This window comes from Ovis canadensis, chromosome 5 (genome assembly GCF_042477335.2).
Source record: "Ovis canadensis isolate MfBH-ARS-UI-01 breed Bighorn chromosome 5, ARS-UI_OviCan_v2, whole genome shotgun sequence".
NCBI classification, from domain to species: Eukaryota; Metazoa; Chordata; class Mammalia; order Artiodactyla; family Bovidae; genus Ovis; species Ovis canadensis.
In genome coordinates this window covers 22,963,880-23,108,058 of record NC_091249.1, presented here as the reverse complement: position 1 = coordinate 23,108,058, position 144,179 = coordinate 22,963,880, and the positions used below count along the sequence as shown (strand labels likewise).

At 39.3% G+C, this 144,179-nt stretch overlaps 6 protein-coding genes and 2 pseudogenes across 6 annotated transcripts in view; all 8 read left to right on the top strand.

Annotated features, from left to right (window-relative positions):
• LOC138441681 (olfactory receptor 7A17-like) overlaps nt 1-645 on the top strand; it is a 3,164-nt gene extending 2,519 nt beyond the window's left edge. The window contains exon 2 of the mRNA XM_069592777.1: nt 1-645. This exon is cut by the window's left edge and continues 350 nt beyond it. Within this exon, the coding sequence (XP_069448878.1) occupies nt 1-645 (645 nt within the window).
• Nucleotides 646-37,526: 36,881 nt separating this feature from the next.
• On the top strand, nt 37,527-43,641 carry LOC138441680 (olfactory receptor 7A5-like). The gene is made up of 2 exons (XM_069592776.1): nt 37,527-37,551; nt 42,677-43,641. The coding sequence occupies exon 2, from the start codon at nt 42,712-42,714 to the stop codon at nt 43,639-43,641; it is 930 nt and encodes a 309-aa protein (XP_069448877.1). The 5' UTR covers nt 37,527-37,551; nt 42,677-42,711.
• A 9,977-nt stretch (nt 43,642-53,618) lies between these two features.
• On the top strand, nt 53,619-54,571 carry LOC138441679 (olfactory receptor 7C2-like; annotated as a pseudogene).
• Nucleotides 54,572-67,665: 13,094 nt separating this feature from the next.
• LOC138440642 (olfactory receptor 7A10-like) lies at nt 67,666-68,472 on the top strand (annotated as a pseudogene).
• A 12,501-nt stretch (nt 68,473-80,973) lies between these two features.
• On the top strand, nt 80,974-81,897 carry LOC138441678 (olfactory receptor 7A17-like). The gene has a single exon (XM_069592775.1). It carries the CDS (start codon nt 80,974-80,976, stop codon nt 81,895-81,897), a length of 924 nt encoding a protein of 307 aa, XP_069448876.1.
• A 2,080-nt stretch (nt 81,898-83,977) lies between these two features.
• On the top strand, nt 83,978-89,109 carry LOC138441677 (olfactory receptor 7A17-like). The gene is made up of 2 exons (XM_069592774.1): nt 83,978-84,213; nt 87,346-89,109. Exons 1-2 carry the CDS (start codon nt 84,057-84,059, stop codon nt 88,293-88,295), a joined length of 1,107 nt encoding a protein of 368 aa, XP_069448875.1. The 5' UTR covers nt 83,978-84,056; the 3' UTR covers nt 88,296-89,109.
• Nucleotides 89,110-101,632: 12,523 nt separating this feature from the next.
• LOC138441676 (olfactory receptor 7A10-like) lies at nt 101,633-102,565 on the top strand. Its single transcript, XM_069592773.1, has one exon. It carries the CDS (start codon nt 101,633-101,635, stop codon nt 102,563-102,565), a length of 933 nt encoding a protein of 310 aa, XP_069448874.1.
• An 11,957-nt stretch (nt 102,566-114,522) lies between these two features.
• LOC138441675 (olfactory receptor 7A17-like) lies at nt 114,523-115,455 on the top strand. Its single transcript, XM_069592772.1, has one exon. The coding sequence runs from the start codon at nt 114,523-114,525 to the stop codon at nt 115,453-115,455; it is 933 nt and encodes a 310-aa protein (XP_069448873.1).
• The last annotated feature ends 28,724 nt before the right edge of the window (nt 115,456-144,179 follow it).

Here is a 144,179-nt window from a genome sequence, read left to right as displayed (position 1 = left end):
ACAGCGGAAATCTTCCTCCTGACCGTGATGGCCTATGACCGCTTCGTGGCCATCTGTCATCCTCTGCACTACACAATCATCATGAATCCCACGGTCTGTGGACTGCTGGCTCTGATGTCCTGGATGATGAGTGTCCTGAATTCCTTGTTACAAAGCTTAATGGTGTTGTGGCTGTCCTTCTGTACAGACTTGGAAATCCCCCACTTTTTCTGTGAGATTACTCAAGTGGTCCAACTTGCCTGTTCTGACACCTTTCTTAATAACATTGTGCTGTATTTTGCAACTATGCTGCTAGGCAGTGTTTCCCTCTCTGGTATCCTCTATTCTTACTCTAAGATAGCTTCCTCCATACGAAGAATCTCATCTGCTCAGGGGAAGTATAAAGCATTTTCTTCCTGTGCATCTCACCTCTCAGTTGTCTCCTTATTTTACTGTACAGCCTTAGGAGTGTATCTTAGCTCTGGTACTACCCATAGCTCACAGTCAAGTGCTACAGCCTCGGTGATGTACACTGTGGTCACACCCATGCTGAACCCCTTCATCTACAGTCTGAGGAACAAAGACATAAGGAGGGCTCTGAGAAGAATCATTGGGATGGCAGTTCTATATGGGCCAATTGTCCTGGGGCTGAAGAAGTACCCATGACTATAGGACTCAAAGCCACAGAGGCAGAAATTGCTTTTCCTTAGTCAGATTGCTAAAGTAGAACTTGCTACTCCTATTTATAACCTGGAGTTTTCATTTCTTTGAATTTAACTCCTCTACACAATTTTTCACTCATTTTATTAAGTTTCAGATCTGTCTGATACATAGACAGTTTTCCCTTTTTTCATATTTATGCATTCACAAAGTTTTTCTCAATTTTGGACCAAGAACATTTGAAGATTTCAGTATCTTACCTGGGGCAAATTGGATTATTTAAAAATTGTTATTGTTCAGTCACTCAGTTGTGTTTGACTCTGCAACCTCATGGACTGTATGTAGCCTGCCAGCCTCCTCTGTCCATGGGATTTCCCAGGCAAGAATACTGAGAAATGAGTTGTCATTTCCTTTCCCAGGGCATCTTTCCAGACTAGGGACTGAACATGCATCTCTTGTGTTGACTGATGAATTATTTATCACTGATCCACTAGGGAAGCCCATTCCTTAAAAATTATTTCTTCTCAATGACACATATCATACCAAGTGATTTTACTTTTGTTTTCTGTATGAGTGTATTACTTACATGGGGAAAACAAAGTAGATTTGGCAACTAAAGCCATTTATATTTCATTGTAGAGGAAAATATGAATCTACAGATTTTACCTTAATCCATTATTTTTCTATTGCCACTTTAACTTCTGTTCTTCACCGTGTAGATTTGAACATTAATCCATTTAAGTCCCAGCCTACTGATAGTGATACTATTGGCTAGGCATGTCTGAGGCGCTCACCTGGCTTGTATTACTTATTTCAAGAAAGCACAGACATCTTCCTGACCAAGTCTATGCTGTTACTGGAGAGGTCCTTGTTGTATTTATTATGGTTGAAAGATGCCTCTCGGCAATATCTATTGGGAAACTTAAAAAAACCCACAAAGTTTGTAATCACCAATACTGGAGGTACATAGCATGCCATCACTTAGGTCTTAGGTAGAGAGAAAAAGAGAGCACCGACTGGGAGCTCTGCCTGTATTGGGTTTTGTGGGTGGGGTAGCTGGAAGTCTGCTAGTTCAGTCATTATTGGTGAATTTAAAACATAAGGTGGAATAAGGGCATGATCAGAAAAAAGCAGGTTCACTCATGTGCTCAGTCATCTATTTACTCAGGCTTTCTAAAAGGGCAACTTCATTGGTGGGGGTGACTTGAATGCTTCTCTAGTAGCTGTGTCATACAGCTGACAATATGTAGTGACACCACCCTAATAGCAGAAATTGAAGAGGAGCAAAAGAGTCTCTTGATGTAGGTGAAAGAGGAGAGTGGAAAAGTTGACTTAAAACTCATCAAAAAAAACTAAGATCGAGGCATCTGGTTCCATCACGTCATGGCAAATCGATGGGGAAAAAATGGACACAGTGGCAGATTTTATTTTCTTGGGCTCCAAAATCACTTAGGATGTTGACTGCAGACATGAAATTAAAATATACTTACTCCTTGGAAGAAAAGCTATGATAAACCTAGGCAGCCCATTGAAAAGCAGAGATATCATTTTGCCAACAAAGTTCCGCACAGTCAAAGCTGACATAGCTTTTTCCAGTAGTCACGTACAGATGTGTGTTGGACCATTAAAAAGACTGAAAAGTGTGAAAGTGAAAGTCACTCAGTCATGTCCAACTCTTTGCGACTTCAATGACTATACAGTCCATGGAATTCTCCAGGCCAGAATACTGGGGTAGCCCTTTCCTTCTCCAGGGACTTTTCCCAACCAAGGGATCAAACCCAGGTCTCCCACATTGCAGATTCTTTACCAGCTGAGCCACAAGAGAAGACACAAATGAATTGATGCTTTCGAGCTGTGGTATTGGATAAGACTCTTGGGGTCCCTTCAACTGCAAAGAGATCAAATCAATAAATCCTAAAGGAAATCAACCCTGAATATTCATTGGAAGGACTGATGCTGAAACTGAAGCTTCAATACTTTGGCCATCTGAGGCAAAGAACCAATTCATTGGAAAAGACCCTAATGCTTGGGAAGATTGAGGGCAGGAGGAGAAGGGGACGACAGAGGATGAGATGGTTGGATGGCATCACTGTAATGGACATAAGTTTAAGCAAGCTCTTAGGGATAGAGAAGGACAGGGAAGCCTGGCATGCTGCAGACCATGGGGTTGCAAAGAGTCAGACACGACTTAGTGATTGAACGATAGCAGCAGTTGGCAGTATGTTTATTCCACATGACTGTCTTTGAAATGAATGCCTCAGAAATCAAAAGTTGAATTTCTGGCTCTTAAATTGTAATCAAAATCTTAGTATCAGATATTAAAGCTACAAGCCTGCTACTGTGTTTTATAACTGCTCTTCTGTCTTATTCAATTACCCACCTTGGTGTCCAGAATTCTTACCATAGTCACTTGCAAAAATTGATTATCAAATACATATCTCTCATGGAAATTTACACGGGAAGAAAAATTTGAAGTGATACTTTGGGAAATAAAGCCACTGGCCCAAACCCCAGGAATGAACTTGAAGACACGAGGTGCAGGGAGAAGCGAGGCTTCAACGACAGTCTTGCAAGATCGGGTGTCTGGTGGGCAGGCAAACCCAGAACTGTTACAATGGGGTTTTTATCCCCCTCCTCGTGCAAGGCACTCTCACAGTTCCTCATTGGCATGAGTAACTACAGGGTCAATAATCTTCCCAAGGAAGTCACCTGGATTTGTTACTCTCCCTTTGTCTGGATTTTCCTGTGCAAGTATCCTGATGGCTATACATCAGCAGGCTGTCACTCTAGGCTAGTTGTCCTTGAAAATAGACCACTTCAAGTTTTTATTTTTTACAGTATGATTTTAGTATCACAGATGGCCATAAATACGAGGAAGTAAAATGTCATCATACATTCTGTTACTGTGCACAGTATTTTTCATGTTGTACATTTATTTATTAATGCATGGAAGGTATTTTATCATAAGTCAGGGATTATATTCATTGAGATGAATGGTTGGTTACTGCATTTTATGTTTTATTACATCATTGTTATCCTGTTTCTGCTTGGAAACTCCTAATCCTACTATTAGGACTTTCTCTTGTTCTATGAAATCTCTCCCCTTTCCTGACTTTTGCTAAAAATAAGGAATGGTGAATGAATAATATCAGTTCATTCATTTCTCATCTCCTTCATGTTCAGGAATCTCTTCATTTTTAATGATCAGAGGATCATCCACAAGGGAGTTTGATATCCTGCTCAGTCATATGATTCAGGGTCATCAGTTTTTCTGCACAAACATGCATGTTCCTATGTGTGTCCTAGTTACCTAGAAGGGAGCCTTAAGAGCCTCACTTGTTCTTACAGTTATCTGAAATGACACAATGACCATGTGTCTTTTCTTCAAATATCAGAATATATGTCAAAAATTAAAATCTCCAGATTATTATAATTGCACTCATTCTGTTCATGCTCATTATTGCATTGTTAGTTATTGATGCATAACAAATCATTCTGTGTCAATGGGATTAAATAATAATATCTAATATCTTTATCATTAGACAAATTTACAAGCTGTGGAGTTATACTAATTTCTCTGTGCTCCTCATAAGCATGTAGTCAGCTGTCACACTGTGTTTTTAAGACTCATTCAAGGAGTTGCTGCTGGACAAGGAAGCTTGGCTGCTGGACAGGGAAGCCCATGGGGCTGCAAAGAGTTGGACACAACTGAGTGACTGAACTGAACTGATGATGTTAGTATGACTGTAGTGCTCATCTGTCTTGAATCAATTTTTGCTCTCAGTTTATCATAGTTTTATCTTAAGAGTTAACTTCTATTTACATAAAAAATGAGCTTATCACATGAACTACTTAAATTTAATAGCACAGTTTCTATATCTAGAACATATATCCCAATTAGAACATGTATCTCACAGCCCTGTTAAGTGAGAACCTGCTGTCTATGCTTATAAACTCAACCCTTAGACATGCACCATCAGATTTTTCCCATTTAATTAAATTATTGGAGTATATTATACAGAACAAACTTCATAAAGTATACAAATTAATGAATTAAAAGAGTTATACAAAAATAAGATAATCTACTAAATATTTTCATTTGTGGATAACTTGACAGTGAAATAATTTTAAAGTTTTTATGTAATTATGAAAAAATTAAACTATTTGAGCCTCTGTTTCCTTATTTCTGAAGTGGAATAATAAACATAACTTAATAGGGATGCAATAAGAAATAAATGAAATATGGAAATTCAACTTTTAGCCCAAAGAAAACACTCAAGAGTAAATGTTGCATCTGTTTCTCTGTGTGTGTGTTTGGCTGCATTTTTGTTTCAAATAAGCACAATCCTACACATATATGTACACACATACAGACATGATTAGGATCCATCTTTTATATGAAAGGGAAAATTGAGAGAAAATTGGAGAGAACAGAAATGAAAAGAATGAACATTTCAAGTAAAATGAAATAAGAGAATGTAGAAATATAGACATAAAAATTTAAAGTACAGTGAGTGATCTCAATTTTTATAATGGATCACATTTCCTGTCTTCATGTGAAAAGGCATCACAGTGAGGCATGTGTACAACAAAGTAAGGCAGTGAGGAATTCATTGTATCAGCTAATGGGATGGCAGACCTTCAAATAGACTGAAACTTTTCTTTTTACTTAATGTGGGTTTTCAACATAAAATACCCTAGTTAAGGTAAGCTAATGAATGAACTGCAGAGAAGGCGATGGCACCCCACTCCAGTACTCTTGCCTGGAAAACCCCATGGATGGAGGAGCCTGGTAGGCTGCCATCCATGGGGTCACACAGAGTCGGACATGACTGAAGCAACTTAGCAGCAGCAGCAATGATGAACTGAGAAGTTTAAACTCAATCCTTGCAAACAAACTTTATTCAATAAATGTCTATATTAGATTCCTATTGTTGTTGTAAAACACTCCCAAACTAGTTACTTAAAATAAACAAATATATGCTCTTACAGTTCTGGGTGTAAGGAACGTAAAATAAATGAGTCTCATTGGGGTTATATCAAATGTCTGGAGAGACGGTATAATGTGGCAACATAGTAATATTCTATGTTCACCTCCATCCATGGACACACCTAATCTACAGCTACCTATGGATCAACTTCCTCTGAAAAGCATATGAAAAATAGAGGAACTTCTCCTCCACAATAAATAATAATAGGACCACATCAAGATGGTAGAAGAAGAGAAGCAGACTCTCTAATAACTCCACCCCTGGCATTGGTGACCCACAAATAGGCAGGATCTTACACTTAATAGAGATGTTCCCTGAGGGACAATAGGTGTATGCCTTACATCAGACTAATCAGGCCAATGCTTGAGACATATCTGCACCAGAGAGACAAGTCTCCAGAACATGTGGCTTTGAAAATAAATGAGATTATGTGCAGGAGACCTAAAAGTCAGTGGAGAGGGGAAAATCTGCTCTCATAGAATTCATGTGCAGATTCACCTTACCCCAGGATCTAGCACCAAAGCAGGAGGTTGAAAAGTACCTAGAACATACATAAAGTAGATTCCTATTTAATTAAAGCATTTGATGGGGGTTGCAAGGACTTGAGATGTTTTCTGGGAACCAAGGCATGGCAGCCATCATTTGTGTGCTCTCAATCCATCTTGCTAGCTCTATCACTGGCAGGTACCAAGATTGCATACCCTCTACTTTGCTAGTGCCCACAGGAATTCCCCACTCCATGCTTTCCCTTTGCCTGATATAGCCAGTGGGCCTTGAGAGAACTTGCACTTTTCCCATGTCACACTAAAACTGGAAAACTTGGACCACACACAGTCCATTCCATGCCCCTGGTTCGACCAGTGGTCTTGCCCCACCATCATCCTCACTAATACTTATTTCTCATCTCCTTGATGATAGCCATTCTGATAGCTGTGAGATAGTATCTCATTGTGGTTTTAATTTGTGTTTACCTTATAACTATGGATATGGAACATCTTTTTCTATGTGTCTTGGCCAACAGTCTGTCTTCTTTGGGAAAAGTGTCTATTCATTCCCATTTTGGGGAGGGGGGGGACTTGTCATGGTAATTTGTTGAGTCCTCTGTATATTTTACTAGTATACTAACTCCTTATTGAGTGTATCATTTGCAACTACCTCCTCCCACTAAGTAGGCTGTCTTTTCATTTTGTTAAGTTTTTTTCACTGTAATAAATCTTTTGAGTTGATGTAAATTCATTTGTTTATTTTCATTTTTGTTTGTCTTACCTGAGAAAGCAGGTCCAAAGAACATATTGCTAAGACCAATGTCAAAGACTGTACTGCCTAAGTTTTCTTCTGGTAGTTTTGTGGTTTTAAGTCTTATAGTTAGTTGTTTAGTCTATTTGGAGTTTATTTGTGTACACAGTGTGAGAAAGCATTCCAGTTTGATTCTTTTGCAAGTAGCTGTCCAATTTTCCCAACACTATTGAAGAGATTGTCTTTTCACTATTGTATATTATTCCCTCTTTTGTCATAGATGAATTGATCACACAAATGTTCATTTATTTCTGGGCTCTCTATTCCATCCCATTGTCTCTATTCTGCCTATTTCTGAGCCAGTACCATACTGTTTTGCTTACTGTTGCTTTGTAATATTAGAGAGATGATACCTCTAGCTTTGTTCTCTCTCAAGATTGCTTTGTCCATTTTAGGTCTTTTGTTTTTCATATAACTTTTAGAATTATCAGGTCTAGTTCTGTACAAAAAAAAAAAAAGTGCCTTGGTATTTTGATAGGGATTACATTGAATCTGCAGATGGCTTTGGATAGTATGCTTATTTTAACAATGCAAATTATTTCATTCCAAGAACATTTTATACTTTCCACTTGACCTTGTCATCCTTAGTTTTTTTCATAAATATTTTGCAATTTTCAAAGTTCGTGTTTTACCCCTTTGATCAGATTTGTTCCTAGGTATTTTATACTTTGTTGTGACTATAAATGGTGTTTTTATTCAATTTCTCTTTCTGGTAGTTTGTTATTAGCATATAGAAACCCAACAGATTTCTGTGTATTAATTTGTATCCTGCAAATTTAGTGAAATCATGTATTTTTCTTAATCATTTTAGGTGTTGTTGTAGCCAGGTGTTCCAGGAAACAAACTCACTCAGAAGGACAGTGCAGATAGTGGAGTGCAGTTTATTACAGCAGTGGGCCCAAGGCAGAGTTTCCTCTTAGCCAAGGACCTCAACCAGCTTTTCTGAAAACCTTATATACCCTAAATGTAACGTTCAAACTTACCTCCCCAAATTCTCTGAAACTAATCTGAACAAAGGAAAACAAAGACACAATCAAAGTAAACCCATGGTTCATATGCCTTAAGCCCAGGTAGTTAACAGTGAACAATTATCAATAGGCCTGTGGTCATACTCCAATAAGCTTAATAGAATTTATGATTCTATTCAGCTACACAGACGATTCAGTTCAGTTCAGTCGCTCAGTCATATCTGGCTCTTTGCAACCCCATGAATCGCAGCACACCAGGCCTTCCTGTCCAAAACCAAATCCTGGAGTTCACTCAGACTCACATCAATTGAGTCAGTGATGCCATCCAGCCATCTCATCCTGGGTCGTCCCTTTCTCCTCCTACCCCCAATCCCTCCCAGCATCAAAGTCTTTTCCAATGAGTCAACTCTTCACAAGAGGTGGCCAAAGTACTGGAGTCTCAGCTTTAGCATCATTCCTTCCAAAGTAATCCCAGGGCTGATCTCCTTCAGAATGGACTGGTTGGATCTCCTTGCAGTGCAAGGGACTCTCAAGAGTCTTCTCCAACACCACAGTTCAAAATCATCAATTCTTTGGCGCTCTGCCTTCTTCACAGTCCAACTCTCACATCCAAACTGACTACTGGAAACACCACAGCCTTGACTAGACGGGCCTTAGTCGGCAAAGTAATATCTCTGCTTTTGAATATGCTATCTAGGTTGGTCATAGCTTTTCTTCTAAGGAGTAAGCATCTTTTAATTTCATGGCAGCAGTCACCATCTGCAGTGATTTTGGAACCCAGAAAAATAAAGTCTGACACTGTTTCCACTGTTTCCCCATCTATTTCCCATGAAGTGATGGGACCAGATGCCATGATCTTCGTTTTCTGAATGTTCAGCTTTAAGCCAACATTTTCACGCTCCTCTTTCACTTTCATCAAGAGGCTTTTTAGTGCCTCTTCACTTTCTGCCTTAAGGGTGGTGTCATCTGCATATCTGAGGTTATTGATATTTCTCCCGGCAATCTTGATTCCAGCTTGTGTTTCATCCAGTCCAGCATTTCTCATGATGTACTCTGCATATAAGTTAAATAAGCAAGGTGACAATATACAGTCTTGACGTACTCCTTTTCCTATTTGGAACCAGTCTGTTGTTCAATGTCCAGTTGTAACTGTTGCTTCCTGGCCTGCATACAGATTTCCCAAGAGGCAGGTCAGGTGGTCTGGTATTCCCATCTCTTTCAGAATTTTCCGCAGTTTATTGTGATCCACACAGTCAAAGGCTTTGGCATAGTCAATAAAGCAGAAATAGATGTTTTTCTGGAACTCTTGCTTTTTCAATGATCCAGCGGATGTTGGCAATTTAATCTCTGGCTCCTCTGCCTTGTCTAAAACCAGCTTGAACATCAGGAAGTTCACCACTCACATATTGCTAAAGCCAGGCTTGGAGAGTTTTGAGCATTACTTCACTAGCATGTGAGATGAGTGCAATTGTGTGGTAGTTTGAGCATTCTTTGGCATTGTCTTTCTTTGGGATTGGAATGAAAACTGAACTTTTCCAGCCCTGTGGCCACTGCTGAGTTTTCCACATTTGCTGGCATATTGAGTGCAGCACTTTCACAGCATCATCTTTCAGGATTTGAAATAGCTCAACTGGAATGCCATCACCTCCACTAGCTTTGTTCCTAGTGATGCTTTCTAAGGCCCATTTGAGTTCACATTCCAGGATGTCTGGCTCTAGAGGAGTGATCACACCATCATAATTATCTGGGTCGTGAAGATCTTTTTTGTACAGTTCTTCTGTGTATTCTTGCCACATCTTCTTAATATCTTCTGCTTCTGTTAGGTCCAGACCATTTCTGTCCTTTATTGAGCCCATTTTTGCATGAAATGTTCCCTTGATATCTCTAATTTTCTTGAAGAGATCTCTCGTCTTTCCCATTCTGTTGTTTTCTTCTATTTCTTTGCATTGATTGCTGAGGAAGGCTTTCTTATCTCTCCTTGCTATTCTTTGGAACTCTGCATTCAAATGGGAATATCTTTCCTTTTCTCCTTTGCTTTTCACTTCTCTTCTTTTCACAGCTGTTTGTAAGGCCTCCCCAGACAGCCATTTTGCTTTTTTTGCATTTCTTTTCCATGGGGATGATCTTGATCCCTGTCTCCTGTACAAATGTCATGAACCTCATTCCATAGTTCATCAGGCACTCTATTTATCAGATATAGGCATTTAAAGCAATTTTTCACTTCCAATGTATAATTATAAGGGATTTGATTTAGGTCATACCTGAATGGTCTAGTGGTTTTCCCTACTTTCTTCAATTTAAATCTGAATTTGGCAATAAGGAGTTCATGATCTGAGCCACAGTCAGCTCCTGGTCTTGTTTTTGTTGACTGTATAGAGCTTCTCCATCTTTGGCTGCAAAGAATACAATCAATCTGATTTCTGTGTTGACCATCTGGTGATGTCCATGTGTAGAGTCTTCTCTTGTGTTGTTGGAAGAAGGTGTTTGCTATGACCAGTGCATTTTCTTGGCAAAACTCTATTAGTCTTTGCCCTGCTTCATTCCGCATTCCAAAGCCAAATTTGCTTGTTACTTCAGGTGTTTCTTGACTTCCTACTTTTTCACTCCAGTCCCCTATAGTGAAAAGAACATCTTTTTTGGGTGTTAGTTCTAAAAGGTCTTGTAGGTCTTCATAGAACTGTTCAACTTCAGCTTCTTCAGCGTTACTGGTTGGGGCATAGACTTGGATTACTGTGATATTGAATGGTTTGCCTTGGAAATGAACAGAGATCATTCTGTGGTTTTTGAGATTGCAACCAAGTACTGCATTTTGGACTCTTTTGTCGACCATGATGGTTAGTCCATTTCTTCTAAGGGATTCCTGCCTGCAGTAGTAGATATAATGATCATCTGAGTTAAATTCACCCATTCCGGTCCATTTTAGTTCGCTGATTCCTAGAATGTTAACTTTCACTCTTGCCATCTCCTGTTTGACCACTTCCAATTTGCCTTGATTCATGGACCTGACATTCCAGGTTCCTATGCAATATTGCTCTTTATAGCATCGGACCTTGCTTCTATCACCAGTCACATCCACAGCTGGGTATTTTTTTAGCTTTGGCTCCATCCCTTCATTCTTTCTGGAGTTATTTCTCCACTGATCTCCAGTAGCGTGTTGGGCACTTACTGACCTGGAGAGTTCCTCTTTCGGTATCCTATCATTTTGCCTTTTCATGCTATTCATGGGGTTCTCAAGGCAAGAATACTGAAGTGGTTTTTCATTCCCTTCTCCAGTGGACCACATTCTGTCAGACCTTTCCGCCATGACCCGCCCTTAGGTTGCCCTGCGGTAATGGCTTGGTTTCATTGAGTTAGACAAGGCTGTGGTCCTAGTGTGATTAGATTGACTAGTTTTCTGAGAGTATGGTTTCAGTGTGTCTGCCCTCTGATACCCTCTTGCAACACCTACCATCTTACTTGGGTTTCTCTTACCTTGGGCATGGGGTATCTCTTCAAGGCTGCTCCAGCCTAGCGCAGCTGCTGCTCCTTACCTTGGGTGAAGGGTTCTCCTCACCACCACCCTTACTGACCTTCAGTATGGAATAGCTCCTCTAGGCCCTCCTGTGCCCAGGCAGCCACCGCTCCTTGGACGTGAGGTTGCTCCTCCTAGCTGCCGCCCCTGGCCTCGGATGCGGGGTCAATTCAGTTCTGTTGCTCAGTCGTGTCTGACTCATTGTGACCTCATGAATTGCAGCACACCAGGCCTCCCTGTCCATCACCAAATCCCAGAGTTCACTCAGACTCACATCCATCGAGTCAGTGATGCCATCCAGCCATCTCATCCTCTGTCGTCCCTTTCTCCTCCTGCCCCCAATCCCTCCCAGCATCAAAGTCTTTTCCAATAAGTCAACTCTTCGCATGAGGTGGCCAAAGTACTGGAGTCTCAGCTTTAGCATCATTCCTTCCAAAGAAATCCCAGGGCTGATCTCCTTCAGAATGGATTGGTTGGATCTCCTTGCAGTCCATGGGACTCTCAAGAGTCTTCTCCAACACCACAGTTCTAAAGCATCAATTCTTTGGTGCTCAGCCTTCTTCACAGTCCAACTCTCACATCCATACATGACTACTGGAAAAACCATAGCCTTGACTAGATGGACCTTAGTCAGCAAAGTAATATCTCTGCTTTTGAATATGCTATCTAGGTTGGTCATAGCTTTTCTTCTAAGGAGTAAGCGTCTTTTAATTTCATGGCTGCAGTCACCATCTGCAGTGATTTTGGAGCCCAAAAAATAAAGTCTGACACTGTTTCCACTGTTTCCCCATCTATTTCCCATGAAGTGATGGGACCAGATGCCATGATCTTCGTTTTCTGAATGTTGAGCTTTGAGCCAACTTTTCCACTCTCCACTTTCCCTTTCATCAAGAGGCTCTTTAGTTCCTCTTCACTTTCTGCCTTAAGGGTGGTGTCATCTGCATATCTGAGTTTAGCTACACAGATAATTAGGGTATTCTTTTAGGCGATGGAGAGTCTAGATATGAGCCCTGGGGCTCTCATCAGGGGGTGGGGGTGGGGAGTCTGGTTTTCCAGTTGGTATGTTGTTTCCATAGATACTGGGCATATAGCTCAAAGTCCACAGTCCAGCCCAAGATGGAGTCCTGCTTTCAAGATGGAGCCTGTTCTGTCTGTTTCCTCCTTCAGTGTCTTTAGGATTTTCTACATGTAATTATGTCAACTGCAAACAGTGATAGTTCTTCCTTTTCAGTTAGATTGTTTTTATTTCTCATTGTTACTGATCACTGTGGCTAGGACTTCTAATAGTATGTTGAATAAATGTGGCAAAAGTGAATATCTTTGCCTTGCTCCTGATCTTAGAAGAGTTAATTTTAGTTTTTCAGTATAGGATATAATGTTGGTTTTTGTTTTATCATATATTGCCTTTATTATGTTGAGGTATTTTATACCCACTTCACTTAGACTTTTAAATGTTGAATTTTGTCAGAAGTTTTAATGCATCTTTTCAAATGAACCTAACGTTTTTTTCTTCAATTTGTTAATTAGAAGTATTGCTTTGACTGTTCTATGACTATTTAACCTTCCTGGCATTCCTGGGGTAAATCTCAATTGGCCATGGTGTATGATTCTTTTGATGTATTCTTGAATTTGGCTTGTGATATTTTGTTGAGGAATTTTGCATCTATATTCACCAGTGAATTTGGTCCTTAGCTTTATTTTTTGTGGTGTCCTTGTCTGGTTGAAAAATGAAGTCATACCACCTCTTGGATGAACAAATATACTATTCATTCAAAATTATATGCATTATGAATTGCTTTTTTTTTCTTAGAAGACCTAAAATTACCTACACCTGACTTGCACAGGTCCACAGCCATGCTACTCAGAGTGGTCCACACACTAAGACCTGTAGTGTCAACATCACTCAGGAAATTCTTTTGATTTTCAGAATCTCTGGATTCTTACCTGAATCCAGGACATGATGAGTCAGAATCTGAATTAAAACTAACCCATCTGGAATTCCTATGCACACTGGAAACGCTGAACTTGAGGGAATGCTGATCTAGAATAGGTTTTCTTATTTTCTCATGTTGATAGTTGGGCCAGGATAATTATTTGTATTGGATATTTAGGTATTTAACAGCATTCTTTCAGACATTGACAGATATCCCCAAGGCCAAAATGATCTCTAGCTGAGAACCGTAGGCCTGCAGCTTGAAAACTGGAAGCATACTGACAGAATTCTAATTAAGGCTCTTTCCTTACTGTGTTTGAACCCTTAGGCAGATCGTTAAATTCCTCTAAACATATTTCTGCAACATGGAATGGTGCTCATAGTAAAACTACCTCATAGTATAAACTTTTCTAAAAGTTGATGATGCCTGAAAGACGCTAACCTCAGGTTATTAGTATTAAAATATCTAAAGGTACTAAATGATAGCTTTAAACCTGCGATAAAGTATGAAATCCTTAGTTTTTGGACAAGTGTTTCAAGAAGCCAGGGATTGTGGTGCCCAAATTGCATTTCAGTTCTCTTTGCTGAAGAGGGGATTTTTCTGAGGTCATCAAGACTGTGTACCCACTACAAAGCAATATTTGAGGGATAAAAGAGACCTAATATTGAGAAGTTCCTTAGAATCAGACCTTGGAGAAAGTATTAATTCAAAGTTGGGATAAGGTGGTTGATGTTAGACCTCTGAAAAATAGGCAAGATCAAGGACAAGAAGTAATAAAGACTATATTCACTTAACTTCTAATATCTCTTGGGATCAGAGAATCATTAGGAAAAACTGATTTTCTGTTGATTCCAGAGGCCCAAAGGGAAATCATATACTTAGATAGTGGAATAACAGGAACGAAATCGGCCTAATGAGCAGGTATAGAGGGCTATTAATATCTCCCCTGCTGCAGTCCCTTACTGTTGGCATCTCAGCACTGGACAGGACATGACAGGTGCTTTTGGAGTCATAAGGCTGGATCAGCGTTCAATGCTTTAGTACTCTCTGCTCCTTATCTGGTGACAGAGCTTCAGCCCTCATCATCAACAATTCAAGGAGCAATTCAGACTTCCACAAGAGAACTCCCTCTCAGAGACCCCATGCAGGTAAGTTTGAAAGCAGAGGAGGTACTCCAGGAAGGGTTCAGAGAAAATGAAACCTGAAACCTTTTACCTGAAGTCACCTGACAGCCTGATCAGCCTAGCCCACAGACATGTTTGTATTTTTGGGTCACGAATAATGAATACTTGATTTCTTTACTATGTTAACAAGGATATGTCTATTTGACAATTAAGTGATGAGAATGAAGGTACAGTCTGATGACACTGTAAAATAAGTGAGATAAGTAACATGGTTCCAGTAAAATGAAAATATATGTGAGATTTGTGCTTCAGAGGAGTAAGAAAGTATAGTATTACGTGCGGAGAACTATGAAGCAACTTAAGAGTGCTCTTCAGATCTCTAAGTTGGGATGTATTTGAGCATGCTTTGCATTCATTAAAAAGATCCAGCTCAAAGTAGGTACAACAGTAGTTTATGAGACATCTATTTCACAGTATCTTCTCTCATGTTGTTTGTACACATGAAACAAACACAACATTGTAAAGCAACTATACATCATTAAATTCAGTTCACTTCAGTTCAGTCACTCAGTTGTGTCTGACTCTTTGTGACTCCATGAACTGCAATACGCCAGAACTCCCTGTCCATCACCAACTCTCTGAGTTTTCTCAAACTCATGTCCACTGAGTCACTGATGCCATCCGACTATCTCATCCTCTGTCAACCCTTCTCCTCCCGCCTTCAACCTTTCCCAGCATTACAGTCTTTTCAAATGAGTCAGCTCTTCGCATCAGGTGGCCAAAGTATTGAGGTTTCAGCTTCAATATCACTGTTTCCAATGAATATTCAGGACTGATTTCCTTTAGGACTGGTTGGAACTCCTTGCAATCCAAGGGACTCTCAAGTTTTCTCCAACATCACAGTTCAAAAGCATCAATTTTTTGGTGCTCAGCTTTCTTTATGGTCCAACTCTCACATCCATACATGACCACTGGAAAAACCATAGCCTTGACTAGATGGACCTTTGTTGGCAAAGTAAAGTCTCTGCTTTTGAAAATACTATCTAGGTTGGTCATAACTTTCCTTCCAAGGAGTAAGCGTCTTTTAATTTCATGGCTGCAGTCACCATCTGCAGTGATTTTAGAGCTCAAAAAAAATGAAATCTGACACTGTTTCCACTGTTTCCCCATCTATTTCCCATGAAGTGATGGGACCAGATGCCATGATCTTCATTTTCTGAATGTTGAGCTTTAAGCCAACTTTTTCACTCTCCACTTTTACTTTCATCAAAAGGCTTTTCAGTTCCTCTTCACTTTCTGCCATAAGGGTGGTGTCATCTGCATATCTGAGGTTATTGATATTTCTCCCGGCAATCTTGATTCCAGCTTGTGCTTCTTCCAGCCCAGCATTTCTCATGATGTACTCTGCATCCTTAATGACCCATAAATATCTCCTAAGCTACAGTCCCTCTGCTTCTACCTCCTGAGGTTAAGAAGATATGCTTTATGTTTTAGAGTCCTGTGTCTGTAAAGGGACTGGCACTCCTTCCTGCAATCTTTTCTGAGAACACAGCTCCAAACTCCTTTATCAACCATTCAGGGAGGAATTCAGATTGCCACAGATCTTATTGATCTGATAGCATCACTTCTGGAAGTGAAGTCGCTCAGTCGTGTCTGACTTTTTGCAACCCCATGGACTGTAGCCTACAAGGTTCCACCGTCCATGGGATTTTCCATGCCAGAATACTGGAGTGGGTTGCCATTTCCTTCTCTAGGAAATCTTCCCAACCCAGGGATTGAACCCTGGTCTCCCACATTGTAGGCAGATGCTTTACCTTCCAAGCCACCAGGGAAGTTAGATCTTCTTACCAGAGTGCATGTCCAGAAAAGCCTGGGAACCCATAGTTACTTCAGGTAAGATTCAGAGACTGCAAGCTGAGAAATTCTACCTGAAGTTACAAGAGATCCTAATGAGCCTAGCTTAGAGCCAAGATTTGGACATGTTTGCAGGATTACCTGGTGCATGGTATGTGGGTGATCAGTTGTGACTGCCTCTTTGTGACACCATAGACTAACTCACCAAGCTCCTCTGTCCATGGGATTTCCCAGGCAAGAATACTGAAGTGGGTTGCCATTTCCTTCTCCAGGGGGATCTTCTTGATCCAGGGATAGAAACTGGGTCTCCTGCATTGCAGGTGGATTCTTTATCACTGAGCACCTGGGAAACCAACTAATTAACTTATAAGCACTTTATTAATATGCTAAAAAGAGAAATGTCTTTTCAACTTAGCAATATGAAGATCATTCTTGACAATTAAGGGATGAAGATGGAAGTCCAGTGAGTAAAACTGAGGAAGGAATTGAAGGTATAAAGTGGTTCCAATAAAATTATGACATATTAGAGGAACTTTATAGTTGAGGAGAGGAGGAAAATTGAGTAATAGGCCTAGAGGAAAGTGCAGGGAAGTGAGCACATTTTTAAAAAAAAAGTTGAAGGGTATATTTGAGCGTGTTTTGTATTCATTAGAAAGATGCAGAGCCATAGAAGTAGATATTAAGGCAGCAGTCCATGAAACATGAAAATCAGATTCTTCTTTCACATTTAAGCATTCACATATAAAATAAACTCTATCAAATAAGTCATGTATTAAACTAAAAAGCTTCTGCAGAGCAAAAGAAACAGTTGGCGAAATAAAAAGACAACCTGTTTTTAAAATTATCCTTCATCACCTCCAATTATACAGAACATAATCATTTGCATTCAACTACCAATTGATTCTTTTTCTTAACATTACTTGAATCCATGTATATATCTATATAGATAGAAAATATATTTTGTTAGCGCACGCTTCATAGTTTTCTAAAAAGTGTACTTTTATGTTTTCACTTCCCATTCTTTACCAATTTATTCAGAGTAGCAAGTAGATGTTAGTAATTTACTAAATTTATTAATTTAGTTAATTTACTTGAGTTTTTAATAACTCTTTTTTAAGTAGTTACTCAGATTTTTATCAAATTTCACTTAATAGTTTTGTTTTGATTCCACTATACTTACTCTAGTTTACTTTTCTGGCCATCTTATTCATGAATTCTCATTTCCATTTTACTTTTTCTATAAAGTTGGACACATTTATGAAACCTCTTCAATGCCTGATTTGGGAAGATCCCCTGTAGGAGGGCATAGTAACCCACTCCAGTATTCTTGCCTGGAGAATCCCATAGACAGAAAAGCCTGGTGGGCTACAGTCCCTAGGGTTGCAAAGAGTTGGACAGAACTGAAGCGACAGCACACACACATACACATTTCAGTTCAGTTCAGTCACTCAGTCGTGTCTGACTCTTTGCAACCCCATGAACTGCAGCACACCAGGCCTCCCCATCCATCACCAACTCCTGGAGTCCACCCAAACTCATGTCCATTGAGTCAGTAATGCCATCCAACCATCTCATCCTCTGTCGTCCCCTTCTCCTCCTGTCCTCAATCTTTCCCAGCATCAGGGTCTCTTCAAATGAGTCAGCTCTTCACATACACATTTATGAAACCCCTAATGTGAAACCAAGCAGAGGAGATTCCTGCTAATTTGGATTTTATGTCATAATAGGAAAGGCAGAGTACTATGAAATAAATACATGTATGATCTATGTCCTCAGGGATAATTCATCTGAAGAAAGGGGCTAGACAGATGTGGCAAATGCAGGATATTACAGAATATGATCTGTGGTGGCCCTTGCATGATATAAAAGGACCAGAACCAGGGCTAGTGTCCAAAAGAACACCTACTGAATGTGTCAAAATAAAAGCCTAAAGCCCAAGAATAGGAAAGAAGAATTCCACAGAGAAAAACGAGAGAAGTGCCAAATTTATCCACTATTGGACTAAATGAAAACTAGTGTGGTAAATAAACAGGCATAGGTACAGGAATGGCTTCCCTGGTGGCTCAGATAAAGCGTCTGCCTACAATGCGGGAGACCCGGGTTCAATCCCTGGGTTGGGAAGCTCTCCTGGAGAAGGAAATGGCACCCCACTCCAGTACTCTTGCCTGGAAAATCCCATGGATGGAGGAGCCTGGTAGGCTACAGTCCATGGGGTCGCAAAGAGTCGGACACGACTGAGCAACTTCACTTTCACAGGTACAGGAATAACAATTAGATCAGGTACCTGACCTTGATAAAATGGTGAGGCAAGTGGAACGATTAAGATCCAATGGTCTACGCTCCCTTGAATCCAAGGTACTTCAGCAGCCACACAGCTGCTTCTTCACTCTGAAACCTGGCTCTCCTGTTCGTCTCTTCATTCATATTGTATTTCCCTCATTAGCAGGAACTGTCCTTTTAAAACTATTCTTGACTTTACTTCAGTGGATTCCAGGCATGTTTTCTATGTCCCATAGTGAAGCATGCCTTTTACATAGTGATCTAGCATATCTGCACACACAAATACAGAAATAAACACACACACACAGAGGTACACACACATACATAGCACAGTAGTGTTAGTGGCTCAGTCGTGTCTGACTCTTTATGACTCCAGGGACTGTAGCCTGCCAGGATCCCCCATCCTTGGAATTCTCCAGGCAAGAATACTGGAGTGGGTAACCATTTCCTTCTCCAAGGGATCTTCCAGACCCAGGGATCAAACCAGGTCTCCTGCATTGCAGACAGATTCCTTACCTTCTGAGCTGCAAGGGAAGCCCACACACACATACATACGACTGAGCAAAGAGAGCCAAGAAGTGATTTTTATGCATCCTTACTAGATATAATGCACTATTTTATTTTTTTGTGTTTCATTTATTCTATTCTGTTTAATTCTTGCAAAGTGAAAGTGTTAGTCTCTCAGTTGTATCCAACTTTTTGCGACCCTATGGACTGTAGCCTGCCAGACCCCTCTGTATATGGAATGGAACCTAACCTGAGAACATGAAAAACATTGCTGTGCATGTTCTCGACACCTACTTGAGCATTTCCTTTCTTCTGTTCTGTCTTTCATCATCTTTTATTACCAGCATTTTTTTTCTGAGACCATAGTTTTCTGAGTTCATGCAATATATATTTATTTAGCTAGTGTTCTCAGCCAAATCTGCTGGGAGGATGTGGGAAGAAGTTGGTGATTATGAATAACATTTCTATATGTCTCAAGGTACCTATAGTCTAGTAGAGGAAAAAAAATCACAGAATTAAATAAAAGTTACACTGATGGATGTACAACTAAATTAAGTTCATGAGGAAACGTCCTTTTCCTGTGAAAATGTTAAGGAAATAAAGTTTCATGAAAGAAACGACTCCAGGCAGTCTGAGAGGAGACAGAGTTTTAAAGTTGGAGAAGAGAATAAAGAAAAAACAAAAACAAAAACTCCAAATAGACCTGTAGCTCGAGACTCCAAGCAGAGAGAATTGGGTGCATGATGACACTGAGAATTAACACTGTGGCATCAGGGAAGCTGTAGGTCAAGTTCTAGGTTTATGAGATCAGTGTGGAAAAGAGCAGGGCAGTGTGAGGGTGAAACGGGCAGTAAGGATGCGGAGAGAGCCTCTTGGTTGAAGCTACAGAACTTTGGTTTCATTCTGCAGTGGGGAGTCACTGGGATTGAATGTAACTGTGAGAGTTCCATGATCAGCTTTTTCATCTAGAAAGATCTCACTGGATTAATGTGGGTATCTTGTCATCTCTTATAAGCAGGAGAGATGACAAGGAACTGAAATAAGATTGTGGAAATGTGGACCAAGGAGGGGAGGACAACGGAGGCACTTGAGAGATAGAAGGAAAGCCAGAAATTTCATCCTCAGTGATAGTTACACACTTACCAACAGGAAGGAACTACGCTAAGCTTTTCACAGCGGGGTCTAAGCTGTTGACCCCTTAGAATATTGGATACCTCTATCCTCAATGTTCAAGAAAGTATATTAGCATTTAGATTGCTTCATTTGGCTCTGAAAGTTCAAACAAGTAACATGAGGCAGATCTGAAATTTAAAGCATGTTTTTCCAGTACCAAAATTCTCACATTGCAAAATATTTAGGAACACAACATTGTAAAGCAATTATACTGCAATAAAATGTAATTATAAAATAAAAATCCAGAGGCAGCCCTAAGATGGTGGAGGAATAGGATGGGGAGACCAGTTTCTCCCCCACAAATTTATTGATAGGTCATTTGAACGCAGAGCAAATACCACAAAACAACTTCTGAACATTGGCAGAGGACACCAGGCACCCAGAAAGGCAGCCCATTGTCTTCGAAAGGAGGTAGGACAAAATAGAAAAGAAAAAAAAAGAGAGACAAAAGAGTTAGGGATGGAGAACCGTCCCAGGGAGGCAGTATTAAAAGAGAAGTTTCCAAACACCAGGAGACCCTCTCACCAGTGGGTCTGTGGGGTTCTGGGATCTCAGAGGTCAACATAACCAGGAGGAAAAAAATAAGTAAATAAAATCCACAGATTACGGGTCCAGCTACAACTCCTAGCAGAGAAGTAGCCCAGACGCTCGCGTCAGCCGCCAGAAAGAGGGGGCTGAACTGGGAGGCGCTGGCTGCACTGCTTAGGGTAAGGACTGGGCCTGAATGCCCTGAGGGCAACCCAAGGGAGCTAACATGAGATAGAAACCCAAACTGTGGGATAGCCAGAGGGGGGAGGGGGGAAAGAGGAGAAAGAGAACTTTCCCGTGAAAAGCTCTAACCTAAGGCACTGCGGGCAGATCACAGAACAAAGGACTGAGCAAATACCAGAGGAGAGCTAGCCGGCTGCAGACCGGCCCATCCCCCACTAATGCAGGGAGGCAGGCTGGTGCCAGCCAGAGCCAGAAAGAAAGGGGCAAACTCGGCCCCAAAGACGGCATCCCCTACCAAACTGCGAGCAGGCTCTTAGTCGCTAACCAAGTCTTCCTGGGATCCTGGACGGTTGACATCTATCAGGAGGGTCACAGCCAGAGATCAGCTCCCCAGAAGAGACACACACCACCCAGGAAACTGAGTGGCTGGGACCAGGGAGGTGATAAGATGTACCACACCTGGGGTGCGCCCTCGCCAAGCAGTTGGTCACCTGAGCTGATCAGGCCTGGGAAGAGCACAAAACTCAGGTCCAACTGTGCTTTTGTGGAGTACCCAAGAACCTGAACCTGAGCGACGTAGATCTGGGAAGTGCAAGCAACCCAGGGCCCGCCTCAGACAGTTCCTGGCAGAGCAACCTGAAGCCTAAGCAGTGTAGACCGGGAAAGCACACACATGCCATGAGCGGGGGCAAACCCAGTGTGACCCAGACACTGTGAGCACTCCCCACACATGCCAGTGATATTTGTATGCAGTGTTCCTCCCTCCCTGCAGCACAATTGAACAAGTGAGCCTGAATGAATGACCAACTTCGCCCCCTTGTGTCAGGGAAGAAGTTAGATACTGAAGAGACTTGCAAACAGAGGAAGCCAAAATAAACAAAGAAGAGGGAACTGCTCTGGAAGTGACAGGTGCAACAGATTAAAACCCTGTAGTTAACATGACTACATTGGCAGGGACCTATACACCTTGAGAAGAGTATAAGGTGGAACAAGGAACTATCTGAAACTGAACTGACCAGACACTGCTCTCAACAGCTCCAGAGAAATTCCTAGATATATTTTACTACTATCATTTTAAAATTTCTTTTCAATTCTTTATTTTTAAGTTCTCTATTAATCCTTTAATTTTCATTTTTAAAACCTACTATTACCATGAAAAAAAGACCCTATTTTTAAAGCAAATTTCATATTTTTATATAACTTTTGTGATTTTGTTTTTTTAATATTGTACGTTTGAGAGTCTAACCTCTACTCTAGATTTTTAATCTTTGCCTTTTGGTATTTGTTACCAGTTTTCTGCCTTTAAGAATCCAATCTTAAGTATCCATTTTTACTTAAGAGTATGATAACTGGCTTGATTGTTCTCTCCCCTTTTGACTCTCATTTTTCTCCCCCAGGTTAGCTCTATCTCCTCCCTCCCCCTTCTCTTCTCTACTTAACTCTGTGAATCTCTTTGGGTGTTCCATGCTGTGGAGAAAACTTAGGGAAATGATCACAGGCTAGATCAGTAAGTCTCCTTTTGACTCCCTCTCCTCTCCTCCTGGTCACCTCTATCTCCTTCCTCCCTTTTCTCTTCTCTGTGGAACTCCATGAACCTCTCGGAGTGTTCCAGACTGTGGAGAGCAAATAGAAAATTGATTATTGGCTAGAACTGCTTTCTCCCCTTTTGATTCCCTCTCTTCTCCTCCTGGTCACCTCTATCTCTCTTCACCCTTCTCGTCTTCATGTAACTCTGTGAACCTCTCTGGGTGTCCCTCACTGTGGACAATCTTCTCACCGTTAACCTAGATGTGTCATCATCAGTGCTGTATGGATGGAAAAGTCTTGAGGCTACTACAAGAATAAGATGGAAAGCCAGAGGCAGGAGGCCTAAAACCAAAACTTGAGATCACCAGAAATCTCCTGACTCTAGGGACCATTAATTGACAAAAGCTCATCCAAAAGCCTCCATACCTACTCTGAAACCAAGCTCCACCCAAGAGCCAATAAGTTTCAGAGCAAGACATAGCAAGCTAATTCTCCAACAAAACAGGAACATAACCCCGAGCACAGAAATACAGGTCGCCGAAAGTCACATCAAACCTGTAAACACCTCAAAACTCACTACACTCATTGCACTCCAGAGAGGAGATCCAGCTCCACCCACCAGAACACTGACACAAGCTTCCCTAACCAGGAAACCTTCACAAGCCACTCGTCCAACCCCACCCACAGGGAGGAACCTCCACAATAAAAAGGAACCACAGACTTCCAACATACAGAAAAGCCACGCCAAACACAGCAACCTAAACAAGATGAAAAGGCAGGGAAATATTCAGCAGGTAAAGGAACATGATAAAAGCCCACCAAACCAAACAAAAGAGGAGGTGATAGGGAGTCTAACTGAGAAAGAATTCAGAATAATGATAGTAAAAATGATCCAAAATTTTTTTTTGTTTGTTTGTTTGTTTTTTTTTGTTTTTTTTTTGTTTGTTTGTTTGTTTTTAATTTTTAGTTTTTTATTTTTTAAATTTTAAAATCTTTAATTCTTACATGCATTCCCAAACATGAACCCCCCTCCCACCTCCCTCCCCAGAACATCTTTCTGGGTCATCCCCATGCACCAGCCCCAAGCATGCTGCATCCTGCGTCAGACATAGACTGGCGATTCAATTCACATGATAGTATACATGTTAGAATGTCATTCTCCCAAATCATCCCACCCTCTCCCTCTCCCTCTGAGTCCAAAAGTCCGTTATACACATCTGTGTCTCTTTCCCTGTCTTGCATACAGGGTCGTCATTGCCATCTTCCTAAATTCCATATGGAGTTACAGATAAATAATCTGGAGAAAAGGATTGAGAAGATGCAAGAAAAGTTTAACAAGGACCTTGAAGAAATAAAAAAAGTCAATCAATAATGAATAATGCAATAGCTGAGATCAAAAGCACTCTAGAGGGAACCAACAGTAGAATAAAATAGAATAATATCCTATCTTCTGAGCCAGAAATCAAAAGCTTTACAAACAAGCAAAAGTTCAGAGAATTCAGCACCACCAAACCAGCTCTCCAAGAAATGCTAAAGGATTTTCTCTAGACAGGAAACACAGAAAAGTATTATAAACATGAACCCAAAACAACAAAGTAAATGGCAACGGGATCATACTTATCAATACTTACCTTAAATATAAATGGGTTGAATGCCCCAATCAAAAGACGAAGACTGGCTGAATGGATAAAAAAACAAGACCCCTATATATGTTGTCTACAAGAGACCCACCTCAAACCCAAGGACACATAAAGACTGAAAGTGAAGGGCTGGAAAAAGATATTTCATGCAAATGGAGACCAAAAGCAAGCAGGAGTCACAATACTCATATCAGATAAAATAGACTTTGAAATAAAGATTGTGAAAAGAGACAAAAAAGGACATTACACAATGATCAAAGAATCAATCCAAGAAGAAGATATAACAATTTTAAATATCTATGCACCGAACATAGGAGCACTGCAATATGTAAGGCAAATGCTAACAAATATGAAAGGGGGAATTAACAGTAACACAATAATAGTGGGAGACTTTAATACCCCACTCACACCTATGGATAGATCAATTAAACAGAAAATTAGCAAGGAAACACAAACGTTAAATGACACACTGGACCAGTTAGATCCAATTAATACCTATAGGACATTTCACCCTAAAACAATGAATTTCATCTTTTTCTCAAGTGCACACGGAACCTTCTCCAGGATAGATCACATCCTGGGCCATATATCTAGCCTTGGTAAATTTAAAAAAAAATCAAAATCATCTCAAGAATCTTTTCTGATCACAATGTGCTAAGATTAGACATCAACTACAGAGAAAAAAACTATGAAAAAATACAAACATATGGAAACTCAAAAAAAAAACTCTGAAAAACCAATAAATCACAGACAAAATCAAAACAGAAATCAAAATATGCATAGAAATTAATGAAAATTAAAACATAACAACCCAAAAGCTATGGGAATGAGTAAAAGCAGTGCTAAAGAGAAAATTCTGAAAGAGATGGGCATACTACACCACCTGACCTGACTCTTGAGAAACCTGTACGCAGGTCAGGAAGCAACAGTTAGAACTGGACATGGAACAGCAGACTGGTATATTGTCACCCTGCTTAATTATATGCAGAGTACATCATGAGAAATGCTGGGCTGGATGAAGCACAGCTGGAATCAAGATTGCTGGGATAAATATCAATAACCTCAGATATGCAAATGACAGCACCTTTGTGGCAGAAAGTGAAGAAGAACTAAAAGGCCTCTTCATGAAAGTGAAAGAGGAGAATGAAAAAGTTGGCTTAAAGCTCAAAATTCAGAAAACCAAGATCATGGCATCTGGTCCCATCATTTCATGGCAAATAGATGGGAAAACAATGGAAACAGTGGCTGACTTTATTTTGGGGGGCTCCAAAATCACTGTGAATGGTGATTGTAGCCATGAAATTAAAAGACGCTTACTCCTTGGAAGGAAAATTATGGCCAACCTAGACAGCATATTAAAAAGCAGAGACATTACTGTGCCAACAAAGGTCCATCTAATCAAGGCTATGGTTTTTCCAGTGGTCATGTACGGATGTGAGATTTGGACTGTAAAGAAAGCTGAGCACTGAAGAATTGATGCTTTTGAACTGTGGTGTTGGAGAAGACTCTTGAGAGTCCCTTGCACTGCAAGGAGATCCAATCGGTCCATCCTAAAGGAGATCAGTCCTGGGTGTTCATTGGAAGGACTGATGTTAAACCTGAAACTCCAGTACTTTGGCCACCTCATGTGAAGAGTTGACTCACTGGAAAAGACCCTGATGCTGGGAAATATTGAGGGCAGGAGGAGAAGGGGACAACAGAAGATGAAATGGTTTGATGGCATCACCGACTCAATGGATATGGGTTTGTGTGGACTCCGGGAGCTGGTGATGGACAGGGAGGCCTAGTGTGCTATGGTTCATGGGGTCACAAAGAGTCGGACACAGCTGAGTGACTGAACTGAACTGAAGGGGAAGGTTCATAGCAATACAAGCCTACCTCAAAAAACAGGAGAGAAGTCAAATAACCTAACTCTACACCTAAAGCAACTAGAAAAGGAAGAAATGAAGAACTCCAGAGTTAGTAGAGGGAAAGAGATCACAAAAATTAGGGCAGAAATAAATACAAAAGAAACAAAAGAGACCATAGCAAAAATCAAAAAAGCTAAAAGCTGGTTCTTCGAGAAGATAAATAAAATAGACAAACCATTGGCCAGACTCATCAAGAAACAAAGGGAGAAGAATCAAATCAACAAAATTAGAAATGAAAATGGACAAATCACAACAGACAACACAGAAATACAAAGGATCATAAGAGACTACTACCAGCAACTATGTGCCAATAAAATGGACAACTTGGAAGAAATGGACAAATTCTTAGAAAAGTATAACTTTCCAAGACTGAACCAGGAATAAAGAGAAAATCTTAACAGACCCATCACAAGCATGGAAATCAAAACCATAATCAGAAATCTTCCAACCAAAAAAGCCCAGGACCAGATGGCTTCACAGCTGAATTCTACCAAAAATTTAGAGAAGAACTAATACCTATCCTACCCAAACTCTTTCAGAAAATTTCAGAGGAAGGTAAACTTCCAAACTCATTCTATTAGGCCACCATCATCCTAATACAAAAACCTGACAAAGATGACACAAAAATAGAAAACTACAGGCCAATATCACTGATGAACATAGATGCAAAAATCCATAACAAAATTCTAGCAAACAGAGTCCAACAGCATATTAAAAAGATCATACATCATATCCAAGTAGGCTTTATCCCAAGGATGCAAGGATTCTTAAATATTCGCAAATCAATCAATGTGATACACCACATTAACAAATTCAAAGATAAAAACCACATGATTACATCAACAGATGCAGAGAAAACCTTTGGCCGAACTCAACATCCATTTATGATAAAAACTCTCCAGAAAGCATGCATAGAAGGAACAAACCTCCACACAATAAAAGCCGTATATAATAAACCCACAGCAAACATTATCCTCAATGGGAAAAATTGAAAGCATTTCCCCTAAAGTCAGGAACAGAACAAGGATGCCCACTCTCACCACTAATATCCAACATAGTTTTGGAAGTTTTGGCCACAGCAATCAGAACAGAAAAAGAAATAAAAGGAATCTAGATTGGAAAAGAAGAAGTAAAACTCTCACTCTTTGCAGATGATGTAATCCTCTATATAGAAAACCCTAAGGACCCCACCAGAAAATTACTAAAGTTAATTAATGAATACAGTAAAGTTGCAGGATATAAAATCAACACACAGAAATCCCTTGTATTCCTATACACTAACAATGAGAAAACATTGTTAGGGCCGGAGGAGAAGGGGATCACAGAGGATGAGATGGCTACATGGCATCACTGACTCGATGGACGTGAGTCTGAGTGCACTCTGGGAGTTGGTGGTGGACAGGGAGGCCTGGCGTGCTGCAATTCATAGGGTCTCAAAGAGTTGGACATGACTGAGCGACTGAACTGAACTGAAAGAAACAAAAGACCTATGTATAGAAAACTATAAAACACTGGTGAAAGAAATCAAAGATGACACAAATAGATGGAGAAATGTACCATGTTCATGGATCGGAAGAATCAATATAATGAAAATGAGTATACTACCCAAAGCAATCTATACATTCAATGCAATCCCTATCAAGCTACCAACGGTATTTTTCAGAGAATTAGAAAGAGACATGGGTGTATAGAACAGTCTTTTGGACTCTGTGGGAGAGGGAGAGGGTGGGATGATTTGGGAGAATGGTACTGAAACATGTATAATATCATATATGAAACAAATTGCCAGTCCAAGTTCGATGCATGATACTGGTTGCTTGGGGCTGGCGCACTGGGAAGACCTAGAGGGATGGTATGGGGAGGGAGGAGGAAGGAGGGCTCGGGATGGGGGACATATGTATACCTGTGGTGGATTCATGTTGATGTATGGCAAAACCAATATATTATTGTAAAGTAATTAACCTCCACTTAAAATAAATAAATTTATATTTTTCAAAAAAAGAACAAATAATTTCACAATCTGTACAGAAATAGGAAAAACCTCAAATAGCCAAAGCAATCTTGAGAAAGAAGAATGGAACTGGAGAAATCACCCTGCCTGACTTCAGCCTCTACTACAAAGCCACAGTCATCAAGACAGTATGGTACTGGCACAAAGACAGAAATATAGATCAGTGGAACAAAATAGAAAGCCCAGAGATAAACCCACGCATCTATGGACACCTTAATTTTGACAAAGAAGGCAAGAATATACAATGGAGAGAAGACAATCTCTTTACCAAGTGGTGCTGGGAAAACTGGTCAATCACTTGTAAAAGAATGAAACTAGAACACTTTCTAACATCATACACAAAAATAAACTCAGAATAGATTAAAGATCTAGATGTAAGACCAGAAACCATAAAACTCCTAGAGGAGAACATAGGCAAAACACTCTCTGACATAAATTACCTCAGGATCCTCTATGACCCACCTCCCAGAGTAATGGAAATAAAAGTGAAAATTAACAAATAGGACCTATTAAACTTAAAAGTTTTAATGAAGGAAACTATAAGCAAGGTGAGAAGACAGACTTCAGACTGGGAGAAAATAATACCAAAGAAGCAATTGACAAAGGATTAATTTCAAAAATATACAGGCAGCTCCTGCAGCTCAATTCCAGAAATATAAGCAACCCAATCAAAAAATGGGCCAAAGAACTAAATAGACATTTCTCCAAAGAAGACATACAAATGGCTAACAAATACATGAAAAGACGCTCAACATCACTCATTATCAGAGAGAAATGCAAATCAAAATCACAATGAGGTACCATCTCATACCAGTCAGTATGGTTGCTATCCAAAAGTCTACAAACAATAAATGCTGGAGAGGTTGCAGAGATAAAGGAACCCTCTTACACTCTTGGTGGGAATGCAAACTAGTACAGCCACTATGGAGAACAGTGTGGAGATTCCTTTAAAAGCTGGAAATAGAACTGCCATATGACCCAGCAATCCCACTGCTGGGCATGCACACTGAGGAAATCAGAATTGAGACACGTGTACCCCAATGTTCATTACAGCACTGTTTAAAATAGCCAGGACATGGAAGCAATCTACATGTCCATCAACAGACAAATGGATAAGAAAGCTGTGGTACATATACACAATGGAATATTACTCAGCTATTAAAAACAATGCATTTGAATAGGTTCTAATGAGGTGGATAAAACCAGAACCTATTATACAGAGTGAAGTAAGTCAGAAAGAAAAACACCAATACAGTATATTAATGCATATATATGGAATTTAGAAAGATGATAATGATGACCCTATATGCGAGGCAGCAAAAGATACGCAGATGTAAAGAACAGACTGTTGGACTCTGTGGGAGAAGGCGAGGGTGGGATGATTTGAGAGAACAGCATTGAAACATGTATATTTTCATATGTGAAATAGATCACGAGTCCAGGTTCGATGCATGAGGCAAAGTGCTCAGGGCTGGTGCACTGGGATGACCCTGAGAGATGGGATGGGGAGGGAGGTAAGAGGGAGGGTCTGGATGGGGAACACATGTACACCCATGGCTGACTCATGTGAATGTATGGCAAAAAACCACCACAATATTGTAAAGTACTCAGCCTCCAATTAAAATAAAAATAAATAAATAAAATAAAAATCCCCTGTTCTAGGGAACTCTGCTCAATATTTTACGAAGTGAAGTGAAATCTCTTATTTGTGTTTGACTCTTTGTGGCCCAGTCCATGGAATTTTCCTGGCCAGAATACTGGAGTGGGTAGCCATTCCTTTCTCTGGAGGATCTTCCCAACCCAGGGATCAAACCCAGGTCTCCTGCACTGCAAGCAGATTCTTTACCAGCTTAGCCACCAGAGAAGCCCAAGAATACTGGAATGGGAAGCCTATCCCTTCTCCAGCAAATCTTCTGTCCCAGGAATCAAACCTGCATTGCAGGAGGATTCTTTACCAGCTGAGCTACAAGGGAGCCCATAATCTAAACAGGAAAAATTCTTGAAAAAAATAGATACATGAATATGTATAACTGGATTACTTTGCTGTAATGACTTTGCTGCTGAAATGAACACACATTGTTAATCAACTATGTTGTTGTTATTGTTTAGTCGATAAGTCGTGTCAGACTCTTTTGCGACCCCATAGACTGTAGCCCGCCAGGCTCCTTTGTCCATAGGATTCTCCAGGCAAGAATACTGGAATGGGTTGCCATTTCCTTCTCCAGAAGATCTCAACTCAGGAATCAAACCTGCATCTTCTGCATTGCAGGTGGGTCCTTTACCACTGGGTCACCTGGAAAGCCTGTTAATCAACTATACTCAATATGAAATAAAAGTTAAAACAATAAAATAAAAAAGTTTCACCATTTCATCCTTAAAAATCAACCGTTTTCCTGCACTTCATTAATTTTCTCTTCTGAATTGTGTTTATTATTATTCCCTTTGCTCATTTTTCTAAGAATATAGTCAATCACTAAGGTGTCTTGACACCATGAAGACATCACTCCTCTCTCCTTTGGATGAATTATTTTGCTGCTTTGTTAGGTATTTTGGACATCAAGGGGATATAGCTGGGTTTGAAATGCTGCTAGAATCAAAGAAACTTTCCCCTCAACAATTTATCAGGGACTAAGCTTATTAGATCATCTTTATTGTTCATATTTATTCACTTACTATACCTATGTTTCTTAGAACTGTTTTCTCATATTTATAAAGACATACATGGCACAAAATGATCATATTAAAGTTGAAGACCACGTTTACATGTCTATAGAAAGCTTAGCAACTAGAATCTGGGTACTATTTGTACATATATTAGGGCAGAGATAATCTGATGTTCACAATCTTGCCTTGCATCATTCCATCCCTAAATGGTGTGGTTGGAGGTGAAAAGACTCTTGACTCCCTGAAGGCCACAAGAGATCACAGTGCTGTGTTGCGCAAGTGCACGTGTGTGTGTATGTGTGTGTGTGTATTGTGGGACATGAGTGTCCTTAGAACAGGAGGACCTTAGCTCATAGACATCAAAATTTTCCCCTGGAAATATAGATGACAGAATGTTAATTGAACAGAAAAACTAAATGGGGATATATTTCTATGTTCAGGATTCTTGGAAACAAAATTAATGAAGTACAAGGGACAACATGTGGATTAGGGACTCCTCATGCCTTGAAGTTCAGGAGCAGAGGAAGGTCACGTCATTCCCTAACATCCTCTGGCCCCATCTCCCATCACCATCCCTCTTTCATATTCCCTTTGGGAAACTGGCTTCTTTTGGAGACCAAATACCTAAAACAAATGGCATCTTTGGGGTCTTTGCACTGGCCATTCCACCTTTCAGGCAGGCCCTGTCTTCAGCTCCTCACCTCTCTTCCTTGAAGTCTCTGCAAAGGTTACCTTGTTTGCCAACCTTCCTAAATGCTCAGTAAAGAATACCACCTCAGCCACTTACCTCTTTGTACCCCCTTTCTTTTTCCTCATTTCACCTGTCACCACGTGACATTTTATATGATTTTGTATTTGCTAATATTATTTCTCCATTGAATTGTGGAGACTTTTTCTCTCAGTACACTCTACTCCTTGCCTTGAACACCTCCATCTGTGTATACTGTCAGAATATCCTTGACAGGCTGATTGCTGAAGAGCTTTGACAGCCAAGACAAAACTGTGAAGAAATAGAAAGTCTGAACCAACAAATAAAGTGTAAGGCAAACGAATCAGTAACCATGAACTTCCCCAAAACAGCAGCAACAAAAAGCAGACAAAAGCAGGGATCTGATGATTTTACTGTGGATCCTACCAAAATTTAAAGAATTGACAATTTTTCTCAAACTCCACCAAATGATTTAAGAGGTGGGAATACTCCCAAATTCTTTTTCCGAGGACACTCTTAACTTGCTACCAAAACCAGAAAAGACCCTACAAGAAAAGAAAATGACAAATTGATATTCCTAATTAACATAGATGCATAAACTATCAATAAGAGAGAAATATACACCGTGATCAAGTGAGATTTATTTCTAGAATATAAGGGTGGTTCCCAATGTGCAAAGAAATACACATAATACACACACCACACTGATAGAACTAAAGATGAAGTAAATACAAATTCAACTTTGTATTCAACTTCCTTTTATGATATACAGTCTCAACGAATTTAGAATAAATGGATCATTCCTCAAAATAATGTGACAAGTCAGAGTTATCATACTCAACAGTGACAGTTTCAAAGTTTTCTCTCTAAGATAAGGGACAAGACAAGGGTGTCACTGTCATGATTGCAATTCAACATAGCACTAAAAGTTTTACCTAAATCAGTTAGACAAGAAAAAGAAACAAAAATCATCTAAAATCAAAAGGAAGAAAACTGTCTCTGTTTGAATATAAATCCCTAAAGACTTCATCAGAAGTTGTTAGAAACAATGGACAAAATAGCTAAGTTTTAGTATACCAAATCAACATACATTAATATAAGATCAACATACAAAAATTTTGCTTTATAGACTAACAGTAAGCCATCAAAAAAGAAATTAAAACAACATTATAATAGCATCAAAATAACAAATGCCTAAGAGTAAATTTAACCAAGGAAGTGAAAGACACACAAAACTATGAGATACTGATGAAAGAAATTGAACCAAGATACAAATAAATTGAAAGATTTTCTTTATTTGTGGATCCAAAGATTTAGTATTTTTAGACTGTCCTTACTTCTCAAATCCATCTACAGTTTCTATGAAATCACTAACAATATTCTAATGGCATTATCTGAAGAAATATATTTTAAAATCCTAAAACTTTTATGGAATCATAAAAGATCCCAAATAGCCAAAACAATCTTGAAAAAGAATAAAGTTGGAGGCATCATACTTCCTGATTTCAAATTTCATTATAAAACTATAGTAATTAAACCTGTATACTACTAGCATAAAAATGGCCATAATGAATAGAATTGAGAGCCTGAAAATAAACCCTTTTATATACCATCTACTATTATTTAACAGAGCCCAGAAAATTCAATTAAGAAAGAACAGTGTCTTCAGAAAATGTGCTGGTAAAACTGGATAATAAAGAGAACAAAATGGATCCCTATCCTGCACAAATAAAAATTTAACTTGAAATGGATTAAGAAACTAAACATAAAAACTAAAATTGTATAATTCCTAGAATAAACTCCAAGGAACACCTCCCTGATATTGGTATTGTCAATGATTTCTTTGGATGTGACACCAAAAATTCAAGGAACAAAAATAAAAATTTTAAAATGGGAAAATACTAAACTAAAAATCTTCTTTGCAGTAAAATAGTCAACAAAATGAGGAGGCAACTGATTGTTGTTGTTGTTCAGTCGCTCAGTCTTGTCTGACTCTTTGCAACCCCATGGACTGTAGCACTCCAGGCTTCCCTATCCTTCACCATCTCTCAGAGCTTGCTCAAACTCATGCCCACTGAATTGGTGATACCATCCAACCATCTCATCCTCTGTCATCCCCTTCTTCCCTTGCCTTCAATCTTTCCCAGCATCAGGGTCTTTTCTAATGAGTCAGCTCTTCTCATCAGGTGGCCAAAGTGTTGGAGGAAACTGATGGAATGAAAGAAAATATTTTGATGTATGGCAAAACCAATACAATATTGTAAAGTAATTAACCTCCAATTAAAATAAATAAATTTATATTTAAAAAAAGAAAATATTTCAAGCCCTATATCTAAATATGTTCTAAATATATAAGGAACTCCTACAACTCAATAGTAAAACTCAAATAATCCAATTAGAAAATGAGCAAAGAACTTGATAGGAACTTATTCTTTTTTAAATTTTTTTTAAAATGTTATTTTTTTACTTTACAATACTGTATTGGTTTTGCCATACATTGACATGAATCCACCACAGGTATACATGAGTTCCCAACCCTGAACCACCCTCCCACCACCCTCCCCATATCATCTCTCTGGGTCATCCCAGTGCACCAGCCCCAGCATCCTGCATCCTATTCTTTTAAAAAAGGCATACAAACAGCCAACAAGTACACGAAAAGGTGTTCAATATGGCTATCCATTAGGGAAGTCAACATCTAAATCACAAAGAAATATCGTCTTACATCATTTAGAGTCACTATTATGGAAAAGATGAGATAAATAATGTTGCTGAAGATGTGTGGAAAAGTGAACCTTTGTGCACTATTGATGAGGATGTAAATTGTCACAGCCACTATGTGAAATAGTATGAAGTTCCTGAAAAAATTAAAAGTAGAACTACCATCTGATCCTGGATCTTTGGAATTAACTGAAGTAGAGGACTAAGGCATTAGCTGAAGATAGATATACAATGAAGTGAAGATGCCTCTCCAATTAAAATAAATTTATATTTCAAAAAATAAAATAAAATGGGCCTTATTTGAATTTTTGTATTAATGAAAAAAATCCAGAGCAAAGAATGCTTAAAAATATTTTCTTGAAAAGAAATTTATGAGATTTACCTCTCATGGTATCATCTCAGAATGTGTATTCACATGAAATAAAATTATAGGTGAAAAGAGATGTGTTAACAAGTTTTACTTTGCAATTCAACTATGAAGCTGAATGTGTCTGCAGGTTTGTTAGACACGTACTCTGTATCATAATTATCTGTAGGAGTCTTTTACTTTCGTATAGTGACGTCTCCGTGTTTCTATTCCCTTTTTGTTTGTACTTACTCAAACAAATGGGAGATTTTATTTTTTCCGCCAGCCAGCTGTTTTCCATGTGTTCATTTATATACATATAAATTTACTAGGGAGAAAGTAAAAATGTATACATTTTGTGTGGCTCATTCTATCTAGTTATTCATAATGTGTTCCCCCCTTTTTTACAGAAAGAATAGAGCTGTCACTTTATTGTTATTCACTTGAGAATCTGTACTTCAAACAAAATACAAAGTGGAGGTTCTTCTGCATGCTTTGTTTTAATACATCACCCTTTATGCATATGTACAACTAGATTTTAAATCTCGCTTATTCTTCTTTCTTTCTTTTGTAGTTTTATGAATAGATCTGTTTCCGAAACTTGTGTCACCTTTGTCCATCAGCTGCAAGGCATTCTCTTTTACACTTGATTGAAGATTAGCTTCCAAAGCATCTTTAAATCCATATATTTTTATATAAGATAAAGTTATAACTTTTAGATACTGTTATATCCTCTTTTAGAAGGCTCTTGTTACATTTGTTTATTACCAAGGCTTTGGCAACATAATCGTAAATTAATTACTTATATCAAGGTCACTTAATGACAAACATTTTATATTTATATAAATTAGTTTAATATTTTTCTATTTTGTTTCCTACAGTTATTTTAGAGCCACTGGAGATCAAACCAGTCAACTCTAAAGGAAATCAACCCTGAATATTCACTGGAAGGACTGGTGCTGAAGCTCCAATATTGTGGCCACCTGATGTGAAGAACTGACTCATTGAAAAAGATCCTGATGTTGGGAAAGATTGAGGGCAAAAGGAGAAGGGGGTGACAGATGATGAGATGGTTAGGTGGCATCATCAACTCAACGGACATGAGTTTGGGCAAGCTCCAGGAGATAGTGAAGGGCAGAGAAGCCTGACATGCTGCAGTCCATGGGGTTGCAGAGAGTCAGACATGACTGAGCAGTTGAAAAACAATTCAGACATTGCCAATATCCCCAGAGGACAAATCAATTCTGGTTGATAACCAGTGCCCCAGAGTTTGAGAGTTAGAAGCATCCTGATAGAATTTTCAATCAAGACTCCACTCCTTACTTGGTTTATACTAGACAGAATATTAAATCCCTCTAAGATACATTTCTACAATGGAAAATAGAGTTTATAAAAGTATTACTTCATAGATTGAAATTTCTAAAAAAAATAAATCACAGAATCTCTTTGTTATGCTAAGCTAGGTTTCGGTGCATAAAATCTAAGTGTACCTCCTCCTGTAACTACTAAGTATTTTATAATAAAGAATTAATGATATCTGTGAACTTGTGGCATAAGTTTGAAATTCTTAATTGTTTTTTTAAATATTATCATGAAGCCAATTAATTTGGTGCCCCAGTTTTTGTTTTGTTTTGTTTTGTTTTTGAATTAAAGACACAATGTTACTCTCTTTTCTAAGGAGAAGAAGAATAATTGTCTTGAGATACTGACTTGACCCCACAAGTCAATGCTTTGAAGATCCAAAGTGTTAGTTAAAGCAAATTCCTCAGTATTAGACTTTTGAGAAAATTCGAATTCAGTATTGTGATGAAGTGCTAGAAGGTTTACAGCTCTTGAAGACAGGAGTGTTAATGTAGGAGGAGTAAGAAGACCTGAATTACATGGCTTATCTACATAGTCTCCTAGGAGCAGGAAATCAGCTGGAAACTTTCTTTTTTGTCAGAGCAGGGTCCCAGAGGGAAATCATGTTCTTAGAGTTTAGAGTAACAAAAAGGAAACATTCTTAATGAGCAGATAAAGGGAGCAGCAGTCCCCGAGCATGTGCAACCTTGGTCTGCACAGAACACAGTTGTTTAGACTCTTAAATCTTCCTTGGAGAACAGGCCTTGCCCCCTTCATGCTGCTTTGTCTGGATATAGAGCTTCAGTCTCCATCATCAATCATCCAGGGAGGAATTTATACTTCCACCCAGTGATCTTCTTCTCAGAGTTCCCATCAAGGTGAGCCTGAGATTTCAGCAGATACTACAGGGAAAGATCAAAGAGAATAGGAGCCTAGAAAGTGACCTGAGGTCACCCAAGGGCCATTGCAGCCTAATTCTGAGCCCAAAGATCACTGTGGCTATTTGCTAGCTTGCTTAATAAATTAATGTATTTATTTATGATGCCAAAGAAGGAAACTTGATCTCAGCAAAGCAATTGTCATTTTTGATACTTAAATGATAGTAGAGTATAAGCCCAAGTATCTTTTTAATAAAGGGGAGTAGAACAGTAAAATATTGATCTGGCAAGATACACAGTGAAATGATGGCATTTCTTTTATTTTTAAAATGGAGCATAATTGACTTTGTTTCCACATTAATGAGAAAGAGCCAGACCAGGGAAAGTTTGCAAATACATACTTGCAGTAGCAGTAAATGAGACATACATTTCACAGCATCTTCCTTCATTCTGGGTATTCACATAGAAAAAAAATTAATATGTTAAAAATTAAATGCAAATAAACATTATTTTATAATTATTTTATTTCCTATGAGGTAATATATTTTCATGGGTTAGTTAACCACTTACATTCTCTATTGCAAATTGTCTGACTCCTTTGTTTTTAACAAAGTGGGTCAGAGCATTTTTATTCCTCATTTTGATTGCTTTCTTTCGAAAGATAAATTGCTATTTTTGTTACCAACTAGACGATGACACTTAGTTCTTTTGTGTATGTGTAGACATACATGTAATGAATGTATGATAATTTATAAATTGTGGAGTTGAGCTTATTAGCATTATTGTTTCTCTTTATTGCTTTTTTTTTTTTTTACTAAAATGGCTTTCATTCCAGTAATTTTCACTTGTGAATCTTTGTTTTAAATGAAAATGATAATGAAAAGTGGAAGTTCTCCTGCACCCCTTAAGGATAATAAATCACTCTTTATACATACTTCTGACTATTTTTCACATTCCCTTATTCCTTATTGTTCTGTTTGGCATTTGGGAATTAGATGTATTTCTAAAACTCATATCCCCTTAGGCATTTGAAGACATTCAGCGAAAGAAAAGACCTATTTTTTTTTTACCATAAGACTAGAGACAATCTATATCTCAATAAACATGTTTGGACTCATATATCTTTAGATAAGATGAAATTATAACACAGATACTACCTCCCACTTCAAAAGGTTTTGTGATATTATTTATATTATTATTTATATTTATTATATCTGTTATATTTATTATATTATGTCCAAGTCTTTGATAATTTGGTCTTCAATTAGTGACCTATATTGATGTTATTAAATTATTACTATTTTATATTTTTATATGTTAGATGTAGATTTTCATTAAATTTTGTTATAAACAGTTGTTTTAAAACCACTATATTTAACCTAATTCATTCTTACTGAATTTTTTCATAAGTTGTGATTGTGTCATTGCTAAGTCATGTCTGACTCTTTGCAACCCCATGGATTGTAGCCTGCAGTACTCCTCTGTCCATAGGTTTCTCCAGGCAAGAATACTGGGTGGGATCCCTCCGCCAGGGGATCTTTCTGACCCAGGGATTTAACCTGCATCTCCCTCCGTTCTCCTGAATGACAGGCAGATTCTTTACTGCTGAGCCATCAGGGTTATTACTTTCATTTAAAATTTGTTTCCATATCATGTACACATGCCTATTCATACCCTTTTCTAAAAATGCATGAATAGAATCCTATGCACATCATAGACACTTTTTTTTTTTCATTCTTTCGGTGGCTGTTTCAGTGCCACAGTGGTGGCAGAAACCAACACGACATTGTAAAGCAATTATGCCTCAATTAAAAATAAATTTTAAAATATCCCTGGGTGGGAGGGAAAGGCAATTAGATCTCATGTCTGCTTCTACATTCAGTTATGCCACGAGTCATGTGCCTGCAGAACCCTCTGTTGTACCTTCATGATGGAACCAGAGTGAAAAAAATCTTAGTATTGCTATGAAAACAGTTTTGATGTCACAGAATTCCTTTGTAAAGTTCTCAGAGACTCTTTGAGAACCATTGTTTTGTGTCATCAGTAAATAAGTATAACCACAAACTATATAAAATTCTTTCATTGTTTTTTAAAAATTGGCATGATGGGACTCTGCTGCTCATAATTTTGGTCTTTCATATTCTTTGTTATTCCACTGCTATTATAACAAGGCTATAAAAATATTGTGGGATTGCGAAGTTCAATCTGTAGTGCTAACCAGGAGTGATTTTTCTCCCAGGAGACATTGAGCAATGTGTGGGGAAAAGTCTGTCTGTCACACAGAAAATTAGCGGACAGAAACCAGGGAAGCTCTAGACATCCTACAAGGCACAGGACAGACTCCACCACAGAGACCAACCTGCCCTAGAAACTCAATAGTGCTGAGACTGAGAAACCTCCTGTTAAAGAATTTCTGTACTATTAATACCTATACTTTTTCTTCAGCCTGCTTCCCCAAACTTGAAACATTTTACATTTGTTAGAAGCATTAGTGAACTCCTTTGCTACCTGTTTAAAAGTCCCAATCCCAATCAATGTGACAGCTCTTTAATATTTTTTGTGAAAGAGGTATTGTTTTCCAAACTATTCCTGACTTTGATCAAAGACTCATATATTTGATCACCATTTTGACTTGCCCATATTATTTTATGCCCATATATCATATGCCTATTATTCTACCATTGTCAACTTTTCAAATGATTTTTTTTTTAATTACTGTTTCTCAACTGACTTTTGGAGGGTGCTTTGGCTATTAAAATATTTTACATTGTATTTAGTTAAATGTCTCTTATCTTCTTACTTCTGAGTTTCTTTCCTTAGTTAAGATTGTTGGCCCTCTTGCTATATTTAAAATGGATAACCAACAAGGGCCTACTGTATAGCCCAGGGAACTCTGCTTAACATTATGTGGCAGCCTCCATGGGAGTGACATTTGGGAGAGAATGCATACCTGTGTACATATGCCTGAGTTCCTTTGCTGTCCACCTGAAACTATCACAACATTTTAATAGGCTATACACTAATATAAAATACGAAGTTCAAAAGGAAAAAAAATAAGATAGTTGGCCTTCCTGTAGATTTTATGTGTGGTTTTCTAAATGTTCACCTGAAGGTATTGCTTACTGTTACAGTAAATATATAATCCCTCTGATTCACTGCAGTAGGACCGAGGCTGGGAATCAACTTAATTTTCTTCCAATTAGATATCTATTCTGCCATATTTCATTCAACAATCCAACCTTTCCAAACCTATTGAAATACAACCTTGATATACCGAATACACTTACATACTGAGACCCAGTTTATTGATTCATTCAACAAATAATAATTAAGCACCTGCTAAGTGCCAAAATTTCTAAGAACTTTATATATCATAATATTTTATGTCTACGTGTTTTTCAACTTAATTATCAGCCCATGTTGAAGTCATCAAATTATGTTATATCTCATTTCAGTTAGCTTTTGATGCATCTTTCAATTATGTTAAATATAGTTCCTTTGAAACTGCTGTGTATAACCCGGTTCATCCTCTCTGTCATTCTTTTTACTTTATATAACTTCACATTTATTTAAATTTGTAGGTGCACATATTTTTGCATGGCTTCCCCAGTGGCTCAGTGGTAAAGAATCTGTCTGCAGTGCAGGAGACATGAGAGACACTGGTTCGATCCCTGGGTCAGGAGATCCCCTGGAGAAGGAAATGGCAATCCACTTCAGTAAACTTGCCAGAAAAATCCCATGGACAGAAAAGCCCAGCAGGTTTCAGTCTATAGGGTCGCAAAGAGTCAGACTGATCAGTTGAACACAGCACATATATTTGCGTACGTTTGAAAATAGGAAAGTGAACAAAACCAGTGAAATTCTGCTTGCTTGGATCTTTCATTATAATGAGAAGTCAGAGTACAATGGAATAAATGTATTTGTCACAGTATGCTCAGGCCTAAATATAAAGTTATTCAGTCATTGAAAGGATGGGATTGTTATGGTATGTATAGAATTTTACAGGCTGTTGTCTGGGAGGTCTTTGCATGTCTTTGCAGGTTGGATAAAGACTGATATTAAAGTACGCCCACTGGACTTATCAGAATGATATCAAAACCCACAGTAGAAGAAAAAGGAAAGATACCACATAACAAATCTGAGAAAGGGACTTCCCTAATCTTCTAGTCAGTCACGTAGAAACCGACTGGTCAAATACAGGACAGTCACAGGAAAAACAAGTCTCCTTCTGTTTGATATTAATAACAGTCAAAGCATATTTTATTTTGTTTATTTCCTTTTGTGAATTATTGTTTTATTTTCTCTGATCAGTTTTCACTAGAGGCATTCAATCTTTGTTTCTTGTTTTGTTTTTATTTTATTTTTAAATTTATTTAAGGGCATTCAATCTTTAAAGTGTTTCACATCATAAATTTATTACAACTTTTATATTTTAAGCAATTTTATTATTATTATTTTTGCTTGGCATTAAATGGGGTTAATTAGGCTGCCGAAAAACCAAAGAAGCTTTATCTGCCTCAAAGTCTCTCAGGGACCACCTGAGTTTATTAGATATTTTCTTTCTCGAGTCCATTTCAGTCTTCTCTCTCTATGTGTATGGACAGATTGTTTATGTTTATTTAATACAAAGCAGAAAAATGGACTTACCAATATGGAGCCCAAGTCTATTTGTCCATGGGAGACTTAAGAATTTCTGGGTACCATTTCTAAATTATCTAGAGAAAGGATATTTGATCTGGACAGCTAGAGTTGTATCTACTCAGAGCCTAAACAGTGAAACAGTGTGAGAGGGAGTGAACAAACATGGAAATAACTTTGATTAGGAGGCCTGGGAATGTTGTGTGAGTGTGTGTGTCTGTGTGTGTGTGTGTGCATGCCTTGTGAGTTGAGAGCAGTCCTCAGAGTAGGGGTACCTGGAATGATGTATTCCAAAGTAACTCATAATACAGGGACCATAACACATTCAATAAAGTGCTAAGGAAGGGATCATTTTTAATTCACTGGATGCCTTTACAATGAGATTAATAAAGTGCAAGATTTACATACATAGTGTGGACAATGGGCTCCCTGTATCTCAAAGCCTGAGCAGCAGCAGGCAGGTTTCCTCTCTCCTCAACATCCTCTAACATCATCTCTCATCACTCTATGGCTTATTCATTTCCCACCACACACTGGCTCATTCTGGGCCTTGAGTTTTTGAAGCACACTTCTTCCCCAGGGTCTTTGCACTGGCTGTTCCTTCTGCCAGGCACATATTCCTCAGGTAACCTTGTCTCTCTCTCTCCTCTCTCTCTCTCTTTCTCTCTCATTCTTCTTTAAAGTGTCTGTTAAAGTGTTACCTTATTCGCATGTCTTGGTTGAAGTCCCAATAAAAATAGCACATTCTATCCACTCTTTCCTTTATGTATGCTTTCCTTTTCTTCATTGCATCTGTGCTATTAGACATGTTACATTATTATTTTTGGTTGATTATATTTTCTCACTTCCATAAATCTTTAGATTGTAAAGACTTATTTTTAATCATCCCTATGCTCTGGCTATGCCTGGAACATGGTCTGTAGTCAATATATGTTCCTCAAATGCATGACAGATATTCTCAAAAACAGTAGTATACATTATGCTTGAATATCAGGCTGACAGTGGGAAAGGAATTTCTATAAAAATGGAATGAGGATGCCCTTAATGGGGACCAGGTGCTGCTGCTGCTAAGTCGCTTCAGTCGTGTCCAACTCTGTACGACCCCATAGACAGCAGCCTATCCTCCGTCCATGGGATTTTCCAGGCAAGAGTACTGGAGTGGGGTGCCATTGCCTTCTCCATAATGGGGACCAGGCAAGCCACCAAATATGGAAATTAATGTATTGGCTCTACAATATAAACATAACATTAATTCTAGGTTCTTCAGTCGGTTATTATATTAAGTTGCTTATGTGAAAATAAATCTTTTTAAATTTTTCTGGTAGTCACCTCCAGCACATGGAACCACGGAATGATACACAAATTTCAGAATTTTTTCTTCTGGGATTCTCAGATGCACCAGCACTTCAGCCTCTCATATTTGGGCTTTTCCTCTCCATGTACCTGATCTCTGTATTTGGGAACCTGCTCATCATCCTGGCTGTCAACTCAGACCCCCACCTCCACACGCCCATGTACTTCTTCCTCTCCAACCTGTCCTTTGTAGACATCTGTTTCACCTCCACCACCATCCCAAAGATGCTGTGGAACATCCAGACACAGAGCAAAGTTATAACTTATGAAGGCTGCATCACACAGATGTATTTTTTTGTACTCTTTGCAGTGTTGGACAACTTACTCCTGACTGTGATGGCCTATGACCGCTTCGTAGCCATCTGCCACCCCCTGCACTACATGGTCATCATGAATCCCCAGCTCTGTGGAGTGCTGGTGCTGGTGTCCTGGGTCACGGGTGTCCTGAACTCTTTGCTACAAAGTTTAATAGTTTTGAATCTGTCCTTCTGTGAAGATTTAGAAATCCCCCAAGTTTTCTGTGAACTCAATCAGGTCATCCAACTTGCGTGTTCTGACACCTTTCTTAACAACATGATGATATATTTTACATCACTACTTCTGGCCATTGGTCCTCTGGCTGGAATCCTTTACTCTTACTCTAAGATAATTTCCTCCATATATAGAAGAGCATCAGCTCAGGAGAAGTATAAAGCATTTTCTACCTGTGCATCTCACCTCTTGGTTGTTTCCCTATTTTACTCTACAAGCCTAGGAGTGTACCTTGGCTCTGCCGGTACCCACAGCTCCCACTCTAGTGCAACAGCCTCGGTGATGTACACTGTGGTCACACCCATGCTGAACCCTTTCATCTACAGTCTGAGGAATAAAGACATAAAGAGAGCTCTGAAAGCATTTATGGCACAGCAGCTCTAACCAGGATGGCTTTCCTGCATCTCAAGAAGTGCTCTTGATTGCAGGACAAAGAGCAACTGAGCCAGGAACTGCTTTTCCTTGATCACATTGTGGAAGTAAACCTTGTTCCTTCTATTGATTTCCATGAGTGTCCATTTCTTTGTCTCTACCACTTTATACAACTTGAGTAACTCATTTTGTGATTCACTTCCTGAGTCTGATAAAGTTTTCCCATTTATCCTTTGTCCCACAACACAAATTTTTTCCCAAGTTTTGATCTGAAATATTTGGATATTTTCATTTTGTTCATAGAACAACAAGGATTTCTTAAGAATAATTTCTTCTCAAATAATATATACTATCCCAAGTAATTTTCATCTTATTTTCCTGAAAGGATAGTCATGTTACATAAAAGAAAAAAGTAAATTGTTTACTTACAATTAAGGGTTAATTTATCGCCCTCATAAAAGAAGAACATGAACAATGTCTCAGGGTTCATTCTATCTCTCTGTTCCTGCATCTATAACGTATAGTTTTCCAAGGTATGTCAGCTCCAAGAGTCTCATTGTCTTGTGCAAATTCCAGATAGAAAGGGAAAAGGCTGTTACAGAGCATTTCAATATTCCCACCCAATAACTTAACATATTATCCATGACTGTCCATGATTGAAAAGGATATGGAAAATATGGTATCTTTGCTGGGCATCTGACCACTTCCAGATATAATCAGGCTCTGTCAAGAGGGAAGAGGGGAATGGAAAATTTACATAATCAATCTATAAAGAGCAATCACAAGATTGACAGTATCCAGAACATTAAAACAAACAATTGCTTGAGAGAAGCAGGAAGATCTTGTCCAAAAGGACATTGATCTTCCTAATTCTTATAAAACAGTCACATTATGTAATGAAGAAAGCACTGTCTCCAGCCAATTCCTTCAAGGAACTTAAAAACATTTTAAGGTTTTTGAAGTATTTCTTATCATAGGCTATAGACATGACACATGATAATCCACACACTGTGGTAAAACTGAAGCAGTGATGTTGTACAATGGCTTGGGTATTGAGGTATTTGGGGGAAAATTCAGCAGCCAACCTTGACAAGAGTGAAAGGGCAAATCCCATCTGAGTGACAAGAGCTTTCAGAATCCTGAATAAACACCTATGCATTGCCTTAGAGAACAATTTCCTTTATTAACATTAATTTAGTGGCTCCAGTTAACACATATGCATCTGATTCAGGGCTTTTCTGGTCGCTCAGACAGTAAAGAATCCGCCTGCAGTGTGGGAGGCCAGGGTTTAATCTCTGGGTTGGGAAGATCCCCTGGAGAAGAACATGGCAACCCACTCCAGTATCCTTGCCTGAAGAATCCCCATGGACAGAGGAGGCTGGTGGGCTACAGTTGATGGGGTCACAAAGAGTCAGACACAACTTAGCAACTAGTATATCTGATTCGATCCTAAAATATGATGTGGTCAAAGTACTGCACTCAATATGCCAGCAAATTTGGAAAACTCAACAGTGCCCACAGGATTGGAAAAGGTCGGTTTGCATTGCAATTCCAAAGAAGAGCAATGCCAAAGAATGTTCAAACTGCTGCTGCTAAGTCACTTTAGTCGTGTCCAACTCTGTGTGACCCCATAGACAGCAGCCCACCAGGCTCCCCCGTCCCTGGGGTTCTCCAGGCAAGAATACTGGAGTGGGTTGCCATTTCCTTCTCCAATGCATGAAAGTGAAAAGTGAAAGTGAAGTCGCTCAGTCGTGTCTGACTCCTAGCGACCCCATGGACTGCAGCCAACCAGGTTCCTCTGTCCATGGGATTTTCCAGGCAAGAGTACTGGAGTGGGTTGCCATTGCCTTCTCCAATGTTCAAACTACGGCACAGTTAAACTCACTTCACATGTTAGCAAGGTAACTCTCAAAATCCTTCAAGCTAGGCTTCAACAGTATCTGAACCAAGAACTTCCAGATGTACAAGCTGGATTTAGAAAAGTCAGAGGAACCAAAGATGAAATTGCCAACATCTGTTGGATCATAGAAAAATCAAAGAAATTCCAGAAAAACATCTACTTCTGCTTCATTGACTATGCTAAAGCCTTTGACAGTGTTGATCACAAAGCATTATGTAGAGGGTATATCTACCAAAAACAAACTTCAACTTGTTTATCTGGTAATGTCTTAATTTCTCCTTCTTTCAAAAATAATCGAGTTGAAATTCACATAACATAAAATTAACCATTTTAAGACAAAGAGTTCAGTATCATTTAGAGCGTTCAGAGTGTTGTACAACTACCTCCTCAATCTAGTTCTAAAACACTTTCATCATTTCAACATAAAATCATTTATACATTATAAGAACAGTTGCTCCCCATTACTTCCTTTTCTAGACCCTGAAAAAGTGTTCCATGTGTGGCTCTATGTATCTATATATTATATGCAGTTTATATACAAGAAATCATACAATACACAGTCTTTGTGTTGAATATCCTTCACTTTCATAATATTTTGCCTTTTCATGCAAGTTGTATCATGGCTTAATTTGTTAATAGATAATATCCTTCATTTTTGGAGGATAGTTTTGCTGGATATTGTTTTGCTGGTTAAGAGCTTTTCCCCCAGAACTTTAAATATGACATCCCGTTACCTTCTAAGTGTCACACTTCCCACTAGAAATCAGCTGTTAATCTTACTAATATACTTCTTATGTGAGAAGTCACTTCTCTTTTGCTAGTTTCAAGGTCCTCTCTGTCTTTCTCTTTTGTCAGTTTGATTACAGTATGTCTCAGGATAGGTCTCTTTAAGTTTATCCTGTTTGGAATATTTTGAGCTTCCTGAATGCATAGATTCATGTATTTCATCAACTTTGGGAACTTTTCAATCATTATTTTTTTATTTTTTTTTAGTCATTTTTTTTTTGCTAAGTAATTTTATTTTATTTTATTTTAGTTTTAGTTTTTTATTTTTTAAATTTTAAAATCTTTAATTCTTACATGCATTCCCAAACATGAACCCCCCTCCCACCTCCCTCCCCATAACATCTTTCTGGGTCATCCCCATGCACCAGCCCCAAGCATGCTGCATCCTGAGTCAGACATAGACTGGTGATTCAATTCACATGATAGTATACATGTTAGAATGTCATTCTCCCAAATCATCCCACCCTCTCCCTCTCCCTCTGAGTCCAAAGGTCCGTTATACACATCTGTGTCTCTTTCCCTGTCTTGCATACAGGGTCGTCATTGCCATCTTCCTAAATTCCATATATATGTGTTAGTATACTGTATTGGTGTTTTTCTTTCTGGCTTACTTCACTCTGTATAATCGGCTCCAGTTTCATCCGTCTCATCAGAACTGATTCAAATGAATTCTTTTTAACAGCTGAGTAATACTCCATTGTGTATATGTACCACAGCTTGCTTATCCATTCATCTGCTGATGGACATCTAGGTTGTTTCCATGTCCTGCCTATTATAAACAGTGCTGCGATGAACATTGGGGTACATGTGTCTCTTTCAGTTCTGGTTTCCTCGGTGTGTATGCCCAGCAGTGGGATTGCTGGGTCATAAGGTAGTTCTATTTGCAATTTTTTAAGGAATCTCCACACTGTTCTCCATAGTGGCTGTACTAGTTTGCATTCCCACCAACAGTGTAGGAGGGTTCCCTTTTCTCCACACCCTCTCCAGCATTTATTGCTTGCAGATTTTTGGATCGCAGCCATTCTGACTGGTGTGAAGTGGTACCTCATTGTGGTTTTGATTTGCATTTCTCTAATAATGAGTGATGTTGGATAAGCAAGGTGAAAAGACAGCCTTCGGAATGGGAGAAAATAATAGTAAATGAAGCAACTGACAAACAACTAATCTCAAAAATATACAAGCAACTTATGCAGCTCAACTCCAGAAAAATAAACGACCCAATCAAAAAATGGGCCAAAGAACTAAATAGACATTTCTCCAAAGAAGACATACGGATGGCTAACAAACACATGAAAAGTCATATTTTTTTTAAACATTTGTTCTGCCACTTTCTCTCAACTACTCTTCTGGGACTCCCTTTATACATAAATTGTTGCATCCTCCTGGTTTCTTTTAATTCTTTGTACATGGCTCTCTTTAGCTCTCAGAGTATATTTAAGACAGTTTATATTAAGTCTTTTTCTGACAAGCCCAGAGTCTCAAATTCAGATTCTACTATTTGATTTGTTCTTGTGAAAGAGTCATACTTTCTCATTTCTATGCATGCATCATATTTATCCTCTTTATTATTGAAAACTAAATATTGTGAATATTAAATTGCCACAATTTCAGAAATCAGATATGTACCTCCTCCTTGAGAAATATATCGCTGTTGTATTGCAGACTACATTTGTTTGCTTAATGATTTTTATAAATTAAATTTTATATACTATATTTTTTGCTATATGGGATCACTAAAGTCTCTGTTCTATTATCTTAATGATCAGCTAATGATAGATTTCCTAAACTCTGGATCAAAATAAACTTTCTCAAACTTTATTTTTTGGGTGTGTGTGTGTGTGTGTGCATGTGTGTGCAAGCACGTGCACATGCCAGTGTACACTTGGACTTCTTTTAATCCTCTGCTGAACATTTAATAATTATTTACCTTTGTCTTTACATGCTACTTGCCCAGAGCCTTGACTATCAGTCAGAGGTGAGATATTAGGGCTTTTTTTTTTTTCTGATCAGGCTTTCTGCCCATTCTTTTAAATTCTAAATAATATGTGAATACTCTCATAGTCATACTTCCAAAGCATCTCCCTCTCCAGTCTTTCCTCCCAGAAATTTCAGTGTGCCTACTGTTAGCCCCATTTCATATCTTCTGCCCCAGACACCAGGAGGTAGTTCATCTATCTTTAAATATGCTCAACAATCGCATTCCACATAGCTGCTTTCCCACCTTGAGAGAAATTCCAAGTTAGGCAAAGTAACTTGGAATCTCTTTGTAAGAAGTAAATTTTGCGAATCCTCTGAGGAATCAGAAGAAAGGTCAAAACAGAAAGCCACATCTTTTGGTTCTCCATCACTAAGAATCCACACAGGGACTGTGGTGCCGTCTGCAACACTGCTACTGACCCAAGAAGGGGATGTTGGGGAAATAATAAGTTAAATTATCAAAAAGTTTTCTCATCTGATTCCAGTTGCCTTTTTCTTAAGTGTTCACTTCTTTGCTCTGAACCATCAGTAGTTTCTCATATTCATGAAGTTGATACTGACCATTTTCCCCAGTATTGTATGTGTTTCTGTAGAGAGTTAAGACATTAGAGTTTCCTGTAAAAGCAGAGAAGTTCAGAAAGATGGGAGAACAGAGAGAATAGGAATTGAAATCAAAGGTATAGAGTTTCAGGAAGAAATGTTGAAATGCAAACGTCAGAAGATAATTAAATGGAAAACCATTAGATGAGGCTACCAGTAGATTATTAGTGATATTAACAGGTACAAGTTAGTTGATATTAAAAGTGGGAGCCAGATTATGGGAGAAAATAGATGAAAAAAATGTTTCAAGTATAGGAAGTACCCAGTGGCTATAAAACTTGGGAATTCAGATCCACCATGAGCAGAATAGAAAATAGCACTTTCCTCATGAATGGAGAAAAGGAAGTAAAATCTAACAGACATGCAAGATCATACCTAAGCACTCTAAGTGATGGCCTGTTCCTATTTTCTGAAAATGCTTTGATATTGTTGATTATGACTTTAAAAACAGTACCTTATGAATTAATAAAGATGGTGTTATCCTCTGGGTTGGAATATCAAAGAGGGTCTAATGGACTTGTTTTGACCTTGTAACGTTGTGGCTATCTGCAGAGTCCTGCCTATATAGCCAGACATCCACCTCTTACCTTTCCATGTTTCTCTCATTGCATGTCTGGAAACTTCAGTAGATTGCACCTTGAATAGTGTGATTAGAAGTCATTAGAAATGGTTTTGTTGGGAATTGGGTATGTGCCAGTTCTTTGTCGACAACTCCAAGTCCAGGTGCTTGGGACTCATGTGGTCCTGAACCATTTGCCAGCATGTCTTTGATAACCAAACAGATTTCAACTGAAATGTTGAGGAAATACTCATGGGAAAGGACACTAGAGACAAGGCATATGGAGAAAAGAGCATCATGACTAAGGTGCATGGGAAGGAGTATGCATATCTCAAAGCCAAGATGCTCCCATGGGTACAAACCTAGCAGAAAAAAAGCTCCTTTCTGTTTTAGCTTCCTCACTAATGGGAACCAAATTTCTCCTAGAATAGAGTGACATGGAACAATTAACTTAATGAGAAGTTGTGAGAATTCAACCTCTGAAGCCCCAGAAATGGTAAATATGTCCCTTTCTCCTCTCACTACAGCTCCACAGTCCCAGGAAGGAGGAAGTTCAGCGGTGCCCTTTCAGAGAATGTATGCCTGATGTCACCTCCCTGCACTTCTTTGGAGCTGAGTTGACCATCCATCACCCAGGAAAGAAAGGACTGAAGATACTAGAGACCCACCATGGGTGTTAGAGTGTGTGCCATGGAAAACAGGTACGGAGACAGGCAGAATTCTCAGAGTACTAACATGGGTGGCACAAATGAGGATAACACAATGTTAAAAGTCCATTTACTAAAACATTCTACACAATTCACATCCTGAGTCTCTTTCAATCTCTTTCAGCTTCCTCCTCTCTTCTGAAACCCAGTTCTGAGAACATCTCGCCATTTTAATGGGAACTGATGTCTTGGCTGCCAAAATGTCTCCAGAGGTTCTTATCCAGCTGTCTTAGACATTTTTAAGAGGCTGTTACAGGTTCCTATATTCTCCTCTATCAAAGATGCACCTTTATCCTTTCATCTATCAAATTTCATTCATTCGTTCAAATAAGGAGCATTCCCTTGGGTTCCATATAGCTAACACTTGCAAATCTGTTTATACATCGTCTCACATTAAGTTAGTTAATGATTCTGGCTCTCAGTTTTAAATTTTGTAAAATCGGGATCACGGTACTATCCACTTCATAACATTAAGATGATTAAGTGAAAGGATAGAATGCATTTTTTTATTTGTATTTGTTTATTTGGGGCTGTGTTAGGTCCACTGCTGCAACAGCTTTGCTCTAGTTACAGCATGTGTGGGCTACTGTCTAGGCATGGTGCATGGCCTCTCACTGCTGTGACTTCTCTTGTTATGGAGCAAAGGCTTTAGGGCACTCAGGCTTCAGTACCTGTGGCTCCAGGGCTCTAGAGCACAGGCTCAGGAATTGTGGCACAGGGGCTTAATTGCTCCTTAGCATGTGAAATCTTCCCCAATCAGTGATTGAACACGTGTCTCCTCCACTGGCAGGCAGATTCTTTACCACAGAGCCACCAGGAAAGCCCAGGAGATAATGCCTTTTAAGTTCCTAAATTGTCCCTAACACTCTGTGATCATCTATACATATTAATCATTATCACTGCATTACTGTAAACACATATTCATTCTTTAAAAAGTAGGCAAAACCAATACAATATTGTAAAGTAGTTAACCTCCAATTAAAATAAATAAATTTATATTAAAAATTTTTAATTAAAAAAGGAAAAAAATTTTAATAAATTTAAAAAACAAAAAAAAAGTAGTGAAGTTCAATGTCTGCCTGAGACAGTGGGTGGAATGAGTTAAGGAGGTCAAAAGATACAGATTTCCAGTTGTAAAATAAATCATGGGACTATAATGTACAGCATGGTGACTATAGTTAGTAAGACTGAATAGTATATTTGGAAGTTCCTACGAGACTAGATCTTAGAAGTTCTTATCACAAGAAAAAAATGTCATAATTATGTATGGAAATAGTTGTTAATTATACTTATTATGATCATCAGTTTGCAGTACATACACATATCAAATCATTATGCCATACGCCTGAAACTAATATAATGTTATTTGTTAACTATACCTCAATATGGGGCATCCCCAGTGACTCAGTAGTAAAGAATCTGCCAGCAATGCAGGAGCCACAGGAGACGGTGGTTTTGATCCCTGGGTTGAGAAGATCCCCTAGGGGAGGAAATGCCAACCAGTTCCATTATTCCTACAGGGATAATCCCATGGACAGAGAAGCCTGGTGGCCTACAGTCCATGGGGTCACAAAGAATCAGACATGACTGAAGTGACTTAGCAGGCACACACCAATTGTGATGATGATAAAAAGAGCTAAGGCTATTAAACGTAGCACAGGTGCTTGACATTTGGTTATCCTCAATAATTTTTAGCTTATATAATAAATTTATCATTCTCATTTATTGTATGTTTTTGGTTTCCAGTTCCTGTTCCAGATTTCTACTTTTGTTACTACTTGAAATTATTGTAATCTGTTTTTAAGAGATTTAACTGTAATTATGAATGCTATTTTTCTCTCACACTCATTTTTTCTGCCAATTTTCATTTTTGAATAATTTGAGATTTACAGAGAAGTTACACAAGTAGTAAGTACAGAGATTTTCATAATGATGATAATGTTTTGAAACTAGATAGAAATGTTTTTTGTAAAACATTACAATATATCAGCATCTGCAGTTGAATGTCGCCTTAACATAGCTATTGGTTTTTGCAAATTTGTGGTATATCAACTGCCTTCTTAAAATTATATTCAGTGAAAGAGGTTTTCAGCTTTCAAGTCATTATCAGAAACCAATCTATAATCTTCAAACAACAATTTCAGATCTCAAGGGTGTTAGTAAATAGTACTTGTGATTGTAAACTTTCTTTTCTTCTTTAATACTTAAAGGGGCATTCTTTTAATGTTTCTCTCACATATTTCCATAGTAATTTTGAAGGTAAGTTTTGATGTTCTAATTATTTATCTGTTATCCTACAAGCTGAATTAACCAATCAATAAATTTATTTCTTAGAGATTTTCAATTTTTAACGAGGATTTACAAGTAATATCATCTTGCAAAGTTAAGTATTTTCTTCTATATGTGTCCGTTTTTCTCTTTCCTAATTTTAGGCATTTCTGTTCTTTCTCTTTCTTTTTATTGCTTTCATTAAGCATCTGATTTTCTCTATTTGACTTTTGTCAAAGAATTAGCATTGGAATTTATTTCTTGGTTGTAAAATTTTTCTTCTTCATATATTAGCTATGCTTTTAGCTTAATTTTCTGCTTTAGTTAGTTTTGTTTTGTAAAACTTAAGTGCATCTTCAAATTTTAAAATGTTTTTCACTCTTGAGTACCTGTGTGACTATTTTTGAAAGAAATAGTAGGATAAAATGAATCTAAAAATCTAGACTTTTGTTGCCACTCAAACGTGATTTCTGCCCACAAGTTAGTGTATCTTGTTATAGGTCATTTCCCCTTGGGGTTGTACAAGTATGTGTCTAATTAAAAAAGATCTGTATGCTGATTTAATTTCCCAAGGCCAGAAAAGCAGGTCAACTATCTTCTCATAGCAAGTGTTTGAAATTTTATTTTTCTTTCCACATGATGGAATTTTTCCTTCTTAATCTTTTTTGAAGAGACATAAATTCTAGCAATGAAGACAGTATCCCTCATAGAGCAATAGTAGAAAGAATTTTTGTCTAACATTTATTGCCTTTTTACACTTTCTTTTATGAACCTTTAATATCCTATGCCTTTTTCTAAATTCATGCATTAATCTTTCTATGATTTACACTTAGGTCTTTCTAGATTAAATACACTAATTTTTATCAGTCAAATAGATTATTTTTATATCCTAATTCTCTCCATAGCATATTCTCATTTACGATTTTTCAACTTATGGTACAATTATTGATCTTTTCTCCCCTTATTTCTACCAGATACTTTTTATTCAGAGAGAGCTACTGAACCTAGGAACAGATTTTCCAAGTAGCAATGGCAACCACAATTTGTTACCAAATAGATCAAATTTTTAGCCCTAAATGAATGACATCTCCCTGGGTTTGGATTAAGGATATTTCTGCCATTCGCAGTAGTTATTATCTGGAATGAATTCTGTGTTTCTTTTCAGCTGATTCTGAACAAACCCAGCAGCCACATGGAAATAAACCAAACAAGAAGCTTTCTCCTCCTGGGATTCACAGAGGACCCAGACCTGCAGCCTCTCTTCTTTGGGCTGTTTCTGTCCTTGTACCTGGTCACATTTGCTGGGAACTTGGCCATCATCCTGGCCATCATCTCAGACCCCCACCTCCACACCCCCATGTACTTCTTTCTCTCCAACCTGTCATTTGCAGACATTGGTTTCACCTCCACCACCATCCCAAAGATGCTATGGAACATCCAGACACAGAGCAAAGTTATTACTTATGAAGGCTGCATCATCCAGATTTTTTTTTCTTTGTATTTGGATGCCTGGACATTTTAATCCTGAGTGTGATGGCCTATGACCGCTTTGTGGCCATCTGTCACCCTCTGCACTATATGGTCATCATTAACCCCTGGGTCTGTGGGATGCTGACTCTGGGTTCCTGGTGCCTCAGTGTCACAAGCTCCCTGCTTGAGACTTTGACTGTCTTAAGGCTGTCCTTCTGCATGAACATGAAGATCCCACACTTTTTTTGTGATCTTCTTGAAGTCCTGAAGCTCACCTGTTCTGACACCCTCATCAATAACATAGTGGTGTATTTTGTGGCTATTGTTCTAGGTGTTTTCCCTCTCTTTTGGATCTTCTTTTCTTACTCTAAGATTTTCTCCTCCGTCCTGAGAATTTCATCAGCCAGGGGCAAGTATAAAGCTTTTTCCACTTGTGGATCTCACCTTTTTGTGGTTTCCTTGTTCTATAGCACAGGCCTAGGGGTCTACCTCAGTTCTGCAATCACTTCATCCTCTAGGACAATTCTGGTGGCCTCAGTAATGTACACTGTGGTCACCCCAATGCTGAACCCCTTCATCTACAGTCTGAGGAACAGAGACATGAAGGGGACCCTAGGGAGACTCCTCAGCAGGGCACCATCTCTCAATGATGGGATCATTGTAGGACTCTCATAAGTAGCAAGGATCAAATCATTGGTAGGCATTTTTCACATTCTTGGATATATCTAAACATTAGTTTAATTTTTCTAGTTCTGTAATCACTATATCTTACTGTGCCTTGAGTTTGACTATATTTAAAGATGGTATATTATTTTTCTGGGGCTAATATGACAAAGTACCATAAATCAGCTGGCTTAAATAACAGAAATTTATTGCCTCACAGTTCTAGAGACTAAAATTCTGAAATCAAGGGGTAAGCAGGGTCCATTCATCCTGAAGCTGTGATCAAAAATCTGTTCCATACCTAGCTTTGTTTAGATGCTTTCTGTAGTTTTATAGTTTCATACAACTGTGGTCAAAGAAAATGCTTGCTGTAATTTCTGTTCTCTTAAATTGATTGAGGGTGTTTTGTGACCTTGTATGTAATCTATCCTGGAGATCATTTCATCTGCACTTGAAAAGAATGTGCACTCTGCTGGGTTTGGATGTAATTTCTTCTAGATAGCAATTTAGTTCAATTGGCCTATTGTATCATTTAGGCCCACTGATACCTTATTGATTTTCTATCTGGATGATCTTTCCATTGGTAGAACTATGGTGTTAAAATTCTCTGCTATTATTGTATTATTGCTAGTTTCTCCCTTCATGTCTGTTAGTATTTGCTTTAAATATATAGGTGCTCCTCTATTAGGAATATGTATGCTAACAACTGTAATATCCTCATCTTGTAACGATCCCATCATCATTATAGAATGTCCTTCTTTGTCTTTTGTTATAACCTTGTTTTAAACTCTATTTTGTCTTACATGAGTAGAGCTACTCCTGCATTCTTGTTGTTTACATTTCCATTAACTATCATTTCCATCCCCTCACTTTCAGTTTGTTTGTGTCTTTAGCCCTGAAGTGAGTTTCTGCAGGCAGCTTACTGAAGGACTTTCTTTTCCAATCAGCCACCCTATGTTTTTTTTTTATTGGAAATTTAGTCCATTTGTAAGTAAATATTAATAGCTGTGTACTTATTGCTATTTTATTCCTTGTTTTTCAGTTGTTTTCATAGTTCTCTGTTCATTTCTTCTTTTTGTTTCTCCTGTTGTGACTTGATGAGTTTATTTAATGGTATACATGGTTTCCTTCCTTTTTCTTACTTTTGTTTATCTCCTATAGGTTTTCGGATTTGTATTTACCATGAGTTCATATTTCTTCACTCATAATTATATCTACTTGAAAAAACTGATAGTCATTTAAGTTCAAACATATTTTAAATGTTTACATTTTTATGCTCCTATACCACACATGTTGTGTTTTTATGTCATATTTTACATATTCATGCTTATCTCTTTAGTATCCATTACAGTCATCAGATCAGCTCAGTTCAGTCATGCAGTTGTGTCCAACTCTTTGTGACCCCATGAATCACAGCACACCATGCCTCCCTGTCCATCACCAACTCCCGGAGTACACCCAAACTCATGCTAATCGAGTTGGTGATGCCCTCCAGCCATCTCATCCTCGATGTCCCCTCCTCCTCCTGCCCCCAATCCCTCCCAGCATCAGGGTCTTTTCCAATGAGTCATCTCTTCGCATGAGGTGGCCAAAGTATTGGAGTTTCAGCTTCAGCATCAGTCCTTCCAATGAACACCCAGGACTGATCTCCTTTAGGGTGGACTGGTTGGATCTCCTTGCAGTCCAAGGGGCTCTCAAGAGTCTTCTCCAATACCACAGTTCAAAAGCATCAATTCTTTGGTGCTCAGCTTTCTTCACAGTCCAAATCTCACATTCATACATGACCACTGGAAAAAACCATAGCCTTGACTACATGGACCTTTTTTGACAAAGTAATATCTCTGCTTTTCAATATGCTATCTAGGTTGGTCATAACTTTCCTTCCAAGGAGTAAAGGTCTTTTAATTTCATGCCTGCAGTCACCATCTGCTGTGATTTTGGAGCCCCCAAAAATAAAGTCTGACACTGTTTCCCCATCTATTTCCCATGAAGTGATGGGACCAGATACCATGATCTTAGTTTTCTGAATGTTGAGCTTTAAGCCAATTTTTTCACTCTCCTTTTTCACTTTCATCAAGAGGCTTTTTAGTTCCTCTTCACTTTCTGCCATAAGAGTGGTGTCATCTGCATATCTGAGGTTATTGATATTTCTCCTGGCCATCTTGATTCCAGCTTGTGCTTCTTCCAGCCCAGCGTTTCTCGTCATGTACTCTAAGCAGAGTGACAATATACAGCCTTGACATAGCACTTTTCCTATTTGGAACCAGTCTGTTGTTCCATGTCCAGTTCTAACTGTTGCTTCCTGACCAGCATATAGGTTTCTCAAGAGGCAGGTCAGGTGATCTGGTATTCCCATCTCTTGAAGAATTTTCCACAGTTTATTGTGACCACGCAGTTAAAGGCTTTGGCATAGTCAATAAAGCAGAAACAGATGTTTTTCTGGAACCCTCTTGCTTTTTCCATGATTCAGCGGATGTTGGCAATTTGATCTCTGGTTCCTCTGCCTTTTCTAAAACCAGCTTGAACATCTGAAAGTTCACAGTTCACATACTGCTGAAGCCTGGATTGAAGAATTTTGAGCATGACTTTACTAGCATGTGAGATGAATGCAATTGTGTGGCAGTTTGAGCATTCTTTGACATTGCCTTTCTTTGGGATTGGAATGAAAACTGACCTTTTCCAGTCCTTTGGCCACTGCTGAGTTTTCCACATTTGCTGGCATATTGAGTGCAGCACTTTCACAGCATCATCTTTCAGCATTTGAAATAGCTCAACTGGAATTCCATCACCTCCACTGGCTTTGTTCCTAGTGATGCTTTCTAAGGCCCACTTGACTTCACATTCCAGGATGTCTGGCTCTAGGTGAGTGATCACACCATCATGATTATCTGGGTTGTGAAGCTCTTTTTTGTATAGTTCTTCTGTATATTCTTGCCATCTCTTCTTAATATCTTCTGCTTCGGTTAGGTCTATACCATTTCTGTCCTTTATCGAGCCCATCTTTGCATGAAATGTTCCCTTGGTAACTCTAGTTTTCTTGAAGAGATCTCTAGTCTTTCCCATTCTGTTGTTTTCTTCTATTTCTTTGCATTGATTGCTGAGGAAGGCTTTCTTATCTCTCCTTGCTATTCTTTGGAACTCTGCATTCAAATGGGAATATCTTTCCTTTTCTCCTTTGCTTTTCACTTCTCTTCTTTTCACAGCTATTTGTAAGGCCTCCTCAGACAGCTATTTTGCTTTTTTGCATTTCTTTTCCATGGGGATGGTCTTGATCCCTGTCTCCTGTACAATGCCATCATAGTTACTTTTATATATCTTTGTCTTTTAATCTATGTGTTAATTATTTAAGTAATCTTTAATCCTTACTATATATTTGCCTTTCCTAGTGGACTTTTCCCTTTCCTATAGATATTTCTTTTATACTTAGAGAAGACTACAACTTTTCTTTTAGGATAGGTTTCCTATTGATGAAATATTTCCATTTTTGCCTGTCTGAGAGCTTCTTTGTCTCTGCTTCTATTCTAAATGATGATCTTCCCAGGTAGGAGATCCTAGGTTGCAGGATTTTCCCTTTCAGTACTTTGAATATATCGGGTCACTCTTTTCTGGCCTGCAAAGTTTCTACAGATGAATCAGTTGGTATGTGGATTCCCTTATATATCTAGAGATCTCATATGTTGCACTTTTTTTATTTCTTTTTGTTTGCTATTATGATTATATAATCTCCACTATTCTATCTTCCAAATCACTTATGCATTCTTCTGTATCATTGAGTATGCCCTTCATTTCTTCTAGAGTGCTTTTTATTTTAGATATTGAATTATCTATTTTTTATTGGGTCTTCTTTATACTTTTGTTGTGTTTAGTCACTCAGTCATGTCCAACTCTTTTTGACCCCGTGGACTGCAGTGTGCCAGGCTTCCCTGTCCTTCACTATCTTCTGGAGTTTGCTCAAGCTCATGTTCATTGAGTTGATGATGCCATCCAATCATTTCATCCTCTGATGCTCCTTTTTCTTCCTGCCCTAAATCTTTCCCAGCATTAGGGTTTTTTCCAATAAGTCAGATCTTTGCATCAAGTGGCCAAAGTATGGAGCTTCAGCTTTAGTATCTGCCCTTCCGTTGACTATTTAGGGTTGATTTCCTTTAGGTTTGACCAGTTTTATCTCCTTGCTGTCCAAAGGACTCTCAAGATTCTTCTCCAGCACCACAGTTCAAAAGCATCAGTTCTTTGGTGTCAGCCTTTTTTACAGTCCCACTCCCACATCTGTACATGACTACTGGAAAAACCATAGCTTTGACTACACAGAGCTTTATATATTTGGGTCTATGCTAAGTCACTTCAGTCATGCCTGACTCTTTGAGACCCTACAGACTGTAGTTCACCAGGTTCCTCTTCCATGGCATTCTCCAGACAATAATACTGAAGTGGGTTGCAATTTCCTCATCTAGGGGATCTTCCCAGGGATTGAACCCACATCTCTTATGTCTTCTGCATTGGCTGGTGGGTTCTTTGCCACTAGTACGCCCTAGGGACTTTTAGTTCCTTATTAAATTGATCTGTGTTTAGGTTAATTCTTTTCCCTAATTCATGTTTATTATCAATATAGTTTTATTACAAATGTTTTGAATTCTTTGGTATATTTATTTCGGTTTCACTTACATGTCTTTTAATTTATACAGAGGCTTTCTCTTGCTCTTTCAAATAAGAACACTGCTATTTAGTAGCTGCAGTCACATGTGACTCTGTGTGACCCTATGGACTGTAGCCCGCAAGGCTCCTCTTTCTGTGGAATTCTCCAGGCAAGAGTACTGGAAAGGGTTTCCATTCCCTTCTCCAGGGGACCTTTCCAACCCAAGAACCGAACTCAGATCTCCTGCATTGCAGGCAGATTCTTTACCACTGACCCACCAGGGAAGCGGAAAAGGCAATGGCACCCCATTCAAGTACTCTTGCCTGGAAAATCCCATGGACAGAGGAGCCTAGTGGGCTGCAGTCCATGAGGTCACTAAGAGTTGGACACGACTGAGTGACTTTTTGGGAGCCAGCACAGGAGATCCCACCCATGACAAGGTCATGAGAAGGAGACCTGACAAGCAAGGCTTCAGGACTCTAGGGACTCCCTGGGCTGATCCCATCCATGACAAGGTCATGCGGAAGAGACCTGAGGAGCAAGGCAGATCAGGACTTGAGGGACCACCTGGACCTGTTAAAGCATCTACCCCAAAACCAGAATCTGTCTGTCTTAATATTTTATGCCTTTCACCAACTCTTTTGACATTAACAGGGGGCTATCCCCGACCACCTTTCTCTAGAAAAAATCAACTTAGGGCTCTAGTTGATAAATCTCCTAGGCATGAAAGGAGTATTTCAATTCAAACCCCCTGTTAGCATTCTAGCTTACTTGGCAGGTTTATCCAGACTCTTGCAAGATTGTTGAGCCAATGTTTGCTGCCAAATTCCCACATCCCTTATCCATTGTGTTCCTGGGAGTGCATATAGTTAGGATGTAGAAAAACAAGTAGTAGCCTTAGCATTAACAACATTATACTTTGAGTTAATAAGTTCTTTCTTTGCTGTAACCCACTGAATCTTTGCTCCATAAAAATGTAATTCTGTACTTTAAGGGTGATACAGGCTAAGGAACTTAACAAAAAACATTCCAAGGGAAAGTAAGTGTTCTGGTTGACCAACCTTTATCAAAAAGAGGTCATAAAATGTCAACAGGCCTCTGGGCCAGAAGATAATGAACAAAAAATAAGACCCTTGTTTATGAAACGGTATACAGGAAGAAACCTGGGATCAATAAGAATTAATACAGTTGGAATATTGAGCTGACTCTGCATAACTCTGCATTTTTCACTTTGCTCATTGTACAACTCAGGGTATAAAAGTTCCCTCTGAAAATAAAGTGACGGGCCTTGCTCACTGAAGATTGGTCTCCCCGTGTCATTCTTCTTTCTCTCTCTCTCTCTCTCTCTCTCTCTCTCTTTCTCTTTCCTTTTCAGGTTGATCCCCTGGAGCACAGAGACTCTCTGAGTTCACTTTCCTGCCTGGGCTTCTAAGACCCTGTCAAGAAGGTGCTCTGTGCCTTCGCCACATCGAGAGGGCGCCTGAGGCCTTCGTTAACAGAGCAAGACCCGTGTAGGGGCTTTATTGGCTTTCTGTGTAAACCAAGGAATATCAACCTCTTCCTCTCCTCTACTTTCTTAACTGCAACATTCTCTCTCTCTCTCTCTCTCTCTCTCTCTCTCTCTCTCTCTCTCTCTTTCTCTCTCTCTCTCTCTCACCAGCGCTGTCTCTCCTGAGGGTACCCCTGGATCCTGCTGGGGCTGGACCCCGGTACAACGTCACTTTCACTTTTCACTTTCATTCATTGGAGAAGGAAATGGCAACCCAATCCAGTGTTCTTGCCTGGAGAATTCCAGGGATGGGGGAGCCTGGTGGGCTGCTATCTATGGGGCCGCACAGCGTCAGATACGACTGAAGCAAGTTAGCAGCAGCAGCAGCAGCACCAGGGAAGCCCTCATGCGAATACTTCCTACTTATTTTCATTTTACTTAATTTTTCTCTCTGTCTGTATTGAATTTCAGTGAAACAGTTACCTATTGTAATCTTAAAGGGCTTTTCTTACTTAGCAGTGTCTCTATGTAGATTGCTTATGTCCAATATCTTTGGAGGGATGGCTGGATTTGACATGGTTGACAGTCATACCTTTCCATAGGGTGTGCTGGCTGCTATACCTTGGTGATGGGAGAGCTAGAACCTGGTGTAGAGTGTGACATGGGTCTTTCTCTCTGCTTAGTGGCCATCACCATCCTGTTAGTGTCATGTTGCTCCCAAGTTGATGGAGCAGAAGGCCTGTTCATCAGGCTAGAGCTGGCTCTGTTCTCTTTAAGGGTATGTTTTCCTTCTTCACACACTTATGCCTTTGTCTCAATAAAGGAGAATGATGAAACAATACGTGTTTATGTGCTTATGGAGGTCCAATACTCTGCCTGTGTAGGCATCTTTTGATCCTCTCAAACGCACGCCACAGTCACATCCTCTGTTTCAGCCACCCCAGATCTGTGCTAGGCTGTGCATGGAGCAGTTGGGGCCAGAGCATTCACACAGCTTGGGTTGGGGTACACAGTGAAGTAGTCATGGGAATTCACAACCAATATTATCAAATAACTTTAAATGGAGCATAATCTATAAAATTTTGAATCATTTATATGCCAGAAGCTAATATATTATAAGTCAACTAGACTTCAATAAAAAAATTTTAACATGCATATAAAAATACAGTGAAATAATTTGTCACCATAATTATCTGATTGGTAATGGTATGATGAATGCTTTTGTCTTTTTTTAATACTTTAAAAATTCTATTAAAGGATGTTTACTTTTTGCTATCAGAAATAACAATATAGGGACTTCCCTGGTGATTCAGTGGTTGAGAATCAGCCTTCAAATACAGGGGACACAGATTCAGTCCCTGATCTGAAAGCTAAGATCCAATGCACCACAACTAGAGAGCTACACATCACAGCTACTGAGACCATGTGTTCTAGAGCCTATGCTCTGCAACAAGGGAAATCTCTGCACACTGCAGCTACAGAAAAGCCTGTGTGCCCCCAGGAAGACCCAGCACAGACAAAAAGGGGGGGAGTAATTATACATGTCATGAATTAAATGAAACTAACAAAACATAAGGCATTACAAAAAATGAATTGAGAAACTTAAAAATTCGGTTTCTAAAAAAATTATTGAATAATTGTTTTTATTACGTTGATTAATACATTCATGGCTATGGTAACCAATTACCACAATAGGGATTGAAATAAAAAATATTTTGCTCTTACAACTGAAGATCAGAAGGCAAATATCTCAGTGAGCTAAAGTCAACATGCCTGCATGGTCTCTGAGGAGAATATGATTCATTTCCTTTTCTAGTTTCTAGTGGCCACAAGAATTTCTTGACTCATAGGCCTCTCTCCAGCTTCAAAGACAGCTGTTGTTGCTAAGTCACTTCAGTCATGTCTGACTCTGTGCGACCCCATAGATGGCAGCCCACCAGGCTCCTCTGTCCCTGGGATTCTCCAGGCAAAAACACTGGAGTGGGTTGCCATTTCCTTCTCCAATGCATGAAAGTGAAAAGTGAAAGTGGAGTCACTCAGTCATGTCTGACTCTTAGCGACCCCATGAACTTAAGCCTACCAGGCTCCTCCATCCATGGTATTTGCCAGGCAAGAGTACTGGAGTGGGTTGCCATTGCCTTCTCTGCAAAGACAGCAATGTAACATTTTCAAATCTTTCTCTGATTTCAACCTTTCTGTCTTCCTCTTCTACAGTCAGAGGTTCATTGTGATTCCATTAGTCTCTTCCAGATAATCATAGTCGGTCTTCTTATCTTAAAGTCACTGATTAGCAACCTTCCTCCATCTGCTAACTTAATCCCTTCTTGCTATGTAAAATAATATAATCAAAAGTTCTGGGGATTAGGATGTAGTCATCATTTGGAGGCCATTACTCTGATTATCAAAAGTAATTTTCATAGCCCTATTATTTGCTGTCATTTAAGGACCAAGCTGGTTTTAGAAAAGGCACAGAAACCAGAGATCAAATTGTCAATATCCGCTGGATCTTGGAAAAAGCAAGAGAGTTCCAGAAAAACATCCATTTCTGCTTTATTGACTATGCCAAAGCCTTTGACTGTGTGGATCACAATAAACTGTGGAAAATTCTTCAAGAGATGGCAACACCAGACCACCTGACCTGCCTCTTGAGAAACCTATACGCAGGTCAGGAAGCAACAGTTAGAACTGGACATGGAACAACAGACTGGATCCAAATAGGAAAAGGAGTATGTCAAGAGGATAAGATGGTTGGATGGCATCACCAACCCAATGAACATGAGTCTGAGTAAACTCCAGGAGTTGGTGATGGACAGGGAGGCCTGGTGTGCTGCAGTCCATGGTGTCACAAAGAGTTGGACATGACTGAGCAAGTAACACTTATTTACTTACCTATTTACTTAAGGACCAGAAGGGGTTTCCCAGGGGGCTCATTGGGAAAAAATTCACCTGCAATGCAGGAGATAAGAGATGTGGGTGCCATTTCTGGGCCTAAAAGATGCCCTTGAGAAGGAAATGGCAATCCACTTCAGTATTCCTGCCTGGAGAATCCCATGGACAGAGGAGCCTGGCAGGCTACAGTCCATAGGGTCCCAAAAGAGTGATACATGACTTAGCAACTAAACAACAATAAAGGATGGTAAATAAAAGAAACACAGAATGTATTATAGCCTCTTAATGATGAAAACCATTCTTTTCAAATTACATGCCAAGACAATTTCTGGTGCTAAGAAACCTACAACTACCTAGTCCAGACTAACACAGGACCACAGCCTTGCTAGTCAAAGAATAATCCACAGACCAAGACATGCATGTATCATCAACGTTACCCAGAAACTTGTTGAAAATTCAGAACCAGGACCTATTGAATCAGCGTCTGATTTAGTACTAGAATCCTAGGGGATTCTTACGTACAATGTATAGAAGTGTTGGCCTAGAATAGGCTTTCTCATCTTCTCACTATTGGCATTTGTGGCATGATAATTATTTGTATTTGGTGCTATCCTATACATTGTAGATGTTTGGGTGAAAGTGAAAGTGTTAGTTGCTCAGTCATGCCTGACTCTTTGCAGTCTCATGGACTGTAATCATCCAGGCTCCTCTGTCCATGGGATTTCCCAGGCAAGAATACTGAAGTAGGTTGCCATTTCCTTCTACAGGGTATCTTCCCAACCCAAGGATAGAACCTGCATCTCCTTCTTGGCAGGTGGATTTATTACCACTAACCCACCTGGGAAAGCCCCCCCCCCCCACAATGGTGTTCTAGCAAGAGAACACAGTTTTCTCCCTTATTGAAGAAGAAATAGTAATTCCTGGATATATCAGGTGCTGTATTTTCATAGCATGGCAGTTATGTTATGGCTGTTGAAACTCAAAGGGTCTAGTCAAAACAAATTCCTCAGGCTTAGATTTGGAAGAAATATTGAGAGTTGTAAAAACTTTCAATGTTAGAATTCTCGGAAATAGGAGAGTTAGTGGAGTAGAAACAAGAAGTGTATATACCTGACATCTAACCTGGTCTCTTGGGAACAGCGAATCAGCAGGGGGGGGGGAAATATATCCATTATAAAATATATATATATATATATATATATATATATATATATATATATATATATATATATATATCCATTCTGTCCAAACAAGTTCCCCTGAGGAAATGATGTGGTCAACATTCAAGCAATAATGGAAAATCTGATAAAGAGGTATAATAAGCAGATACAGAACATATACAGAGCTATAAATATCTCCACTACTGCAAGATCTAAGCATGTTAAACCTTGAGCTGCAGCAGGGATGCTTTTTGCATTTGGATTCCTAAGTCTGGCTCAGGGACCAATGGATCACTCCTTCCTTCTTTCTTGTGAGGAGACAGAGCTTCGGCCTCCACCATCAACCATCCAGGGAGAAATTTTGAACTTCCACACAGAGACCTTCCAATCTGCCTTTCCATCCAGGTGTGTCCAAGAGCCCCATAGACACTGGAGGAGAAAGCTGGAGAGAATGAAACCCAAGACTTACCTGAGGTCACCTGAGAACACAAACAGCTGACCCAGAGCTGAGAAAACTCCATGTTTGTTTTCCTGTTTGACTTATTAATTTATTAAATATTTTTAAATGACAAATATCCATTGGATTCAGCAATTCAAGGATTGCTGTCGACAACTAAGTAATGAGAAAGAAAATCTAGTTGGATGAGACTCAGGAAAAAGTGGGGAGCCTAGTGGTATCATTAAAATTTGAACATTTCCAAGAAGTTTAGTTGCAGTTTAGGGGAGTAGGAAAATAAACTATTTGGTCAGGAGAGGTTTGCAGTGATGTGATTATTTTTTCTGAAATTTTTAAGATGGGATGTATTTGAGCTTGTTCTGTATTCATTAGGAAGATCCACATCAATAGAAGTATCTACAATCTAAAAATTAAACTTCGTGAGACACATATATCACTGAATCTTCTTTCATACTGAGTATTCATTAGGGAAAAAAGTATTTAAAATACAAACAGACATAGGATAAAAAGTTTATCTTTGCAATTATTTCATTACCTGAAAGGCTAAATTTATTTGGGGTTTTTATTAGCTTTTGATATCTCTATTGCAAATTGTCTATGCATGTTTTGCTTTACCTACTGGTATCTGGGTGTTTTTATTCTTTTTTGTCTTGCTATATCATTTTCTTTATAATTTATTTCATCTCCAGCTCAGAAAGGAAAGGCCAGGAATTGCACTACAGCATGTGGAAGACCAGGAGAATGAGATGTATTTTTAATATTTTGTCAATTCTTCTTGCTGAAAATAGAGAAATATGTAGCTTTTTTCTCTCTATTTTTCCCCTCCCCTACACAAGTGTGTCAGCCACCATTTCCATGGCACTGTTTCACCCAAACTGCTCTTAGCTATAACTAGTTCAACTAGTCTATATATTCATGGCCTGGCGGAGTAGGGTCATGGAGAGGGGAACAGTTTGCATTCTTCTAAACAAAGAATTACAGTTTGTTTTTTTTTTTTAAGAAAAAAAAGAAGCTTCCTATTAATACTTCCCATTTAAATCTTGTATGTATGTAGTGTATAATGTATTTGTTGCATTATGTGAGAGTTTAAAAACTGTGAGTGATCAAAGTTATCATTTGGTCACACAGAAAGTTCTTCAACATCTTTAGAAATAAGAAACCACCTTTTATATAAATTGGCATCTTATTTCACATTTTCACCTAGTACTACAATTGCCTTTTGTGACTAGATCAATTTTTTAAATAACATTTTCTGCCCTCTTGTGGAATGTGTGCTTCTGCACACAAATATTTCTATCTTTTTCATAACGATGGTTGGATCTATTTATGCTTTAAAAAAAAAAAGAAAAGTGAAAGTCACTCAGTCGTTTTTGACTCTTTGCAGCCCCATGGACTGTAGCCCACAAGGTTCCTCCTCTGTTCATGGGATTTCCTGGGCAAGAATACTTGATCAGGTTGCCATATCTTATCCTACTCCAGGGGACCTACCTTCTTGACTGAGGGACCAAACCTGCATCTCCTGAATGGCAGGTGAATTATCACTGTACCACCTGGGAAGCCCATTAATAGTGAACAAAGCATGAAGTCCCTGTCCATTTAGATCTAACATTTTAGTGGAGAACGATTACAGTAAAATAAATTCATGTATGACCAAGTGTCCTCAGATATAAATTAAATGAAGGAAAGGTAGGTTTTTGTGGTATGTAGGATTTTATAGAGCATATTGTGGGGAGGTCTTTGCATGTGAGAAGAGAATCTGAAACAGGAGCAGTGTGGACTCACTGGATTTGTCAAAAGGAGATCAAAACTGAAAGGCCAAAAATAACAAAGAAAGATGCCACATAAGAAAAGTGAGAAAAGGACCTGTTTTACTCACTCATAAAATTGAGTCAGTGGTCTGATGTGGACACAGCAATGAAGAAAGTGGAGAGAAAAAGTGCAGTCAGTGTGTGGTCCCTTGAGTCTGAACACACTGTTGCCTGTTCTCTCTGCAATTTGTCTCTTTTGTTTAACTCTTTTTTCACATTCCTCTTCCATCAGCAGAAACTGATCTTCTTCAAAAACAATTCTTCCATTTAACGCAATGGATTTAAAAATTTTCAGATTGTGTCCCAGAGCACAACATGCTTTTTACATGTGATCCAGCATATGTACACAGGCAAGCAAGAAATTTGCATGCATGTACATTGCATGCACATTTGAACAGACATATCTGAACAAAAAGAACAACAACAACAAAAAAAAACCCTTACTATGTATGATGCACTCTGATATTTTATTTTGTGTTTTATTTATTCTATTCTATCTTGTTCTTACAAACCATATAGTTGAGAAACTGATCATGTTACTTTTTGTCTCCTGGCAGTCACATTTTCTACATGGAACCAGGGAATGCTACACGAATTTCAGAATTTTTTCTTCTGGGAATTTCAAAGGAACCAGAATGGCAGCCTCTCTTATTTTGGACATTTCCTCTCCATGTATCTGATCACTGTATTTGGAAACCTGCTCATCATCCTAGCTGCCAGCCCAGCCTTCCACACCCACACCCTCATGTACTTCTTCCCCTCCAACCTGTCCTTTGTAGACATCTGTGTCACTTCTACCACCATTCCAAATATGCTGTAGAACATCCAGAACCAGAGCAGTTATAGCCTATGAAGGCTGCATCAACCAGATGTATTTTTTCATGCTCTTTGCAGGGTTGGACACCTTTCTCCTCACAGTGATGGCCTATGACTGCTTTATGGCCATCTGTCACCCCCTGAACTACAGAGTCATCATGAACACTCAGCTCTGTGGACTGCTGGTCCTGGTGTCCTGGGTGAAGAGTATCCTGAATTCCTTGCTGCTAAGCTTACTGATGTTGTGGCTGTCTTTCTGTAGAATCCTGGAGATCCCCTGTTTTGTTTCGGTTTTTTTGTGTGTGTGAACTCAATCAGGTAGTCCGACTTGCCTGTTCTGATGTGTATCTCAATGACATAGTGATGTATTTTGCAGCTGCCATTTTGGATGGTGTTTCCCTCACTGGTATCCTGTACTCTTACTCTAAGATAGTTTCTGCCATACATGGAATCTCATCAGCTCAGGGGCAGTATAAAGCATTTTCCACCTGTGCATCTCACCTCTCAGTGGCCTCCTTATTTTATTGTACAGCCTTAGGACCGTACCTTAGCTCTGCTGCTACAAACAGCTCACACTCAAGTACAATTGTACACTGTGGTTACATTCATAGTGAATCCCTTCATCTACAGCCTGAGGAACAAAGACATAGCAGGGCTCTGAAAAGAAGCATTGGGATGGCTGCTATAAAAGGGGTAATTGTCCTTGGGCCCAAAAAGTGCCCATAACTGTAGGGTTCAAAGCCTTAAAGCCAAATTCTTTGATCAGATTGTTGAAGAGTAGGACTTAACTCCTTCTATTTATTTTTTAGAATTTCCATTTATCTGAACTCAACTCTTTCACACAGTTAAAGTGTGCTCATCCACCCTTTTCTGGTGGCTCAGATGGCAAAAATCTGCCTACAATGCAGGAGACCCAGGTTTGATCCCTGGATCAGGAAGTTCCCTTGGAAAAGGGAATGGCAACCCACTTCAGTATTCTTGCCTGGAGAATCCCATGGACAGAGAAGCCTGGCAGGCTACAGTCCATGGGGTCACAGAGTTGGACATGACTGAGTGACTGAACAAAGGGGAAACAAGTTCACAAATTCTCTTTATCCAGGGGGTAAATCTAAAAGAGACTTCATGGTTGGGGGAGGGGGAGTGTCACTGGATACAAGTCTAGTAGCTGTGTTACATAGCTGCTGGCAAAATATTTATTTGAAATAATTGTCTTTATTTGCCATAATTGAAGTGCATGCCTCAGAAATCGAAAGCTAAGTTTCTAGCACTCACATTACAAACATGTGTTTTATAATTGCTCTCCTGGTTTTATTCAATTATTCACCTTGGTGTCAAAATGCTTATCACAGTCACTGACCAAAAAATTGACCATCAAATATGTGTCTTCCAGTTGAAATCTACATGGAAAGACAAACTGAAATAAGTTGAGCTGATATGATCTTAGCATCAAGATGACCCATGAGGAAGCAAAATGTCAAGTCACACATTTAGTGACTATGCACGATGTTTCTATTTCATGCTGTACATCTATTTATTAAAGCCTCATACAGTGGAAGTGAGAAATACATTTAAGGGACTAGATCTGATAGAATCCCTGATGAACTATGGATGTAGGTTCGTGACATTGTACAGGAGACAGGGATCAAGACCATCCCCATGGAAAAGAAATGCAAAAAAGCAAAATGACTGTCTGATAAGGCCATTAAAAATAGCTGTGAAAAGAAGAGAAGCGAAAAGCAAAGGAGGAAAGGAAAGATATTCCCATCTGAATGCAGAGTTCCAAAGAATAGTGAGGAGAGATAAGAAAGCCTTCCTCAGTGATCAATGCAAAGAAATAGAGGAAAACAACAGAATGGGAAAGACTAGCGATCTCTCTGGGAAAATTAGAGATACCAAGGGAACATTTCATGCAAAGATGGGCTTGATAAAGGGCATAAATGGTATGGACTAACAGAAGCAGAGATATTAAGAAGAGGTGGCAAGAATACACAGAACTGTACAAAAAAGATCTTCACAACCAAGATACTCAGACATCCTGGAATGTGAAGTCAAGTGGGCCTTGGAAAGCATCACTACGAACAAAGCCAGTGGAGGTGATGGAATTCCAGTTGAGCTATTTCAAATCCTAAATGATCATGGTGTGAAAGTGCTGCACTCAATATGCCAGCAAATTTAGAAAACTCAGCAGTGGCCACAAGACTGGAAAAGATCAGTTTTCATTCCAATCCCAAAGAAAGGCAATGCCAAAGAATGCTTAAACTACCACACAATTGCACACATCTCACATGCTAGTAAAGTCATGCTCAAAATTCTCCAAGCCAGGCTTCCACAATACATGAACCGTGAACTTCCAGATGTTCAAGCTGGTTTTAGAAAAGGCAGAGGAACCAGAGATCAAATTGCCAATATCTGCTGGATCATGGAAAAAGCAAGAGAGTTCCAGAAAAACATCTATTTCTGATTATTGACTATGCCAAAGCCTTTGACTGTGTGGATCACAATAAACTGGAAAATTCTGAAAGAGATGGGAATACCAGACCACCTGACCTGCCTCTTCAGAAACCTGTATGCAGGTCAGGAAGCAACAGTTAGAACTGGACATGGAACAGACTGATTCCAAATAGGAAAAGGAGTACGTCAAGACTGTGTATTGTCACCCTGCTTATTTAACTTATATGCAGGGTACATCATGAGAAACACTAGGCTGGAAGAAGCACAAGCTGGAATCAAGATTGCCGGGAGAAATATTAATAACCTCAGATATGCAGATGACACCACCCTTATGGCAGAAAGTGAATAACTAAAGAACCTCTTCATGAAAATGAAAGAGAAGAGTGAAGAAGTTGGCTTAAAGCTAAACATTCAGAAAACTAAGATCATGGCATCTGGTCCCATCACTTCATGGGAAACAGATGGGGAAACAATGGAAACAGTGTCAGACTTTAAGGGGCTCCAAAATCACAGCAGATGGTGATTGCAGCCATGAAATTAAAAGACGCTTACTCCTTAGAAGGAAAGTTATGACCAACCTAGATAGCATATTAAAAAGCAGAGACATTACCTTGCCAGCAGAGGTCCATCTAGTCAAGGCTATGGTTTTTCCAGTGGTCATGTATGGATGTGAGACTTGGACTGTGAAGAAAGCTGAACACTGAAGAATTGACTCTTTTCAACTGTGGTGTTGGAGAAGACTCTTGAGAGTCCCTTGAACTGCAAGGAGATCCAACCAGTCCATCCTAAAAGAGACCAGTCTTGGTTGTTTATTGGAAGTACTGATGCTGAGGCTGAAACTCCAATACTTTGGCCACCTCATGCGAAGAGTTGATTCATTGGAAAAGACCCTGATGCTGGGAGGGATTGGGGGCAGGAGAAGGAAACGACAGAGGATGAGATGGCTGAATGTTATTACCGACTCGATGGACGTGAGTTTGGGTAGACTCTGGGAGTTGGTGATGGACAGGGAGGCCTGGCATGCTGCGATTCTTGGGGTCGCAAAGAGTTGGACACAACTGAGCAGCTGAACTGAACTGAGCTGATAAGATGTCTCCCCATAAGTGAGAGATTTTATTAATTGAGGTGAAGAGTTGGTTACTGTATTTTACATTTTGTCACTTTGTTTTTGTCCTGTTTGTGCTTGAAAACTTCTAATGCTACCTACTAACATGACTCTTTCTGTCGTTTTATGAAATATCTCCTCTTTCTTGATGTGTCATAAGTACACAAAGATGGTGAGTGAACAACATCAATTCATCCATTTCCCATGTCTTTCAAACTCAGGAGTTGCCAGGGTCCAGCCCTGGTGGATCCAGGGAATTCGAAGCGGGGACAGAGTCAGCGCCTGGGAAATACTATTTAATTAGAAATATAAAGAGATCAGGAAGGAATAGTGTAGTAGGGAAATTAGTGGAGAATAGATGCTGAATAACTTGGTTTACATGGAAAGCTAATAAAGTTTCAAGACAAGAAACTTGCACCACCTACATAGGCCACCAGTGCCCGCTTGAATAGTGGAGGGTGCCCGGCCTTGGGCTCCCTCTCACATGGGTCTTAGAAGCCAGGGCAAGTAAGTAGACATGGCGAGCCTCCACGTTCCTAATGGGAATTCAGCCAGAAAAAAAGGAGAAAAGACCACACGGGGGAAACCAGTCTTTCCAGTGACTGGTCCATCCTTTATTGCCTGGGAAAGCTTTTTATACTTTTGGTTGTACATAGAGATCAATGAATAATACACAGTTATCCAGCATCAGCAGCCTTGACTCTTATCGAGACCAGGCTTTCTCTCTGCATACCTAGCTGTATACACAAGTCTTAGGTGATTTACATCATCTTCTGGCCAGGAGGCCTATTAGCATTTTACGGCCCTTTTCTGATAAGGGTCTGTCAACCAGATAACTTATTTGCCTCAAAATGTTGTTCTTTCCAAAGTCTGGTGCCACTCTCAGAAAGCACTAAATAAGGTTACATTCTTATATAGCAAGGACACAACTATTTATAACGAAGAAAGAGGAGTACAGTGATTTATAACAAAAAGAAAGTTCACTAACTCAAAAGTCTAGTGTTGCTAACATCAAAACTACTATATTCTTTTTTCTATATCCAATTACATTGATTAATATCTTTCAGGTGCCTAAAAGATAAAGAATATGGAGGCCTGGCAGCAGTCATTGACTCAACAATGAAAACCCATCACCAATATAATTCTTAGCTCTTTTAAAAAGGCTCTATATCTTTAAGATGTTTTAAGCTCCATGCCTTTCATGGTTGGGGAGCTGTAAACAATCACAAGTTGTAAAAGTCTCTAACTGTCAGGCAAGTTAGAGAGCCATCAGAGGGATTTGAGCTGAGACACTCATTTTATATGCAGGAGACTGTTAACTGGAGCTCTAAGTTAACTCTTTCCAGAGAAAGGTGGTCAGAAATAGCCCCCTGTTATGTCAGAAGAGTGGAAAGCACAGTACAATAAAGCAGGCAGACTCTGGTTTTGGGGGTAGATGCTCAGGAAAATCCAGGGATACCCCTGAGGCCTGATCTCAGCCTTTGCCTTTTGCCAGGCCCCCTTCCTCATGACTTTTGCCACGGGTGGGATTCCCTATGCTGGCTCCCAGCAAGGAGTCTCTTCATTCCTCATGATCAGAGGATGATCCACAAGAGAGGTTGACATCCTGCCCAGTCATATGATTCAGAGTCACCAGGTTTTCTGTACAACAGGCATATCTGTCCACCTCTCCTAGTTTCCTAGAAGATAGTCACTTGTTGCTATAGTTACCTGAAATAAGCTTGGGTAATGGAATGACTATGGATATTCTCCTCAAATATAAGAGCATATGCCAAAAATAAAATGCTGTATATTATTATAATCGCTCTCAGTTCTGTTCATTTGGATTCTTGTATCAGTTAGCTGTTGCTGCATGACAAGCCAACTATGTCAATTTGGTTACCATAATATCCTTACTATTCAATGAAGTTTTATGCTGGGGAGTTGTACTGATTTCTTTGTGTAGCTCATGAGTGTGTAGTCAGCTGTCAGTCTCTATACTGCTTTTTTAAGATTCATCCATGATGTTAGCAAGGCTGTAGTGCTTTTCTGTCTTGAATCAATTTATCTTCAGTTTACTATAGTTCTGTTAAGACTAGTCATATATTTACAGAAAAGAATGAGTTTACCATGCAAATTACTTAAATTTAGTTCCACTGTTCCTACATCCATAAATAATACTTGGCTTTCTTCTCCTACCTTTGCTAAATGAGAACCAGCTACCTATGCTTACATCCTACCCTTAGCCACACATCATTGAATCGTTTAAATTTAATTAAATAATCAGAGTATGATTAACACAAAAAACTGCATACTTAGAGTGTATAATTTGATAAATTAAAGGAGTTATACAAAAATTAATGAGCATATTGCATGTTTCCACTTATGTATAATTTGATAGTATAATTTAAAGCATATCTTTAAATGCTTTGCTATATAACTATGAGAAATTTCAGTTCCTTGAGCCTCAGCTTGCATATTTCTGAAGGTATTGTGGAGATAATAAACAAAACTTCACGTGGATGCTCTGAGAAATAAATGAAGGGTGTAGAAGTTCATTTTTCAGCCCAAAGAAAACAAGGATAAATATTATATCTGATTATCTGTGTGCTTGTATATATTTTCCTTCAAATAAACAAAATCATACACACACATATACACATGTGGACACAATTATGAATTCCTCTATGTTAAAAAGAAACCTGAGAGAAATAGAAATGAAAACAATGAATATTTTGGGAGTTCACTGGTGATCAGGTGGTTAAGAATCTGCCTTTCAATGCAGGGAACGTGAGTTCAATCCCTAGTCAGGGAAGTAAGATACCATATTCCACGGGGCAACTAAACCCATGCACCACAACTAGAGTCCACATTCTGCAACTAGAGAAACCTACAAGCAACAGCTACTGAGACTGCTTGCTCTCGAGTTCATGCACAGCAAGTAGAGAAGCTTCCACACCACAACAAAGAGCCTGTTTTGTTTAGGTCTCTACACTGTCAGTTCAGTTCAGTTCAGTTCAGTCACTCAGTCGTGTCCGACTCTTTGCAACCCCATGAATTGCAGCACGCCAGGCCTCCCTGTCCAAAACCAAATCCTGGAGTTCACTCAGACTCACATCCATCGAGTCAGTGATGCCATCCAGCCATCTCATCCTCTGTCGTCCCCTTCTCCTCCTGCCCCCAATCCCTCCCAGCATTGGAGTCTTTCACAATGAGTCAACTCTTCGCATGAGGTGGCCAAAGTACTGGAGTTTCAGCTTTAGCATCATTCCTTCCAAAGAAATCCCAGGGCTGATCTCCTTCGGAATGGACTGGTTAGATCTCCTTGCAGTCCAAGGGACCCTCAAGAGTCTTCTCCAACACCACAGTTCAAACGCATCAATTCTTCGGTGCTCAGCCTTCTTCACAGTCCAACTTTCACATCCATACATGACCACAGGAAAAACCATAGCCTTGACTAGACGGACCTTAGTCAGCAAAGTAATGTCTCTGCTTTTGAATATGCTATCTAGGTTGGTCATAACTTGTCTTCCAAGGAGTAAGCATCTTTTAATTTCATGGCTGTGGTCACTATCTGCAGTGATTTTGGAGCTCCAAAAAATAAAGTCAGCCACTGTTTCCACTATTCCCATGAAGTGATGGGACCAGATGCCATAATCTTTGTTTTCTGAATGTTGAGCTTTAAGCCAACTTTTTCGCTCTCCTCTATCACTTTCATCAAGAGGCTTTTTAGTTCCTCTTCACTTCCTGCTGTAAGGGTGGTGTCATCTGCATATCTGAGGTTATTAATATTTCTCCTGGCAATCTTGATTCCATCTTGTGCTTCTTCCAGCCCAGTGTTTCTCATGATGTATCCTGCACAGAAGTTAAATAAGCAGGGTGACAATATATAGCCTTGACGTACTCCTTTTCCTATTTGGAACCAGTCTGTTGTTCCATGTCCAGTTCTAACTGTTGCTTCCTGGCCTGCATACAGATTTCTCAAGAGGCAGGTCAGGTGGTCTGGTATTCCCATCTCTTGAAGAATTTTCCACAGTTTATTGTGATCCACACAGTCAAAGGCTTTGGTATTGTCAATAAAGCAGAGATGGTTTTCTGGAACTCTCTTGCTTTTTCCATGATCCAGAGGATATTGGCAACTTGATCTCTGGTTCCTCTGCCTTTTCTAAACCCAGCTTGAACATCTGGAAGTTCACAGTTCACGTACTGCTGAAGCCTGGCTTGGAGAATTTTGAGCATGACTTTACTAGTGTGTGAGATAAGTACAATTGTGCAGTAGTTTGAGCATTCTTTGGCATTGCCTTTCTTTGGGATTGGAATGAAAACTGATCTTTTCCAGTCCTGTGGCCACTGCTGAGTTTTCCACATTTGCTGGCATATTGAGTGCAGCACTTTCACAGCATCGTCTTTCAGGATTTGAAACAGCTCAACTGGAATTCCATCACCTCCACTAGCTTTGTTCGTAGTGATGCTTCCTAAGGCCCACTTGACTTCACATTCCAGGATGTCTGGCTGTAGATGAGTGATCACACCATCGTGATTATCCGGGTCATGAAGATCATTTTGGTACAGTTCTTCTGTGTATCCTTGACACCTCTTCTTGATATCTTCTGCTTTTGTTAGAGACCCCCCCAAAAAAAAAAGTTGAACATTTGAATTATCATGAAGCAGAAGAATGTAGAAATATAGACACAAAATTTTAAAGTACAATAGCTGACTTCAACTTGTATAATGGATTCCTTTTCTACCATAATATTATAAGGCATCCTGGCCAAGCAACATTTACAATTATGTAATGAGGAGTTCACTATATCATCTAATGAGGTGGAAGATCTTCAAATTGATTTAAATGATTTTTTTTTCCTATGTACGCTTTTCCACATAAAATGCCCTTACCCGAGGCCAGCTATTGAATAAATTGAGAAGTTTAAAATCAATTCTTGTAAGCAAATTTTATTGAATAAATGTCTGTATTAGATCCATATTGCTGTTGTAAAATACTGCCAAATAAGTTGCTTAAAATAAACAAATATATGCTTTTATAGTTCAGGTGTCAAAAGCTTTAAATGAGTCTTGTTTGGCTAATATCAAATGTTGGGGTGGCAGCACAAGATGGCAACATAGAAATATCCTAAACTCACCACAACCCATGGACATGCCAAATCTACAGCTACATGTGGATTAATTTCCTCTGAAAACTAGCTGAATATCTGTGCTGCTGTGCTATGCTTAGTCACTCAGTTGTGCCCAACTCTTTGTGACCCCCATGGACTGTAACCTGCCAGGCTTCTCTGTCCATGGGAATGTTCCAGGCAAGAATACTGAAGTTGGTTGCATGTCCTCCTCCACGGGATCTTCTCAACACAGGGTCAAACCGAGGTCTCCTGCATTGGAAGCAGATTCTTTACCATCTGAACACCAGGGGAGCCCATGAATACTGGAATGGGTAGCCTATCCCTTTCCTAGGGGATCTTCCTGACCCTGGAATCAAACTGGTGTCTCCTGCATTGCAGGCAGATTCTTTACCAGCTGAGCTATCAGGGAAGCCCCAGCTGAACATCTGCTCCACAACAAAGGATAGTAGGACCACATCAACATGGCAGAAGAGGCAGAGAAGTGGTCTCTTCAAAAACCCCACCCCAGGATAGTAACCCACAAGTGGGCTGGATTTCACATTTACAGGGATCTTTTCCTAGTGACTCAGATGGTAAAGAGTCTGCCTGCAGTGCAGGAGACCCAGGTTCAATCCCTGGACCAGGAAGATCCCCTGGAGAAAGAAATGGCAACCCACTCCAGTATTCTTGCCTGGAAAATCCCATGGACAGAGGAGCCTGGCAAGCTACAGTCCATGGAGTCATGAAGAGTTGGACACGACTGAGCGACTTCACTTTTTCCTAAAAGACGATAGATTAGTGCCATACATTTTATGTGTCAACCCTTGGAACCTGCACCAGAAAGACAAGTCACCAAAATATGTGACAATAGGGCTTATTTCCAGAAGACCCCAAAGTCAGTGTGGAAGGGAACACTTGGGATAAAGTGCTAGAAGTTTGGAACTCTAGAAGGCAGAAGAGTTCGTGGAGAAGGGTTAGTATAAACAGGATTCACCTGACTTCTAACTTGGTCTCTTGGGAACAGAAAATCGTTACGAGAAACTCCTCTCTAGACCAGTTCACTGGGAGAAATCACATGCTTAAGGATGGAGTAACAAGAGGGAAATGTCCCTAAAGACCAAATCTAGGCATCCATAAATATCTCACATGCTGCAGTCCTTCTGCTTCAGCCACCTCAGAGTAGGGGAGACATGCTCATTGCTTTTGGAGTCCTGCATCTGCAAAGGGACTTTAGTTCGTCTTGCTGTCTTGTCTGAGAACACAGCTTCAGACTCCATCATAAACCATCCTTAAGGAATTCAAACTTCCACAGAAGATCTTCCTTTCAAAGAACCTAACTAGGTGGGTCTAAGGACTCACAGATACTTCAGGTAAGATTCAGAGAGAATGGAAGATGAAAAATTTTACCCACGGTCACAAGAGATTCTCAGGAGACTAGTTCAGAGCCAAGACTTGGACATGTTTGTGCTAGCGACGGAATGAAACACCAACACTGCAGAGTGGTTTGAATCTTTTTACTTTAACTCCTTGCTTCTTACAGCTGCTTTATTTTATATCCTTTGCACAATGATCTACAGGGCAAGTTGCCAAGCACTATGATTTAGCGACTATACAGTGCGCAGGCGCGGAGCGAGATAACCTTTACCTTATTTACTGCAGCTAAGACTTTGTTTTGAGAACTTCCTTATCAACTTAGAATCCATTTTGTCCTTGGGTCTGTTCCTTTTGAGGAATCAGAGAAACATCCTTGTGTGCAAGAAATGTTCTTTTCCCACGGGAACAAACAGAGGATTCCTGGCTGAACATCTCGTTTGTAAGAATGTTCAGCCCTGGTTGAGAGTCTCGTTTGCAAGCATTTCTCAACCTGCCTTATACCTTGTTCCCTACATGTTTGTTTGTTGGTTGACTAATTTATTTATAAGTACTTTATTAGTGGCTTTTCAGGTGGCACAGTGGTAAAGAATCTGCCTGCCAGACTTTAATTATGTTTCACTTAATTTTGTTTTGATACTGCCATATTTAACCTAGTTTTGTTTCCACCTCATTTTCAATTTTTTTCCATATATGTGCACACATTTATGAAAACAAAAGTGTGAACAAAGCAGAGGAGATTCTTGCTTATTTGGATATTATAATAGAGAAAACAGAACACAATAAAATAAGTTCATGAATAACAACATCCTCAGCGATAATTCATCTGAAGAATGGAGACAGACAGTTGTGGTAAATGCTGTGTATTACAGAGTATGAGCTGGGGAGAATTTTGCACGAGGTATAAGGAGCAGAACCTGGACTAGCGTCCAAAAGGAAACCTACTGGATATGTCTGAAAGGGAAAAAAAAAAGAGAGAGATAAAAATTTACAGCCCAAGAGAAGAATTACACAGAGAAAAATAAGAGAAAGGCCAACCTCATTCACTATTGGACCATATGGAAAATTGGAGTGGCAAATAAATAGGAATAGGTACAGGATTAAAAATTAGATCAGGGACCTGACACTGATGACATGATGAAGAAAGTGGAGCAGTAAAGGTCCCGTGGTCTGTGTGCCCTTGAATCCAAGGTACTTCAGCACCCAAACAGCTGCCTCTTCTCTCTGAAACCTGGCTCCTCTGTTGGGCTCTTTATTCATATTGAGGATAAGCAGGAACTGCCCTTTTAAAAGTTTTCTTGCCTTTACTGCAGTGGATTCCAGAGTTTTTGACTAAGTCCCAAAGTAAGATATGCCTTTTACATCATGATCCTGGGTTGATCGCAAAGAATCAGACGTGACTCCACAACTGCACATGCACACTAGCATGTCTGTATAGACAAACACAGACAAACACACATATACACACACAGACAGGTTCCTAACCATGCATATGACGAGCAAAGAGGGTCATAAATGATTTTGTGTGTATCCTTACTAGTTATCATATACTATGATACTTTTTGTATGTTTCATTTATTATATTCTATTTAATTTTTGCAGACCATAGTTCAAAATAGGTCCCAATGGGACCTAATCTGAGAACATGAAAACATTCTGCTTGCTTGTTTTCCATGCCTATTCTAGTATTCCCCTGCATCTTTTCTGTCACTTATTGTCTTTTATTGTCAGCAATTTTTGTGAGGCCATATTCTTTCAAGTCCATGCAATATATATTGAATTAGTTACAGTTCCCCACTAAATCTGCTCAGAGTGGGGTAGGGAAAAAGTGGTGAATGTGTATAACATTGCTGCATGTGTCAAGGTTCTCACGGTCTAGCAGGGAAAAAAGACATGGAATTAAATAAAAGTTACAGAGAGAAGAATAGCCCCACCACAGTGCTGTGTGTGTGTGTGTGTGTGTGTGTGTGTGTGTGTTGTAGGCCATGAGAGTCCTCAAAGGAAGGGTATATGAAACTGGTGTACACCAAAATGTTCCCCTGAAAATACAGATGACAGAATGTCAACCAAATATGAAAACAAAAAGTGGATTGATTTTTGTGCTCAGGATTCCTTAGAAATAAAATTAATAACGTGCAAAGAACAACTTGTGAATTATGGACTCCCTGTACCTTAAGGTCGGAGAAGGCAATGGCACCCCACTCCAGTACTCTTGCCTAGAAAATCCCATGGATGGAGGAGCCTGGTAGGCTGCAGTCCATGGGGTTGCTAAGAGTCGGATGCGACTGAGAGACTTCACTTTCACTTTTCACTTTCATGCATTGGAGAAGGAAATGGCAACCCACTCCAGTACTCTTGCCTGGAGAATTTCAGAGACGGGGGAGCCTGGTGGGCTGCTATCTATGGGGATGCACAGAGTTGGACACGACTGAAGCAACTTAGCAGCAGCAGCAGTAGCAGTACCTTAACGTTGAGTAGCAGCAGGAAGGTCACTTCATTTCTTAGCATCCTCTGGCCCCCTCTCTCATCACCCTCCCTCTTGGATCTTCCCCTTGGGAAACTGGCTTCTTTGGAGCCTGAAACAGGTGTCTTCTTCAGGGCCTTTGCATTGGCCATTCCTTCTACCAGGCCTCTCTTCCTTGAGATCTCTGTTCAAATGTTACCTACTTTGCCAGCCTACCTGAACACCTGGTAAAGAATAATACCCCAGCCTCTCTCCCTTATGCCCCCTTTTTCTTCTTTTTATCTGTCACCATTTAACATGTTATATGATTTTATATTTGATAACATTATTTCTCCAGCATCCAATTATAGGAACTTTTGTCTCTCAGCACACTCTACCCCTTGCCTTGAAGCTGGTAAGTACTCAATTTATGAGCCCCAGAGGATTGACAGAAATCTCATTAAAAGTATGCAATACCTGACCTCTTGGGGAAATGGCTGCAAAAGACCAGGTATTTGTAATCAGAGATGGAACAGGGAATGCCCTGAAGGGGACAGATTTCACACCAAAATTATAGGTATTGATTTCATGACTGCAAAATATAAATTGTATCATTTGATTATGCCAGTAATGCTCATTTTTGTGAAAAGTGGTCATATCATTTGGGGGGATTTAATTCCAGGTCATTCCTTCTACCACATGGAACCAGAGAATGATACACATATTTCAGAATTTCTTCTTCTTGGAATATCAAATGAATCAGAACTTCAGCCCCTCATATTTGGGCTTTTCCTCACCATGTACCTGATCACTTTGTTTGGAAACCTGCTCATCATCCTGGCTGTCAGCTCAGACTCCCACCTCCACACCCCCATGTACTTCTTCCTCTCCAACCTGTCCTTTGTAGACATCTGTTTCATCTCTACCACCATCCCAAAGATGCTGTGGAATATCCAGATGCAGAGCAAAGTTATCACCTATGAAGGCTGCATCAACCAGATATACTTTTTACTACTCTTTGCAGGGTTGGATGACTTCCTCCTGACCGTGATGGCCTATGACCGGTTTGTGGCCATCTGCCACCCCCTGCACTACACAGTCATCATGAACCCCTGGCTCTGTGGACTGCTGGTTCTAGTGTCATGGATGATGAGTGCCTTGAATTCCTTGATACAAATCTTAATGATGTTGCGGCTGTCCTTCTGTAGAGTCCCGGAGATCCCCAACTATTTCTGTGAACTCAATCAGGTAGTCCGAAGTGCCTGTTCCGACACCTTTCTTAATGATGTGATGGTGTATGTTGCAGCTGGGCTGCTGAGTGGTGGTCCATTCACTGGAATACTTTACTCTTACTCTAAGATAGTTTCCTCCATACGACGAATCTCATCAGCTCAGGGGAAGTACAGAGCATTTTCCACCTGTGCATCTCACCTCTCAGTTGTCTCCTTATTTTATTGTACAATCCTAGGAGTGTACCTTAACCCTGCTGATGCCCACAACTCACACTCAAGTGCAATAGCCTCAGTGATGTACACTGTGGTCACCCCGATGCTGAACCCCTTCATCTACAGTCTTCGGAATAAAGACATAAAGGAGGCTCTGAAAAGATTCATTGAGCAATAAAAGGGCAAACTCTTCTGGGGCTAATAAGTGGATCCAGAAATTGCCATTCTTCCGTAAGACTGTGAACATATAATTTGTCTTTTCTATTGCTTCCTTAATTTTACGTTTTTTGACTTCAACTTCTGTTTATATGTAAATAATGCAGTTTATTAAGCTTTCCCATTTATTTCATTTTCCTGCTTTGACATATTTTCTTCCAAGCTTATATCAGAAATATTTGCAAATTCCCTTTTATTTCTTGAGTCTATGGGAATTTCTTAAGAATAGTATCTTTTCAAGTGACATATATCATTTCAAGTTTTTTCTTTTATTTTACTAAAAGAATAGTTAGAAATTGTATTACTCATATTGAATAAGCTCTACTTGGCACCTTCACTATGTAATTTAAGTAACTCACTTTATCAGGCCTTTTCTTCTATCTCATACAGAACAATGACTGAGAACCACTGACCTAGAGCAAGAGAACTAGAAAAATCTCATGTTCTAATCACCACACACACCTTACTCACTTCATAGCTTTGGTTTTTTGTTTTTTGTTTTTAAATTTTAATTTATTTATTTTAATTGGAGGCTAATTACTTTACAGTGTTGTAGTGGTTTTTCCCATACATTGACATGAATCAGCCATGGGTGTACATGTGTTCCCCATCCTGAACCCCCCTCCCACCTCCCTCCCCATCCCATCCTTCTGGGTTATCCCAGTGCACCAGCCCTGAGCACCCTGTCTCATGCATTGAACCTGGACTGGCCATCTATTTCACATATGGTAATATACATGTTTCAATGTTATTCTCTCAAATCATCCCACCTTCACCTTCTCCCACAGAGTTGAATAGACTGTTCTATACATCTGTGTCTCTTTTGCTGTTTTTCATATAGCATTATCATTACCATCTTTCTAAATTCCATATATATGCATTAGTATACTATATTGGTATTTTTCTTTCTGACTTACTTCACTCTGTATAACAGGCTCCAGTTTCACCCACCTCATTAGAATTGACTCAAATACATTCTTTTTAATGGCTAAGGAATATTCCATCGTGTATATGTACCACAGCTTTCTTATCCATTCGTCTGCTGATGGACATCTAGGTTGTTTCCATGTCCTGGCTATTATAAACAGGGTTGTGATGAACATTGGGGTACATGTGTCTCTTTCAATTCTGGTTTCCTTGGTGTGTATGCCCAGAAGTGGGATTGCTGGGTTATATGGAAGTTCTATTTCCAGTTGTTTAAGGAATCTCCACACTGTTCTCCATAGTGACTGTATTAGTTTGCATTCCCACCAACAGTGTAAGAGGGTTCCCTTTTCTCCACAACCTCTCCAGCATATATTGTTTGTAGATTTTGGGATCGCAGCCATTCTGACCTGGGTGAGATTGTACCTCATTGTGGTTTTGATTTGCATTTCCCTGATAATCAGTTTAATCACCTCACCCTTCTGAACCATAATTTTGCAAATTTAGAATGAGGCTTATAATTGTACATCCTCATAAGATGTTCTGTGGCAAAGTAACAAATGAGACAACAGATATAAGATGCTAAGCTCAGTCCATGGTGCATTAAAAGATCCATGTGGATCTCTTATCATTACCAACTTTTTTTATGATTAAAGGATTAAACCCTAGCTTTTCACTTGTGTTAAAACAGAAAACACCTAATTGATGTGTCAAAAGCGTTTTGAAGTCAGGGATTATTTTAGCTATGGTTCCATAGCAAAGGAACACAGCTCTATCCCTTATTGAGGAGGAAATAATAATTTTCTGGAGATAGTAACAGCTGCATTCCCATCACAAGATAGTGCTTTTGAAACCCAAGGGTCTTAGTCCAGACAGGTTCCTCAGACTTAGAGGACACTTTGACTCAGAGTTGCAAAAAGTGTCAGTGTTAGAACTCTGGGATACAGGAGGGTTCATGGAGTAGTAATAAGAATTGGATACACTTGACTTCTAATCTGGTCTCCTGGGAATGACCAATCAGCTGAAAAAACTCCATTCTGTCCAGACAAGTTCCCCTGAGGAAATGATGTGTGAGGATTGAAGTAATAGTGGAAATGTGCTGAACATGTATAATGAGCAGATACCGCAAATACACAGAGCTATAAATATCTCCGCTGCTGCAATGTCTGAGCAGCTCCACCTTTAGCTGAACGGGGCATGTTTTGCATTTGGATTCTTAATTATGGTTCAGAGACCCACGCTTCACTCTTTCCTGCTTTCTTGTCTGGATTCAGAGCTTCAGTCTCCACCATCAACCCTTCAAGAGGAATTTGGACTTCCACACAGAGACCTTCCTCTCAGACTTCCTATCTGGGTGAGTCTGAAAGCCCAGCAGGAGAAAGTCAGAGAGGATGAAACCCAAGAACATTTACTTGAGGTCACCTGAAAGCCCGAACTGCTGGTCCAGAGCCAAGGTTGTCTTAATAATTTATAATCAGTTTGTTTCATATGTAAAAAAGACAAGTGTCTACTGCATTCAGCAATTCAAGAATTGTTGATAATTATGTGATGGGGACGAAAACCTAGTTAGAGGAGACTCAAGAAGAAATGGAAGGCATAGTGGTGTCAGTAAAAGTCGAACATTTCCAAAGAGATTTGCAGTTTAAGAGAGTAGGAAAACATGCTATTTGGTTAAGAGTGGCTTGCAGTGAAGTGATGACATTTTATGTATTTATTTTTGATTTTTGAGATGGGGTATATTTGAGCATGTTCTATATTCATAAGGAAAACCCAGATCAATGGAATAGCTACTACCTGGAAGCTTACAGTTCTTAAGACACACATTTCATAGAATCTTTTCTCACATTGAGTATTCACTTGAAAAAACTGAATTTAGTATACAGAGTCATATTATGCTAAAAGGCTTAATTTTGCATTAGGTTTGTTACCCGGGAGGCTGAATATATTTGGGGGGTGAATTATCATTTGCTTCTCTATTACATATTATCTATGCACATTGTTTCATATACTGGCATTTGAGTGTTATTGTTCCTTTCTTTTTTTGCTCTATTATTTCCTCTGTAATTTTATTAATACCTCTATGAAGGCACCAGAGTGTACAAAGCAGGTAAGGTCTCTGATGATTTGGATCTAATATTTTAATAGATTTAACATTTATTTTATTTCAGAATAAAATAAACACATATATTGCAAAGTGTCATCAGGTACAAATCACGTGAAGGAAGGGATAGGTTCTGTGGTGTTTATTGGATTTTGTAGGGTATATTATGAGGAGTTAATCACAGGTGGGACAAGTCTCAGAAGTAGAGTGTGACCAAGGGGTTTGCCACCAAAAAAAAAAAAATCAAAGCCAAGGAATAACAAAGAAAAATGCCACTTAAGAAAAATGATAGGGGGCTTACGTCCTGGCTCAGTAGTGAAGAATCCACCTGCCAATGTAGGAGACATGGTCCAATCCCTGATCCAGGAAGATCCCACATGCTGTGGAGCAACTAAGCCTGTGCACAACAATTATTGAGCCTGTGATCTAGAGCCCAGGTGGTGCAACTACTCAAGCCCACACACCCTAGAGCCTGGACTCTGCAATGGGAAGTCACAGCAATGAGAAAGCCACACCACAACTAGAGAGTAGCCCCTGCTCGTTTCACCTAGAGAAAAGTCCGCACAGCAATGTAGACCCAACACAACCAAAATTAAATAAATAAAATCTATTTTTAAAAAGAAAGAAAAGCAATAAAAAGGAGAGTCATGCACTACTGGACCGTATGAAAATTGTGGACAAATATGCAGGGATAAATATGCAATAAAGAATTGACAGAGGGCCTGATGTGGGCGCGGTAGTGAGGCACTGGAGGAATAGAAGTGCAGTCAGTTTGCGGGCCCTTGAGTCTGAAGTCCCTTCAGCCCCCACACTCCTGTCTGGTCCTTCTGCAACCTGCTCTTACCTTGGCCTCTATTTATACTGCTTCTCCTTCAGCAAGGACTGGTCTCTTATAAATGTCTTCTTGCATTTATTGCAGCGGGTAAGTAACTTTTTTGACTCTGTCATGTGATCCACACATGCATGCATGGGCATGAGCAAACACGAACACAGGCATCTGACTGAACAAAAAGAATCAGAAAAATCCTACTGTATGTGATGCAGTCTGACATTTTAATTTTCCATTTTATTTTTTCTACCTTATTTTATTCTTACAAACTACATAGTGTGAACCTCTAATAGGTGTGAATCTCAGAATATGGGAAACGTTTCTCCAGCATGTCTTTGAAAACTATGTTAATGTTTCCCTGGTCCTTTTTAGCGATTTCTATGAGAACGTGTCTTTTTCATTCCTTCATGCAGTATGTATTTATTCAGGTACTGCTCCCAGCTAAACAAAATCTAAGGGGTTGAAGAGTATGTATGATATTGACATATGCCTCAAGGTACTTATAGTCTAACAAAGAATAAAAGATGCAGAATTAATTAAAACCTCATAATGATAACCCTGTATCTAAATGACTGTAAGTGAAATTCCCTGTTTTCTGTACAAATGTTTTAAAAAGGGGAGAATTCATGAAAGAAATGATCTGAAAAAGAAGATGGTGTTTTGGAGATAGGGAGGGGTGAAAATTCCAAATAGAGTGGTTGATTCTCTGAGGAGGTGCATATAAGCTCTGAGTCTTGAGCCTGTGGCATCAAGTGAAGCTGTGACTCAAGTTTAATATTCATGAGATTGATGTGAGTGAAGGCAGCACAAGGGTGAAGTGGTGGTTCAGTCACACAGAGTCAAGGCTAGGATTTGAAACTGTGGAATCTGGAGCTCGTTTCACAGTGGGGAGTCACTGGGAGAGAAGGAAGTCAGGGAGTTGGTTGTTTTGAAACACAGCTGTTCCCTCTGACTAGCACACACTTCTACGCAGAGAGACTCATGTCTCCTTCATTCTCTTTCTTGAGGTCTCTGATCAAATGTTTTCCAGGCTACCTGAACAATACAGTATTGTAAAGTAAAAAATTAAATTAAAATAAATAAATAAATAAATTTAATTAACAGAAAAATATAATAATAAAAAAATAATAATACCCTTATCAACTCTCATCTTTATGTTTGATCTAATTTCCTTTTCTGCACTTGTCAACATATGATCATTTGTATGAGTTTTTAAATTTTTTACTTATATATTTTCTCCACCATTGAACTACAGGACCTATTGTCTCTCAGCACCCTCTCCTGTTTCTCCAGAATGTAGTAGGCCTTAAATTTGTATTCCCTCAAATGCATGACAAAATCCCTCATTACAAATGTCGAATACCTGACCACTGGGGGGAAAAGCTAACTGTAAGATAGGCTTTCCTATTTGGAGATGGCACAGGAGATTGGCTTGAAGGGGAAATTTCTACACAAAATCATGAATATTTTTTGAATGCAAAATATAAATGTTAGAGTTCACCTATGTTTGCAATGCCAATTTTTGAAAAACTAGTCATGCTATTTTTTGTTTCTAGGCAGTCATTTGCATCACATGGGACCTGGGAATGAGACACCAGTTTCAGAATTTATTCTCCTGGGATTATCAAATGAACCAGAACTGCAGCCCCTCATATTTGGGCTTTTCCTCTCCATGTACCTGATCACTGTGTTTGGAAATCTGCTCATCATCCTGGCTGTCAGCTCAGACTCCCACCTCCACAACCCCATGCACTTCTTCCTCTCCAATCTGTCCTTTGTAGACATCTGTTTTATCTCTACCACTGTCCCAAAGATGTTGAGGAACATAAGGACACAGAAGAAAGTAATAACCTATGAAGGCTGCATCATCCAGATGCATTTTTTCTTATTTTTTGCAACATTGGACGTGTTCCTCCTGACCGTGATGGCCTATGACCGCTTTGTGGCCATCTGCCACCCACTCCACTACACAGTCATCATGAACCCCTGGCTCTGTGGACTCCTGGTTCTGCTGTCCTGGATCATGAGTGCTCTGAATTCCTTGACACAAAGCATAATGGTGTTGTGGCTGGCCTTCTGTACAGACTTGGAAATCCCCCACTTTTTCTGTGAAGTTAATCAAGTGGTTCAGCTTGCTTGTTCTGACACTTTTCTTAATGACATGTTGATGTATTTTGCAGCTGGGGTGTATGGTGGCATTTCCCTCACTGGAATACTTTACTCATATTCTAAGATAGTTTTCTCTATACTAGGAATTTCATCTGCTCAGGGGAAGTATAAAGCATTTTCCACCTGTGCCTCTCACCTCTCAGTTGTCGCTTTATTCTTTTGCACAGTCCTGGGAGTGTATCTTAGCTCTGCTGCTACTCACAGCTCACAATCAAGTGCTGTTTCCTCAGTGATATACACTGTGGTCACACCCATGCTGAACCCCTTCATCTATAGTCTGAGGAATAAAGACATAAAGAGGGCTCTGAAAAGGATCATTGGGATGGCAGCTATATAAGGACCAGTTTTCCTGGGGCTGAAGAAATGCCTGTGATTTTAGGGCTCAAAACCTCAGAGCCCAATTCTTTGATCAGGTTGCTGAAGTAAAACTTGATCCATTTATTTCCCAAAATTTCCATTTCTTTGAATTCAAGGCCTCTACATTTTATTATCAAATGAAATTATATACTGGGAATTGTACCAACTTTTATTATTCTCCCCATGAGTGTGTAGTCAGCTGTAAATCCCTCTATTATGTTTCTAAGTGATGTTGAATAAGCATGCCATGCTCTTCTGTCTTGAATCGGTTTATGGTTATTTCTGTATCTATGCTGATCTCCTATTTACAGAAAAAAAATGAGTTTATCATGTGAATTACTTATATTTAATTTCAGCATTTCTATATCCATAAATGATGTTTGACTTCCTTCCCAATTAGAAGACAGCTCTCACCCATGTTAAGTGAGAACCACCTGCCTAAGCCCTAGATTCAACCCTTAGCCATTCACCATCGGATTCTTTTCCATTTATTAAGTTATTGGAATATAATTACACAAATAAACTGCATAACAGTTTGAGGGGCTTTCCTGATGGTCCAGTGATTAATCCGCTTTCCAATGCAAGGGACACAGGTTCGATCCTTGGTCTGGGAACTAAGATCCCACATGCTACAGGGCAACTAAGCCCCTGCACCTCAACTAGAGAGCCCACATGCCACAACTAGAGAAAAGACTGCACACCATAATGAAGAACCTGTGCAGCCTAAATAAGTAACTAAATAAAAAGTGTACAATTTAATGGAATAAACAAGCTATCCAAAACTGAGAACATAATGCCTATTTCTCTTTGTGTTTAATTTGACAGTGCACATAGCTTTACATGCTTTATTATGTAATTGTGAAAAAATTTAAGCTCCGTGAGCCTGTTTCCTTGTTTATGAAGGTGTTGTGAAATACTAAACAAAACTTCATATGGATGCTATGAGAAACAAATGAAATGTGTGGACATTTCTATTCTAATCCAAAGAAAACAGCTAAGGGCTAAGTTCATTTCTGTGTGTATACTTTTTTTTTTCTTTCAAATAAACAGTGTAGTACACATGTATGCGTGCACACAGACATCTTTCATGTAGAAAGGAAATGAGAGGAACTGAGAGATTGAAATGAAAATAATGAACATTTGAATTAATATAAAATAAAAATATAGAAATATAGACACAAAAATTTAAAGTGCAAATGAGTAAGCTCAATTTGATGTGAATTACTTTTCCTACTTCAATGCCACAAAAGAATCACAGGCAGACAGTTGACATTTACATCTATAAAATTAAAAATGTATTGTATCAGCTAATGGGGCAGAATATCTTCAAATTGATTTAGTTTTTTTATGTAATATAGGCTTTTATTTACTTAATATGGGTGTTTGACATAGCATGCCCTTACTCAAACTAAGCTAATGAATGGAGAGGATTAAATTTTATTATTGCAAACAAATTTTATTCAATGTGTCTACATTAGATTTTTAGTCCAATTGCAAAATACTTCCACACTGGTTGCTTAAATAAACACATTTATTCTCTTAGATGTCAGAAGATTAAAATGAGTCTTGTTAGGCTAATATAAAATATTTGGGTGACAGTTCAAGATGGCAGCATAGGAAAAACAGAAAAAGCTCAAATAAATCAGAAATGAAAGAGGAAAAATTACAATTAATATCACAGAAATGCAAAGGACCACAAAAGACTACTATGAATATTTATACCAACAAATTGGACAACTGAGAAGAAACAGAAACATTCCTACAAAACAAACATTTTCCCAAGAGGGAATCATGAAGAAACAGAAAACATGAATACACCAGTTGAAGTGACTTAGCAGTAGCAGCAGTTACTAGTAAGGATATTGAATCAGTAACCGAAAACCTCACAACAAACAAAAGTCCAGGACCAGAAGCTTCACTGATAAATTCTAATAAACATTAAAGATTAGTATCTAGCTTCCAAAAACTTTCAAAAAATCAAAGAGGAAAAATGCTTCCAAACTCACTTTACAAGGCCAGAATTACCTTGATTCAAGATCAGACAAGGACAATAAAAGAATAAAGAATTGTACCAATATCATTAATGAACACACATGCAAAAATCTTCAAAAAATATTAGCAAATAAATTCAAAAATATATCTAATGGATCATACATCATGATCAAGTGGGACTCACTTCAAGGATGCAAGAATGGTTCAGTTCAGTTCAGTTCAGGTGCTCAGTCATGTCTGACTCTTTGTGACCTCATGAATCACAGAATGCCAGGCCTCCCTGTCCATTACCAACTTCCGGAGTTCACTCAGACTCACGTCCATCGAGTCAGTGATGCCATCCAGCCATCTCATCCTCTGTCATCCCCTTCTCCTCCTGCCCCCAATCCCTCTCAGCATCAGAGTCTTTTCCATGAGTCAACTCTTCGCATGAGGTGGTCAAAGTACTGGAGTTTCAGCTTCAGCATCATTCCTTCCAAAGAAATCCCAGGGCTGATCTCCTTCAGAATGGACTGGTTGGATCTCCTTGCAGTCCAAGGGACTCTCAAGAGTCTTCTCCAACACCACAGTTCAAAAGCATCAATTCTTCGGCGCTCAGCTTTCTTCAAAAATGGTTAAACATCCTCAAATCAGTCAAATGATACACCAAATTAACTGAAGGAAGGATAAATATCATATGATAATTTCAGTGTGCTGTGCTAAATTGCTTCAGTCATGTCCATCTCTTTGTGACCCCATGGACTGTAGCCCGCCAGCTTCCTTTGTCCATGGGACTTTCCAGGCAAGCACACTGGAGTGGGTTATCATTTCGTCTTCCAGGGGATCTTCCCAATCCAAGGACTGAAATTTTATCTCTTTCGTCTCCTGGATTGACAGGCAGGTTCTTTACTACTAGTGCCACCTGGAAAGCCCAATCATTTCAACAGATGCAAAATAATCATTTGACAAAATTCAATATTTGTTTATGATAAAAAAAAAACCCTCAATAGAGTAGGTACAGAGGAAGCATACCACCACATAATGTAGGCTATATATACAAGTCTGCAGATAACATTATACCCAATGGTGAGAAGATGAAAAACTTTCCCTCTAAGATCAGAAAAAAGAAAAGAATGCTCACTCAGGCCACTTTCATTCAACATAGTATTGGAAATCCTAACCACAGTAATTAGACAATAAAATGCAATGCAATGCAATGCTGCTAAGTCACTTCAGTCATGTCCGACTCTGTGTGACCCCATAGACGGCAGCCCACCAGGCTCCCCCATCCCTGGGATTCTCCAGGTAAGAACACTGGAGTGGGTTGCCATTTCCTTCTCCAATGCATGAAAGTGAAAAGTGAAAGGGAAGTTGCTCAGTCGTGTCCGACTCTTCACGACCCCTTGGACTGCAGCCTACCAGACTCTTCCATCCATGGGATTTTCCAGGCAAGAGTACTGGAGTGGGGTGCCATCGCCTTCTCTGATAAAATGTAATAACAGAGTCCAAATTAGAAAAGAAGAAGTAAAACTGTCACTATTTCACTTTTCACTTTCATGCATTGGAGAAGGAAATGGCAACCCATCCCAGTATTCTTCCCTGGAGAATCCCAGGGACGGGGGAGCCTCATTGGCTGCCATCTATGGGGGTTGCACAGAGTCGGACAGGACTGAAGTGACTTAGCAGCAGCATTTACAGATAAAATGATACGATATATATACATATATATATATATATATTTAAAAATTCTAACAAAGAACTTTTTGAACTAATAAATAACTTTCTTGAAACTATGAGATACAAAATCAACATACAGATACCTCTCGTGTTTCTAGACTCTAATAATGAATTATCAGAAAAAGAAATGTAAAAACCAATCCCATTTAAAACTGCATAAAAAATGAAATAACTTGGCACAATTTATGAAAGAGGGAAAAGACCTATACACTGAAATCTAGAAGACATGGAGGAAAGAAATTGAAGAAGTCACAAATAAATGGAAATAGACCTTAAGTTCGTGGATTGAAATCATTAATATTCTTAAAATGACCTAGATATTTTTCCAAAAAGGCATACAAGTGGCAGGCAGACACATAAACAGATGTCTCAACATCATTAATTACCAGGAAAATGCAAATCAAAACAGAAAGAAATCATGTCACATTCTTTAGAATGGCTATTATAAGAAAGATGAGAGCCTGATATCTTATTCAACCTGTAACTGAAAGATTTCACTACCCTCTCCCTATTTCCTCCACCCCCTACAGCTTTTCTATGTAGTTACACGTATTTAGTCACTCAGTCGTGCCCAAATCTTTGTGACCCCCTAGCGTTCCGCCAAGGGCCTCTGTGTGTGTGTGTGTATCAGTGGGATTCTCTGGAAAAGAATATTGTAGTGGGTTGCCTTTCCCTTCTCCAGGGGATCTTCCTGACTCTGGGGTCTCCCACACTGCAGGCAGATTCTTTACCATCTGAGCCACCAGGGAAGCCGAGAGTTACAGGTATACCACCTGGCATTTTTTCTTACTGGAGGTTAATTACTTTTACAATGTTGTGGTGGTCTCTGCCATACATCAACATGAATAAGTCATAATTATATATATATATACACACACACATATATTTATATATACCCTTCTTCTTGATTCTCCCTCCCACTCCCCGCTTCCACCCGTCTAGGTCATCACAGAGCACCAGGCTGGTCTCCCTGTGTTATACGGAAGCTTCCCACTAGTTGCCTGTTTTACACATGATAGTGTCTATATGTCAGTGCTGCTTTTTCAATAGGTCCTATCCTCTCCTTCCCCCACAGTGTCCACAAGTCTGTTATCTCACCTGCATCCCCATTTCTTCTCTCTAAATTGGTTCATCAGTATATTTTTTCTAGATTCCATGTATATGCATTAGTAAATGTCATTTGTTTTTCTCTTTCTGACTTATTTCACTCTGTATAAATAACTGACTCTATGTTCATCCACCCCACTACAACTGACTCAATGCTTTCCTTTTTATAGCTGAGCTATATTCCATTGCATATATGTATCATATCTTCTTTTTCCATTCATCTTGGCACTCTAATATTAATCTAAATTTATATATATACATACACACACACACACACACACACCCCATAATATCATACATAAAACCCAAATGAACTTTTTGGCCAACCGAATAAATCATGATGACTATTGTTGACAACACTGCATTGTACAATTGCAATTTGCTAAGACAGTAGGGTATTTGCCATCACTTCATGGTGAATAGATGGAGAAACAGTGGAAACAGTGACAGACTTTATTTTGGGGGGCTCCAAAATCACTGCAGATGGTGATTGCAGCCATGAAATTAAAAGATGCTTACTCCTTGGAAGGAAAGTTATAACCAACCTGGACGGCATATTAAAAAGCAGAGACATTACTTTGCCAACAAAGGTCCATCTAGTCAAGGCTATGGTTTTTCCAGTAGTCATGTATGGATGTGAAAGTTGGACTATAAAGAAAGCTGAGCGCCAAAGAATTGATACTTTTGAACAGAAAGTCTTTTGGACTGCAAGGAGATCCAACAGTCCATCCTAAAGGAAATCAGCCCTGAATATTCATTGGAAGGACTGATGTTGAAGTTGAAACTCCAATATTTTGGCCATCTGATGCGAAGAGTTAACTCATTTGAAAAGACCCTGATGCTGGGAAAGATTGAAGGTAGGAGAAGGGGATGATAGAGGATGAGATGGTTGGATGGCATCACCGACTTAACAGACATGAGTTTGAGTAAACTCTGGGAATTGGTGATGGACAGGGAAGCCTGGCGTGCTGCAGTCCATGGGGTAGCAGAGTCAGACATAACTCAGCGACTTAACTGAAGAGAGTAGAACTTAAATTTTCTCACACATACACAAACAAACAAGATAAGTGTGTAAAGTAATGGATGTGTAAGTTAAAGGAGAATTCCTTTCACAAAGTATACATAAATCAGATCATCATGAGGTACACTTCGAATATCTTATGATTATAAATATTAACTATACCTTAATAAAGCTAATTTTTGTGAAACGAATCACCAGTCCAGGTTCGATGCATAATACTGGATGCTTGGGGCTGGTGCACTGAGACGACCCAGAGGGATGGTACAGGGAGGGAGGTAGGAGGGGGGTTCAGGATGGGGAACACATGTATACCTGTGGTGGATTCATGTTGATGTATGGCAAAACTAATACAATATTGTAAAGTAATTAACCTCCAATTAAAATAAATAAATTTATATTTTAAAAAGTAAGCTAATTTTTTAAAGCTTCTTAAAAATGAAAAAGGAGAAATAACAAACGTTGGTGAGGATGTGGAGAAAAGGAAACCCTAGTGCACTGTTGGTAGAAATGTGAATGTGTACAGCCATTATGGAGAGCAGTATGGAGATTCCTCAAAAATTATAAATAGAGCTACTATATTACCTAGGTATTCAACTTCTGGGTATTTCTCTGAGTAAAATGAGAGCAGTAATTTGAAAAGATATATGCAACCCTATATTCATTGCACCATTATTTACATTGACCAAGACATGAAAGCTACCTACATGTCCATTGATGGATGAATGGATAATGATGTGAAATACACACACACACACACACACACACACACACACACACACACACACAATGGCATACTACTCAGCCATAAAAAATAAAAATCTGGCCATTTGTGACAATGTGGATGGACCTTCCAGGTATTATGCCATACTAAATAAGCCAGACAGAGAAAGATGAAATCAAGTATGATTTCACTTGCACATGAAATCTAAAAAACAAAAGGAATAAAGAAATGGACCAAAACTTACAGATGCAGAGAACAGATTGATAATTGATATTTATCAGAGAGGAAGGGGATTGGGGTAGTTGGGCAAACTGGATGAAGGCAGTCAATTGTAATATGATACATATTAGCTGGTTTATTTTGCTGATTGGGCTTCCCAGATGACTCAGTGGTAAAGAATCTATCTGACAAGCAGGAGACACAGGTTCCATCCCTGGGTCAGAAAGATCCCCTAGAGGAGGAAATGGCGACACACTCCAATATTCTTGCCTGGGAAAACCCATGGACAGAGGAGCCTGGTGCACTGCAGTCCATGGGGTCACAAAGAGTTGACATGACTTAGCGACTAAACAACATTCTGCCTACTACACAGTCTGTTTTGTAAGTGTATCATTTTATATCATTCAAGAATCCCGGGGATGGTAGAGCCTGGTGGGCTGCCATCTATAGGGTCGCACAAAGTTGGACACAACTGAAGCGGCTTGGCAGGAACCCTTCTATAAGAGAAACAGACAGAATTAGTCACAGCCTCTGAAATGAGTGAATGCACTATTTCTTAAAAATTAAATGCAAAAACACATTTTGAGGAAGAAGACCTAAAACTATCTGCAACTAATTGTATCACAGGATCACAGCCTTGTTACTCAAAGAGTGTCCACAGACCAGGACCTGCAGAGTCAGCATCATCCAGCAGCTTGTTAGAAATGCAGTCTTTGGACCCACCAGGTCCTGCTGAATCAGATTCTGAATTTGTAGTAGGATTGCTGTTGATTTGTAGCTACAATGAAGTTAGAAAAGGACTGACTTAGAATAACTTTGCTACCCCTTATTGTTGCCATTTGAGGAAGCATACTATTCTGGGGATGCTTTCCCACAGATTTTAGATGTTTGGCAGCATCATTTCAGATGTTGTCAAACATCCCAGGGAAAAATCCTCTATGATTCAGAACTACTGGTGTATAGTTTGGAAACTAGACACACCCTGACAAGTTTACAATCAAGGACCATCAAATACTCAGATATTAATTTCAGCCGTATCATTAAACTCCTCCAAGCTCCATTTCTGCAGTGGAGAATGGAGTTCTTAAATGTACTTCCTCACAGATGAAACATCTGTAAATATTCAATCAAACAATTCTCATCAGGCACTAAGATCAAGCTTTAGCACAAAATATCTAAGTATATTTACTATCATCAAAAAATATTTTATAATGGAGAATTACATGAAAGCTCAGAACTAGAGATATAAGTATGAACTTCCTAAATGTTATGGCAAAAGTGTCATGAAGACAACATATGTAGTGCCCCAAGGTTGATTAACAAAAGAACTGAGTTCTTCCCCTTATTGAAAAAGAGAACAGAAATTTCCTGGAGATTTAAAGTATCCCCATCATAAATCAAAACTTTTGAGATACAAGAGACCTAGTTCAGGTACTCAGTCTTAGACTTAGAAAAAACTTTAACTCAAGGTTGAAACAAGGTACTAGGAGATTTAGAGATCTGAAAGGGAGGAAATTTTATGGAGAAGGAGTGAAAAAACAAGAAAAAAAATGGATTCTCTTGACTTCTACCTGATCCCTTGTGAATAGAGAATCTTTAGGGAAAATTTCCTTCCTTCCTGAACAGGTTTCCACAGGGGAATTATGTGCTTAGAGGTTGAAATAACAAGAAATGTGCCTAATGAGCAGGTAGAGGGACCTATAAAGACTAACATCTGCAGTCTCTCAGTGTGTGTAATCTTGAGCTGGATGGACACTTTATTTCCTTTGTTTGGAGTCCCAATCCTGATTGGGGTTGGGGTTGGCCTGTAGCTTCATCCCTTTCTGCTCTTTTGTCTGGGGACAGAGCCTTCTTCTCCATCATTAGCCTTCCAGAGAAGAATTCAGACTCCCCCTCAGAGAGCTTCCTCCCAGAGTTCCCCCATCAAGGTGAGTCTCCAATCTAGATGGTGGTATATGAGAAGGTCAGAAAGAAAAGAAGCCAGTTCAACTAAGCCTCAGAGGCAAAAGATTGCTGTGTCTGTTTGTTTGCTTGATTGACTAATTAAAGTATTTGTGTCAGAGGCTAGGTAATATTTCACAGTATGGCTATGCTACTCACACTTTTGATGAATGGCCTTTAATACTCTATCATTAAAATGCTATTTCATTCATGCCACAGAAATATGTTGAGATTTTTGAACCAACTGTGGTTCAAATCAAGAAGGATTTTTCCCATGCAGAAGATTCTGAGTAATGTCCAGGAACATTTTGACTGTCTCACTGGAGAGGATTGGGTGGAGGCCACAGAGGCTTTCAGCATCTTTCAATGCATGGGACAAACAGAGCAACAGAGCCTGATCTGACTGGGAGTGTCAGTAGTGTTGAGACTCAGAAAACTTGAGTTAGAGAATATCTATATGATAACATTTATAGCTGTCTTCAGGTTGTTTACCAAATCTGTAAGACTTTAGTTTTCTGGCAGCAAAATTAACAACATTGCTTTTGCTACTGGTTTAAAAGTTCAAACTCCAGGCAATGTGACAGGTCTTTATGCTTATTTCTCAGGCTAATGGGTATGAAAGACATTTTTTTGTTTTCATAAACTGTGGCTCAGCTTCAGCAAACTTTACATATTTGATCATCATTTTGACTTATCTATTATTACTGTGTCATATATCATTTGTCCAGTTTTCTCCAGTTATTAGCATTTCAAAAAATTTTATGGATTATTATTTCTCAATTGACTTTTGGAGGTTATTTTCATGATAAAATATTTGTTTTATTTCAAAATATCTATCTTCCGACTTCTGAGTTTTTTGGTTTTCATTTTGCCACATGTATATTTTATGTATAGTTTTCTAGAATGTTCATCTGAAATGTATTGGTCACTTTACACTAACATGGTAATACCTCATTTTTTGTAAGATGAATGAGGTAGGACACTAACTTCATAATCTCTCAGATAACTAGTCATTCATGATCAATCTTTTTTTTTTTTTTTTGTAAGTATTTTTTCTAATTTTTTTAACTTTTAATTACAGGGTAGTTGCTTTACAGTATTGCTTTGGTTTCTATTAAACATAAACATGAATCAGCTTCAGGCCAGATCTTATTTGACAATATAACCTTTTGCAACTAAATGGAAACACGACCTTGCCATTTGCTAGATGTTCAAAACTATTATAACTTAATTCAAAAATAAATAATGGAACATCCACTATGTGCCAGGAAGTTCTTGGTACATTACATGTTATATTCTCTTCTATCAGGCCTTTGCTTCATTAAATATCGGCACATATTCATGCCATTAAATTATTGCTATTTTTATCACATTTCATTTAGTCTGATTCTTCATTCAATTTTGCTCACTAAGTTTTTTCAGACTCTTCACTTTAACCTGGTTTCAGTTCAGTTCAGTTGCTCAGTCATGTCCAATTCTTTGTGACCCCATGAATCGCAACACGCCAGCCTCCCTGTCCATCACCAACTCCCAGAGTCCACCCAAACCCATGTCCATTGAGTCAGTGATGCCATCCAACCATCTCATCCTCTATCATCCCCTTCTCCTCCTGCCCTCAATCTTTCCCAGCATTAAGGTCGTTTCAAATGAGTCAACTCTTCGCATCAGGTGGCCAAAGTATTGGAATTTCAGCTTCAACATCAGTCCTTCCAATGAATATTCAGGACTGATTTCCTTTAGGATGGACTGGTTGGATCTCCTTGCAGTCCAAGGGACTCTCAAGAGTCTTCTCCAACACCACGGTTCAAAAGCATCAATTCTTTGGTGCTCAGCTTTCTTTATAGTCCAGCTCTCACATCCATACATGACTACTGGAAAAACCATAGCCTTGACTAGTCGGACCGTTGTTGACAAAGTAATGTCTCTGCTTTTGAATATGCTATCTAGGTTGGTCATAACTTTCCTTCCAAGGAGTAAGCGTCTTTTAATTTCATGGCTGCAGTCACCATCTGCAGTGATTTTAGAGCCCCCCAAAATAAACTCTGACACTGTTTCCACTGCTTTCCCATCTATTTGCCATGAAGTGATGGGACCAGATGCCATGATCTTCGTTTTCTGAATGTTGAGCTTTAAGCCAACTTTCTCACTCTCCTCTTTCACTTTCATCAAGAGACTCTTTAGTTCTTCTTCACCTTCTGCCATAAGGGTGGTGTCATCTGCATATCTGAGTTTATTGATATTTCTCCCAGCATTCCAGCCTGTGCTTCCTCCAGGCCAGCGTTTCTCATGATGTATTCTGCATAGAAGTTAAATAAGCAGGGTGATAATATACAGCCTTGATGTACTATCCTTTATTCTTTCATTGTATAGCTTTTCACACTCTTATATGTTTTTCTGGATAAGCATATATTCATCTACCTTTCTGAAAAGTACAAAAGTGAACAAAGCAGGTAAGGTCCCTGCCTTTTTGGGTCACACAGTCTCACAATGAGGTCAGAGTACAATGAAATAAATGTGTCGTGATGTAATGTCCTCACACATAATTATATGAAGGAAGTTATTCAGCATAAAAATACAGAATTGCCATGGTGTAGGACACCATGGATTTACAAAGCATAGCCCAGGGAGACCTCTGCATGTTGGATGAAGTTCAGAACCAGGATCAGAGTATGCCCATTGGGTTTCTCAAAACCCAAACTCCAAGAACAGCTAAGGGAAGATGCTACACGACAAAAGTGAGAAAGGAGCTAACCTCATCCCTTATCAGACCATACAAGAACTAACTGGTCAAGTAATTATGAAACAGGCCCAGGAGAAACAAGTCTTCTATGGCTTGATATTAAAAATGCCCAATTTTGTTACACTTTGTATATTTTGTTTTATGAAGTGTTGGTTTATCCCTCTGCTCATTTTCTCTTAGGGGGAACAATAAGTAAAATGTCTTTTGATATCTTTCAATATCATAGTGGTATCACTACTATTGTCTTTCAGACAAGTTCATTTTGGATCTCTTATTATTTTGCTGGGCATCAAAGGAAAATAATTAAGGTTGGAATGCTGCCAGGATCAAGGAAGATTATTCTTTCTCACAGCCTCTCAGGGACCAATTGATCTTGTTAAGATATTTTTCTCATCATTACTCTCTCTCTCTACCTCCCTCCCTCCCTCTCTTTGCTCTCTCTTTATTGAAAAGACAATTTAATGTTTGTTTAAATACACAAAATGGCCATCTCAGTGTGGAACCCCAGGTTTATTTGTCCATAGGAAACTTAAGAATTGGAATTTCAGGGAATCACTTCTATAGTATATAGGGTAAAGTTCACTGATCTGCCCAACTTGGGTTGTACACATTCCTAGTGTACTCAGTAATGCTTCAGCTGAGAAAGACATGAAAATAACACAGTGAAGAAAGACACAGTGTGTTCTGTGTCTGTTTGCTACTGGTGGGGTGTCAGAAATCTTCAGAACAAGGGTACCAGTTCTCATATATTCCAAGATGATTCTTACGGTAGTGGGGCCAAAATTCAATCAAGGGAGGTACTAAAGAGGTAAGCTGTTTCAACACATAGGATCCCTTTGCAACAAGATTAATAAAGGGCAAGATATAGTACAGAACAGGAAGTCCCTTGCCCTGGGATTTCAGCAGTAGCCGAGAGACCACGACCCTCCTCAACAGGTGGGACACCATCTCTCATAACTCTTTGTCATCTTCATTCACTTGCAACACTGGCTTTACTTTCTTTGACTTGAGCACTGGAAACAAGCACTTTCCTCAAGGCCTTTCACTAGATATTTCCTCTGCCAGGTACATACTTCATTACATAACCTTGCATCTCCCTCCCTCTCTTGCTTGAGGTCACTGTTCAAATGTCACCTTGTTGGCAGGTCTTACCTAAACACCCATGCAAAATATAAAGCCTAATTCACTCTCTCCTTTACATGAGCTAACCCTTTCTATATAGCATCTGTCACCACCTGAAATGTAATGATCTCTATTATTTGCTTAGATTTTCTATCTCCATCATTGAATGTGTGTATATGCTCAGTCGTGTCTATCTTTCTGTGACCCCATGGACTATAGCCCACCAGGCTCCTCTGTCCATGGGATTATTGAGGCAAGAATATTGGAGTGAGCTGCCATTTCTTTCTCCAGGAGATCTTCCTGACCCAGGGATCAAACCCTAGTCTCTTGCATCTCCTGCATGGGAAGGCGGATTCTTTACCACTGCACCATATGGGGAGCACCCCCCATCATTTAATAGTAGGGTCCTATTTTTTTCTTTAGCAAACTATACTTGTTGCCTAGACATTGGTAACATGGTCAGCTCTCAATTTTACTACAGAAATACACGAAAAAAATTTCTAATGAAAATAATAGGATGCATAATCCCTCAAGGAAAGAGTTGGCAGGGACAAAAATTCCATATCAATGGTGGCATGAGGGAATCTAAAGGAGACCATATTCATACACAAAACATATTTTATTGAATTACGTGACTGCAATATGTAAATACCAGCATTTAAAATGTGTGAGTAAAGCATGTAGTTGTGAAAAATTAGTCATGTTACTTTCCTCTTTCAGTGAAGTCACTTCCATCATATGGAACGGGGCAATGATACACGAATTTCAGAATTTCTTCTTCTGGGATTTTCAGAGGATCCACAACTACAGCCCATCATATTTGGGCTTTTCCTCTCTATGTACCTGATCACTGTTTTTGGAAACCTGCTCATCATCCTGGCCATCACTTCAGACTCTCACCTGCACACCCCCATGTACTTCTTCCTCTCCAACCTGTCCTTTGTGGACATCTGTTTCACTTCCACCACCATTCCAAAGATGCTGCGGAACATCCAAACACAGAGGAAAGTTATCACCTATGAAGGCTGCATCACACAGATTTATTTTCTCATCCTCTTTGCAGTGTTGGACATTTTTCTCCTGACTGTGATGGCCTATGACCGCTTTGTGGCCATCTGCCATCCCCTGCATTACACTGTCATCATGAACCCAAGACTTTGTGGACTGCTGGTGTTGATGTCCTGGATCATAAATATTCTTAATTCCTCATTACAAAGCTTAATGATGCTGCAACTGTCCTTCTGCACAAACATTGAAATTCCCCACTTTTTCTGTGAACTCAATCATATGGTCCAACTTGCCTGTTCTGACACATTTCTTAATAACATAGTGATGTATTTTGCAGCTGTCCTGCTGGGTGGTGGTCCCTTTGCTGGTATCCTTTACTCTTATTCTAAGATAGTCTCCTCTATATGCAGAATCTCATCTGCTCAGGGGAAATATAAAGCATTTTCCACTTGTGCATCTCACCTCACCATTGTCTCCTTATTTTATTGTACAATGCTTGGAGTGTACCTTAGCTCTGCAGCTGCCCATAATGCACACTCAAGTGCAACAGCCTCTGTGATGTACACAGTCATCACACCCATGCTGAACCCCTTCATCTACAGCCTGAGGAATAAAGACATGAAGAGGGCTCTGAAAGTATTCTTTGTGAGAGGTACTGTATAAGAGCTAGTTGTCATAAAACTGAAAAAGCACTTGAGATTGCAGAGGTCAAAGCCTCAGAGTCAGAAATTGTGACTATTTGATCAGACTATCAAATTATAACTTGCTCTTTTTAAATAAATACATTCCTGGAATTTGCATTTATTTGACTCTAACTTTTCTATTTGACAGAGAAGGCAATGGTACCCCACTCCAGTACTCTTGCCTGGCAAAACCCATGGATGGAGGAGCCTGGTAGGCTGCAGTCCATGGGGTCGCGAAGAGTCACACATGACTGAGCGACTTCACTTTCACTTTTCACCTTCATGCATTGGAGAATGGCAACCCACTCCAGTGTTCTTGCCTGGAGAATCCCAGGGACGGGAGAGCCTGGTGAGCTGCCGTCTATGGGGTCGCACAGAGTAGGACACGACTGAAGCGACTTAGCAACAGCAGCAGTTTCTATTCAATTCATGTAAATCACTTTATTAAGCTTCCTTTTCTCTCTGACATCCATCTGCTTTCTCTTTGTTCTATTCCCACTTTCACAAATTTACTTCAACAGTGTGTTAGGAATGTTTGGAAATTCCCACTGACTAAATGAGACTCATTGGAAAAGACTCTGATGCTGGGAGGGATTGGGGGCAGGAGGAGAAGGGGACGACAGAGGATGAGATGGCTGGATAGCATCACTGACTCGATGGACGTGAGTCTGAGTGAACTCCGGGAGTTCGTGATGCACAGGGCTGCCTGGCGTGCTGTGATTCATGGGGTCACAAAGAGTCAGATATGACTGAGCGACTGAACTGAACTGAACTGAACTGAAACGAGACAACATCGATTTTTTTTTTTTTTAAGAATAACTTTTCACAAATGACATACCTGCTCAGTCACTCAATCATGTCTGACTCTATGCAACCCTATGGACTGTAGTCCACCAGGCTCCTCTATCCACGGAATTTTTCTGGCAAGGATACTGGTGTGGGTTGCCATTTCCTCTTCCAAGGATCAAACTTGTGTCTCTTTCATCTGCATTGGCAGGCACATTCTTTACCCCTAGTGCAACCTGGGAAGGCCCCAAAATGACTTTTGTCTTACCAGATATTTTTATTCTGTTTCTCTAAAAGAAGTGTCATGAGTTGTAGTCTTCCTACCAAAAAACATCTGCTTGATCATGCAGACAATTTATGTAATTTTATAACAGAGGAAAACCTGAGACATTATTTTCACCTTTATATCCAATATTCTCATGTACATCACTATCTTAACTGCCTTTTCTCCCCCTTGAGACTGTAACATACCACTATGATTTGTGACAAGTCATTGATTTTTATTCTCCTCATTTGGATCCTGTTCTTAGCATCCGTATTGCCCACAATGGCCACTGTCAACATGATTATCAGATACATGTCTGAGAAGGAGTTCCCACTGAAAGACATATTTTAATAAACAGATTGACCTAATATGACTTTAAAATCACAGATGAGCATCAATATTTCAGTTCAGTTGCTCAGTTGTGTCCAACTCTTTGCAACCCCATGGACTGCAGCACGCCAGGCTTCCCTGTCCATCATCAACTCCCAGAGCTTGCTCAAACTCATGTCCATCCAACCATCTTACTCTCTGTCATCCCCTTCTCCTCCTGCCTTCAATCTTTCCCAGCATCAGGCTCTCTTTCAATGAGTCAGCTTTTCACATCAGATGGCCAAAGTATTGGAGTTGCAGCTTCAGCATCAGTCCTTCCAATGAATATTCAGGACTGACTTGTTTTAGGATTAACTGGTTTGATCTCCTTGCAGTCCAAGGGAACTTCAACATGATGAAGCAAAATTGTAATTCATACATTGTATTTCTTTGAAAAATATTCATTTTCCATACTGTATATCTACTCATTGGAGAATGGAGGATTGGTGTCCATGTGTTAAGGGGAGGTTTATACATATTAATGAAAGATTGATTAACATTTTTCTTTTTTTATTCAATTGTCTTCCTATTTCTGCTTGAAAACTTTCAGTGCTACCTGTAATATGACTCATGTCATTGACTTAATGGAACTGTATCTCCACTGCATTTTGTCATAACCCAAGAAGGATGGTGAATGATCACTGTCATTATCCTCCATAACTCTGTTATACTCATGATTCTATTCACATTTTATGATCAAAGAGTGGCTCAACAGACATCTTGAATTGCTGTCCAGTCATGTGAATCAGGGTACCAGTTTTTTTTCCTACATAGACATGCATGTCCTTTCAACCTCTTCTGGTTACTGAGAAATGAACCCCAGTGAGAGATTTCAATTACAGTTATCTGAAATGAACTGAAATGACAGAGTAACCATAAAAGCTATCCTGAAATACAAGAACAAATGACAAGAATAATCAGGAGCAACTATAACTCTCCTCATTCTGTTCACTTTGATTATTGTATCAGTTAGATATTGCTGCATAACAAGCCATCCTAAACCTAATGCTATAATATACTGCCTTTGTTACCAGATGAGATTATAAGGTAGAGAGTTGTTCTGAGCTCTGCTGATCTCCTAATGAGTGTAAACTCAGTTGTGAGTCTCTACATTGCTTTTCTTAGGTTTATCCATGATACAATGTGTGAGATGATACCTTTTTCACTTGACCCAATGTGATCAGTTTATTTCTCTGGTTTTATCTTCAATTTTACCAAGAGAGTACCAAGAGTGAATTGCTTTAATTTACTTCTATTTCTATACCCATATATGACACTTTTCTTTTCACCTGGGTAAGGAGATATCTCCCATCACTGCTCAGTGTGAATCAGCTATCTGTGCTCTAGATCTTACTCTGATCCATGTACCTTTAGACTTCAAAGTGATGTATTGGAAAATAATTGCATACCATATACTGCATATTTTGAAATGATAAATAAAATGATCTGTACCAAATTTACAATGCATACTGTATATTTCCATTTGCACATAATTCATGACAGTGCACAATAACTTTAAAGGCTTTTAAAAGTATTTAAATATGTTAATCTCCCTGAGTCTAAATCATTATCTATGTAGGTAACGTGGGATAATAAACATAACTTCAGAGGAAGATTTCAAGAAATTAATTATGTAAGTGGATGTATTTTTGTGGAATCCTAAGAAAATGTTCAAATATAAACATGTGTGTATTTATTTATATAAATTTATCTTTCAAATGAGCATAAGCATACCTATCTATGTACACACAGAAATGCATTTGTGGTTCTATGTTTTATATAGAAAGAAAGCTTGAGAGAAAGTTGGAGAGGATACACTATGGAGCATATATATTGAGAAAACCATAATTCAAAGAGATAATTCAAGCACATGTACCCCAATGTTCACTGCAGCACTATTTACAATATCAATGATATGATATGGAAGCAACCTAGATGTCCATCAACAGATGAGTGGATAAAGAAGATGTAGTACATATATACAATGGAATATTACTCAACCATAAAAAGGAATGAAATTGAATCAGTTGTAGTGATATCGATGAACCTAGAGCTTACCATACAGAGTGAAGTAAGCCAGAAAAATAAATATCATATATTAATGCACACATACAGAGTCTAGAAAAATGGATGGTGCTGATGAACCATTTGTGGGGGAAGAATAGAGATTTAAATGTAGAGAATAGACTTGTGAACACAAAGAAGAAAAAATAGGGGGAACAAACTGAGAGAGTGGCATTGACATATATATACCACCATGACTAAAATAGATAGCTGGCAGGAAACTGTTGTATAACACAGGGAGCTCAGCTCAGGGTGCTCTGTGATGACCTGAGATAGGGGATGGGGTGGGAAGGAGACTCAAGAGGGTAGGAATATATGTATACATATAGCTGATTCACTTTGTTGTACAGCAAAAATTGACATAACATTGTAAAGCAATTATATTCCAATAAAAATTTTAAAAAAAGACTGTAGAAAGTTAAGCATAGATTTAAAGTGAACCATAGAGGGACTGGTCCAGGATGGTGATATAGGAAGATGCTGAATTCACTCCTCCCATGGATATGCTGAATCTACAGCTACACGTGGATCAAGTCCCTCTGATAAAGACCTGAAAACTAGCTGAAATATTCCTTTCTATCAAATGAGAAAAGACCACATTGAGGCAGATAGGAGAGACTGAGATGATCTTTTGCCAAAACCCCCAACCCTGATGCAGCAACCCAAATTCAGAAGGGGTTTTACAAACCTGGAGCCTCTTCTTGAGAATTAAAATGTTCATAGCCTATATTGAGACCTGCTCTTAATATTAAGACCCCAACTCTTAAGACCTGCATGTGGGAGATGAGCCGCCAAAATACCTATCTTTGAAAACCATCAGGATTTATGTCTATGAGATGCAAAGTGACATAGCAAATGGAGACACTGCTTTTAAAAGGCTCACACATAGACTCAATCACCACATAAACTCAATGCTCACTGCTGAAGCAAAAGTTTGAAAAGTGAGGGACTATTGCTGTTTATTTAGTCGTTGTGTTCAACTCTTCACGATCCAATGGACTGTAGCCCACTAGTTCCTTTGTACATGGGATTTCCCAAGCAAGAATACTGGAGTGGGTTGCCATTTCCTGCTCCAAGGGATCTTCCCCACCCAGGTATCAAACTCGTGTCTAGTGCATTGGCAGACAGATTCTTTACCACTGAGCCACCTGGGGGATATTGAGTTGCTAATCTAAATACATCCACCAAGAGGGCAGAAGCCTGTTGAAATTCTCTCTTGGCATGGAGGCATTGGTGGGAGTCACCTCACACTGTCATTCTGCATCACTAAAGTCAGCAGATATAATTTCTTGGCTCATCCTTTATCAATCTCCACACTACAATTATCTCCTAGAAGGGAGATTTTGCACACGTCTGATCCTCTGTGATTTTTTTTCTTTATGTGCAGCATCCCAGTTTCTCTGGCAGCACTCCAGAGGACATTCTTTGGGCCAGGGTACTTGTATTCCAAGGTCTGACTGGATTGCAAAATCAAAAAGACAGTTCTTGACAGCCTACCACCTCTAGGACATTGCACGGGTAGCAGACTGAATCACACTCCAGCCTTTCTGGAATAGAGGCCTCCTCTTGCTGGTCCAGGAGCTTTGGCCTGAGGGGCAGGCTTCTGTTCTGGTGTGCTCCTAGAGGTCTGTGGCTATGATCTCAGGAAACAGAGATGAGCCTGGTGGATAAGTCTTTGTGCTCTGCCTCTGCTCTGTTTCAACTTGATAGTGAGCTTATAGCCTTGTCTGGCCTCCTGATTTTTTCAGCTGCTTCCTGGGACAACCTTACATCCCAGGAAGACAGTGGAGCTTATACTCTCAAGAACTGCAGGACTATAACCAAGGGAGGAAGAGCTCTTAAACTGCTACCACTTTCAGGACACGGGAGATAACAGACCCAGATACTCAATCTTTCTGTGAAATAAGCTTACAATATTATCATCAATTGTAGCTGCAGCCTTAGAGACAGGCTTCTCATTTAACACATACCTACAGGCTTCCCTGGTGGTTCAGTGGCAAAGAATTCACCTGCCAGCGCAACATGGGTTCAATCCCTAGTCTGGGAAGATACCCTGGAGAAGGAAATGGCAGCCCACTCCAGTATTCTTGCCTGGGAAATCCCATGGACAGAAGAGCCTGGCAGGTTATAGTCCAGGGGGTTGCAAGAGTCAGACACAATTTAACGACTTTACAATACAAGAACATAGGCTGACTATAAACGTTTTCAGTTACCTTGAGAGGTGGGTATTATCTTCATGCTCTCTCTCTACCATGTCCCAGACTCCCAGTATGCCTTGGAGTAGAATTCTCACATGTGTCTGGTGCCCCAGTTTTTACATCCAATGGCCTGGATTTTGTAGCTACTGCACAAGGAACCATCCTCAATTGCCTGGCTCTGGAGGCTGGAGGTGGGGAGGCTTGTATGTAGTGCCCAAGGTTCACTAACAAAAGAACTCAGTTCCTCCCCCTGTTGAAAAAAACAGAAATTTTCTGGAGGTTCAGAGTCTGAGTCCCCATCATAAATCAAAGTTTTGAAGACACAAGAGACCCAATCCAGACAGGTTCCTCAGTCTTTGACTTGGGAGAACATTCTAATTGAGAGTTGAGATAAGATGCCAAGAGATTTAGAGATATTAAAGGGGGGCAATTTAATGGAGAAGGAGTAAAAAGAAGAAAACAAAACTGGATTCAATTGACTTCTACACTGGCCTCTTGTGACCAGAAAATCATTAAGAAAAATTTCCTTTCTTCCAGAAGAGCTTTCCACAGGGGAATTATGTACTTAGAGGCTGAAATAACATAAGAGAAGTGTGCTTAATGAGCAGATACAGGAAGCTATAAATATCTCCACATCTGAAATCTCTCAGTGTTTGCAAACCTTGCCTAGAAGGGCCTTTATTTTGTTTTGTTTGATTTGAGTCCTAATCCTGGCTGGAGGGCTGTAGCTTCACTCTATCCTGCTGCTAGTCTGGGGACAGAACCTTAATCTCCATCATTAACCATCCAGGGAGGGGTTCAGACTCCTCCTCGGAGACCTTCCTCTCAGAGTTCCCATCCAGGTGAGTCCAACAACATAGATGATGGTGCATGAGATGGTCAGAGAGAATGGAAGCCAACTCAACTCAGCCCAGAAGCAAGAGACTGCTGTCTTTGTTCCTTTGTTTGATTAATTAATGTGTTTATTTCTGTGATTACATATTTCACAATACAAGAGTGCTATTTACACCTTTGACCATCTTTCACATTCTTTATCATTAAATTGCTGTTATGTCAGTGCTAGAAAAATATGTTGAGATTGCTAATTTAAAACTGTGCTTCTAGTCAGGGGATTAGATTTTTCCCTGGGAGACACATTGAACAATGTCCAAGGACATTTTTAGCTGTCACACTGGAGAGGGGTGAGTGGATATCATGGATGCTGTAAACATCTTTCAACGTGCAGGACAGAGCACAGTAGAGAATGATTTGGCCCAGAATATTCACAGCACTTGGGGTTGAGAAAGCCTGAGTTAAAAAACAACATTTATTGCAATATTTTTAGTTGCCTTGAGAGTCCCTTGGACTGCAAGGCGATCCAACCAGTCCATCCTGAAGGAGATCGGTCCTGGGTGTTCATTGGAAGCACTGATGTTGAAGCTGAAGCTCCAATACTTTGGCCACCTGATGCGAAGAGCTGACTCATTTGAAAAGACCATGATGCTGGGAAAGATTGAGGGCAGGAGGAGAAGGCGATGACAGAGGATGACGGTTGGATGCCATCACTGACTCGATGGACATGGGTTTGGGTAGACTCCAGGAGTTGGTGATGGACTTGGAGGCCTGGTGTGCTGCGGTTCATGGGGTCGCAAAGAGTCGGACACGACTGAGTGACTGAACTGAACCTATAGTTGTCTTCAGGTTTCTTTCCAATCTTGTAACATTTTATGTTTCTAACAGCAAAATTAGAGAACTGCTTTTGCTGCCAGTTTAAAAGATCTAATCACAATCAACGTAACAGTTCTTTAAGGGTTCCCTCCCCCCGCCCCCACCGACGTGAGGCTGATGGGTGTGAAAGACACTTCTTTGTTTCTTAAGCTATAGCTCAGATTCATCACACTTTACATATTTGATCACCATTTTGATCTGCCTATTATTATGTTGTTATTGTTTCATGGCTAAGTCATGTCCAACTCTTTTGTGATCCCATGGACCATAGCCCTCCAGGCTCCTCTGTCCATAAGATTTCCCAGGCAAGAACACTAGAGTGGGTTTCCATTTCCTGCTCCAGGGGATCTTCCCAACCCAAGAATCAAACTTCCAACTCCTGCAATGGCCTATATAATAATTACCTATTTTTCTACAGTTTTTGGCATTTCAAAAAATTTCTACAGATCATAGATTTTCAATTGTCTTTTGGAGGACATTTTTGGCCATAAAAGGTTTTACTTTATTGAAATATATCTATATTCTTAGTTTTGAATTTCTTGTTTTATTGGATGGTTTTGCCCCCCTGCAAATTGAATATGTCGCTTTCTAGATGTTCATCTAAAATGTATTGGCTACCCCTACACAGAGCGTGGATGCAGTACGTTTCTTTTGTATGAAGTATGAGGGAGCAGAACTGTCATAGTGGGGAGAGGACTTATAGAACATGCCTCAGGGCAGCCTCTGCATGTTGGATGAAGTCCAGAATCATTATTAGAATGTGCCCACTGAGATTCTCAAAAAAGGGATGAAATATTACAGAACGGGAATGGTAAAAGAAAGATACCACATGAGAAAATTGAGAAAGGGGCTACTCTCATCCATTATTGGGCCATACAAAAACTGTATGGTCAGGGACTTCCCTGGTGGTCCAGTGATTAAGAATTCACCTTCCAATGCAGGGGGTGTAGGTTCGATCCCTGGTTCCCATTGCTATGACTCCACATGCCTGATGGCCAAAAAACTAAAATATATTTTTAAAAAAGAAGCAATATTGTAACAAATTCAGTAAAGACCTTAAAAATGGTTCACATCAAAAAATCTTAAAAAAAAAAAACCTAATTGGTCAAATAATTATGAAATAGGCACAGCAAAGGTAAATCTACTGCATCATACTAACAATGTCCAACTTTTGTTATACTGTATGCATTTTCTCTGGGGAAATGTTGGTTTACCCCTTTGTTCATTTTTTTGGAGAATGTACCGTATGTAAGGTGCTTGACACCATTAAAGAAAATCACTACTTCTGTCTTTTAGACAAGTTTTTTGTTGTTGTTGTTGTTCTCTTATTATTTTCTTTGGGCATCAAGGGAATGTAATCACAGTTGAAATGCTGCCAGAACCAAGGGACATTATTCTTCCTCACAATCTCTCTGGGACCAGCTGAGCTTATTAGTTCTTTTCCTCCTGACCCACTTTATTTTTTCTCTCTTTCTGTTAATTGAACAGATTATTTTTTGCTTTAAAAAAATCAACCAAAAATGGCTCTATCAGTATGGAGTCCCAGGTTTATATGTCCATGGGAAGTGGAAGAATTGGAATATCTGAGGACCATTTCTGCATTCTACAGGGGAAAGATCACTGATTGGGCCAGTTTGGGTTTTATGCATTCCTAGTGCAAAGCTCAACACTCAGAAAACTAATATCATGGCATCTGGTCCCATCACTTCATGGGAAATAGATGGGGAAACAGTGGAAACAGTGTCAGACTTTATTTTAGAGGGCTCCAAAATCACTGCAGATGGTGACTGCAGCCATGAAATTAAAAGACGCTTACTCCTTGGAAGGAAAGTTATGACCAACCTAGATAGCATATTCAAAAGCAGAGGCATTACTTTGCCAGCAAAGGTCTGTCTAGTCAAGGCTATGGTTTTTCCAGTGGTCATATATGGATGTGAGAGTTGGACTGTGAAGAAAGCTGAGTGCTGAAGAATTGATGCTTTTGAACTGTGGTGTTGGAGAAAGACTCTTGAGAGTCCCTTGGACTGCAAGGAGATTCAACCAGTCCATCCTAAAGGAGATCAGTCCTGGGTTTTCATTAGAAGGAGTGATGCTGAAGCTGAAACTCCAATACTTTGGCCACCTCATGCAAAGAGCTGACTCATTGGAAAAGACTTTGATGCTGGGAGGGATTGGGGGAAGGAGGAGAAGGATGACAGAGGATAAGGTGGCTGGATGGCATCACCAACTCAATGGACATGAGTTTGAGTGAACTCCAGGAGTTGGTGATGGACAAGAAGGCCTAGCATGCTGAGATTCATGGGGTCACAAAGAGTCGGACATGACTGAGCAACTGAACTGAACTGAGTGCAATTAGGAAAGGAAATCAACACTGCATATACACTGGAAGGACTATTGCTGAAGCTGAAGCTCCAATACTTTAGCTACTTGAAGACTTGAAGATCCAATTATTGGAAAAGACCCTGATGCCAGGAAAATTTGAAGGCAAAATGAGAAGAGGGCACCAGAGAATGAGATGGCTAGATAACATCACCAACTCAATGGATATGAATTTGAGCAAACTCTAGGAGATTGCGAAGGACAGGGAGCCTGGCATGCTGCAGTCTATGGGGTTGCAAAGAGTCAGACAGGACTCAGCAACTGAAAATCAACAACAAAGTGTAATCAGAAAGGCTGTGGCTGAGAAAGACATGGAAATACTGCAGTGCTGGAGGCCATTGTGTGTGTGTGAGAGAGAGAGAGAGACACTTGTGGAGTGTGACCAGTCTTCAGAACAAGAGTACAAGGACTCTTACATTCCAAGATAATTCTCAGAGTCCTGGGACCAGAATTCAAACAGAGGAGGTACTAAGGAGGGGAGCTCTTTCTTTTTTAAAATATTGACTGATTGATTGATTGACTTGGCTGTGCAGAATCTTCATTGCAGCCTATGAGATCTTTAATTGTGGAATGTGAACTCTTAGTCGTCTCATGTGGGATCTAGTTCCCTAAGCAGGGATCAAACCCTGGCCCCCTGCATTGTAAGCAAGAGTCTTAGCCACTGGATCACCAGAGGAGTCCCCTGGGGACCCTTTAGCAACAAGATGAATAAAATGCAAGTTGTAGTATGGAACAGGAAATGCCTGCACCTTGGGGTATCAGCAGTGGCAGAGAGACCACCTCCCTCCTCAACATGTGGGACACCAACTCTCCTCAGCCTTTCAGGTTCATTCACTTGTAACACTGCTTCTCTTTTTTTCAGTTGAGCACAGGAAACAAGCACCTTCTTTAAGGCCTTTGCCCTGGCCATCCCTTCTGCTGGGCACACATGTCCCCACATAGACCCAATCTCTCCTTTGTGCCTGTTGTTAGTTTCATCACAGAATCTGTCACCATAGGATGATATATAATTTTACAGTCTATTTAGTCATTCTCTTTTTTTATGTCCTGATTCATTTTTTCAATTTATTTTTAGTTGGAGGATAGTAATTACTTTATGATGTTGTGCTGGTTTCTGCTATACAATAATGTGAATCAGCCAGTAGTATACATGTATCACCTCCTTCTTGAGCCTCCCTCTCACCCCACCCCATCCCACCCCTCTAGGTCATCACCGAGCACAAGGCAGGACTCCCTATGTTATGTAGCAGCTTCTCACTAGCTATCGATTCTACACATGATAGTATATAGATGTCAATGTTATTTTCTCAATTCGTCCCCCTGCTTCCCCTGATGTGTTCACAAGTCCATTCTCTACATATGCATCTCTATTTCTACACCTCAGATAGGTTCATCTGTATCATTTTTCTAGATTCCATATATATGCATTAATGTGCAATATTTATTTTTCTCCTTCTGACTTACTTCACTCTATATAACAGGCTCTAGATTTGTCCACCACCCTTCAGTTGACATAAATTAGTTCCTTTTTATGGCTGAATGATATTCCATTGTGTAAATATACCACAACTTCTTTATCCATTCATCTGTCCATGGACATCTAGGTTGCTTCCATGTCTTGGCTACTGTAAATACTGCTGCAATAGACATTCGGGTACATGTGTTGTTTTGATTTATAGCTTTCTCAGGTTATATACACAGTTGTGGGATTGTGGAGTCATATGGTAGTTTTATTTCCAGTTTCTTTTAAGGCATCTCTACACTGTTTTCCATAGTGGCTATATCAACTTACATTCCCACCATATATTCATTCTCTATCATTGAAATGAGACTTTGGGGACTTTTGCTTTTTAGCACCTTTTACTCATTGCCTAGACAGTGCTTAAAAACGATAGACTTTGTATTAGATTCTTGAATTACATTATGAAATTCTCATTAAAAGTGCAAAACTCATGACCCTTATGGTAAAAGCTAGTTGGGAAAAAAATTCCACATTATGTGGGGCACAAAGATACCTTCCATGGGGTTATACAAAATACACAAAATATCAAATTAATATTTGACAACAAAATATAAATTTGAAGCACCATTTTGAATATGTAAGTAATACAAGTCTGTGTGAAAATTAGCCATGTTATAGCCTTTCTTTTCCAGAAGTCACCTTCCTGCATGGAACCAGACAATGATACGCAACTTCTAGAATTTCTCCTTCTGGGACTTTCAGAGAAAGTAAAAGTACAGCCCCTCATATTTGGGCTTTTCCTCTCCACGTACTTGATCACTATGTTTGGAAACCTGCTCATCATCTTGGCCATCACTTCAGATGCCCACCTGCACACACCCATGTACTTCTTCCTCTCCAACCTGTCCTTTGTGGACATCTGTTTCACCTCCACCACCATCCCAAAGATGCTATGGAATATCTGGACACAAAGCAAAGTTATCAGCTATAAAGAATGCATCACACAGATTTATTTTCTCATCCTCTTTGCAGTGTTGGACATCGTCCTCCTGACCGTGATGGCCTATGACCGCTTTGTGGCCATTTGTCAACCTCTCCACTACACAGTCATCATGAACCCCCAGCTCTGTGGACTACTGGTGCTGATATCTTGGATCATAAGTGTCCTGAATTCTTTGTTACAAAGCTTAATGTTGTTGCGACTGTCCTTCTGCACAAACATTGAAATTCCCCACTTTTTCTGTGAACTCAATCATATGGTCCAACTTGCCTGTTCTGACACATTTCTTAATAACACAGTGATGTATTTTGCAGCTGTCCTGCTGTGTGGTGGTCCCTTCTTTGGTATCCTTTGTTCATATTCTAAAATAGTTTCCTCTATATGCAGAATCTCATCTGCTCAGGGGAAATATAAAGCATTTTCCACCTGTGTGTCTCACCTCACCATTGTCTCCTTATTTTATTGTACGATGCTTGGAGTGTACCTTAGCTCTGCAGCTACCCACAATGCACACTCAAGTGCAACAGCCTCGGTGATGTACACAGTCATCACACCCATGCTGAACCCCTCCATCTACAGCCTGAGGAATAAAGACATGAAGAGGGCTCTGAAAGCATTGTTTGTGAAGGGAAATATATAAAGGCCAATTGTTGTAAAAACGAAGAAATACCCAAGATTGAAGAGGTCAAAGCCTCGGAGTCAAATATTGTGACTGTTTGATCAGACTACGAAAGCAGAACTTGCTACTTTTATTTTCTTAACTTTCCATTTCTTTGACTTCAACCTTTCTATCTTAACTTGTAGCTCATTTTAATAAGCTTTCTTCTTCCTTTGATATCCAGCAAATTTTCCCTTGTTTTATATTTTTTAATTTATTTCTTTTATTGAAGGACAATTGCTTTAGAGAATTTTATTGTATTCTCAACATGAATCAGCCTTAGGTATACATATATCTCCTCCCTTTTGAACCTCTCTCCCATTTCCCAGCCCATTCCACCCCTATAGGTTGATACAGAACCCCTGAGGCATACAGCAAATTCCCACTGGCTATCTATTTTACATATGGTAAAGTAAGTTTCCATGTTACTCTTTCCATGCATCTCACCCTCTCCTCCCCTCTCCCCATGTCCATAAGTCTATTCTCTATGTCTGTTTCTCCATTGTTGGCCTGTAAAAAAAATACTTCAGTACCATTTTTCTAGATTCCATATATATGTGTTACAATATAAAATGTATCTTTCTCTTTCTGACTCACTTTACTCTGTATAATAGGTTCTAGGTTCATCCACCTCATCAGAACTGACTCAGATGTATTCCTTTTTATGGCTGTGTAATATTCCACTGTGTATATGTACCACAACTTATTCATCCAATCATCTGTCAATGGACATCTAGGTTGCTTCCACGTTCTAGCTATTATAAATAGTGCTGCAATGAACAATGGGATACATGTGTCTTTTTAAATTTTGGTTTCCTCAGGGTGTATGCCTAGAAGTGGGATTGCTGGGTCATAAGGTGGTTTTATTCCTAGTTTTTTAAGGAATCTCCATACCGTCTTCCATAGAGGCTGTATCAATTTACATTCCCACCAACAGTGCAAGAGCATTCCCTTTTCTCCACACCCTCTCCAGCATGTTTGTAGACTTTTTAATGATGGCCATTTGGACCAGTGTGAGGTGATATCTCATTGTAGTTTTGATTTTCATTTCTGTAACAATGAGTGATGTTGAGCATCTTTCCATGCGTTTGCTAGCCATCTGTATGTCTTCTTTGGAGAAATGTCTGTTTAAGTACGTTTTCCACGTTTTGATTGTTTGTTTTTCTGGCATTGAGTTGTATAAACTGCTTATATATTTTGGAAATTAATCCTTTGTCAGTTGTTTCATTTGTAATTATTTTCTCCCATTCTGATAGCTGTCTTTTCACCTTGCTTATAGTTTCCTTTGCCATGCAAAAGCTTTTAAGCTTAATCAGGCCCATTTGTTTACTTTTGTTTCTATTTCCATTACTCTAGGAGGTGAGTCATATCAAGACATCTTGCTTGATTTATGTCATTGAGTGTTCTCCCTATGTTTTCCTCCAAGAGTTTTATAGTTTCTGGTCTTACATTTAGGCCTTTAATCCATTTTGAGTTTATCTTTGTGTTTGGTGTTAGGAAGTGTTCTAATTTCATTCTTTTACATGCAGCTGTCCAGTTTTCCCAACACCATTTATTAAAGAGGCTGTCTTTGCCCCATTCCTCCTTTGTCAAAAATAGGGTACCCATAGGTGCATGGGTTTATTTCTGGGCTTTCTATCTTGTTCCATTGGTTTGTGTTTCTGTTTTTTGTGCCAGTACCATGCTGTCTTGATGACTGTTGCTTTATAGTGTAATCTGAAGTCAGGAAGATTGATTCCTCCAGCTCCATTCTATTTCTCAGGACTGCTTCGGCTATTTGGGATCTTTTGTGTTTCCATATGAATTGTGAAATTTTTGTTCTAGTTCTGTGAAAAATGCCATTGATAATTTCATAGGGATCACATTGAATCTGTAGATTGCATTTGGTAGTATAGTCACTTTCACAGTATTGATTCCTCCTACCCAGGAGCATAGAATATCTCTCCATCTGTTTATGTTGTCTTTATTTAATTCATTAGTGTCTTATAATTTTCTTTGTACAGTTCTTTTATCTCCTTAGGTAAGTGTGTTGATTTTGTATTCTGCAACTTTGCTAAATTCACTGATTAGCTCTAGTAACTATCTGATGCTATCTTTAGGGCTTTCTATGTACAGTATCATGTCATATGCAAAGAGTGAGAGCTTTACTTCTTGTTTTCCAATATGGATTCCTTTTATTTCTTTTTCTTCTCTGATTGCTGTAGCTAGGACGTCCAAAACTATGTTTAATAATACTGGTGAAAGTGGACACCCTTGTCTCATTCTTGATCATAAGCGGAATGCTTTCAATTTTTCACCATTGAGAATAATGTTTGCTGTAGGCTTTTACTATGTTGAGGTAGGTTCCTTCTATGCTCATTTTTTGAAGAGTTGTTATCGTAAATGGGTGCTTAATTTTGTCAAAGATTTTTTTCTGCATCTATTGAGATGATCATATGGTTTTTATCTTTCAATTTGTTAATATGGTGTATCACATTTGATTAATTTAGATATATTGAAGAATTCTTGCATGCCTGGAATAAACCCAGCTTGATCATGTTGATGTGTTGTTGAATTCTATTTGCTAAAATTTGTTGAGGATATTTGTATCTATGTTCATCTGTCATATTGGCCTGTAGTTTCCTTTTTTGTGTTGTCTTTGTCTGGTTTTGGTGTCAGTGTAATTAATGGTGGTCTCATAGAATGAGTTTGGAAGTGTTCCTTCCTCTGCAATTTTTTGAAAGAGTTTTAGAAGGATAGGCATAAGCTCTTCTCTAAATGTTTGATAGAATTCTCCTATGAAGCCATGTGGTCCTGGGCTTCTGTTTTGGGGGAGATTTTTTTTATCACAGTTTCAATTTTAGTGCTTGCAATTGGGTTATTCATAATTTCTATTTCTTCCTCGTTCAATCTTGGAAGATTAAACTGTTCTAAAAATCTGTCCATTTCTTCCAGGTTTTCCATTTTATTGCCACATAGTTGTTCATAATAATGTCTTATAATTCTTTATATTTCTGCATTGTCTGTTGTAACCTCTCCTTCCTAATTTCTTTTTTTTTTTTTTTTAGTTTTTTATTTTTTAAATTTTAAAATCTTTAATTCTTACATGCATTCCCAAACATGAACCCCCCTCCCACCTCCCTCCCCATAACATCTCTCTGGGTCATCCCCATGCACCAGCCCCAAGGTTGGTTTTATTCTTCTTTTTTTTTCTTGATTAGTCTGGCTAAAGGTTTGTCAATTTTCTTTGTCTTCTCAAAGAACCAGCTTTTAGTTATATTAATCTTTACTATTGTTTCTTTCCTTCTTCATTTATTTCTTTCTTTCTTCATTTATTTTTTATTTATTTCCTTTTACTAATTTTGTACTGTGGTGTTGGAGAAGACTCTTGAAAGTCCCTTGGACTGCAAGGAGATCCAACCAGTCCATCCTAAGGGAGATGAGTCCTGGGTGTTCATTGACTGATGTTGAAGCTGAAACTCCAATACTTTGGCCACCTCATGCAAAGAGCTGACTCATTGGAAAAGACCCTGATGCTGGGGGGGGGGGGGGGGGATTGGGGGCAGGAGGAGAAGGGGATGACAGAGGATGAGATGGCTGGATGGCATCCCCAATTAGATGGACGTGAGTTTGGGTAAACTCTGGCAGTTGGTGATGGACAGGGAGACCTGGCATGCTGAGATTCATGGGGTCACAAAGAGTTAGACACGACTGAGTGACTGAACTGAATGAACTAATTTGGGGGATTTTTTTGTTCTTCTTTCTCCAGTTGTTTTAGGTGTAAAGTTGGTTGTCTATTCGATGTTTTTCTTGTTTCTTGAGGTAAGGTTATATTGCTATAGACTTCCCTCTTAGAATTGTTTCTGCTGCATCCCATAGGTTTTGAGTTGCCATATTTTCATTGTCATTTGTTTCTAGAAATATCTTTTATTTCCCTTTAGATTTCTTCAGTAACATGTTGGTTATTTAGAAACATGCTGTTTAATTTCCATGTATTTGTGCTTTTTATAGTTTTTTCTTGCTGCTGCTAAGTTGCTTCAGTCGTGTCCGACTCTGTGCGATCCCATAAACGGCAGCCCACTAGGCTCCTCTGTCCCTGGGATTCTCCAGGCAAGAACACTGGAGTGGGTTGCCATTTCCTTCTCCAATGCATGAAAGTGAAAAGTGAAAGTGAAGTCGCTCAGTTGTGCTCGACTCTTAGCGACCCCATGGACTAGAGCCTACCAGGCTCCTCTGTCCATGGGATTTTCAAGGCAAGAGTACTGGAGTGGGGTGTCATTGTCTTCTCCACTTGTAGTTGCTATCTAATCTCATAGTGTTGTGTTCAGAGAAGATGCTTAATATGATTTCAGTTTTCTTAAATTTACTGAGGTTTGATTTGTGACCCATGATGTGGTCTATCCTGGAGAATGGTCCATGTGCACTTGAGAAGAAGGTGTATTCTTCTATATCTGGATGGAATGCCTTGATATCAATGAGATCCATCTCATCTAATGTATCATTTAAGACTTGTGTTTCCTTATTAATTTTCTGCTTTGATGATCTATCCATTGATGTGTGTTAAAGTCTTCTACTATTATTGTGTTACTGTCAATTTCTCCTTTTATGTCTGTTAGTGTTTGTCTTATGTATTTAGGTTCTCCTATGTTGGGTGCATAGATATTTACAATTATTATGTGTTCCTCTTGGACTGATTCCTTGATCATTATGTAGTATACTTCCTTACCTCTTGTAATCTTCTTTATTTAATGGTCTATTTTATCTGATATTAGGATTGCTACTCCAGCTTTCTTTTTTGCTTCCCATTTGCATGGAATATATTTTTCTATCCTCTCACTTTCAGTCTGTATGTGTCTTTAGGTCTGAAGTGAGTTTCTTGTAGACAGCATATATATGGGTCTTGTTTTTGTATCCAATCAGCCAATCTCTGTCTTTTGGTTGGAGCATTTAATCCATTTACATTTAAAGTAATTATTAATATATATGTTCCTATTGCCATTTTCTTAATTGTCAGGGGGTGATTTTGTAGATCTTTTTTCTTCTCTTCTATTTTCTTGACTATATAAGTTCCTTTAACCTTTGTTGTAAAGCTGGTTTGGTAGTACTGAATTCTCTTAACTTCTACTTGTCTGAAAAGCTCTTTATTTCTCCATCAATTTTGAGTGAGATCCTTGCCAGGTACTGTAATCTTGGTTGTAGATTTTTCCCTTTCAATACTTTAAATATACCCTGCCATTCCCTTATGGCCTGCTGAATTTCTGCTGAAAGATCAGCTGTTAAGCATATGGGGTTTCCCTTGTATATTACTTGTTGCTTCCCCTTACTGCTTTTAATTTTTTTTTTGTATCCTATTTTATTTTATTTTTTATTTAATTTTAAAATCTTTAATTCTTACATGCGTTCCCAAACATGACCCCCCCTCCCACCTCCCTCCCCACATGTCTCTGGGTCATCCCCATGCACCAGCCCCAAGCATGCTGCACCCTACGTCAGACATGGACTGGCGATTCAATTCTTACATGATAGTATACATGTTAGAATTCCCATTCTCCCAAATCATCCCACCCTCTCCCTCTCCCTCTGAGTCCAAAAGTCCGTTATACACATCTGTGTCTTTTTTCCTGTCTTGCATACAGGGTCGTCATTGCCATCTTTCTAAATTCCATATATATGTGTTAGTATACTGTATTGGTGTTTTTCTTTCTGGCTTACTTCACTCTGTATAATCGGCTCCAGTTTCATCCATCTCATCAGAACTGATTCAAATGAATTCTTTTTAACAGCTGAGTAATACTCCATTGTGTATATGTACCACAGCTTTCTTATCCATTCATCTGCTGATGGACATCTAGGTTGTTTCCATGTCCTGGCTATTATAAACAGTGCTGCGATGAACATTGGGGTACATGTGTCTCTTTCAATTCTGGTTTCCTCGGTGTGTATGCCCAGAAGTGGGATTGCTGGGTCATAAGGTAGTTCTATTTGCAATTTTTTAAGGAATCTCCACACTGTTCTCCATAGTGGCTGTACTAGTTTGCATTCCCACCAACAGTGTAGGAGGGTTCCCTTTTCTCCACACCCTCTCCAGCATTTATTGCTTGCAGATTTTTGGATCGCAGCCATTCTGACTGGTGTGAAGTGGTACCTCATTGTGGTTTTGATTTGCATTTCTCTAATAATGAGTGATGTTGAGCATCTTTTCATGTGTTTGTTAGCCATCCGTATGTCTTCTCGACTTCAGGCTCTACTACAAAGCCACAGTCATCAAGACAGTATGGTACTGGCACAAAGACAGACATATAGATCAATGGAACAAAATAGAAAGCCCAGAGATAAATCCACACACATATGGACACCTTATCTTTGACAAAGGAGGCAAGAATATACAATGGAGTAAAGACAATCTCTTTCACAAGTGGTGCTGGGAAAACTGGTCAACCACTTGTAAAAGAATGAAACTAGATCACTTTCTAACACCGTACACAAAAATAAACTCAAAATGGATTAAAGATCTAAATGTAAGATCAGAAACTATAAAACTCCTAGAGGAGAATATAGGCAAAACACTCTCAGAAATAAATCACAGCAGGATCCTCTATGATCCACCTCCCAGAATTCTGGAAATAAAAGCAAAAATAAACCAATGGGATCTAATTAAAATTAAAAGCTTCTGCACAACAAAGGAAAATATAAGCAAGGTGAAAAGACAGCCTTCTGAATGGGAGAAAATAATAGCAAATGAAGCAACTGACAAACAACTAATCTCAAAAATATACAAGCAACTTATGCAGCTCAACTCCAGAAAAATAAACGACCCAATCAAAAAATGGGCCAAAGAACTAAATAGACATTTCTCCCCTACCACTTTTAATACTCTTTCTTTGTGTTTAGCCTTTGTTAGTTTGATTACTATGTGTCTTGGTGTGTTTCTCCTTGGGTTTATCCTGTATGGGACTCTTTGTGTCTCTTGGACTTGATTGACTATTTCCTTTTCCATGTTGGGGAAATTTTCAACTATAATCTCTTCAAAAATTTTCTCATACCCTTTCTTTTTCTCTTCTTCTTCTGGGACCCCTATAATTCAAATGTTGGCGTGTTTGATGTTGTCTCAGAGGTCTCTGAGACTATCCTCAGTTCTTTCCATTCTTTTTACTTTATTCTGCTTTTCAGAAGTTATTTCCACCATTTTACCTTCCAGTTCACTGATTCATTCTTCTGCTTCACATATTCTGCTATTGATTCCTTCTAGAGTATTTTTAATTTCAATAATTGTCTTGTTTGTCTCTGTATGTTTATTCTTTCATTCTTCTAGGTCTTTGTCAATTGATTCTTGCATTTTCTCTATGTTGTTTTCAGTTTTTAATCATCTTTACTACCATTAATTCTGAATAATTTTTTCAGGTAGTTTGCCTATTTCCTCTTCATTTATTTGGACTTCTGTGCTTCTAGTTTGTTCCTTCAATTGTTTAGTATTTCTCTGCCTTTTCATTATTTTTTTTAAACTTATTGTGTTTAATGTTTCCTTTTCCCAGGCTTCATGGTTCAATTATTTCTTCCTTTTGGTGTCTGCCCTCCTAAGGTTGGTCCACTGGTTTGTGTGAGCTTCCTATAGAGTGAGATTTGTGCTGAGTTTTTGTTTGTTTGTTTTTTTTGTTGTTGTTTTTCTTCTGATCAGCAGGACTGAGTGAGGTGTTAATCCTCTCTGCTGATGATTTGGTTTGTATTTTTGTTTTGTTTGTTGTTTAGATGAGGCATGGCAAGCCACTCCAATAAGTACTTTTGCCTGAAAAATTCCGTGGACTGAGGAGCCTGGTAGGCTACAGTCCATGGGGTCACAAAGACTGGGTCACTTCACTTCACTTCGTGCACAGCGTGCTGCTGGTAGTTGGGTGATGCCGGGTCTTGTATTCAAGTAGTTTCCTTTGTGTGGGTTCTCACTATTTGATACTCCCTAGGGTTAGTTCTCTGGTAATCTAGAGTCTAGGAGTCAGTGCTCCCACTCCAAAGGCTTGGGGCTTGATCTCAGGTCAGGAACGAAGATTCCACAAGTCATTTGATATGACATTAAGTGAGATTAAAACAAAAATCCAAAAATGAGAAACTAAAGATGAATCCTAGACAAATGGCAGTTACAAAATCAGGCAAATACTAATTAAAATAATGAAATATACATATATACATATACACTCATGAGCAACATGAAAACAATCCAGCAAAAATAAAGTACAGTAGATTGACCTAGCAAACAAAGTAAATCAAAAATTACATTTAGCAGTTAAGAACAAAGCTAACTAAAGCACAAACTGGGAAACAAAACTAAAGCAAAGTTCCAAGTGGGGGATAAAGCAATGAAAACAAAACTAATAAATATGTTTAGAGGAAAGGAAAGAAAGAATATATATGCAAAGTTAATAGAGGTAGATGAAGAAGATTTATATTCATTAATGATTAATGCAAGGGGGAAAGAACAGTAAGAAAGGAAAACAAAAGAATACATGTAGAAAAAATATAATAGGTTTTTAAAAATTAAAAATTAAAACTATAAAAATGAGAAAAGAAAAAAATGGAAGAAGAAAGAAAAAGGGAAGAAAGAAAAGGAAAATGCCATAGAACTGTAAAAGCCCAACAAAGAGGCAGAGGTTTATAGCAACAATAAAAAGTGTGACTGAATGTACACACACACACATATATATCCACCCATAAGCAAAATCAAAACAGTCCAACAAAAATAAAGTACAATAGATTGACCCAGTGAACAAAGGCAACCAAAAATTATATGTATACCAGAACAAAACTAGTTAAAGCACAAACTGGAAAACAAAACTAGAGCAAGGTGCCAATTGGGGAAGAAAGCAATGAAAATAAAACTAACAAATATGTAGAGAGGAAAGGAAAGAAAGAAAAGAAAAAAAGAAAGAAGAAATATGCAAAGTTTAATAGAGATAGATAAAGATTTACATACATTAAAGATTAACTGCAAGGGGAATAGAACAGTAGAAAAAGCAAACAAAGTAATAAATGTAGAAAATAGGTTTAAAAAATTAAAATTGCCAAAAGAGAAAAGAAAAAAAGAAAGGAAAACTCCACAGAACTACAAAAGCCCAACGTAGAGGCAGAGGTTTGTAACAGCAATAAAAATGTGACTGAGAAAAATAAAGCTCAAAAGCTTGTAGTCCCAATAAAATTGACAACTACAACAGAGGTGGGAAATGGGGGTGGGGGCGGGAAATCCAAAAGAGTCTACAGAGTAAGTCAAAACATAAAAATAATAAATGTTTTTCTTGAGTCACTGCTGTCAGAATCCTTTCCCTCGGAAGTCACAGTCCACCTCACCTCCCTAGGATGCCCTCCAATACTGTGCTGATCTCTGGACCTGCTATAGGGGCAGCGCAGATTCTAATCAGGTCCTATTCTTGTGTGTTCTTGACTCCAATGTCCACAGCTATCTGAACTAGTGCATTTTCTTTTGTGGAAGCTCTCAATGACCTTTTATATATTCCATAGACACAGAGTCTGCCTAGTTGATTATGTGGATTTAATCTGCAGCTTGTAACGCTGATGGGAGTGTTTTGGATCTTCTTCCTTAGCAGCATTGCCCCTGGGTTTCAATTGCGGGTTTATTTCCACCTCTGCATGTGGGTCGTCCACTGGGGTTTGCTCCTGAGGCTGCCCTGGAGGATTTGGATTTGCCCCTGTGAGGGCCAAGTGTGGAGCTGGTGCAGCTGCTTAGGTTGCTGAGGTTCTGGCATCACAAGGTATTCAGGGGAGTTGGCTTCTAGAACAGCAGGAAATATAGTGCTCTAGAATGGTATGGCCAGAGAAGGCAATGGCACCCCACTCCAGTACTCTTGCTTGGAAAATCCCATGGACAGAGGAGCCTGGTAGGCTGCAGTCCATGGGATCGCGAAGAGTCAGACATGACTGAGAGACTTCACTTTCACTTTCATGCACTGGAGAAGGAAATGGCAACCCACTCCAGTGTTCTTGCCTGGAGAATCCCAGGGATGCGGGAGCCTAGTGGGTTGCCGTCTATGAGGTCACACAGAGTCAGACATGACTGAAGCGACTTAGCAGCAGCAGTAGCAGAATGTTATGGCAACCAGTATTGGCCAATAGGCACCAGTATTCTTGCCTGGACAATCTGCCTCCCTGACAGAAAAGCCTGCCAGGCCATAGTCCACGAGGTCGCAAAGAATTGGACACTATCAAAGCAACCTGCACACCAGACACAAAATTTTTGTCTGTGGCAGCTCTACCCCAGTAAGAGTTGAGCAAGAAGATGGCACAGCTGCTTGGCTTGCAGGGGCCCTAGCTGCACCAAGTGTGCAGGGACATGGACTGCCTCCACCACAGGAGTTATGGCCCTATCTGAGTCTTTCTTCGAGCCTTTTGCAGCTGGCGATCAGAAGGCCTCTTTGGCCAGCTTTCTCCGTAGTTTCACCTATTCAGGTACTTAGAGGGCTCCCTTGCCTGGGGTCCTTCTCTGTTGTTTGGCACATCAGGCATATAAAGGGGCACCCTGGGTGGGGTCCTACTCTGTAGTTTAACGCATCAGGGGCTTGATAGGCCAGCCTCTCTATTGTTCAGCTGCCGATGTATTGTGTGTGGTTCTATATATTCTTTTCCTCTGGTCAGACACTCCTGTCCACTCTCAGCTGATGTTCTGCATGTACTTCTGTGTCTGAAGGTGTATTCCTTATGTAGCCATGGAGAGATATGTATTCCATGTCCAGCTACTCCACCGCCATCTTGTTCTCCCCTCAGGCAGTTACTTTTCAGCACAGAGCAAGCAGCTTAAAATGAAACACAAAACATCCTTGCCTTTGAATATCCTCTGGCCATTGGTGACACACAACCTTCCTGCAGACTGTCAGTCTCCACTTTTTTTTTTTTTTTAATATGACAGAGGAGCCTGGTGGGCTAAAGTCCATGGGGTAACAAAGAGTCGGACATGACTGAGTGACTTCATTGATTGATTGATGTATTTATTTATGTGGCTGTGCCAGGTTTTCATTGAGGCATGTGAACTCTTAGTTGTGGCATGTGGGACCTAGCTCCCTGACCAGGGATCAAACTAGGCCCCCTAAACTGGCAGCACAAAGTCTTAACCACCAAACCACCAGGGAAGTTCCTCCTTTTCTTTTTTTTTTTTCTACTTTTTCAAATTTATTTCAACAATATATCAAAAATATTTGGAAATTCCCATTTGCCTAATGAAACAATAGAGATCTTTTGAAGAGGAAGAGGCAGTAAATTTATTCATATGCCTATTTGACAACATAGCAGCATAATTTCTCCATCAGTGAAATGGCAAGCAAATAGGGTAATTTCCATTTTTAAAAAATACCTTTTCACAAATGGCCTATAACACACCAAATATTTTTCTTTTGTTTTATTAAAAGAATTGTCATTAGTTGTATTAACCCTATCAAAAAAGTACACTAGATGACCAAGGAAATTTATAATAGAGAAAAATCTAAGACACAATATTCACTTTCATACCTAATATTCCTTGTACATCACTATCTTGACTGTTCTTTCTCAGCATTTAGACTGCAACATAGCACTGTGAGTTATAGCAGGCCATTGATTTTCATATTGGGCTTCCCTGGTGGCTCAGATGGTAAAGCGTCGACCTGCAACACAGGAGATCTGGGTTCCATCCCTGGGTCAGGAAGATCCCCCAGAAAAGGAAATGGCAACCCACTATAGTACTCTTGCCTGGAAGAATACCATGGATGGAAGAGCCTGGTGGGCTATAGTCCAAGGGGTTGCAAAGAGTCAGACACGACTGAGAAACTTCATTGATTTTTATATTCTTCTTTAGGATCCAGTTCTCTCTTAGATGGGTGACCACCATGCTTACCATAGCCACTGGCAAAACAATTATCAAATACATGTCTGAAAGAGAAGTCTTCATTGATAGGTTTTATTTAACAGGTTGACCTAAGATGGCCTTAGAATTATAGCCTTCAATATGATGAAGCAGAATTGCAATTCATACATTGTATCACCATGCAAAATATTCATTATGCTGTGTGACTACTCATTGGCATATGAAGGATTGGTGTTTATATGTCAGGGAAGGTTTTTACACCATAGTGAAGGATTGTTTGGCCTTTTTTGATTTGTACTTAATTATCTTCTTATTTCTGCTTGACAGCTTTCACTGCTACCTGTAATATGATTCCTCTCATTGCTATAGTGGAGATAAACCCCATTCCTTCATTTTCTCATAACCATGAATGGGTTATGATATCTGTTGTAGACATGTGTTTCACCTCCACCGCCATCCCCAAAATGCTAGTGAATATACAGACCCAGAGCTAAATTATAACATTTGAACTCTGCATCACTCAGATGTACTGTTTCATATACTTTATAGAATTGGAAATCTTCCTCCTGAACGTGATGGCCTGTGACTAGTTTGTAGCAATCTGTCACCCTTTCACTATATGGCCAGCATGGAACCCCAGCTCCCTGAACTGATGGTTCTGGTGTCCTGGAACATCAGGGTCCTGAATTGCTTGTTAGAAAGCTTAATGGTGTTTTGACTGCCATTCTGTAGAGTTGGACATTCCCACTTTCTCTGTAAAGTTAATCCAGTGATCCAACGTGCTTATTCTAGCAACTTTCTTAATGACATCTTGAGATATTTTGCAGCTCAACCTCTGGGTGGAGGTCTTCTGGCTGGTGTCTGACTTCTACTCTAAGAAAGTCTCTTCTATTTGTGAAATCTCACCAGCTAGCTGGTGGCTTGGGTGATAAAGGATCTGCCAGCAATGAGAGAGACAGGTTCCATCCCTGGGTTGGGAAGATTCCCCTGCAGAAGGGAATGGCTACCCACTCCAGTCTTCTTGCCTAGATAATTCCACAGATGGAGATGCCTGGTGAGCTACAGTCCATGAGATCACAGAGTCGGACATGACTGAGCAACTAACACACACACCCCAGCTACCTAAAGCTGCATAACAAGCTTTCACAAATGGCATGGTTTACATAATGACTTAATTACCAGATGAGATTTTATGTGTCAGAGTCATTTTGATCTATGCTTTGATATTCACAGTCTGTAGTCAGCTGTGAGCCACTATAATCATCTTTTTATAGTTCATATATAATATTTTGTGAGACTGTTGTATATACCACTGTGCTAAGTCACTTCAGTCGTGTTCAACTCCTTGTGACCTCATGGACTATAGCCTGCCAGGCTCCTCTGTCCATGAGATTCTCCAGGCAAAAACCCTGGAGTGGGTTGCCACTTTCTCCTCCAGGATATATCTGGCTTGAGCCAAATTATGTCAGTGTACTCTATGTATAGGGACTTCCCGGGTGGCACTAGTGGTAAAGAACCTGCAAGCCAGTGCAGGAGATGTAAAAGACACGGTCCATCCCTGGGCCAGGAAGATCCCCTGGAGGAGGGCATGGCAACCCATTTTAGTATTCTTGCCTGAAGAATCCCATGGACAGAGAAGCCTGGTCAGCTACAGTTCATGGGGTCGCAAAGAACTGGACATGACTGAAGTCACTTAGCACAGCACAGCAGAGCACTCTATGTATAGGTTAATCTAGTTTACAAAAAGATAAGTTTACCAAATTTGATTTACCTTAAGTGTCACTTGCATCCACATATGACATTTTGCTTTCTACCTGGTGATATGTCTCCTTAACTCTGTTATTAAAATGTGACTCAGCTACGTGGTTCCAGGTCCTACCTTGAGCCATGCATCATTAGATTTTTTTTCCTTTTAATTTAATTAATTGGAGTATAATGCAAACATATACAGCACACATATAAGGTGTACAATTTGCTGAATTAAAGGAACCATATGAAAATTGAGTACACACTGCCTATTTAAATAAACTGCATACTGTTTATTTATGTATTAATATAATTAGAGGAGGTGTACAAAAGCTTTAATTTCAGTGTTACATAATTATAAAAATAAAAGTTGAATATCCCTTAGCCTCAGGTTCTTTATTTCTGATGTTCATGTGGAACAATAAGCCTAGTTTAGAAGAGTGTGAATAGGAACAAATTAAATGTGTGAAAACCTTTTTGAGTATAAGAGCTATTTCATGAATTAGCAGTGTTTATGTGTATGTGTCAGAGAAGGCAATGGCAACCCACTCCAGTAGTCTTGCCTGGAAAATCCCATGGACAGAGCAGCCTGGTAAGCTGTAGTCCATGGGGTTGCTAAGAGTCAGGCACAACTGAGTGACTTCACTTTCACTTTTCACTTTCATGCATTGGAGAAGGAAATGGCAACCCACTCCAGTATTCTTGCCTGGAGAATCCCAGGGACAGAGGAGCCTAGTGGACTGCTGTCTATGGGGTCGCACAGAGTTGGACACGACTGAAGCGACTTAGCAGCAGCATGTGTCTGTGTATTTATATAAGATTTTCTTATAAATAAACACATATATATGTACATGGGCTGCAAGTGGGCTAAGTCCCTTCAGTCGTGTCCAACTTTTTGCAACCCTATGGACTGTAGCCCTCCAAGCTCCTTTGTCCATTGGATTCTCCAGGCAAGAATACTGGAGCGGGTTGTCATGCCCTCCTCCAGGGGATCTTCCCAACCCAGGGATCGAACCCACATCTCTTATGTTTCCTGCATTGGCAGGGTTCTTTACCACTAATGCCACCTGGGAAGCCATATATGTATACAGAGAGATTTCATAATCTCATCATTTATGTTGAAAATTTTTTATCAAGAATTGAAGAAGATAGAAATAAAAATTGTTATAGGTGAATTAACATGAAGTTACTCAAGTGTAGAAAGTTAGACAAAAAGTTTTGAAGTAGAATAGTTTTCCTAAATTTTAATAACAAATTATTTTCCCTACCTTAATGTTCAAACTCAAAGTCAGGACCACATTTTCTTTTATAAAATGAGAAATCCTCAGTATCACATTTGCAGAATGTCCAAATTAACTTTAGATTTTTTTTTCTTCCACATACACTGGGTTTTCAGCACAAAATGTTCTTACTCAGGGGAAACAAAAGGAATGAAACTGAAAAGTTTAAATTTAGTTACCTCCAGAAACATTTTATTGGATAAATGTCTGTGTAATATTGTTATTGATGCTATAACTAATTACTACACTAGGGCTTTAAAAGAAACAAATATATCTGCCTTGAGTTCTGGAAGTCAGAAGCCCAATTAGAGTGCTAACGTCAAGATTCTGTAGGACTGGATTCCTTCTGGGTTTTCTAGGAGAGCCTCAGTTTCCTTCCATATTCCAGTTTCTTGAGCACAAGCATTCCTTGGTTCATGGCCCATCCTCCATCTTCAAGGTCAGCAGCATATTCAAATCTCCCTCTGATTTCAACAGTTTTGCTTTCTCCACATTCAAAGGTTCATGCTGACTACACCAGTTTGTACCTGAATAACCGTGGCCAATCTTTTATCTTTGGGCCAGCTGATTAGCAAACACATCAGTTCAGTTCAGTCGCTCAGTCGTGTCCTACTCTTTGCGACCCCATGAATCGCAGCACACCAGGCCTCCCTGTCCATCACCAATTCCCGGAGTTCACCCAAGCTCATGTGCATCAAGTCAGTGATACCATCCAGCCATCTCATCCTCTGTCGTCCCCTTCTCCTCCTGCCCCCAATCCCTCGCAGCATCAGGGTCTTTTCCAATAAGTCAACTCTTTGCATAAGGTGGCCAAAGTATTGGAGTTTCAGCTTCAGCAGCAGTCCTACCAATGAACACCCAGGACTGATCTCCTTCAGAATGGACTGGTTGGATCTCCTTGCAGTCCAAGGGACTCTCAAGAGTCTTCTCCAACACCACAGTTCAAAAGCATCAATTCTTCGGCACTCAGATATCTGCTACCTTAATCCTCCCTTGCTCTGAAAACACAATATTGCAAGTTTCTGAGGATCAAGATGTGGGTTATGTTTTAGAGGCTCTTATTGAGCCTACTATAAAATCTTTTTGAGAGATATGTTACTTGGTGACATTCTAGAGCCTTTATGATAGGAATACCAAATCACCTTATCTGCCTCCTGAGAAATCTGTATGCAAGTCAAAAAGCAGCAGTTAGAACTGGACATGGAACAACAGACCGGTTCCAAACTGGGAAAGGAGTACTTTAAGGCTGTATATTGTCCCCTTGCTTATTTAACTTATATGCAGGGTACATCATGAGAAATGCTGGGCTGGATGAAGCACAATGAAGCTACAATCAAGATTTCTGGGAGAAATATCAATAACCTCAGATATGCAGATGACACCACCCTTATGGCAGAAATAGAAGAAGTAAAGAGCCTCTTGATGAAAGTGAAAGAGTGGAGTTTAAAAGCTGGCTTAAAACTCAACATTCAAGACATCTGGTCCCACCACTTCATGGCAAACAGATGGGGAAACAGTGACAGACTTTATTTTCTTGGGGCTCCAAAATCACTGCAGATGGTGACTGCAGCCATGAAATTAAAAGATGTTCGCTCCTTGAAAGAAAAGCTATGACCAATCTAGACAGCATATTAAAAAGCATAGAAATTACTTTGCCAACAAAGACCCATCAAGTCAAAGCTATGTTTTTTTCCAGTAGTCATGTATGGATGCGAGAATTGGACTATAAAGAAAGCTGAGCGGGGAAGAATTGATGTTTTTGAACTGTGGTGTTGAAGAAGACTCTAGAGAGTCCATTGGACTGCAAAGAGATCCAGCCATCCAGTCCATCCTAAAGGAAATCAGTCCTGAATATTCATTGGAAGGACTGATGATGAAGCTGAAACTCCAATACTTTGGCCACCTTATGCGAAGAGCTGACTCATTGGAAAAGACCCTGATGCTGGGAAAGATTGAAGGCGGGAGGAGAAGGGGATGACAGAGGATAAGATGGCATCACCAACTCGATGGACATGAGTTTGAGTAAACTCCAGGAGCTGGCGATGGACAGGGAAACCTGGCCTACTGCAGTCCATGAGGTCTCAAAGAGTTGGACATGACTAAGCGACTGAATTGAATTGGAGGATAATTGTTTTACAGTGTTCTGTTGGTTTCTACTATACAACAGTGTGAATCAGCCATAATTACACATATGTCCCCTCCATCTTGAACCTCCCTCCCACCCCCAACCCCTCTGGATTGTTACAAAGAATCAGGTTGAGCTCCCTGCATTACACAGCAACTTCTCGCTAGCTATCTATTTTACATGACTCAATGTATATGGGCTACTCTCTCAATTCACCCCAACTTCTCCTTCCCATACTGTGTCCACAAATCTATTCTCTATGTCAACATCTCCATTCCTGCCCTGCAAATAGGTTCATCAGAACCATTTTTTCTAGATTCCATATATATGCATTGATATACGATATTTGTTTTTCTCTTTCTGACTGATTTCATTCTGTAAAACAGACTCTAGGTTCATCCACCTCATTATAATTGACTCAATTTCATTCCTTTTTGTGGTTGAGTATTCATCTGTCAATAGACATCCCAGTTGCTTCCATGTCTTGGCTATCCTAAATAGTGCTGCAATGGGCATAAAAATACATGTGTCTTTTTTTTTTTTTTACTTTATTTTACTTTACAATACTGTATTGGTTTTGGCATACATTGACATGAATCGCCACGGGTGTACATGAGCTCCCAAACATGAACCCCCTCTCACCTCCCACCCCACATCATCCCTCCGAATCATCCCCATGCACCAGCCCCAAACATCCTGCATCCTGCATCGAACATAGACTGGTGATTCGTTTCTTACATGATAGTATACATGTTTCAATGCCATTCTCCCAAATCATCCCACCCTCTCCCTCTCGCACAGAGTCCAAAAGTGCCCTCTACACATCTGTGTCTCTTTTGCTGTCTTGCATACAGGGTCATCATTACAATCTTTCTAAATTCCATATATATGTGTTAATATACTGTATTGGTGTTTTTCTTCCTGCCTTACTTCACTCTGTATAATCGGCTCCAGTTTCATACATCTCATTAGAACTGATTCAAATGTATTCTTTTTAATGGCTGAGTAATACTCCATTGTGTATATGTACCACAGCTTTCTTATCCATTCATCTGCTGATGGACATCTAGGTTGCTTCCATGTCCTGGCTATTATAAACAGTGCTGTGATGAACATTGGGGTACATGTGTCTCTTTCCATTCTGATTTCCTTGGTGTGTATGCCCATCGGTGGGATTGCTGGGTCATAAGGCAGTTCTACTTCCAGTTTTTTAAGGAATCTCCACACTGTTCTCCATAGTGGCCATACTAGTTTGCATTCTCACCAACAGGGTAAGAGGGTTCCCTTTTCTCCACACCCTCTCCAGCATTTATTTCTTGCAGACTTCTGGATTGCAGCCATTCTGACTGGTATGAAGTGGTACCTCATTATGGTCTTGATTTGCATTTCTCTAATAATGAGTGATGTTGAGCATCTTTTCATGTGTTTGTTAGCCATCCATATGTCTTCTTTGGAGAAATGTCTATGTAGTTCTTTGGCCCATTTTTTTATTGGGTAGTTTATATTTCTGGAATTGGGCTGCATAAGTTGCTCGTATATTTTTGAGATTAGTTATTTGTCAGTTGCGTCATTTGCTATTATTTTCTCCCATTCAGAAGGCTGTCTTTTCACCTTGCTTAGAGTTTCCTTTGTTGTGCAGAAGTTTTTAATTTTAATTAGATCCCATTTGTTTATTTTTGCTTTATTTCCAGTATTCTGGGAGGTGGATCATAGAGGATCCTGCTGTGTTTATGTTGGAGAGTGTTTTGCCTATGTTCTCCTCTAGGAGTTGTATAGTTTCTGGTCTTACATTTAGATCTTTAATTCATTTTGAGTTTATTTGTGTGTGTGGTGTTAGAAAGTGATCTAGTTTCATTCCTTTACAAGTGGTTGACCAGTTTTCCCAGCACCACTTGTTAAAGAGATTGTCTTTACTCCATTGTATATTCTTGCCTCTTTTGTCAAAGATAAGGTGTCCATAGGTGCATGGATTTATCTTTGGGCTTTTTATTTTGTTCCATTGATCTATATGTCTGTCTTTGTGCCAGTACCATACTGTCTTGATGACTGTGGCTTTGTAGTAGAGCCTGAAGTCAGGCAGGTTGATTCCTCCAGTTCCATTCTTCTTTCTCAAGATTGCTTTGGCTATTCGAGGTTTTTTGTATTTCCATACAAATCTTGAAAATATCTGTTCTAGTTCTGTGAAAAATACCACTGGTAGCTTGATAGGGATTGCATTGAATCTGTAGATTGCTTTGGGTAGTATACTCATTTTCACTATATTGATTCTTCCAATCCATGAACATGGTATATTTCTCCATCTATTAGTGTCCTCTTTGATTTCTTTCATCAGTGTTTTATAGTTTTCTATATATAGGTCTTTAGTTTCTTTAGGTAGATATATTCCTAAGTATTTTATTCTTTTCATTGCAGTGGTGAATGGAATTGTTTCCTTAATTTCTTTTTCTACTTTCTCATTATTAGTGTATAGGAATGCAAGGGATTTCTGTGTGTTGATTTTATATCCTATATATATACTATATTTTATATCCTTTATATATACTATATTCATTGATTAGCTCTAGTAATTTTCTGGTGGAGTCTTTAGGGTTTTCTATATAGGGATCATGTCATCTGCAAACAGCGAGAGTTTGACTTCTTTTCCAATTTGGATTCCTTTTCTTTTTCTGCTCTGCTGTGGCCAAAACTTCCAGAACTATGTTGAATAGTAGCGGTGAAAGTGGACACCCTTGTCTTGTTCCTGACTTTAGGGGAAATGCTTTCAATTTTTCACCATTGAGGATAATGTTTGCTGTGGGTTTGTCATATATAGCTTTTATTATGTTCAGGTATGTTCCTTCTATTCCTGCTTTTGGAGAGTTTTTATCATAAACGGATGTTGAATTTTGTCAAAGGCCTTCTCTGCATCTATTGAGATAATCATGTGGCTTTTATTTTTCAATTTGTTAATGTGGTGAATTACATTGATCGATTTGCGGATACTGAAGAATCCTTGCATCCCTGGGATAAAGCCCACTTGGTCATGGTGTATGATCTTTTTAATGTGTTGTTGGATTCTGATTGCTAGAATTTTGTTGAGGATTTTTGCATCTATGTTCATCAGTGATATTGGCCTGTAGTTTTCTTTTTTTGTGGCATCTTTGTCAGGTTTTGGTATTAGGGTGATGGCGGCTTCATAGAATGAGTTTGGAAGTTTACCTTCCTCTGCAATTTTCTGGAAGAGTTCGAGTAGGATAGGTGTTAGCTCCTCTTGAAAGTTTTGGTAGAATTCAGCTGTGAAGCCATCTGGACCTGGGCTTTTGTTTGCTGGAAGATTTCTGATTACAGTTTCAATTTCCGTGCTTGTGATGGGTCTGTTAAGATTTTCTATTTCTTCCTGGTTCAGTTTTGGAAAGTTGTACTTTTCTAAGAATTTTTCCATTTCTTCCACCTTGTCCATTTTATTGGCATATAATTGTTGATAGTAGTCTCTTATGATCCTTTGTATTTCTGTGTTGTCTGTTGTGATCTCTCCATTTTCATTTCTAATTTTATTGATTTGATTTTTCTCCCTTTGTTTCTTGATGCGTCTGCCTAATGGTTTGTAAATTTTATTTATCCTTTCAAAGAACCAGCTTTCTGCTTTGTTGATTTTTGCTATGGTCTCTTTTTGTTTCTTTTGCATTTATTTCTGCCCTACTTTTTAAGATTTCTTTCCTTCTACTAACTCTGGGGTTCTCCATTTCTTCCTTTACTAGTTGCTTTAGGTGTAGAGTTAGGTTATTTATTTGACTTTTTTCTTGTTTCCTGAGGTATGCCTGTATTGCTATGAATTTCCTCTTAGCACTGCTTTTATAGTGTCCCACAGGTTTTGGGTTGTTGTGTTTTTATTTTCATTCATTTCTATGCATATTTTTATTTCTTTTTTTATTTCTTCTGTGATTTGCTAGTTATTCAGAAGCATGTTGTTCAGCCTCCATATGTTGGAATTTTTAATAGTTTTTCTCCTGTAATTGAGATCTAATCTTAATGCATTATGGTCAGAGAAGATGCTTGGAATCTGATTTGATTTTTTTGAATTTATCAGGGTTAGATTTATGGCCCAGGATGTGATCTATCCTGGAGAAGGTTCTGTGCACACTTGAGAAAAAGGTGAAATTCGTTGTTTTGGGGTGAAATGTCCTATAGATATCAATTAGGTCTAACTGGTCTATTGTATCATTTAAAGTTTACGTTTCTTTGTTAATTTTCTGTTTAGTTGATCTGTCCATAGGTGTGAGTGGGGTATTAAAGTCTCCCACTATTATTGTGTTATTGTTAATTTCCTGTTTCATACTTGTTAGCATTTGTCTTACATATTTCGGTGCTCCTATGTTGGGTGCATATATATTTACAATTGTTATATCTTCTTCTTGGATTGATCCTTTGATCATTATGTAGTGGCCTTCTTTGTCTCTTTTCACAGCCTTTGTTTTAAAGTCTATTTTATCGGATATGAGTATTGCCACTCCTGCTTTCTTTTGGTCTCTATTTGCGTGGTATATCTTTTTCCAGCCCTTCACTTTCAGTCTGTATGTGTCCCTTGTTTTGAGGTGGGTTTCTTGTAGGCAGCATATAGAGGGGTCTTGTTTTTGTATCCATTCAGCCAGTCTTTGCCTTTTGGTTGGGGCATTCAACCCATTTACGTTTAAGGTAATTATTGATAAGTATGATCCCGTTGCCATTTACTTTATTGTTTTGGGTTCAGGTTTATACATCCTTTTTGTGTTTCCTGTCTAGAGAATATCCTTTAGCATTTGTTGGAGAGCTGGTTTGGTGGTGCTGAATTCTCTCAGCTTTTGCTTGTCTGTAAAGCTTTTGATTTCTCCTTCATATTTGAATGAGATCCTTGCTGGGTACAGTAATCTGGGCTGTAGGTTCTTTCATCATTTTAAGTATGGCTTGCCATTCCCTCCTGGCCTGAAGAGTTTCTTTTGAAAGATCAGCTGTTATCCTTATGGGAATCCCCTTGTGTGTTATTTGTTGTTTTTCCCTCGCTGCTTTTAATATTTGTTCTTTGTGTTTGATCTTTGTTAATTTGATTAATATGTGTCTTAGGGTGTTTCGCCTTGGGTTTATCCTATTTGGAACTCTCTGTGTTTCTTGGACTTGGATGATTATTTCCTTCCCCATTTTAGGGAAGTTTTCAACTATTATCTCCTCAAGGATTTTCTCATGGTCTTTCTTTTTGTCTTCTTCTTCTGGGACTCCTATAATTCGAGTGTTGGAGCATTTCATATTATCCTGTTGGTCTCTTAGATTGTCCTCATTTCTTTTAATTCGTTTTTCTTGTTTCCTCTCTGATTCATTTATTTCTACCATTCTATCTTCTATTTCACTAATGCTATCTTCTGCTTCCATTATTCTACTATTTGTTGCCTCCAGAGTGTTTCTGATCTCATTTATTGTGTTATTCATTATATATTGATTCTTTTTTATTTCTTCTAGGTCCTTGTTAAACCTTTCTTGCATCTTCTCAATCCTTGTCTCCAGGTTATTTATCTGTGATTCCATTTTTATTTCAAGATTTTGGATCATTTTCACTATCAATATTCGGAATTCTTTCTCAGGTAGATTCCCTATCTCTTCCTCTTTTGTTTGTTTTGGTGGGCATTTCTCCTGTTCCTTTACCTGCTGAGCATTCCTCTGTCTCTTCATCTTGGTTATATTGCTGCGTTTGGGGTGGCCTTTCTATATTCTAGGAATTTGTGGAGTTCTCTTTATTATGGAGTTTCCTCGCTGTGGGTGGGGTTGTATCAGTGGCTTGTCAAGGTTTCTTGGTTAGGGAGGCTTGTGTTGGAGTTCTGGTGGGTGGATCTGAATTTCTTCTCTCTGGAGTCCAATGGAGTGACCAGTAATGGGTTATGAGATGCCGATGGTTTTGGAGTAACTTTGAGCTGCCTGTATATTGATGCTCAGGGGTATGTTCCTATGTTGCTGGAGAATTTGAGTGGTATGTCTTGCTTTGGAACTTGTTGGCCCTTGGGTGGTGCTTGGTTTCAGTGTATGTATGGAGGCATTTGATGAGCTCCTATTGATTAATGTTCCCTGATTCAGGAGTTCTCTGATGTTCTCAGGATTTGGACTTACGCCTCCTGCTTCTGGTTTTCAGTTTTATTTTTACACTAGCCTCAAGACTTCTCCATCCATACAGCACCAATGATAAAACATCTAGGTTAAAGAAGAAAAGTTTCTGCACATTGAGGGACACCCAGAGAGGTTCACTGAGTTACATGGAGAAAAGAGAGGGGATAGTTAGAGGCGACTGGAATGAGATGAGGTGGGATCAAAAGAGGAGAGAGCAAGCTAGCCAGTAATCACGTCCTTATGTGCACTCCACAGTCTGGACCGCTCAAAGGTATTCACGGAGTTATACAGGGAAGAGAGGGAGGAAGTAGATAGAGGTGGCCAGGAGGATAAAATAGGGAAATCAAAAGGAGAGAGACAGATCCAGCTAGTAAGCAGTTCCTTAAGTGTTCTCCCACGGCTAGAACACACAGACATTCACAGAGTTGGGTAGAGAAGAGAAGGGGGAGAGAAGAGACAGAGGCCACCTGGTGGAGAAAAAGGAGAGTCCAAAAGAGGAGACAGTGGTCAAGCCAGTAATCTCACTCTCAGGTAAAATTGGGTAGTGAAGTTTGGGGTTTTACGTGTACAAAATTGACAACAAAAAACAAAAAGCAAAGATTAAAAATCTAGAGTAGAGGTTGGATTTTCAAGAATACAATATTAAAGAAAAGAAGAAGAAAGAAAAAAAAAGCCACAAGAATTATTTTAAAAAAACAACAACAACCACACAAAGACTATATATGGCATTTGCTTTAAAAAATAGGGTCTTTTTTTTTTTGAAAAGTAATAGTAGGTTATATAAACAAAAATTAAAGGAGAAATAGAGGACTTAACAATTTTAAAAAGTTAGAAAAAAAAAAAGAAGAAAAAGAAAAGAAAAAACAACCACACAACATCAACAAAAAAAAAAAGAACAAACAAAAACAAAAAACAAACCCAAAAAGAGGAAACACACACACACACACACACAAAGAATGATTGTAAAAATAGTAAAGGTATATCTGACCCTTTCTCTGGTGTTGTGGGCAGTGTGGGGTCAGTTCCAAGGCGGTTCCCTTTGTTTAACTTCTGTTTGCTGGTCTCTTCAGTATCTGATTTCCATCCTGACACAGGAAGGGTGGTGGTGGACACTTTTTTTTTTTTTTTTTTTACGCTCACTTGTTCAGTCGCGCTGTGGGGAGGGAAGGATACTGCAAACAAATAACACTGTCTGGTGCACGCACTGTCTCAGCCCTGCTGGGCCTACCCCTGCTCGCGGTGCACACTGCTCAGGCTCTACGTTGCTCCGCCGGGAACCGTCTGAGGCTGGCCCTAGGCTGCATGCACCTCCCCGGTCTAAGCCGCTCAGGTTCGGCGCTCAGGTAGCCCTCAGAGGCACAGATTCGGTAGGGTCTGTGTTTTCTGCCCTTCCCAGGTCTGAGTAGCTCAGGTGTTTGGCGGGCGTGGTAGCTGTGACTTGCCTTTCCCGTCTCTGCTGCTCAGTTTTCTGGGTGTACCACTGGCACCTCTTGTGAGGCAGATGGTGACTGTCCAGAACCCCCAGAAGTCTTAGCAAAGAAGTCTGCCTGCAGTTTGGTAGGTAAAGTCTCTCCGGGGCTGTGATTGTCCCTTTCCAGCCCTTATGGCTCTGGCTGCCAGTTCCCGGTGGGGGATGGTCTGCAGCTGGCTAGTTCTGTTCCGCCCTTTGTTCTGTGCGCGGTCTTGGCGGTGTCTTATGTTAGAGCTTTTCACATGGTAGCTATCCCACAGTCTGGTTTGCTAGCCCAAGTTAGTTCGTTCTGGTTACGTGTGGGGCGTTCCTGCCTGATCCTTAGAAGCACTGCAGCCCGCTCCTCCCATGCCTCCCTGCCCTGCCCCCACTTGCTAGTGGTGGATGCAGGCATTTGTGCTGCTTTTCCTCTGGGGGAGTTACTGTTGGGCTTGTAATCTGTTTTAATTATTTATTTTTCCTTCCTGTTATGTTGCCTTCTGTGTTTCCAAGGCTCGCCACAGACTCGGCAGGGAGAGTGTTTCCTGGTGTTTGGAAACCTCTCTGCTTAAGCTTCCCTTCCTGGGATGAGATTCCCTTCCCAGGATGGAGCTCCCTCCCTACCTTCTTTGTCTCTTTTTTCATCTTTTATATTTTTTCCTACCTGTTTTTGAAGACAATGATCTGCTTTTCTGGGTGCCTGATGTCCTCTGCCAGCATTCAGAAGTTGTTTTGTGGAGTTCGCTCAGCGTTGAAATGTTCTTTTGATGAATTTATGAGGGAGAAAGTGGTCTCCCCGTCCTATTCCTCCACCATCTTAGGACTGCCTCCAAAATACATGTGTCTTTTTGAATTATGGTTTTCTCGGGGTTTGTGCCCAGAAGTGAGATTGCTGATACATATGATAACTTTATTCTTAGTTTCTTAAGGAATCTCCATACTGTTCTCCACAGTGACTTTGTCAATTTACATCCCTACCAACAGAGCCAGAGGGTTCCTTTTTCTCCACACCCCCTCCTGCATTTATTGTTTGCAGATTTTTTGATGATGGCCATTCTGGCAAGTGTAAAGTGATACCTTATTATGTTTTTGATTTCCATTTCTCTAATAAAGAGCAATGTTGAGCATCTTTTCATGTGTTTATTGGTCATCTGTGTGTCTTCTTTGGAGAAATAACTGTTAGGTCTTCTGCTCATTTTTTGATTGAGTAGTTTGTTTTTCTGATATTGAGCTGCATGTGCTGCTTATATATTTTGGAAATTAATCCTTTGTCAATTGCTTCATTTGCAATTATTTTCTCCCATTCTGAGGATTGTCTTTTCATCCTGTTTGTAGGGGTTTGTTTTGTTTTGTTTTGTTTTTTGCTGTGCGAAAGCTTTAAAGTTTAATTGTGTGTGTGATAAGACACTTCAGTTGTGTCCATCTCTTTGTGACCCTATGGACTGCAGCCTGCCAGGCTCTTTTGTCCACAGGATTCTCCAGGCCAGGATACTGGAGTAGGTTGCCATGCCCTCCTCCAAGGGATCTTCTCGACCCAGGGATTGAACCCGAGTTTCTTACATTCTCTGCATTGGCAGGCAGGTTCTTTGCCACTAGCGCCACCTGGCTCATTTATTTATTTTTGTTTTTATTTCCGTTATTTGAGGAGGTGAGTCATAGAGGATCTTGCTGCAATTTATGTCAAAGATCATTGTGCCTGTTTTCCTCTATAAGTTTTACAGTTTCAGGTCTTAAATCCATTTTGAGTTTATTTTTGTGTATGGTGTTCTAATTGATAGGTTGTTGGCATACAAGATTGTTAGTTTCAGGTGTAATATATAGTGAGCTGACATTTACATACATTATGAAATGATCTACTAGTTCAGTTGAATAACCATCTGTCCCCAAAATTATGACAATATTATTGACCATATTCCCTATGCTGTTTATTACATCCCTGTGGCTTAATTATTTTATAACTGGATATTTGTATCTCTTAATCTCCATCACCTATTTTGCTCCACCGTCACTCTCCCCCCGTCAAACATTCATTTGTTGTCTGTATCTATGAGTCTGCTTTTGTTTTCTTTTTTTGCTTATGTGTTTTGTGTTTTTTATTCCAAATGAAAGTGATATTCCACATATAAGTGAATCTTTCTCCATATGACTTTTTTCACTTAGCAAAGTACTATCTGGATCCATCATATTGTCTCAAATAGCAAGATTCTATTTTGCTCTCATCAGGAACATAAAAACCGATTTCTCAAGGTTAACAGTAAACTCAGAGTTCAGCTAAGTACTGGGACCTTAAGGCTTATTGTTCTGGAGGACAGGAGATATCATGGAAGGTGTAATAATCACTGAATTAATCTGGCTTGTAACAGTGTCTCCTAGACACAGAGAATGAGCAGCAAAATTCTCTTACTTGTCCAGACCAGTGTCCCAGAAGGAAATCAGTTATTAGAGATTGGCATAACAAGAGGGCAATGTGCTAATGAGCAGACATAGGGAGCTATTAATATCTCTTCTGCTGCATCCCTCAACCTGTGCAACCTTTGGATGAACAGGACATGGTTATTGCTTATAGACTCATAACTCTGGCTGGGGGACCAGTGCTTGACTTCCATCCTGCTGTCTTGTCTGGAAACAGAGGTTCTATCTCCACTATCAACCATCCAAGAGGAATTTGGACCTCTATGATAAGACCTTCTTCTCAGAGACTCCACCCAGGTGAGTGCAAGAGTCCAGTAAATACTGCAGAAGGTCAGAGGGAATGGCAGGCAATAACTTTACCTGAGTTCACCTGATAGGCAACTCAGACTAATCTAGGGCCAAGACCACTGTGGTCATTTGCTTGATTAATTTATTAATGCCTTATTTTATGATGCCACAAATTAAAAGGAATATCAAATTCAACAATATGAGGAGTAATGCTGACTGTAAAATGACTGACATGGAAGCCCAATTAGAAGAGGAAATGGGAAGTGTAAAGTGCTTCCAGTAAAACCTTGAACCTAAGTCCAAGCACTTCTACAATTCACTTGAGTAGAGACAAAAGGTATTAGCTGTGGAGGTTTATACAGAGATGCAGGGTAGTTTTCTTAAGAAGGAGCATATTTGACTATGATAAGTAAGATCCAGACCAACAGCAGTTCCTGAAACATACACTTCATAGTATCTTCCCTCTCCTAGTAGTCAAATGAAAATAATTATTCATTATGTGCAAATAGGTGTGCGAATTAGCTTTCTTTACAATGAACAAATACCCTGTAAATCTGAATATATTTGTTAGGTTAGTCAGCCAATTAATTCTTTTATTTAAAATTGCCTGACCAGCTCCTTTCTTTTCAAATAGTGAATTTAGCACATTTTTATTCCTGTTTTTCACTATATTCTTTCAAACTAAAAATTGAATTTTTTTCATAAAGTTTGCTGTTTGCCACTTAGATATTGTATGTATGTATACAGTTATGTTCGCAGGATGTCTAAGCGTTTATAATTTTTATACAGTAAAGTCTGTGTCAGTCATTTTATGTTCTCTCTATTTTTTAAGGGAAGGTATTGAATCTTTGCCTTAAACAAAAGCAAAAATTACAGAACGTTTGTTTTTTAGCACTCTACACTCCCTGCATAGAAAATACATGGAACGTTGTCACATTTCAATTTATATTTTACAGATGCATGAAAGAATGTCTTGTTAAAACTGTGCAATTCACAACATGTTGAGGGGAAATCACTATTAGAGATGATACAGAGGATTCTTTAAAGAGGACCAAATCCATAAACAAAATATCAAAATCTTGGGAATCTTTGCCTTAAACAAAAGTGAAAATGAATGGTCTTCTTACTTCATCTTACTCTGTCACTGACACTGTTTCTTTAATTCTAAATTTGTTAAAACATAATTGTATATAATGTGTTAGTCACTTCAGTTATGTCTGACTCTTTGCGACCCCATGGACTGTAGTCCTCCAAGCTCCTCTGTCCATGGGATTCTCTAGGCAAGAATACTAGAGTGGGTTGCCATTTCCTTCTCTAATATGGCATTCCAAGTGATTCAGTGGTAAAGAATCCACCTACCAAAGCAGGAAACAAGTTCAATACCTGGGTAGGAAAGACACATCCCCTGGGGAAGGAAATGGCAACCCACTCCAGTATTCTTGCCTGCAGAACCCCATGGACAGAGGAGCATGGCAGGCTACAGTC

Excerpts from the sequence above, each read along its gene's own strand:
- LOC138441675 (XM_069592772.1), top strand. The coding sequence starts at position 114,523 with ATGGAACCAGACAATGATACGCAACTTCTAGAATTTCTCCTTCTGGGA.
- LOC138441677 (XM_069592774.1), top strand. The coding sequence starts at position 84,057 with ATGTTTTGCATTTGGATTCTTAATTATGGTTCAGAGACCCACGCTTCA. Across the intron at positions 84,214-87,345 it reads CTCTCAGACTTCCTATCTGG|GCAGTCATTTGCATCACATG; the intron begins GTGAGTCTGAAA and ends TTTTGTTTCTAG.
- LOC138441676 (XM_069592773.1), top strand. The coding sequence starts at position 101,633 with ATGGAACGGGGCAATGATACACGAATTTCAGAATTTCTTCTTCTGGGA.
- LOC138441678 (XM_069592775.1), top strand. The coding sequence starts at position 80,974 with ATGGAACCAGAGAATGATACACATATTTCAGAATTTCTTCTTCTTGGA.
- LOC138441680 (XM_069592776.1), top strand. The coding sequence starts at position 42,712 with ATGGAACCACGGAATGATACACAAATTTCAGAATTTTTTCTTCTGGGA.